General features: G+C 36.1%; 4 protein-coding genes across 6 annotated transcripts; 2 read left to right on the top strand and 2 right to left on the bottom strand.

Moving 5' to 3' along the window:
• Positions 1 to 771: 771 nt before the first annotated feature.
• Positions 772 to 54,323, top strand: LOC137401242 (putative deoxyribonuclease TATDN3). Of its 2 annotated transcripts, none has more exons than XM_068087656.1 (12): positions 772 to 795; positions 7,707 to 7,824; positions 11,599 to 11,665; positions 14,270 to 14,302; positions 19,842 to 19,915; positions 32,128 to 32,173; positions 39,220 to 39,322; positions 42,569 to 42,683; positions 49,428 to 49,494; positions 51,634 to 51,735; positions 52,422 to 52,510; positions 53,657 to 54,323. In XM_068087656.1, exons 3-12 carry the CDS (start codon positions 11,621 to 11,623, stop codon positions 53,700 to 53,702), a joined length of 720 nt encoding a protein of 239 aa, XP_067943757.1. In that variant the 5' UTR covers positions 772 to 795; positions 7,707 to 7,824; positions 11,599 to 11,620; the 3' UTR covers positions 53,703 to 54,323. The 2 variants fall into 2 exon arrangements, with proteins under 2 accessions (XP_067943757.1, XP_067943756.1); XM_068087655.1 differs by having other exon boundaries at positions 776 to 795; positions 52,422 to 52,502.
• Positions 54,324 to 67,925: 13,602 nt separating this feature from the next.
• Positions 67,926 to 107,833, bottom strand: LOC137401095 (protein transport protein Sec23A-like). 2 transcript variants are annotated; one of them, XM_068087453.1, is made up of 19 exons: positions 107,695 to 107,833; positions 102,284 to 102,508; positions 101,280 to 101,337; positions 99,503 to 99,589; positions 98,776 to 99,012; positions 97,518 to 97,627; positions 95,921 to 95,950; positions 93,408 to 93,552; positions 90,450 to 90,724; positions 87,692 to 87,815; positions 83,428 to 83,586; positions 81,669 to 81,787; positions 80,042 to 80,195; positions 79,025 to 79,176; positions 69,844 to 69,931; positions 69,558 to 69,644; positions 68,853 to 69,074; positions 68,517 to 68,537; positions 67,926 to 68,295 (listed from the first exon to the last, which is right to left on the bottom strand). In XM_068087453.1, exons 2-19 carry the CDS (start codon positions 102,502 to 102,504, stop codon positions 68,206 to 68,208), a joined length of 2,379 nt encoding a protein of 792 aa, XP_067943554.1. In that variant the 5' UTR covers positions 102,505 to 102,508; positions 107,695 to 107,833; the 3' UTR covers positions 67,926 to 68,205. The 2 variants fall into 2 exon arrangements, with proteins under 2 accessions (XP_067943554.1, XP_067943555.1); XM_068087454.1 differs by lacking the exon at positions 68,517 to 68,537.
• Positions 107,834 to 108,029: 196 nt separating this feature from the next.
• LOC137399425 (uncharacterized) lies at positions 108,030 to 115,242 on the top strand. The gene is made up of 4 exons (XM_068085528.1): positions 108,030 to 108,079; positions 110,894 to 111,065; positions 113,278 to 113,331; positions 114,986 to 115,242. The coding sequence occupies exons 2-4, from the start codon at positions 110,900 to 110,902 to the stop codon at positions 115,012 to 115,014; spliced, it is 249 nt and encodes an 82-aa protein (XP_067941629.1). The 5' UTR covers positions 108,030 to 108,079; positions 110,894 to 110,899; the 3' UTR covers positions 115,015 to 115,242.
• Positions 115,243 to 115,254: 12 nt separating this feature from the next.
• Positions 115,255 to 117,212, bottom strand: LOC137399424 (GTP-binding protein Di-Ras1-like). Its single transcript, XM_068085527.1, has 5 exons — positions 117,140 to 117,212; positions 116,803 to 116,999; positions 116,452 to 116,625; positions 116,114 to 116,319; positions 115,255 to 115,632 (listed from the first exon to the last, which is right to left on the bottom strand). Coding segments are annotated over exons 1-5 (687 nt in total). The 5' UTR covers positions 117,142 to 117,212; the 3' UTR covers positions 115,255 to 115,524.
• Positions 117,213 to 121,896: the final 4,684 nt, after the last annotated feature.

The raw sequence follows: 121,896 nt of genomic DNA, 5'->3' as shown, positions 1-121,896 counted from the left end.
AATGTTCAACCCATTTTCTATAGCCTGTGGGCCGAGCAGACAAAAGAGCTCTAGAAATGGAGTTCCGTTAGCACCCTTTTCAGTGGCATTTCTGCAGTGGATAAACTAATTTGGGTATAGAGAATTCAAAACTGAATAGTTGATGGAACTGCCATTTCCACTTCGGTGAGAAATTTGGTAAAAAAAGGGTGTTTTGGGACTTATCTTTCCTGTCAATAAGATTCCTACTGTAGATGTATCAGATTTGCAACTTTTTCTCATAACTATTTTGCAGTGATTTAGGATGCTGGTGATGAAGTCAAAATTCATCTTCTATCTATTTTCTAACATTCAATATCTTATGATTGTTACAAGTACATGGAAACTATATACATATATATATATACATGTATATACAGTGTATATACGCATGCATATATATGGTTTAATAGCTTTACAAAAAATTTCAAAACACTATAATTTTGTTCTATAACCTGACACTGATGAACCATAGAAAATAACAAGAAAGCTATAAGCATTGTGAACATGGTGATCAATAGTAGTAACGCTAATGTCAAGTCTTACAAACTGAGCTGGGTTACTTCAAAATATTACTCATACTAACTATTTGTTCAATATGTTGTGTTCTTAGTCATTGTCCGCACCATCGACATCCTGTCCTACTGCTGTTTCAGTTTTGTTGCAGTGCACACCTGTGCCAAACTCTGTAAGGCAGCTTTGCCATGATGCCGATACATCTGTTCCCACTGCAGCTGGATTTTTGAGACACACATAGAACTGCTTGCAGAATATCAGGTGGGGCGATAATGCTGGTATGACACTTCACTGCATACTCATCACTTTCCTTATCCGGTATCGAGCCATTTAAAGAAGGAAATGGTACATTGGCAAGTTGTGCTGTTGCCTCTTTCCATATACATATAGGTAGACGCTACATAATAGACACAATGGACATGTTTTTTCAGCAATTTATGGGAGGGAGGGACTGACTTGCATCAGACTTGAACACAAATAGCTCGCACCTTAGCCAGTTGACATCTGTGCCATGTTCCTGGGTGCTATCTTCCTGGCCATAGAGTTTGCATGTCTAAGACTCACAGTCTTAGACTCACTGTCTTGCATGCAGCACGAGACGCGTGTCTGCCTCTTCGTAATCACAAGCCAAAGGGGGCACTTCTATAGTTTAGTTAAGCATAAGGGTTCATATTAAGCCGGTAGCATATCTTCTTGTTGTAGTGTAGAGTATGAGTATCAGGCTATCATGCCTTACTGCAGTCTTCCAGTATAAAACAATAAATGCTAACATCATTTCCTTGTTGCTTCCAGACTTTACAGAGGCTTTTCAGTTTGGTATCGTCACAGCTTTGTTACTAATATGCAAAGATTTCTTTGTAGTTTCTTTTCATTTTTTGCTTCGCTAACTCCCCTTAACTCTCTTTTGTAATATTTGACGATCACAAAATCTACACCAGCAATAAGCACATCAAGAATTGTATCAGCAAGTTGTCTGAATGTTGAAGGAATACACTGGTAGGTAGAGCTTCTACCAGTCCTAACATCCTCAATAGCCTGGGTCACTGCATTTATGGTAGTTTCATCATGTCTGCCATAGATATGACCTGGTCCTCTAAGGTTTCTCAGATTGATTGATCACACACTCATTTGAAGAAGTGATGAAGGCATGTTGGTGTGTCCCCTGTTTCTTGGCCATCCATTACTTACCATTTTTATAAGTTTTGTCGTTACATGATTATGCAGCCTAGCAGAGTAAAACTCATCAAGTCAATTATTGTTCAACCATCAACTACTGAACTGCGTTTAATTTTGAAAAAAACGTTTGTTGTTTGCAAATCCCATGGTAAGTTTGCTCGAGACAACATGTCAGCAATGAGCGATAGCGTACCACTTTTAGGTTCCAACACTATGTTGCTCTGGAGCAATCTGAGCAACATGGCTCAAAAACTCCTAGGAACTCATGCCAGAGGCTTCTTCAGAACTGCCTCGATGAGTTTTTGGTCCAAATGTACACATGTCATTTTTCCATATGTATATTAATGAAATCTTTCCCTGGTGAAAACTACCACCCAACATTGTTTTTCTATCTGAGCATTGTCTTGCTCTTAACTTGGCAGTGCAGCACATGCTACAGGATGTTCTTTTTTCATAATTACTGCCACCAGTCCTGTACTCGATGCTAGTCGTAGCTCCTCATCTTAAATGATAGTACTGTATCCTGTTATACTAGCTTTTTTAAGATGACTCATAGCTCTCTCATGTTTATCAGTCCACTCTCATGTTTCGCCAACTTAGTGCTTCCTCAATGGTTCTATGCCTATTATAGCTGAAGTACCAACTTTGAGAAGTGGCCGATGCTTTCAAGCTTCGTGATGTGTAGGATTGGCCTTAGCAATAATTGCCTCAACCTTTTTTGGTTATCAGATAGCCTAGAAATTCTAAAAAGGTGGTTCGCAGCTCAGGCTTGCTTTTGTGCAGCCTTATTCCAGCATCATTACACTTAGGCAATAATTCATTAAACCTTATGTCATGTTCATTTATAGATTAGTATATTATCTGCAATGTATGTAGCTCTGTCCAGCTAATCTTTGAACTGAATGCTAGCCGTTTGAATCTAAAGTGTCCAAATAGAAAGGCCATCATTAATCTTTTATTTTCTTTGTTTCGAACAACCTCCTGTCCTATCCATTTTGATAAGTTGACTCTGAAGAACACCTCAGCATTTTTCAGCTATGGTAAACTGGCACCTAGGGTAAAAGTTCGGTATCATTCCCTGATCAGAACTTTGTTGAGAATCTGAGAGCCAAATCAGATTCCTGTCTCACCATTTTGAACTCTAATGCTATTTATGAATACTGTTTCGGTACTTCTTTGACGTGTGCAAGTACTCTTTGATCCAACATTTTGTCTAAGCCATCTTTTACTTGCTGTTGCAACGCTATTAATATTCGAAGGGATGGATACTGTACATGTGTGACATCTTTGTTAGTATGTAGTTTAATTTTTTCATCAATTGTTCCCAGGTTGTTATCAAATACATCAATGAATCTCACTTCTTGTGTATGTTTGGAATTCACAGTTAGAAGCTGCATCTACTCTGTTTGCACGTAAATAATTGTTATTGATTAAACGATTCATTATTCATACGATTTTGTTCACACTTTTCTACTGATCACTTGATATTATGGGTTCATAAAGTTTAAAGATTGTCAAAGTGGCGATCAAATGGAGGTGGCATTCAAATAGAGAAGGCGTTCAATCAGAGGTTTTACGCTAAATTTCACTTAACATAATTTAATTATGTAAAGTTTTTGTCTCGCACGTAAAAATTTCAATATAGTGTAAAGCATCAAACTCTCCAAGTTCTCAAATTCGATTTGAATAACGAGAGTCTCATAGTTAGCCTTGAAAGTATCGTTTGTCTCTCTTGTCGAGCTTTGGAAAGAAAACAACATATATGGGTATCTCTATTATATATATTAGTATCCTGGTAGTTTAGTGTGCCATGTCAAGCATGCCGATAAAGTCCAGATGATGCCTAAAGCCTGGTTCCCATATATGTCCTAAAGCACTGGCGACAGCACCGCAGGCTATTAGCGGTGAAATAGGAACCTACGGGCCAAGGACTGCCGGTAGTTGCCGGCAGCAGCGCAATAGTTTAGTGCTGTTCAAATTTCGCAAAAGGCCGCAGGTAAAACCTTCTAGAAATGCACTGTAAAGGTGAAGGTCACCATTATAAAAACAGCATGGCGAGCGAACATTTTATTTGGTTACACGATTAGGTTTAGCGATGCAGCTTATATGTGAACAGATGCTGCTGAGCCTAGCATCGCAAACATTTTGCTGCGCAAGTTACTGCTGGAGTCGCGCAATCAATATGGGAACCAGGCTTAAAGGTGGTAGATATGTGCAGGTCTTAAGGTGTTGGCCTACCGAACTGAATGTCACGAGTTGGCATCTCGTTGAAAGCGGTGTTTTATTCTAACGTGTAACCCCGGCTTCGAGCGTACAGGCACCGGTCTTATTATAGTGCAGATATATTTTTGTTTTACTTTATTTTACACATATAAAACATTTTTTTGGCAGCACAGATCTCGTTGTGTAAAAAAAGGGGAAAAATCGGTTTAAATTGACATTGAAGATGTGCGCTTCTCTTAACTTATTTTAAGATTACAGTAATTATGGACCCTAAACCAAGCGAGAGTTTTAAGATAAAAAGAGAAAAGTTGTCGATACAAACCAATAATACCACAGTTAATGTAGTCATTAAATTAAAAAGTTAAATTTAATTTTTTCCAATTTGATTAAAATGGATTAGGCAATTTACATGTATTTTGCTGTTTGTATAAGGGTAAGATTTTTTATTATGAGAATCGCCAGATTTTGGAACGTTCTATGAAAATATACTTTAATGTGTAATTTTACAACAAAGCTTTTTATTTTCGTGATCTCCACATTTATTCTGCCGTAAACTGTACAAAATAAGAAATAATAACTTAAAAATGAAATTAGTATGTTTTGTTAGTCGTTGAGGTCGTGATGGTAATGCATCTGGAAGTATCATTCAGTTATATTGTTGTTGCTTTTTGGATAAAGATAAAATATAAATTCCAAAATGCTCTCAAATTGAAGTGAAACAACTTTTGTTACAATTTAAATATAATTCACAAGCATTTTAAACTCCAAGCACCTGTTTTACTGTTATTAACACTTGCAAAACAGTGCCAAGCTGGTCATTAAAATTTTCCATGATAGTTTTAGGCTTGCTAGTAAAAATTATTATAATTACCTCACTACTCCATCCAAACAAACTTAGTAAAATAGAAAATTTGACATTTATAGCAATTTTTTTTACAATAATACATGTATTTTTTCTTTAAACACCGGCGTTCTAAAAGACTTTACATCGGCATTTTGATCTAACTATGATTGCTACGCCATTAGCAAAAATTCTAAATTATAGTTGTCTACATCTTCAACAATGAAAAAAGACTTATATATTTCATTTGCAACATAGAATATACAGCAAATTGTAGAAAAGATCTTAAAACTTATTGTAAATTGCTCTCCGCTCGAAAATAACAACATTTGGCTTTACACCTTTTTAAATATAGTAATTCTGATGAGGGTATGTATGAACAGGGACAACCGTCACGGCCATTACTTTTTAGTATACATAACTACATTGCCGTTAGCAATTTGCGATGTGAACAAATACCTAGACTGGTAGTAAATTTTAATTTAAAATTAAATTTTTATATAATATACTGTAAACTGCGTGCTCGTTTTACACTAAAAATTAGGTTAATGTGCTTTTAAAATATTCTTGTCACTTTTTATTTTTTCGCTAAATAACAATAGATAGTAAATAACAAAAAAGGAAACATTTTTAATAACTTAAAGGTAAATAACGTTTTGTTAACAACATCAAAACCGCACCAATTAATTTCGATTTTAACAATATGAATATAAATATTGTATCATTTCTACATGTAAATTACCGTAAAACCTCTAATTGAACGCCATGGCGCTCTATTTTTCAACCTCTTCTCTATGGTGGCGGTCAATTGGAGGCGGCGTTCAAATAGAGGCTGCCGGTCTATCTTTCAAATAGCTCGTCAGAATTTTCGGAAGATAAATTTAGCCTTACTACGGATGAAGCGGATGTCACCTATATTTTGCCCTCTTTCCGGTGGACCGATATTAAACATTTTGAATGCAATAAGTCTGCTAACTTACCTCTAACTTATCAAAAATCGTTTAATAAATGTGCATCGAGAAATATCTCTACCAGTTGATATCTATAATTGCTTGCTATTGACCTGCGATGATATTATAGCCTGTGTCCTTCTTTGCAATTTGTTAGAATTTTCAAATTTTATTTCATTCTAAATTTCCAGACATATGTTTATTTTATATCTATATTTAACATTAGTGAATAAAGGCTCATTGCACTCATTGATATGTTTGCTACAGTTTGCAACCAACACTAGCTTTTTATGTGCAATAAAAGTGGAGTTATGAGCATCGATCCATTGTAAGCTGTGTTAAGATAGCCGCAAGGATGCTATTAAATAACATGCTATAAATCTGCATATTTATATGTTATACAACAATAATCTATCAAATGATACAAGTATATATTGATGAACAAGTGACATAAACAAACCATAATTATATTTCGTGTATGCAGAAACAAAAATTTACGTTTTTAAAAGAAAATATTTGCATCGTTTGCTCAGATAGCTGCGTTCTGATTGTTGCTTTCGAACGAACATCTTCTAGTTGTCCAATACCTTCCACAATATCTTTTGGCTTCAACTCAGTTTCCGCACTGCTGAACTAACCATACTTTTCGGACTATTAGCCGCTACTTTTTTTTGACGATTTGAGCCATGCGGCTTATATAAGGGTGCGGCTATTCTGTGGTTTTTTCTTTCACCGCTAGGGTGCATTAACCAGAAACACCGGTTAGTGCACCTCTAGCGGTAAAAGAAAATACGAAACAATGCCAATCGGTACTGTTCTGTTAGACACTAGGTTAAAAAGCGTCAGTTAATACGAAACAGTGCCTAACGGCACTGTTTCGTTTTAAACAGCAAAGTTGCTGCCACGTTAAAAAGCGCCGTCCTGAGTTCTGCGGCCTATGCAAAGGTGCGGCCTATGCATTATTTTATTATCATTTTTGGAAAATAAAGCATTTGCGGCTTGTATAGATAGGGGTGTGGTTAATAGTCCGAAAAGTACTGTAGTCGATATTAGCGTCCAAACATTTTTTATCAGCGCAAAACTTTCACACACTGCATTTAGCACTAATGCAACGCCTAAAAGTTTACTTGCTTTAAGTTTGCTTGCGTGACCTTTGGTCCAAAACTTGCGAACCGATTTTATATGCATGTCCTTCCAAGTATTAGGACCGCGTTAAACAAGGAACTACTATAATTAACCTGAGACAGTTAGTAGTTATTCTATGGCGTTGCTTTCAAAGTTCCGTTTACCATCGTAAATTTAAACTGTTTTTATATATGTAGGCCTACATGTACTGCGAATTATCGGGACCACTTTAAACAAGGAACCACTATTAGCCTGAAACCGTAATTATTTCTATAGCGTTGCTTTTAAAGCTCATTTACCATCATAAATTAAAGCCATATTTTGTTATAAATTTAGGCTACTATGAAGTAGAAAGACCGCGTTAAACAGAGAGCTACTACTAGTCTGAGACCGTTATTGATTATTGTTACGGTGATGCTTTCAAGTTTTAACGAAAAAAAGACAAAAAGCTTTGGCATTGGACAACGAGAGAATTAACTGGTATTGAAATAAATTATTCATTATTAACACGATTTTGTGGACACTTTTCTTATGATCAGTTGATATTATGGGCTCGAAAATATCAAATCATGTCAAAGTGGTGGTCAAATGGAGGTGGTGTTCAATTGGAGAGTGGCGGTCTATTTTTCAACCTTTTTCTCAGGGTGGCGGTTAATTGGAGGTGGCGTTCAAATAGAGGTGGTGTTCAATTAGAGGTTTCACGGTATGTTTGTATTTTTACATGAAATTGAATAAGACTTTTTAAATACGTGTAATATCAAACAATATTTCATATTTTTAATTTAGAATGTATTACTTTGTATTCATTGTTTATTTGATTTTAAATTACCTTTACTTTAACATTACGGTGATATTAGTAGGTGGATTGCATCTGCTGTATAATCTCGACCCATCGGCTCAACTGATTGCTCACAAGGCGCTCATGAGCATAGCTACATGGTAATCCTCAGTGCGACCGTCGACTGTCGCTGCGAGGTTAGTAGCAGTTGCATACAAATTTCACACTTTTCTCCATATAGTTCAAGCTCATATCTTCATATCTTCCTCATTGTATTTCAAATGCAAGGACTTTGGAGCACGTTCACGAATGTCAGCGATTTGTGCCAGATTAAATTTCAAAACTTTTACAGTTCAAAAATTAACACTGCCACCATTTTTATACGGATTGCGTGTCATTAGTTATGAAGAAGACTTTTAGAGTTAATAGTTAGATCTTTGTTGAAGCATTTGCTGTTTGTTCAAGATATCCCATGTTATTGACCACTACTTGTAATCCATTTTTACGAGCTTCATTAAAACTGGAGGGTTTTAGCAAGAATAAGGTATATAAATGGTAAAGATAGCTGATTATAGTATTGGAAAGAAAAAATAATAATAAGACATAACAAAGGTGTTAAATGAGAACAAATGGATTAAGAAAATATGGTTTAACATAATAGAAAAATTTAATACAATAAAAGACAGTGTTTTCAATTATATTTCAATAGAGTTAAGGGTGTAAGTGATACCAATCAAAAACCCTTGCCCTATCTGACCTCAGAAACCCTCAACCACGCTCGTCAGTCGTTGAAACATGCTTTGACATTTTGCAGCATGTAGCTTCATCACACCTTATACTTTATCAATCCAAAACATCGCCAATTAGTTCGGTAGTATCCAAAGGACTACAATGGCCATGCATATTTTTAATGTAAACGCCTAAACACATGAAATTCATGACAATGAAATTTATGTTGTAAAAAATGTGGTTATGAGCGGGTAAAATCATAATTATTAGTTTTTTGGGTTCCATTCTAGCCAATTGGCAGCTGCCCAACAAAAAAGTGATTGTATTCTCTCAACCATCAACAAAAAAGTGATTGTATTCTCTCAACTATCAATAAAAAAGTGATTTTATTCTCTCAACTAGTGAATGATTGATGGACCAAACCAAAAAACATCACAATCGGTGAACTTAATTTGTCCAACTAAACTATTTTTCACAAAAAACTTCTGTGTGCCGACCTTGCACGAAAATGCTTGCCTAATGGCCCTATCTCGCAAACTTGTTCACATGTTATCACTAAATGTTTGATTGCATCATAGGGATTTGTTTTTGTAACCTGGATTGTGTCTTGACAGGATTTATTTGTTGATTTTCATGGTCGCTGTTTGTTTCTAGGACTTGACAACTGTTCCTTATTCTCAAGAGAACTTTTAACTCTGTTTTCCTGGTAAGAGAGTTTTCTCTTTTTTCTCATCCAAACAAATATATGCAGTGAACAATTGAAACTTCGCCCAGAGCTGCTTTCAAATCATGGTGATTTGAATATTCGAATATTTGAAACAAACCATATTGTACTGATGTGACACAAATGGTGATTTGATTCGATTTGAAAAGTTTTGGAAGTAACTTGATTTGATTTGAAGTTTCGGGCTGATTTGAAGACTTGATTTGAAAAATAAATCAAATCACATCGCTATCGATAGCCTTGTCTTCTGTAACCGATCGAAAAACTTTTACGACGTTTGCGAAGTTAGCCCAAACTTTGGCAAGAAATGCGCACCATCGATACCGAGGCTAAGCAACTGCGAGCGTGTCCCTCTACAGAACAAAGAAAAGGACCGCGTGTCGTGTGTGTAAAAGAAATCAACATGAGCAGCTCTGGTAAGCTGTGGAAAAGGCATGTTTGTAGTTGTGGTGCTGGCATTGAATACTTTAATGTCAATTATATGATTGCTAGAAATTGGTTGTGACTATCCCACTCTAACCTCACAGTCTCTAGTCAAAATAAAAATTACTTGTGCTGTGCCTACGGCATGAATGAATGAATAGAGTTTTATAATATTTAATATTCTATACAATACTATTCCATGCCGCAGACACATTCAATATTCACAGTACCGACAATGACAGGTAATGACAATGTTCATAAATATAAATATGCATTATATTATAATTGGGTAGAATTTAATTAATAAATTAAAATTTTATTTGTTATATCAAATTTATTAGAATAATATTAAATAAAATTTTGATTTAATTTATTATTTTAAATTATAAATGAATAGCATAACAATAACATTCTATTCAAGTAAGTATAATAAATGTAATAATTATATATCATCCATAGTTTTAACATTACCATTTATGTAGTATACATTTTTATTATATAATTAATTATATTATATGTATAATATTATAATTAATAATAATTTATACACAGTCACTTACTTCCTATGTGAAGTAAAATACTTAAAACGGGATTTCGATTTAAAAGGACGATGTACAGAAAGAGGAAGTCACATGCGCTCAGAAAATACAAATATGTGATAATGAAGATATGTTGGCTGATTTTTTGAATAGAGCACCTTTAGCTAGTACAGTAACCTGGAGTCAGTAAATCAGGAGATTGAAAAGTATATGGCGAAAAGCAGATCTTCTTGTAACACTCTTAGCTATTGGCAAGGTGAGACACAGTTACTGAGGCTTAGCAAGCTGGCGCTGAAGGTCCTTTTAGTACCAGCTTCATCAGCTCCCATAGAACGGGTTTTTAGTAAAAGTGGCTTCATCATGAGGCCACACAGGAGCTCCTTAACATCTGAAAACTTGCGCAAGCTAGTTTTTCCAAAATGCAACAAATTTATTTAAGTAAATGTGTTAATATTATGTAACTGTTAATTATAGGCTCAATGCTTAGTTTCGTCTCTTTCAAGTTCAAGCCTCAGTAACTGTGTTTCACTTGCCAATATTTTCAGGTTTTATATTATATTTGTATCTTATATTTTGTAACTTTAAAAAATTATATAAAGTTTTGTTTTTATACATTTGTACATTCTTGCTTAAAAGCTTCAATAAAAACAAAGTCACAGCCATGACCATAAACTGTTACATAACCCTCCACTCATTCATTGATGTATCGAGCCAATGGTATGATGTGCTCTGCTCTGTTTTAACATACCTCGTAGAACAAAGAACAAAGAACAAAACCATATCTAGTGATGAATTTAGCATACATAATACATATAGTAGTACAGAGATACAGCTATACTATTCCTATCCATAGAACCCAGAATGGGCAGGGGGGCAAACCCCTTACCCTTTCTCTCTGGTTCAGGTCCTATGAATAGGAGTACAGGCTACGCCGCTACAGATATACTGTAGATTGATCATACTATGCAACAATTGAGCGAACAATTTGAAAGAGTATTTCAAATCATTTTCAAATGATTCAGGATTTGAATTCGTTATAGGGCTGAATCGATTTGATTTGATTTGCATCTGCTGACAAGGGTGGGGGATTTGATTTGATTTGTAGTTCACCGGATATGATTTGATTTGAGTCATAAAAAAGCAATTTGAAAGCAGCTCTGACTTCGCCCAAGGAAACCCAACTAATTTCTGCGTAGCTAAAACAATTGACTCTGAAATGAACTAAGCACATTACACATTCATTTATTTTTAAAACAACTTTAAGGAATATCCAGGTTGCTGGCTCCCATGTGGTAGGCTAATCTTAGTTTATTGAAATACTAAGGCAAAGATAAGCAAAATACCTTTTTTAATAACATCGTTACATATCATCAAGCACATTTAGCTGAACAGATTCTCCCACTAATACCATTCTATCTCTGAGCTGCATCACGTTTCATCCTTTCTTACCATATATTGTGGTTTTTTTATCTATGCCACTACGGTCATAATGCTATCTTTAGCTTACGGTTGTTGACTCGTTTGGTTGCTTCACTCGGTTTGTCTCTATTTTTCAGAATATTGGACCAGAACATTGTTATGATAGACTGTCATTCACACTTGGCTGACGAAGCCTTCAAAGAGGTACAGCAGACATTTGCATCATTTATTGGCGTAAACAATACCCTTCATTAGTTGTAGAAACATGGAGGTAGGGAGGGTTGAACAGTGGTTGCACGTATTTGTGTTGAAAAGTTCATTTTGATTTCTTTTCAGTTATTTCTAATAAATAATACCCTGTGTGAGCAATTCCTCGAATATCTAAAATGATGTTTGCTTAGAGCAAGCAGCGGTGCCCATGTTTTACAGAGCATTGTTGCCTAAACGATGGCTCGGCAAATAATCTTGCCGAGACAAGACGTTGCCACTCGCTCAGACATGTCCAGGCAAATAATCTTGCCTAGACATGTGAGTCCAGTGGGGGATGACTGGAGACATGCCCAGTTGCAGAGAGCAATTTATGGTTGGATGTCATTCTTGTCACCACTAGTGGTCTCTTTGGGAATTTAGCCCCAACCTGCTGCAGGTCGAACGTCCTATACCACTAGGCCAATGCTGCTCTCTACCATCAGATGGAACATATATTCTCAATTATTAGTAACTTTAGCTCTAAGGTTAAAATGAGCTGTTTCTGTTACCAAGTCTTACCTTGGATCTATTGTGAGACTGGCATGAGGCTAATCGATGACTTGTTATTGGCAGTGCTAGTTGGATGTTTGCCACTTATATGGTAGGCTGGCAAGACTATTCGAGTCATAGTTAATCTCTGGTCTACTAGCGTGACGATTGTGGTTGGCATGCTGAATATTCGATACATTTGTTTGGAAAAGAAAAGATCAGATGGCTATTTTTAGCATTTTTGGCATAATGTATTGGCAGTGAACACCCCTGATGAGTGTAAGAAAACACTCATGAGCCAGCCTTGCATTAATTATCTCTCCTTGTCTGTACTGAATTCCTGTTCAAAGATGAGCTTACACAAAGTTTTTGTAGATTTTATCTGAAAGTATTTGTGTTTCAATGATTTGCGATTGTTTGTGAGGCTTGAGGTGATCTGACTGCTGGAATGTTCAAGATTAAAATCGACAAAACTTTGTCGTGGTTAAATTACTCAGGTTTATTATGCGAAAGTGCGATTATGTCTATAGTTGCACTTCTGCGAAGAGACTGACAGAATAGAGACGCATAACGCTGTAACTTGAACCCAATAGTCGGAGCGGATATTGATAACTCGTGTATTTTGTATTTTTCTTCAGAGCGTTTTAACTGCGATCAAGTTTTGTCGATTCTAATCTTGAAACATCCTGGTAGTCAGATCACCTCAAACATCATCAACAATCGTAAATGATAGAAAAATACAACATAGTTTCAACATTACGCGTCTGTATTCCATCAGTCTCTTTCCAACTACAGACATCAAAACCTCTCTTTCACTTGATCTGAATGTTTTAACCATGATCAGGTTATGTAGATTTTAATCTTGAAACATCCTGGCAGTCAGATCTCCTCAAACATAAAAAACAAATGATAGAAAAATACTGATAGCTTCTGATCAAATCTATTAAAACTTTGTGTGAGTTCATTTTTAATCTCTGAATTCTATTAATTAATATATGTACAGATGACACTGTTATACCATATTTCTTTGTTTGGAATACCAATATCAATTTAGTAGGAGTTAGCTTATCTTTCGGCACCCAAATTTATCCCGCAGTTTTTTTCTATCTGTAAAGCTGCATTCACACCAGTCATTTTCAGGCCGATTCCACGCCAGATTATCCTACTGACCGAGAATTGCAACGTGTGAACAGAGCAAACGAGCCCAAGATTGAGTTTGTTCAAAGAAATTTTATTGGGTAGTGCCCGATTGATGGCCGATTCTGGGCCGCTTTTCAATTTGAGTAGCCAATGAAATTACTTTTACAGCGGGTCTACATTGTCATTTAAAGTGAACGCCATATTGGTCTTCACATTCCTGCATGATTTTGTCATAGCTTCACTCGTGAGTAATAATTCTGTTGATAGCACCCCTGAAGGGTGCTATCAACAGAATTATTGCTTAGGTTCAATTATTATAGCAACGGCATGATAATTGAAGCATCTGCTTCAATTATTATGACATTGCTATAATAGTTGAAGCATAACCTATTATGTTAGCAAAAGATCGTCCTCCCTATAGTTATCTATTATTAGTGATGAGTTGAGATGATGTTAGAAAAAGCTCGTCCTCCCTATAGTTATCTATTATTAGTGATGAGTTGAGATGTTAGAAAAAGCTCGTCCTCCCTATAGTTATCTATTATTAGTGATGAGTTGAGATGATGTTAGAAAAAGCTCGTCCTCCTATAGCTATGCATTATCGGTGATGAGCTGGGTAGTGCAAAACAATTAGTAAACTTGCTAAAAACGTCCATGAGAAACATCGTAGGAAACAATGCGAAGCAGGACTTACTAAAATATATCAGCTAAAATTATCTGACTCTGCAAATAAAAACCTGGCAAAATCGTTCGCTCTTGGTCATAACCCGGCCTAGTGTGAACGAAAACATCTGGCCGATAGCTCCCATTAAATCGTTTTGAGATCGGCAACAATAACTCAGTTTGCAAATTGGCTGGTGTGAATGCAGCTTTGGCTTGGTATGCATTACTAATATTGGCCGGAGGTGACACAAGCCCTCGCTATTGTAGGATATAGATGATGTGGTTGCCAGAGCCATTGCTGTGAGTACTACATACATTACATGCTGGTCCCAGGCATTTCTCTTTGTCTGACTAAATTTGACACTTTCAGACCCTGGATTGTTACTTTTGTTACAATTGTTCGTGTATCGCTAACGTGTTGATATCTGCTAGTCGTTATAATTTATATATTCAGAGCATTGCGTTAGTTTAGCTATCCTGGCTACTTCGAAAGGACTTTTCAATAATTGTCACCCTATTGACTTCGACTAAAACTGAATTCATGTACGGAATAAGCTGCAGCAAATATTGTATAACCATTGTTTTTCTATGTGGCAAGCATCTATGTAATTTTATATACATAGTTTATTAAGATGATTAAAGACGAACTAAGGTGGTACTATGTTCGAAAAAATCTAAAAAGCTTACGAAGCAGATGTAAAATTCTCTTTATTTTTAATGTGACGTAGGCTGTACCATTTTATAAAACAAAGACTAACCATTACTATCGGTATCACCAACACATTTTGTGAAATAAAAGTTGTAAACGGACTGGTCAATGTTTGACAGTATTATATAGGCTACATTCATGTTGCAATACAGTCATACTTTGATATATGAGTGCTCAACATGCGGAAAAGTCTAGATGGGAGCAAAATTTCCAGCAAGTTTCTACCTTGAGATACGAGAAAGCTCAGGTACGAGCACACGAGCCAGCTCTCGAAATGGCCACTAAGTGGCTAAGTATGTGAGAGGCGGCTTTTGAGAACAGCATCGCTTGGTCTTTTTTGTCGAATCCGTTTGAAAAAAGTATTAAAAAAGCCGGCTAAAAGTTATGTGAAAGCGAGAGAAAAAGCGCCTGGCCAGAAAAAAGTAAGGAAAAATTAAAATGAGGACAAAATTAGACTTAAGTTTAGTGAAATATTGAAACTTAGCTTTAACACTTTCTACTTTCAAAACTGAAATCAAAATAGTTCGAATGAAGTTTTCCTCTCCAAGTGGCTGACATAGAAATAATTTGACCTGGGCTATGTAACTAGTTCCTGGCCTCTGACAGGCTAATATTGCCAAAATTCTGATAGCCCTGAGTTTTAGCTTTGTGTACAAAAAAAATTTGCCAATTTGTTAAATAGAACTGAAAATATTTGCCAAGACCTCAGGCTATGTCAGAATAGTAACTTTGTCAAGTTTTTGTAAAAATTCGAGAATATGGCTAGGAATTTGTCTACATCAAGACACTCAATTGATAAAGAAATAGCTGTAAATATATATGAATTGGTAAATGACTGTGACAGTGAAGTAGATGTAGAGGACTCTGATCATGAGGAAGGTGAGTAAAATTGAAAGTACTCTCAGAATTAGGCACAGTAAATGAAAACCACAGCATGAGTGAGTGAAAAATATCAGGGCAGTTTCACTTTATTTAGTTAGTCATGAAATGATGATGATTGGATTGATGATTGGATGATTTAGACTCACTCATTGATAGATTCCTGATGATTGTAACTCATCTTGGTAGTCCAATTTTTTGTCACACCCACAACTTATATGATTAGTTCCTTTTGCCAAACTCTTATTTGATATGTAAGTGACTATTGACTAATAGTAATAGATTACTAGATTAGTTCAAAAACTGCTTAGTACTGCTATACTGCTGCAAAGTAGGATATTTTACATTCTACATGCAAAGTCAAACTCAATATTTATGTAGGCTATGTATATGTAGGTTGGGTGGGGGTGTGGGTGGGGGTATACGAGGGTGATTCCTCCTCCCCAATCTACCCTTGCCCCACCCGACCGATTCCCGAAGCAGGCTGTGGGCTATTCATACATTTATAAAGAATAGCTACGGAACCATTATAATTGTATTAGATTGCGATGATGAAGTGGAAAGGAGAGTTGGTAGTGGATCCGATTCAGATAGTGATAGGCCTATGGATATTGGTGATGATAATGACCACGTACCAGAAATGATCAAGAACGATTTTGAAACAGACCACGAACAAGGTATGACCACAAGCTGTAAAAGTAAGCGGATTGACCCGCTTTAGGTTTGTGAGGTTTTGACTATCAGGCTTGACCTAATGCAGTTCTTAGGTGAGTGTTTGATAAGTTGATTGACTGTCAGATCAGTGGTAATGCAACTGAAAGGTGAAATAGGTGTTGAGGTTATCGTGATATTGCTTGTCATCTTTCTATGTAGGGCTATTGTAAATGTTTTACAGATGAAGGTTATAGGCTTAGGCCAAGAAAACTAAGATAACATGGTGGTGCTCGTGTACGTGGGCACAGAGGCCGAGCTCCCAACACCCAGCGCAATGGTAAGTGTTGGTCTACTAGGGTATTTTCAACATATACATTATTTTAATTATGTTGATAAAACCATTCTGGGACACAGGTATAGAATATAGGACATAATTGATCTGTTTTCAGGCGATGGATTTGAATGGCAAGACAATCCTGAGGAAGAACCACCTATAAATGACTACACTGAAGCTGAGGGAGTCAACACTGCCAAACTACCAGTGGGTTGCTCGATGCTTGAATCTTTTAGCGCCATGTTTAGTAGGGATTTCTTCAATAAGGTCAAGATAGAGACTAATGGATACGCTGCTCAAAATCAACGTAAATGCAAGCCTGGAAAACGGTAACATTGTCAGAACTTTACAAGTTTTTTGCATTTATTCTCCATAAATGCATTGTCAAAAAGCCAACTATCAATGATTACATTACTTTTCAACTGACCCAGTGCTGCATTCATCATTTTTTTCTCTTATCGGACTGAGTCGTGACCGATTCAAAAGTATACTTCACTACCTTCACATTTGTGATAACACTCAGCATGTGCCACATGATCAACCAGGATATGACTCTATGTTCAAGATTAAACCAGCTTTTGATAGGTTGTTGAGGAAGTTTTGGAAGTTATACACACCCGGTAGTAACCTAACATTAAATGAGGCTATCTATTCTTTTCGGGGGCTTGTAGGATTCTGTGTTTATATGAAGAATAAGCCAATAAAATATGGAGTACGCCTAGAATGTGTTTGTGGTTCTCGCACCGGCTACATCCGTTTTATGGAACTGTATACAACCACTGGTAATAATAGCGTCAAAGTGTTACTGCGTAGTGTGCTACAGCCATTTGAACGTAAGTACCACAAAGTGTTCATGGATCGTAGGTATAGCTCACCCCGACTTTTCAAACTACTTTCTCATGGATTTTACCCTGTTGGCACTGTCATGTCTAACAAAAAGTTTTTGCCACGTGAATTGAAAACCAGCATGCTGAAAAAAGGTGTACGAATAGCCAATAAATCATCAAGTATTCTTGTGACAAAATGGAAGGATAAACGCGACGTTTTTGTGCTATCGACTATAAATAAAGATGCCATGGTAGACACTACCAATTCCAGATCATGCCACCATGACCATGAGGTAATGAAACCGGAGTCTGTCACCACTTACAATGGTAGCTGAGCAGGTGTGGACAAACATGATCAGATGGCATCATATTATCCGATGAATAGAAAAAAGGTAAAATGGCTGGAAAAGATTTTTTTCTGGCTATTGGTCATGGGAGTTACTAATTCCTACAAATTGCATCACCTTTCTAATCCTGTTTCAAATGTTACACTCGCACTATACATAATTCACATTGCAAAAACCCTTCCATCCTATAATCGGGAAGACGAGATTGCGATTCCACTAGCAGCAGCCAGACCTAAAAGAAAGAGATACGCGGATCACTTTCTTATACGGATACTTCCGACTCCTACAAAGCAGCGTCCCACACGCCGCTACATTCATTGCAGCACCAAGTCCTCTGCTAATGGAAAGCGTCCTTGATGAGAAACATCATTTATGTGCAAAGAATGTGATGTGCCATTATATGTTGACTGCTCTTTTGCCATACCATAGGCCCAACGCAAGGTAGTAATATGCCATGATTGATATAGGTAATAAAAGTGTTTACTGCGATAAGCAATACCTTGTACTCTGTTCACCAAAATTGTCATTTTTGCTTTGAAAGGGCATTCTTTGTCCTGACGCTACATAGATTAGATTCAGCAGAATAAACTCGTGTTTAGTATATGAAAGCTCATGTCTTTCCCTCCACAATGGTGTGCTTATACACAGCTTTACTAGCATTACGGTAGACGCATTATATAAATGGAAAACCTGAAAAGCGGCCAGCTACTGGAGAGAAGATTGTACTAAAACGACCAGACTTGAAAGTGTTAAGTTTGTGTTTAGTGAGCTAAATTCATTTCAGTTAAACTCAAAGTTTATGTTATGTAGCGTCACAGAAGATAAATGTACTGAATGCGTTGCTGTCAAGTCTCTCACACCACATAATTAGCCACTACATCTGTATCGAAAATAAGAACTCCATACAGCACTGTACATAGTAATGTTACATTTTATTGTGGATCATAACGACTAAATAGGTATTGGTTACTTTGTGACCGTAGGTAGTGAATTACAACAATTAAAAACACGCTTTTCCATGATAATATCCTGTTGTTATGGGTTTTCTCCTAGTATGGGAACAAATTAATTTGTACTTAGTTATTTTATATTGAAAATATTGCTTTGAAATACGACAAAATTGACATACGAGCTCAGGCCCAGATCCTGTATGTCGAGGTATGACTGTATAACTTTTATGTATTTTAGGTTTGATGTCTTTTCACATCTTTGTAAGATTTCATTGCAGACGTTTATTAAATACTGTGCTCTACAAAATCTAAAGATGTCAAGCGCTATAATCAATCTAATTCTGTTTGTTGATAAGCCTTAAAGAAATAAATATTGTGATCATGCAAACAATGTCTCAAGGTCGGGAGACACAGCAGATGACTTGTGTGTCTGTAACTCATTGGCCATCTTTATGGCTACATTTTGGCACAATCATGTCAATTTTTTTGGAACAAATTTTCTTGCAAGAGAACTATTTTTTCAGCAGGATCAATCTTTTAAATCGTACTGACATATTTGTCTCAATCTAATTTTTGCTAAGATTTTCTTGCGTGATCTTGTTCTATGACTATATTTTTCATCGATCTGTTAATGTACCAACCATTTGTCGATCATGTGAGTTATTGATAATCGCAATAAATTTGTTAAAATGGTCCATTTTTTCCATGTATCTCCATATACGCTTATATGAAGTATTATGTAGACAGCCGTAAAATGCAAGGTCTGCAACATTGGAATGCAAAGGGTAGATCGAGGGAAGCAAATCTAAAATTGGTCTTTGCCTCAATTGAAATCTGGAAAAGCTATTGCTGTATATTATACAGCAATAGCAAGATGATAAATACAGTGTATAAGGTTTGAAAAGTTTTAGTGTCAGCTCCTTTAAAGATAACCTCAACTTGAAAAAGGAAACTGGTTAAAAAAGGCAATCTTCCATTCTTAAAATGTCAAATTCATGTATCTGGTTTGTTTATGTCCTTATACCCTTTTTTGTTGGCATGATTGTAACCCTTGCACTTGCTCGCTGGTTTTTTAAATCCTAAATTACAAACTGCTAGAGTCCTTATTGTTTTAAAATTAGTTTCTGACTTGTATACAGGCTGGGGTGAAACAGGCTATTGTCGTACCTGAAGGAGAGTTTCAGTTCCGTGATGTTATCGAGCTACACCAACGGTATGTTTTTTTTATATTGAAATCTCGTTAGACGCTTATTTTACCATGTTTTTTTACCACAAGGCCATTATAAGCAAAAAATAAAACACTTTTGGCCAGTTCAAAAGGTGTCTAGAATATGTTTGCTTTACTTCTGAAGTGAATGTAAGTTTTAGTTTGCTAATCAGCCCTGAGTCAATAAATAAAAGTGAAGACAGTCATTGCAGGAAGTTCTTGTAAGGCCTGATTCACATATATACATGTAGTGTAGTGCAGCACTTCCCTATTCATTCTCATCATCAAACCCCCTACGACTGAAGACAGTAAGCTCACACCTTGTTTTGAATAAAGTCAAAAGGCTCAAATCATGGTAAAAAAACATACATATTTGAAATATATGAAAACAATATGTTATTGAAATGTCATCCTAAGAGGAGTCTGGCGTTTTCACACAGCAGCAACATATAAAACAACTCTCTTTGATTTCTATCTTGCCTCTTCTCCGCTATTATCTGATCGAGACGTGTTTCCTTTAGGGTAAGTGAAACTGGCAGATCATTTTTACTATATTTATGTTTGATACATAGAAGAGATAAAAACCTGGATTCACATAGATAAGTTGTTGCCACGATAAATACATTTTCTCCGTCTTCACCATTGGTTCTTACACCCCCCCCCCCCCCCCCGTGAACAACCGCTCACACTTCTTACGTGTGTGAGCAGCCCCAATCGGAAAGCCCTGGCGTAGTGCGCAGTAGCCTGTACCTTACAGTAGTTTCATTATGATGCTTGCCCAGAGACTTGGACCACAGAGAAGCATTGGTTAAAAACTCTCACGTGTTAGAGTTTGACGAGTAGGGCGTACATGAAGCATGTATAATAAAGAAAAATTATTCAAAAAAACAGGAGGGTGTGAGAATCTATCAGTGATGCTTTGCAAGCTGTTTGGTGGGACCCTAGAGCAGTTTAGATCGCACAAAGATTTAGTGCTGGTGTACGATACTTATATACTTTATGAATACACATTCGACATGAGTTGACGATGGCCCAGGATTTTAGTACAATCTTCTATATCCCTTGGACTGTTGAGTATTTTTCGTAAAACTGGTTTGATTGAGGACCTGATTTCATAGTGTCAAATAATCCTTACTATAGTAAGAGCCGCGTCTGTTCATCCGTTCGAAGCCATGCTTACAGATTAGGAAAAAAATTACATGCAACGGGATTTGATGTTACGACTTCTGCTCAACCAATTTGCTGTATTTAGGAATAGTTGTGCAGTTACTTATTACACCTGATCATCTTTCACAGGCTTTCAGTATGTGTAAAATTACTAACTGAATAACTCAATTTGGATTAATTCTAAAAGGTACATTCTCCATTGACATCTATAAATCATTTTATTGAAGTTTTTATTTCTTTTCCACATCAATAGTAGCCAGCCTGGAGTAAGTCATGTTAGACATGGTATAAACAACTATAATTTTTATAATTATTATCAAAGCTTGTGTCTTTATTATATTAGATAAATTTATAGTCCGTTTAAAATCGTTTTTGTTTTGAATATTACTAATCAAAATTAAGCGCAGTCATTTAACATACGTCTACATGGGTTAAACTAGATGGTAATCCATAGCTGCGCATTGCCAAAGAGTTTAGGTGTGTTGGGCCTTTTGCTTGCAGAAACCTTTCAAGTCAGTGACTCTTTTAATTGTTTTTTTTTTATGAAACTTGCTTAGATATCAAATCATAAACTTGTTAAGGTTTTCTACAATTTTGTGACTAACCAGATTTTTTCGGAGATAAGTTAGATGTAGGCTCGTGTACTCATGTAGACGCAAAAGTGCTTTACTAAATGTATAATAGTGCAAATTGCGAGTTGGAAGAAGCAAGTTCTAAATTAAATAGGAAAATGAAACAGTTCACTGTTCAAAAGTGTGAAACAGTTTGTCCTTTCACAAACCTCTATGAAACGTAAAAAATTGCGCGAAATACATACAATACATGGATTAGTGTTGTTTTTCAAAAATTTTCATTTATTTCGATTAAGAAATTTTAATAAAAGGATTGAATATTTACATGAAAATTCTTTTTATGTAATGACTGCACTTTACTAGTTTTTTTAATCTCAAGTCCAAACCATTTCCTATGAATAAATGTATTTTTGTATATATATCTGTTCTATGTAAAAGGCAAGTAAACAAGATTATTTCTATGTGCTGACATATAGAATGTGAAACATTTTCTCACATTAATCTTTAGCTAAAGAAAAATCCTTTTTCTCACTACAAATTTTTTTAATATTAAACATTTTAAAAAGTATTTATTATAAAGCATTGACAAGCTTTCCCAGGTAAAAAAATTTAGCACTTCATAGAAATCCCGCTGCTCCTTCTGTTAATTATTCGAATTGATACCTAAACGTCACTTTAGTCGGTACACAAAAGTGCATTTATGTTTCCATGACGAGGTTAATCGGCAAGTTTGCATCATCTCTATGATGTAAATGGCATAAATCCACAAGTCAAATGAACTTTGCTACTCGCAAGTTTTTATCCAATGTTTCAAACTTGTGACAGATAAAAACGGGACTTGTGAATGATGCGTTAGCGCTATCCTATGTGAAACATTTTTATGGAAGCGGCAAGAATTCACAAGTCAAGTGAGTTTGGTCACTGTCATGCAAGTGCCAAGTATTACTGGTACTTTGCCAACAAACATTATGCTTTTTAGCTAAAGCTTTATACAAGCTAATATTATATAGTACTGTCTCATTATAGCTATTAATAATGCTTGTAGCTTTTTACAAAGCTTTTCTATGACCAAACATATAAATACTTGGGTTTTCTGTTATCAAATCAGTTGTCTCTGGAGTGTGCAATAAACCATTTCTCTAATTTAATACTCTATTTAATTGCTTCTGTGCAGAAACATAACAGAAGCTAATTGGCGACAAGGATTTCTCTTTTGAACAGTTACAAAGAGTTTTGTTCAGATTTTATCATTGATAAAATCGATACAAAGAGTTCTAGTTTATTACAAGAGTAACTGTTCAAAATTGCACCACTACAATGGCAGAAGTAGCAGACCTGATCAAGCTAATGCAGAAGCAGCAGGAGGACCAGAGACAGCAGCAAGAGGAGCAGAGAAAGCAGCAAGAAGAGCATAGACAACAGCAGCATGAGGAGTTCAAGCAGCAACAAGAGGAATACAGACGTCAGCAAGATGAAAGAATGGAGGAGAATAAAAAACTGATGGAGCTACTACTACAAAACCTACAACGGAAACAAGAAACAGCTGCAACCGCTGTTCCAGCCTTCCCAGGTTTTGACCCAACAGCAGAGCTACTAACAGATTACATAGACAGATTCAACACATTCATTGCAGCAAATTCTATTCATCAAGACAAGATTGCTGGCACTTTTCTCACCAACCAACAGCCTACACTCTACAAGCAGCTTAGTAATATGGCAGCTCAGCTTTCAACACCCAAGCAGATCAACGACCTCAACATGGATGAAATACTGGAATTTCTCAAAGACCAGTATGACCCTAAGCGCTTCATTGTTAGAGAGCGTTACAAGTATTGGAGTGACATGCAGAGGAAACCTGGAGAAACTATTCAAGAGTTAGCTGCCAGAATTCGTCAAGATGCAACTACATGTGCCTTCATAGACATTACAGATCCATTAGATGAGGCTCTCAGAACAAGATTTATCTGCTCTGTAAACAATGAAGCAGTTCTCAAATCTCTCTTCAAGGTCAAGGACAATGAACTCAACTTCAACAAAGCTATACAGGTAGCACAGGAAACAGAAGAAGCAGCTAAAGTTGCCAAAGAGACAGTTTATGGAAACTCGTCTAAAGTCAACAAGGTTGCTCAACAGAAATCAAGATACAAACCAATCCAGAAAAACAACTCTACACCTGACAAGCAGAAGGAAGGAAAGCTATGCTACAGATGTGACCGAACTAACCATACAGCGGATGACTGCAGATTCAAAGCAGCCACCTGCAACTTTTGTTCTAAACAAGGTCACATAGAAAGAGCATGCAAGAAAAAGAAATCATCTGCAGCAGAAAAACCAGTAAAGATGATAGAATGCACATTAACCAAGATGGTGAAACTTGCTGAAAACATCAAACTGGAGGGAGACAACTTCACACTTGAACTGGACACTGGAGCATGTGACAACTTCATCTGTAAATCAATATGGGAGAAGCTAGGAAAGCCAAACCTAAAACCTACTACAGTTAACTACAAATCAGCCTCAGGACATCTCATAGAGACGCTTGGCAGATGTGAGTTAACTGCCCAATTGGATGCACAGAAAGAAGTCAGACTACCATTTGTGATTAGTGCTGTACAAGATCTCAACCTACTAGGAAGAACTGCTATACAGCAACTAGGCATCTCTATTGATGACAAGCTACAACAGAACCTTGTATCAACAATCACAGAGAACCAGCCAGATAGGAGGTTACAAATCAAGTGTAAGGAGATGTGCAAAGAATTTCCAGAAATATTCAAAGACGAGCTAGGATGTCTCAAGAACTTTGAACTAGAGATAAACTTCAAACCTTCAACAAAGCCAGTCTTCTGCCGACCCAGACCAGTTCCTATTGCCTTGACAGAAGAGCTCAACCAAGCATACGAAGCAGGTGTAGCCAAAGGCATATGGGAACCAACTCAATTCAACCAGTATGGAACACCAGTTGTACCTGTACGCAAATCTACAACAGGGCAAGCTGCAGGGAAGATCAGAGTATGTGGAGACTACTCCAAGACTATCAATAATCAGCTAGAAACACATAGGAAACCTATCCCACTACCAGAAGATCTAATCAGAAAACTAGGTGGAGGCTATTGCTACACAAAGATTGATTTAGCAGATGCCTACAATCAAATATTGTTGGCACCAGAAAGTCAACGACGACTAGCACTATCAACACACCGAGGAGTACTACTACAGAAGAGGTTGCCCTTTGGCATAAGCTCAGCACCAGGGTATTTTCAAGAAATCATGGAGCAACTGACACAAGACCTCCCAGGAGTAGCAGTATACCTAGATGATATACTAGTGAGTGGAGCCAATGCAGAGAGCCATCTACAAAACTTACGTCGACTTCTTCAAAGATTAGAAGAAAGAGGGCTCAGATGTAGAAAAGACAAGTGCTGTTTTGCTCAACCTACAGTAGAGTATCTGGGACACAAACTCACTTCAAAGGGAATCACTAAAGGAAAGAAGGCAGATGCAGTACAACAGATGCCAGTCCCAACAGACTTAACTCAGCTAAGATCTTTCTTAGGAACTACACAATTCTACAGCAAGTTCATACCCAATCTGTCACAACTCACAGGACCATTGCACAAACTGACACGCAAAGGAGAGACCTGGAAGTGGGGCACTGAACAAGAAAAGAGCTTCAGCAAACTGAAAGATATGCTATCAACTGATAGTGTCTTAGCACACTTCAACCCAGATCTTGACATTGGAATCTCATGTGATGCTTCAGAAACTGGACTGGGAGCTGTACTATTTCATCGTTATCCTGATGGAGGTGAGAGACCAATAGCCAATGTTTCAAAAACACTGACCAGCACACAGAGGAAATATGGACAAATACAAAAAGAAGCTCTCTCAATCATATTTGCTCTAAAGAAGTATCACCAGTACCTGTATGGTCGACGGTTTATCTTGGTAACTGACCACAGACCTCTTCTCACACTTCTAGGACCTACCAAAGGAGTTCCAGCTCTAGCAGCCAACAGACTAGCAAGATGGGCACTGGTACTAAATCAGTATGACTACACCATAGAATACAGATCTACCCAGCATCATCAAAATGCAGATGTCCTCTCAAGACTGCCAGTTGGACCTGATAAAGAGTTTGATGCAAGAGAAGATGAGGATGATGTTGATACAGTATGCACTATTCACACTATTGGACAACAGCTCAACTCTACAGACTACAATGTTCTAGCAAAGGAGACAAAGAAAGACCCAACACTAGCCACAGTAATGCGCTACACAGCAGAAGGATGGCCTGGTAACAAAGAGATGAAGGAGACTCAGCTGTCACTCTTCCACAAGATCTCAGATTCACTTTCTATCACTGAAGGTTGTCTTCTATATGGCAACAGAGTAGTCATTCCTGTCAAGTTACAACAGGAAGTATTAAAGATCCTTCACCTTGGACACTTTGGAATGGAAAGAATGAAGAAGCTAGCTCGAACTGCTGTCTATTGGCCTCGCATTGACTCTGATATAGAGGAGACAAGCCGACAGTGCACTGCCTGTGCTGAACACCAGAAGCTTCCACAGAAGTATCCTATACATCCCTGGATGCTACCTGAGAAGCCATGGAGTCGTCTTCACTTAGATCATGCAGTGAACTTCATGGGCAGCCAATGGCTAGTGATGATAGATGCCTACTCGAAGTATCCATGCATACACAGGACGTCATCTACTTCTACCAGAGCTACCACAGACATCTTAGAGGAGATATTCGCACACTTTGGATACCCTCACACCATAGTCACTGACAATGCTACCAGCTTCACCTCAGGAGAGTTTCAGCAGTGGTGTCAAGAGAGAAGCATTGTTCACCTCACTGGAGCACCCTACCATCCAGCTACAAATGGCGCAGCTGAAAGACTAGTACAATCCTTCAAACAAGCCATGAAGAAATCGTCACTCTCACCTAAATCTGCACTACAACAGTTCCTGATGCACTATAGAAGGACACCACTTCCTACAGGATACTCTCCCAGTCAGCTGCTGAATGGAAGACAGATGAGATGCAAGATTGACACCCTATTGCCATCACCCGCACACATAGCACAGTTTCATCAATCCAGAGAAGTCAACCGATCGGCAGAAAAGACAGTTAGCAAGATACACAGCTACAATCTTGGAGCACCATGCTATGCCTTGTATCATGGACCTAGACGCAACAGACAACCTAGATGGGTTCCAGCCATTGTTACTAAGAGATATGGAACTCGTAGTCTCAATGTCAAAGTGGTACCAAAGGGACCTACTTGGAGAAGACATGTTGAACAACTCAGACCAAGATACTCAACAGAAGAAGATCAAGACCCTGGAGATAAACCTGATATAACAGAGGAGACAAAACTGCAACTACCAGCCCCTACAACTGTAACAGAGCAACCTCCGTCTAGAAGAAGACCACGCAACCCTCGTCTACCTGATGGAGATGAGTATAGCAGAGACAAACCCCGAAGGTCTAAGAGAACCAGAAAGAACCTTTAGCTTAGTGAGGAGGTGTCATGCAAGTGCCAAGTATTACTGGTACTTTGCCAACAAACATTATGCTTTTTAGCTAAAGCTTTATACAAGCTAATATTATATAGTACTGTCTCATTATAGCTATTAATAATGCTTGTAGCTTTTTACAAAGCTTTTCTATGACCAAACATATAAATACTTGGGTTTTCTGTTATCAAATCAGTTGTCTCTGGAGTGTGCAATAAACCATTTCTCTAATTTAATACTCTATTTAATTGCTTCTGTGCAGAAACATAACAGTCACTCGCAAATTTTTATCGAATGTTTCATGCATGGGAAAGATGGAAATGCCGCTTGGGAATGATGCGCATGAAAATGCCGCGCTAGCTATTTCATTTTAAACATTATACGCACTTCAACCGTTCTTATTTTTGGAGCAGTTCCGAGTGGCGACAAACTCCTTTTCTTTTTAACAACGCTTCCATGTTAATCCACTACATTCGACTGTCCAGTAAAACACAAGTGTCTCTGCACTGGTACTTTTTTACTAAGTTATAACTCACAACACAAATCTCTATTATAAAATGGAGGTCTTTATACGTTTACGATTTACTATCAAGGTCATAAATAATCGTCACTATACTTGTAACGCATACAATGGTCGATAGTTCACATGATCAAAATGCAAATTCATTTTTTGTGTGCTATTTTGGTAAGAGCTGTGTTTCTCTATCATGAACAACCTTTGCTACATCGATTCACGAATTCCATTGATTGCTACTTTCTTGAGGCTTAATTCTAAACAGTACAGTAATACCTGAAAATACGAGTTCATTCTATACCAGACCAAAGCTCGAATTCCAAAAAACTATCCAAACCAAATGTTTTTTACTTGAATGAAGTAGATGTAATCCATTGCAACACATTAAAACCCTTTTAACCCCATAACAACTTTCATAACTATTATATGTAGGCCTACTACACAGTACAGTATATTTGAATGTGGAACATCCTTATAAATAACAACTTTCATAACTATTATATGTACTACACAGTACAGTATATTTGAATGTGTGTAATATCATCAAATAAAAAATTTCGTTAATAATCTTCTCCTCAGACTTCTTCTTAGAGGCCATGTTAGCATAAGCAAAATTTTACTAAATATGGACTCGATTCTTACAAATTCAAACCGATTAAGAAAGATGCGTCTATACAACCTAGTGGAAAAATTCTGAACCAGAAGCTTCTGTCTCTGTACTAACCGCTTCCCAAGCCAACATTGTGTCTCCGAATTTAGCTTTGATTTCAAGTAAAATGCAACTCGAATTTGGGCTTGAATTCCCATCTTGAGCGACTCGTATCTCAAGGTACCACTGAACTTCTTTTTCTCACCTGGCACCGCTATTCTGAATGGGTAGGCTATGTAACAGTAGTTACATGGTAGTATATGATACCTTTCAGATATGAATTGCTAATTTTAACTACCTTAATGTCATTTTTAGCTGTTTTTTTCTAAAATAGTATTTGCTCATTCACGTTGTGAAATAGCAATGCAGTCATTCTCTCCGGAGGAAAGGCTACAAGTGTGTGAATATTTTTTATTTAATCCATTTATTTTATTTAGTGTATTTATTTAATTTAATATATTCGGTGTTGCTAGTCTTACTATTACGGATGTTTACTAACACAGTGGAAAGTCAGACCAGTTGATTGAGCAAAAAAGTTTATTGATCAGTAACCCATGCGTATTCCTTATCAAACAAACTTACGATAATTCGGGTTTTCAATAGAACATTCCAAACTAAATCCATTTGATAAGGTTCAATAAATATTTTGTACCAAAACGATGGAGTCTAGGTTTGTTTTAAATGAGATCTTAGATAAGAATTTAAACAACTTCATACCTGAATAACTTTTTCATGCCTAGTTTTATACAAAAACCAATTATAGATTTGTCTCCCCTGATGTGACCTTTTGAGATGGTCTGTTGAAATGCTGATGACTAAGTATTTTTCCTTCTGATTACGCAATACTTCAAATAAATGTAGCTAATATATACATAATATATATTTAATATATATAATATATGTATATATAATATTGCTCGCATGGATCGGCACTAGCATGTGAGACTTAAATTCTTTTGCAATGTATATTTAAAAAGTTACACGAAACTACAAGATGATAAAATATGTTTTTTGATATATATTAGGCTATATTAAACAGAGTTTTCCGAAAACCTCAAGACCTTCAGAGACATTAATTTTTTAGTCAGTTGAGTAGATGTTGACTACGTAACCTTAACAACGAGATTCTGCGGTTGTCATTGACCTAGTTTAATGCTTCTATGGAAATGTGCCAAACGATTATAAATTACTTTGCAAGAGAAGTACTCATGATTAACATAGAGCTGTCAGCCTCATAATGATTTTCATAAAATACTTTAACATCTGTATGTTTAATCATCTGTTAACATGAGACTAACTCAAACCCAAATAAAGAGAATTTTACGCTCCGGTTCTGACATGACAACAGAGCCATGACGAGTGTGGCCTAGTTTATCATATTATGTAATGCAGGCTTTTAACTAAGGCTCATCCAATAGTCCTCTCTTAACAGATGTAGCCTTAGTTTTGCCTTCATAGATTATGAAGTAGACCTACTAATGACCATCGATCAAATACTGACTAGAGATGGTATCAAATTAGTGTGGAAACAATAATAGCTTTTAGGTTGAATTAAGCGACCTCAGCCAGTCAGATTCTTACAACCTATATATTAGAGCTAATCTATAGAGTAATAGAGCACTAGGAGCAAGAGAAGTCAACTCCACATGACTATGTAATAATTCTGAGAAGCTCATTGTAATCAGTGAAAGTTTAGCGAAACTAAAATTTGACTTTTATTTGTAAACGCGAATTTCGGGAAAAATATTTTGTTCATGTGGTGTGGGAAACAATGTGGTATGACGAGGACGGAAAAACATCGTGTTACACATCGTAAGGCAAAAAATTGTATAACAGAGTCATCGTAACCTGGGGTACACTGTATTTGAAAGCGCAGATTTATGGAAGCTTAGTGTTAATTGGAGAATGATAATAAAAAGAATTAACATATCAGACACATGACATGAGCAATATCGGTTCCCTAATCATAAATCATCTCTCAGTTTGAATATATCCATGTGTAGTAGGTGAGAGAGGAAACTGACTAGAGTGTACACAGCGCGCTCCTCTCATTGGTCGATTCTCTTACTCAAACACTAGTTCTTAAGGACACATTTTCATAGATTTACTCGTTCTTAGATAACATAAAGCTACCCATTATTTTGTTACTATAATTCTTAGGTAGCTACAATCTATGGCAAGTTGTTTTTTACTTATGACGTCAGATGTTGTTTGAGGCTGCTCTAGGATATTCATCATGCAATAGTATTTGTTATATTCTTTATTGCGGTGTTTGATGAAACCATGAAGGATATAAATAACTCATTTTGGCAGGAATCTCTGTTATGTGTTGGCTTGTTACTGATTGGATGTAAATGAGTTGCGACACTGATGTTTTTGCCTGAGTCGTATAATATCCACATCACTATGCAAGTACAATCAAATTACGATTTTTTTTACATAAGAACGTAAAACCTGAACAAATGTTTGCCTTGACATAGAAAATCTTCAAAATATTCCAAATTTCTCAACACTTACGGGGAACTAGTAAAACTAAAAATAAATTATAACAATAGAAAAAATAAGTCAATTTAAGCTATATTTAGCGTATTCTATAGTAAGTTACACTATCACTCCTATAGCGGGCATTTAACATATGTTACAGTAAGTTACATCATCCCACACTCAATTTACCGCCGAACCTACACATTGCTGAGACTACGATTCTCTCGGGACATTTTCTATGTAACCATGACTACGACCCTGTTAGCCTCTCTCTCTGATGTAAAGATGACATCACAACAAAAATTCCTTCTACACATTGTTAAATTAGCTTTCAGATATACTTTAGGTTTTATGCCATATTCTTCAGTTTTTTTGACATCATCAATTCATCTGCACTTGCGCTTGTTCGCGGAAATGCCGTCATATTTGTAGACAAAAATTGTCCTTCTCATTCACTTTATGTTATCTCAGTGTTTGCCTCTTGTCGGTCATCCTTGTGTCCAGTTACAGCGATTAAATTCTGTTATCGAAAAATCTGTATAGCACTGGGTTTGATCTTGGAGCTTAAACCTGGTTTCCATATCAATTGTGAGACTCCGGCCGTAACTTGCGCAGCAAAACGCTTGCGACGTTAGGCTCGGCGGCATCTGTTCACATATAAGCTGCATTGCTAAACATAATCGCGTAATCAAATCAAATGTTCGCTCGCCATGCCGTTTATATAATGGTGACCTTTACCTGTACAGTGGATTTCGGGAAAGTTTTGCCTGCGACCTTTTGCAAAATTTGAACAGTGCTAAAGTATTGCATTGCCACCAGCAACTACCAGCGGTCCTCGGAGGTACTCGGCACGTAGGTTCCCATTTCACCGCTAATAGCCTACGGTGCTGTCGCCGGTGCTTTGCGACGTATATGGGAACCAGGCTTTAACCATTTGACTACGCTAACCAAGCAGGAAATTATTGTTATGACAGTCATTACATCAGGGAAAAATACTCACCTTTAAAGCACGTGGGGTTATTAACAAGCACAGTTGCTCATTACGTGTACCATGATGATTATTAACCTGACTCCAAACAGGGCTAGATCAACTTGCTTACTAGGTGAGTTACCGAAATTCAGTGAAAAATTATTTTATTACCATTGCAATGCGTTGCGCGGCCTTCAATAGTACATGTACTTGTATAAGAATATTTTGAATATAAAAACAGTCTAACGATTACATCCCTAAATTGGCATTTTAATACCGGCCAGCCGTTAAAAATAGTCTTTTGCTCTCACCCTTATCCAGTTTGTTTTCTTGCAGGCATCCTGAGTTCATCCTGCCAGGACTTGGCATCCACCCAGTTCAGGTAGGTGTACTCATCACTCACTTGTACTTAACTAAGTGCAGCAAGGTCATAGTGCAGTTACCATCTACTCAACCCCATTAAAAACACAGTATGAGCTACCATTTGTGTTTCCCTTTTTGGGTGGTAATAGTCGACCCTATTATATAGATAACCGTAACATATCATCAATCACACAAAATATTTTAGTGAGTCGAGTTGACAGGCGTTTGTCTTTTACTTGATCAGCTGCTCGTGACCTCATGTTGAATCGCTGAAAACTGCTTCATGGGGAAATCATTCAGGATTTAAATTAATCTTTTCTGCCAATGGCTGTTTTTACAAAATATAGACCTAACCGGATTCACATTTTATAACAACCTTGCAAAGATGAGAGCACTGGCATCCTACACTGAGCTGCATCTAGGATATGCTCGCAGTAGGTTATTGCCTATGTAATAGCTTCAGTTGCAGGAAGACTGATGGGCGTGTGCGCATCTGCTTAATTGTATAAACATAAAAAAATAATCACAAGGCTCCTGTTTGTTGATGAAGGCCAATGCATTAGCATTATTATACTAATGTAAGACCCTTTGAGGTTTAGTGGTGTTTTAAATGAGTAATTTGTTCTGCTTGCTATGGTTCCTCTCAAGTAGGCATATAAAATATGATTGAATTGTATAAGTGATGTTGCGCATGATATATAAGAAACCTTGAACTTTCAATCTAAACAGTCACTAGATCATGGGTTTAGGCAATCCTTCGACAGCTTAAGGTAAAATATGACATGAGTTGATGAGGTAGTAATATAATGTACCAAGTTGTCTGTTCCTTTTTTGTAAATGACTAAAATGATGTTCGCAATTTTATGTAGTGTAGCTAATCCCGTGCATTAATCTCCCGTATTTTACATTAGGGTTTGGGGTTGTGTTACAGACATGCCCGCAAATTAGCAATTTTCATGAAATAGAAACTAGATATTTCAAATATGAGCCATTTTTACCACTTCAAAAAGCTTCTACTGATTTCAAAACTGTTGCAATGTCTACTCATATAAGTTCATGTACAAGTTCTTCTACACGCTGCATACTTGTGTAGTACATTGTGTACAGAATATGAAGAAACTATAAGAGATTAACGAGAACAGAACGGAAACTAAGTAAAGAAGCATGACTGGGGTTGAAACGAAAGAGGCAAAGTCAATGCTAAATATTGTTGAGCTCATCAGGACAGCAAAATAATGGAAAGGGCTTATTGGTGATTTTCTGTAGATGAAGAAGGGGTAGTCAAATTCTATTTGATTATTAAAACATGATCTCAAGCTATTCTAGGATGAGATGCTATCATTATCACTGACATTGACAGCTCCTTACCGGGAGACTTTCATATCAATACACAGTGCTCTGCGTTCATGCCTTAGTGACAACACTGTATTGCTATATGTATCCAAACTAGATGAATGCCCAGCATTGCACTGGTAATAAAATAATTACTCAATGAATTTGAGTAACTTAAGCTAGTAACTTAAGCTAGTAACTTAAGCTAGTAACTTAAGCTAGTAACTTAAGCTAGTAACTTAAGCTAGTAACTTAAGCTAGTAACTTAAGCTAGTAACTTAAGCTAGTAACTTAAGCTAGTAACTTAAGCTAGTAACTTAAGCTAGTAACTTAAGCTAGTAACTTAAGCTAGTAACTTAAGCTAGTAACTTAAGCTAGTAACTTAAGCTAGTAACTTAAGCTAGTAACTTAAGCTAGTAACTTAAGCTAGTAACTTAAGCTAGTAACTTAAGCTAGTAACTTAAGCTAGTAACTTAAGCTAGTAACTTAAGCTAGTAACTTAAGCTAGTAACTTAAGCTAGTAACTTAAGCTAGATACTTAAGCTAGTAACTTAAGCTAGTTACTTAAGCTAGTATAAATCATTACTGTCAGAGCCATGAAGCCAGCTTGTAGTCGTTACGTTACATGTCATGATCTCTCATGACATCACGATCTTCAAGTGTGCTAGTAGTAACTAATAGCATTTTCGCAATCGCTGCATAAGTATGTGCACAATTATTCCATAGTATGGCAAAGACAACGTAGCATAGTGGTTAGCTTGTCTGTGTGCAAAACTGATAATTCCCAGTTCAATTCTAGTGCAGGGTGGATTTGTCACTCCTCGATTTTAATCGCAATAACTGGACACATGACTGACAGGTGACAAACAAACACTGAGATCTATATATAGATAAAGACCAACACCAGTAAAGAGAGTCACATGGTGACAATAAAATATACTATATCGCTGTATACTGCACCGAATCTCTAATTTAATTCTATTGAAAATTGTTACGATTTCTAAACATGAGTTCTTTTTATTAAATGGAAATGAAGAAAGTTGAGTGGTCGCAAAACCTGGGATACAGCGATAATCGAAGCCAAGAAGTGGTAGAGATTACCGTACTATTAGGAATGTAGTTTGTCGTAATGTATTCACAACTTGTTTACCTAACTGCTATCTAAACTTGCCAAAAATCAGTTTATCAATGAATTTCTCTATTACCTCATTATCCTGTAGAGTTTGGATTAATTTCATAGAAAGGCCAGTTGTAGTGACAGTAGTGGGCATTTAACCTTAAATTTCCTTTTTTACAAATGTAAAGGCTCTAGGAACACTCGTCAAGGAACTGGAAGGAATGATGCATTCTTAATAAAAATTGAGCATGTCTCCTGCCATCGAAATTCCTTGACACTTTACTCAGACTTGCAGATCAGATATCATACTTGACCTTTGAAGGATTGCTAACAGCTGCAACTATAACAACAACATAGTTTTCCCACCACTGATGATACTAATGAACAAGTCAGCAATTGTCCATTTTTGCGAAAAATGCTGGATTTTATCTAGAATCTCACGAAGTTGTTTTATAGGCCATCTCCACTCTCCATTCATTGTCGTGAGCACACACCTGCCGAGTAGCACTATATGCAAATCAGGGATTACGTGTTTGTCACAATTTCCATTTCCATAACATTTCCATAATTCATTTCCATATTATTTCCATTTCCATAACATTTCCATAATTTATTTCCATATTATTTCCATTTCCATAACATTTCCATAATTTATTTCCATATTATTTCCATTTCCATAACATTTCCATAATTCATTTCCATAGTTTTTTTCCATTTCCATAATTTATTTCCATATTATTTCCATAACATTTCCATAATTTATTTCCATATTATTTCAATTTCCATAATATTTTCATAATTCATTTCCATATTATTTCCATTTCCATAATTCATTTCCATATTTTTTCCATTTCCATAACATTTCCATATTTCTAAAATAAAATTTCCATATCCATTTCCATAAAATTATGGAAATATTTATGTTTATGGAAATGGATATGGAAAAGTAAACATTTCCATAATATGTTTAGCGATCCCTGATGCAAATACCCTAGAATTGTGAGTTTATAGGATTTGTCTCTAATTTTAACTTATCATAAGCCGGCTTAGAGAAATGATGAGGATTTATAAGTACTCACCCTCAGGGAACGCATGTATTTTCAGGAACCTTTACAAAGTTTTTCTTTACTTTTGGGATATTAAAGATGTGATCACATCAAATTCTGGGAGATTTTACAAGAAAGTATGAATATTTTTTTATCATTTAAGATTTTAGCTGTTGTTTTAGGCAATATGACTGTTAGGATGTTGTTAAATTAAAATCGGCAAAACTAGATAAAATGACGATAAAATGACGTCACAAAAAATGAAGGATATGGTGCCAATTTTTGGAGAAGTCTGGGGAAGCTTTTTCTTATGAGTATTTTAACTGTGATCAAGTCGATTGTAATTTTGAAATATTTTAGCACTTGGATCTCCTGAAGTTACAAAAAAAATCTAAAATGATAGTAAAATATTTATCCTTTCTGATAAAATCTTTTAAAATTTGACGTGGTCAACCCTTTAAAATATAATAATGTCCCAAGCAGTGTGGGATTCTCCTAACTTATTACTATTTTTATCACTTTGATATTTTCTACAAATGTGATAATTCACATCGGCTAGTATTTATACTCTAAGGCGTGACATTATTAAATGGATTTAAAAATTCATGAATTTACGGGCAGACAATATCTTGAATGGTTAAAATCCGCAAATAACTAGTGGTTGACATTTTAAAAGGGAGAATAACTACTACCAAAAATTAAAAACTAGTCGCCAGGCGTAGTCAGTAAACATAGCTGAGTTCCAAACTCATTTGTAACTATCGCTGAGGGTTAGAGTTGCTCCCATCACGAATGCATCACAATTCGTTACAAAACTATTCAAGGTGGTGACAATTTTTCAGAATTCAGCAAGCCGCCATCTCAAAAGTTGCTCTTGCAGTTTTCCACTGTGAAATCACTTACAATAACTTCTACTAGTGAAATTGATGACATTGACAAAGGCGTTTCTAGTTTAGATGTTATGTATATGATTTGATTTGCAGATAGATTTACATATAACATAAAAAAGCCAAATAGAAAGTAAAACATGCCATACACGAATGTCAAGGTTTTGCACTCTATTGCTAACTGGATTCACAGATTAATTTATTTGCGTATGTGTTTCTCTCTGAATAAAATAGTCTGCGAAAATGCATGAAAAGACATCTTTCACAAAATATAACTTCGTGAACAATATTGTCCTGCAGGGTAGATGTTTTGATTCAAGGTGGATGATACTGACATTGTGCAACTTCCAAGCAACCTGAGTTTAAACAAATCATTATGCAATTTGTCTTCTTTTGATTGTCTCTCTTACATAGACATAAACTGTATTACCATATTATTATAGTGACCAACATATCAGTATTATGGTTTGATTAATGTATGCGCCGCTACTACTTACTTGTACATCACATGGCGGTGGAGAGGTTCTTGCTCCCCATTTTACGGTGACATACATCAGTCTGATCAGTAAAAATCCCTTTCATGTGCTCATTTGGCTTGCTCATTACTTTACAGGATGGTTTCCGTAGAAATGTCTGCTGCACAGCGCATAAGATGTCTGTAATTAAAAGTACGTTTTGACTATTCCTCAATTTGTTCCTTATTTCTCCCTGATTTTATCTTTCTTTGAGTTAGTCTGCTGGTTAGTTATATAATTAGGTACTAGCAATGAACTCTTCTGTTCATGTAACCAACCACTAGACCTCATTGGCTGTTCTGATGGGCTATATCATAAACTGGTCATTGTTGTAGTAGAAGGCTGTGTGTCTAAAGTTCTAAAATTTCCTGAAATCTATTGCTATGGTAAAAAATACATCTGAACAAAAGTACATATGCACCAACACTTCTGAGCTTTGCCTTAGATTGTGAATTTTTTATGCAGTGAAACCTCTATATACGAAGTTCTAAGATTGTCTTCATGTGTTGGAGCCACCATATGTTGGAGCAAATCTTTGCTATCATAAGAGCCATGTCTGTCTGTCTGTCCATCTGTCCGTCCGAAGCCACGGTTTGATGTTCAGAGAAAATTGTATCATGCGAGATTCGAAGTCTCAAAAAAATTGCATCATATGTGATTCCAACTAGCAACTTTCAGCATAGTATGCTTATGCTTGAGCAACTGCACCAATCAATCGTTTACTGACATCTCAGAATAATTGTACACATAGTTATTACACCGGATGATCTCGCACGGTGCTCTGGACTGCTAGGGTACTAGTATTTTTATAAAGTTGTATTTTATTCAATTCAAAACTTAAATAAAGTTATTATTTCATTTTGGCTGTATTTTATTGAATCCAACTCCATAGTCCAACAACCAATAATAATTTGTAATAAATACTGCGGGTAGTTGCACTTAATATTAAAACTAATGAGTCAAATAAAATAAAGTTAAATTAAAATAGTTTTGAATTCTGGGACTTCAAAACTAAATTATACGCAAACACTAAACTAGCAAAGCAATGATCAGTAACGAGGGTTTGGGTCCTTAGTTTACCAGAGAGAAAAGCAATCGGATATGTAGGCTTTTCCAAATATTGATTTAGAGGTAGAGGCGGTGCCAGAGATACATGAGGTAACTTACACAAACTTAGACTAGGTAAAGTTTAAACTAATTTACTTCATATACTAAACGGTTTTAAAAAAAATTTTCATTGTCATATTATTTTAACTTATCATATGAAACTTCAAGCTATATGCCTGAAATTACATAGGGTATAGAATCAAATAGATGAACAAATGCTGAGGTTATCGTCAGTAGTGATTTTGACTGTAGCATGGGGAGAGTCTTGACTATAGCATGGCTGGTGTTGATGGTTGTCAGTGCTGTATCTGAAAGTTTGTTACCTTCTTGTGTCCCTATCATTACCGAAATTTACGAACTGCTCAATGAATTTTCAAATTGAGCCATTTCTAGAATGTTGTCCGGTCTTTTCCTATTGTTTGCTAGAATGAAATGGTAATAATTTGAAAATGTCGTGGTTTGTAGATCGCAATGAACATTTCTATGTAATATATCTTTGGTCCATCTACCAGGCTGTTACCTAAAGTTTAGCACAGTTGGAGGACAGGCTCGAGGCCAACTTATCTAGTAGTTTAAACTAGGAGACCTTCCGATACACTAAAATATTTTAAGCAAGTTTTGTAAAGATATTTTTTTGGCTTTTGTGTTTTTCGATTATGGTTCGATAATAATCGATATTATCGATTATAATCGATAATAACAAACCAGCCTTATAAACTAAAAATCAGGTGCGCTTACCATTTTTCTTTTCTCACATTGAAGACAGCCCACTAGAGGTACACCAGATTAGGGTGAGCCAGATAATAAATCACCTCAGGAGCAATCTAAAAAAACATTCTCACGTGCTGCATTCAGTGGTTCAAGCCTATTTGGCGAGTCCCAGAGCTGGCTAAATAACAACGATATTCGGTTTAAAAGTTTTCAGTGGATCACAGTTTAGGAATTTTTTATTCTTGATTTCACATATTGATCCACACACAATGGTGTCTTCGACCAGAGATTCGCAATAAATTTTGGGACGATTGCCTCACCCTTACTAAATAGTTGTTATCTTTGTTCAGATGGGTGAAAGTGGCAACTTTGACAGAAGTGCTCTCTTGTCTGACTGGACTCCGCAAGTGATTGCCTCCATTCAGCAGCACAAAGCCAGCATTTGCTGCATTGGTTAGTTTCTTTTCTTGTCAGCTTTGCACATTTTCACAGTTTGTGTGGGTGTCACCCTACGCTAATGTTATATATGTATCTCAGCGTATGTAATAACAAAACGAGTGGGAGGTCCTGAAAAATATGTTGACCGTTGAAAGTTGAAAGTTGTTAGAATTAGAACTAGAAGTGTATCAAATGGTCTGTAAATCTGAACAATAAAACATGCACACTTATGGCACAGCTCTAGTTTCCATTAGCTTTGTTCTCAGTGCGGTCTAAACCTCAAACGAAGTTAATTCATTCCTTGATCTACTTGGACTGTTAAACCCGGAATGTTGTGCAAATTTATGGTTTGCATCTTTTGGCCAATCCTTTTTTGATCATTTTGCTTTTTAGTTGAACAATTTCGCTCGTCTGTGTCAAAAGTCATGTTCCAATGACTAACAAGACAAATGTAGATTTAAAAAAATTCCATTTGGACAAAAGTTGTTGCTTAAAAATTCTGTGTGTGATTTATATGTTACATTTAAATTTCCATAGTTACCACTCTGCTGTCTTGCTGTATGGTGAGAACCTTGGTACCAATGCAGTCAGCATAAACTTTGAATATTGACCTTTCTTGTACACCAAGAATCTCCTGTGTTACGGAACATGATCAGAGCAAGTATGGCGATCTAAGAAAGACTAATAAATGTCAAAACCTTTGCTCGCAGTAGGCGTATATGCGTCAGCTTTACAATTCTTTGATAGGATATATAGCACTAACTAGCGGAATGCTCAGCATTGCACGGGTATTAAAAATCAGCTTATAAACAGTGACAGGTAATGTAGTTGCCTGCCATTTGCCATTAGCCTGGCACATTGCCAATGGCTAATTTGAGTAAGCTAGTAATTTGAGTAGCTTACTATATAAGAGCCATGAGAGCAAGCATAAAACGACGTTGCGTCGTAACGTAATGCCACGAGTATTTTAACTTGAACAACCACCTATATCGCTCAATAAATTCAATGCGTCTCGCGTAGCTTAATAGGAAAGATATATGTCTGGTGAATGAGATTAAATCCAGCATGAAACCGATATTTCATTCTTAAATTTTAATTTCCATAGCTGGACAAACCCAAACACACACACAAACTTTGAGATTTATATGTATAGAAGTAGATGACTTCACAACAATCTCTCTCATTGTAATAACTTACAAAAACATGTTTGCTAGGAAGAAGAGAAGGAAGAAATCACCATTAGCATTTTAAATTATTGCTTGCCTGTTTATTAACAGGCTCAAACCACAAATTCACTAGTTATAGAGCACTAATTAGTTTTAATCCAACTCCAATCGGTTTACAAGGGTTGATAATCACTAAATTGATTGTTTCGAGAAATCTGTTAAAAAGTGAAAAAGTTTTCTTTGCATTTGCATTGCTTCTTCAAAATTAAAACATGCACAACATTTTGGATTGAAACATACACAACATTTTGGATTCTGTCATGATGGTTTTCATTCGCTGAAGCAATGATTCCCATAAGAACATTAAAGTAATTAGTTTGATTTGTTCCATAGTCCAAGAAATACTCTTCAAAAAATACTGCAGATAATCGCACTCGGCATTTAAACAAATGAATTGTATTCAACTATGTAAGAAGTTAAATAGACAGCAATTACATTAATAAATTAATTCATAAAAATAAGTTTTTGTTCTCACTTTGCCTCAAAGATGAACTTACACACAGAATTTTATAAGATTTTATCAGAAGGTATCAGCATTTTTTTATCATTTGTGATTGTTTTTATATTTGAGGTGATCAGACTGTCAGGATGTTTCAAGGTTAAAATCGACCAAACTTGATCATGGTTAAAATGCTCAGATCAAGCCAAAGTGCGATTATGACGTCTATAGCTACAAAGAGACAGACAGAATAGAGAAGCGCAACGCTGCAACTTGAACACAATAGCCGACATCAACTATAGCTACTAGTCATGTCATTTCAGCACATTTTTTCGACCGTTTTAACTGCTATCAAGTTTTGTCAAAATTTTTGTGTAAGTTCATATTTAAAGACGCCTGAACAGAAGACCATAGATAGGTTCAGAGGTAGCAGTTGTAATAGATAGGTTCAGAGGTAGCAGTTGTAATAGATAGGTTCAGAGGTAGCAGTTGTAATAGATAGGTTCAGAGGTAGCAGTTGTAATAGATAGGTTCAGAGGTAGCAGTTGTAATAGATAGGTTCAGAGGTAGCAGTTGTAATAAAGATACACAGCGTAACTTACTCCAACTTACATTAGGTAAAGTTTAACGTAACAACATGGTAATCACTATTACTGTAACTTACGGTATTGTCATTATTGTTAGAAATAAAATGATCACTGTCCCTAGGACCTACACAATAGATAATCATCAGAAGTCTGCAATTTTTGTAGTCTCACCAGCTGTAATGCATCTGACATGGGGGTCATTGCGAAGAAGACATTGGGATAAAAAATTAACCTTTTTTCTAAGTGAAACTCAGCATGGCTGTGAACATGTTTTCTATTGGCTCAACCCAGACATGTTTGTTTGTTTGTTTGCTTTATTTCATCAATAATATATGAATATATACAAAAGAAATGAAAACTAGACAACGAACATCCAGAGAAATTGATGATGAGGCCAAGTGCGCAATAGCAAAAGCTAATATTCAGCGCGGACCTAGGTGGCAGATTACAGGCAAAAGTTAATAAAGAATTATAGTTAAAAAAATTATCTCAATAGCCATGCCCTTAAGCCCCTCGTAAAACCTAACGTGTTTTGTATACTGCGAATAGAAATAGGCAGAGTGTTCCACAAAACAGCTTCTTAATAAATTGTTCTTTTGTGACCAGCAGCGGAAGATGATTTAGGTAGAGGCAAATTGCATTTAGAATTGCGAGTGAAATAGTGCTGTGAGAGATGAGAATATGATGAGTAGAAAGATATATGAGCTCTAAGCAAAGTCCGAAATTTAAACAACTGACTAACATTCAAAGTGTTTGAGTTTTTTAAAAATTTGATTGTTTCCTTAAGTTTAAGTACAGACACAATACATTAATTAACAATACTTCAATCAGAAACATTCTGGGAGAAGCTTACTAAAGCCGCACCACACGGCTCTTTGCCATATGCAAGTGCTGGGCCGAGCTGCACACCACGGCTCGGCTCATATGCAGTGAGTTGAGAGCCATCAGCCAACTTCTCTCTAGTCCCTGATCACCTTCGCTTAATCTACTCTGTCCTCTAACTTTCCAGGAGAATGTGGTCTGGATTTTACTCCTTACTATATTAAGTCTGCTGGTGACAAGGATGAACAGAGACAAGTATTTAAGCACCAGGTGGATCTCGCCACCCAGCTAGGCCTACCACTGTAAGTCCCTCATTTGTCAGGTGTAGCCATGTGTCTCTTTCCTGTCAGCCATATTGGATGCCTATTCACAGTATTTTCAAACTTAGAGTAGTTTTTTTTAATTCTGTTTATGGTACTAAAATATTTTAACTTTTATTATAATAAGAATCATGTCCATCGGTCTGAAGCTACAGGTGCATGTTGGGGGAAAAAAGCCTGCATCACATCGGATTCGAACTCATACATTTCAATTGCAGCCGAGCACGCTACCATCAGCGACACTCAACCAAACCTTAGCATCCCGGAATAATTGTACACATAGTTATTACACCTAACAATCTCTTAGGGCACGCGCAAGACTGCCAGGGTACTAGTTTTGATAGCTTGTTCATTTGTTAAATCAGTGACCACCCAGCAACCCTTATGGCTAATATGTCGGCTCGTGGCTGGTGACCCGAGTCCCTAAAACAATCACTGACTAGATTTCATTAGAGTTTAGTAAAATCATTTGATTGTTCAGGGATCTTAGCATGCATGTAAATCTTGTTTATTTCAAAAACACAATCCTTATTCTCAGAAACACGGGAAGGTACAAATTGTAAATATAAATACCACATGTGGTTAGATCTAGAGAAGATATCATCAAAACTGAGCATTTTTTGCCATCGAATACAGGATAAAGTCAACAACAGATGCAGGGAAAGGAAAGGCTGCACCCCTGCGTGCCAACTATTTCATAAACACGAAAAACAAGCCACCTAGATTATTTACACGCAGTCCTCTCAAGGTTTCTGTAGCCACTAAGGTCACTCTCATATACACTAGGGCAGGTATGGCCAAATGATTTTGGTCATGATCTGCTACAGCCAAATCTGACTAATCAAAGATCCACAACGAGCTGAAGATGTGCATTTTTTACATAAACATGCAATTACTTGTGCACATCTTATAACAAAGCATCAAATACGATTTAAAAATTTTTTTGTTTGTGTACATATTTTGACTAAAAGTCACTGAATGAATGTGCTGCAATAAATATGTCTGATATCAGCGAGAAAATTGATGAGTGGGCTTTGACTTCACAATACTATCAAAAAGTGGGTTCCTGCTACTGACAGCACATCCTAATATTCATGAAGCGGGGTATTTGTATGTCGTATTCTATGATTGTTTTTTCACAAAATTCATTGCTGAAAACAATAATTCAAATATTCTAAGAAATACAAAAATACAATATATAAGAAATACAAAAATTCTAAAAGTTAAAATCTTTTTTAAACCCAATTAAAAAAAATACATCGAAAACATTTTTTAACAGCCATCTTGAAAAATCCACAAGAAAACTACAAAGATCCACATCCGGATCTAGATCTGCCATTTGGCCATGGCTGCACTAGGGCCTAGACTCTAGAGGATTACGTGTGACACATTTTCCAAAACCATCTATCATCAGATAGGGTGCTCAATAAGAGTCTTTCAGTCGCTTGTCCATTGACTTGGAATTATTTTCTCTTGTCTGATTCAGCAAGAGGCGCACAAAAATATTTTTGTATTTAATATTACCCTTTTATATTTAATGATAATATTTATACATTTAAATGATTTAATAGTAATATGTATATATTTAATAATAGTATTTCTATATTTAATTCTATTTCTATATTTAATAATACCATTTATATTTCATGATAATAATTCTATATTTAATAATAGTATTTTTAGATTTACTAATAATACTTGTAGATTTAATAATAATATTTTTATATTTAATGACTAGAAATTCCACTGTCATACAGCCCACGACCAAAGAGATATTGGAAAAAAAGGGTACTGATGGTTGAGAAATGCAATAGGCCTATTAGCAGTCAAATGGCACTGCAGTGCAATAGGATAACTGCAATGGTAGTTGTAATGTACTGGGTGTGGGTGTTATTATACATGTATACAACAAATAGCAATAATGAAAGGAAAAGATTATATGTTTATATCTCTCCCCCTGCAATAGGAGAAATGCAATATTGGCCAATATTAAAAGTAAAATGCACTGACATTATTAGAATAACCAATATTATTAATATAGTAATAATATGAAACCAATACACAATTTTGTTTACATTTATAAACGTCATAGTTTTTATAATCTCATAAGTACATATAATCTCATAATCTTAAAATCTCATAAGAATCATTAGAAAAAATATCATCGTCATTTCCTTTACTTACACTGCGTTGTACATCAGTTAGAATACCGAAGCACTCAAGAGTCTAAAATGTCAGCTACTTTGAAATCGGCAAAAATGAAACGATTTCAGTACTCCTACGTTAATTACAGAAACCTTCGACAATGCTGTAGACTGGTGAAATGTGCACGTTATTTTTTCGCGAAATGCGCACGACTTTATCGTTCTATTCACTGTCGCTCAGCGTTTCAATTTCTGGTCTTAACTTTTATTAAACTAAGCTTTTCAAGCGTTTTGTGGCGATTTTCGTCCAAATTAATCTGTCTATTTGTGTATAATCTGATCAGATGGGTAAGTTTTAAGATAATGCCGGCGGTTTACAAAGACTTGGTAACATAGTTAAATAGGCTTAAATGTGTTTTGTATCGTTATTATACTTTAACGACTCTACAAAACGATGGTAGAATTTTTTGATGAAATTTTTAGACAAGGGTTCGTCTCATCGTTGATGATTAATTTTCGTAAGTTGTGTGCACATGCATTTATCATAAAAACTCTCATACTTCGCTTCCGCTCGTTTGTTCGTGGGATGACATTTCTATATGTAACAATAATATTTTTATATTTACTAATAATATTTTTTTAATTAATAATATTTCTATACTGGTTTTATATTGGTGACCAAAGTTGTAAGGTCAAGGCTTTTTGTAACAGTCCTTTGTCTATTTTCATTAGTGATGAAAGAATCATGACAATAGTATTCTTATTGTTTCTCAGTGCTGACATGGTTGGCCAATGAGACACAAGAGATGCAAAAACATTCCAAATAAACACTAAGATGCCAGACTTAGTGCTGATGTCATTGGCGGGTGTGCTGAGCACATCCGTGAGAAGAATGAGCTTGTGTAGCCATAATTGTTGACAGGTCTAGTCATTGGCATCTGCTGACTTCCTAATTTATGTCAGGAATACGTGAGGGAATGCGGTGTGGCGTCATGTCCCTTTCTATGAAGCAGGATTTGGCAGCATGTAGAAATTCGGTGTGTTGACCTGTACCGGGTGACTTCTAGCTACAAGTAGATATTGCATGAAATGTTAAAAATGTCTGCCACATTTGGTGAATATTTTCTTCTGTTTTGTCATCCAGATGTCCAGCTATAACGATAAAGTTTTGTCATCCAGATGTCCAGCTATAACGATAAAGTTTTGTCATCCAGATGTCCAGCATTAACGATAAAGTTTTAGAAATGAAAAATCTGCTTGGCTCTGGATTTCAACTCGGAACCTGCAGTTCTCCAAACAAGCAGACTACCCAATTCACTCCGTGTCAAATTTGTAATACTAATTACTTATTACATCGGTTAAAACTCACTCATAGGAAAATACTATTGGTTACTACTAGCTTAGCTTATTAGCTACTAAATGCATTAGAGACCATTACACGTAACAATTATTAACTCTTTTGCGGGCAGAGCAACGTTTTTGTCGCTTTGCGATACGGCTGCTAATGGGCAGTGCGACGTTTTTGTCGTTTCGGTAACGTATTTCATTATTGCAGTTTCTGGTTAGCTAAATGCCGTTTTTTGTTTACTTTTTTTACCAAAAGCAAGCTATGATATAGTAATTTCGGTTAGCCTCAAAAATTGACTTTAAGGTTGAAAAAAACGATCGTTTTTAGCAGTGATGAATAAATAAACTTTCGAAAAAAATTAGAAAACTGTTCTAAAAAATTTATCAACTTTTATTTTTCTTGCTTCGGTTTTAGCTTTTATTTACCGAATTTTTCGAGAGTTTGACTTTATTTTACCGTCATGGCGACTTCTAAAAGAACCTTCCGAGATTAACCTAATAAAGGAAGTACTAGTCCCAAAATTACTAAGAGATTCAGAGCCGACTGTGACTTTTTAGATTTAGTAGCAAGAGATGGCAGTGAGTCAGGTTTGGATTGTGATTGGAATGACTTTACATCTGGAAGTGACAGTTATGAAAAGGCTGGTAGCAGTTATGATGAGGATGTGAGTAGGAGTGATGCCAGTGCCTGGAAGAATATAACCAACATAAACAGAGATAAATCTCCTACAATTCAGCAATTTATAGCAGTGACAGGTCCAGTAGATGCTCAACCAGTAGAGTATTTTGAAAAGTTTTTTGAGTCTGTCAATTCAGGAAGTACATCTTTGTGGGAGCTCTTAGTTACACGAATAAGTGCAAAGACATGGTGCAAAGACTGTGATGTGGGCCTTTGTAAAGGAAAATGCTTTCGGAAATGTCATTCGTAAATAGACAATTATTAGGAAAAGCATATATTTTCTGTTATACATTTTTATTTGTTTATAATATATATATATATATGCCTACGGACATATACATGTATACATATGCACCTTTAAACATAGATATATGCACATAATAACACACAGAAAAGTGTATAAACCTTTTTAAAAAAATTGATTTTTTGGAAAATTAATTCGCCCATGGGAGTCTGATTTAGTTTTGAAAATTCGCCCGCGAAAGGGTTAAGCTGGCTTCAGACATAGCAAGTTACTAGCATAAGCTAATCAAATTCACTGTGCAATCATTTTATTACCCGTGCACTGCCGGACATTCATCTAGTATGTTATAATATACAGTAATTCCTCACTTTTCATTGTTAATCGGACCATCGCTTCTCATGATAAGTAAAAATTCACCAAATAGAAACTAGTCAACTCGTATCTAATGAAGCCACTTTATCATTAATCAATAAGAATTTTCGTTATTTTTCGTTCTTTCTTACTTTGTTACTTTGTTACTCAGGTTCAATGGATAATTTGTTACTCAGGTTCAATGGATAATTTGTAGGGTTGAGGGCATTTAAGAAACACGATAAATGGCGTCATAAACACATTGCCCTTTTTCACTTAACAAAATGCAACTGGAAAATAGCTAAATGGGACAGCTTCTAGCCCGATGAATATCAAGGAGGGAAATTTCTGGGTCACTGAGGGGGAGGGGGAGGGGAGGGGGGAGCGGGGGAGAGGGAGGGACAGAGGGATAGAGAGGGATAGAGGGGGAGAGAGACTCATGTGTTTTATGTTTTATTTCCTTCGTTTTTTATTTTTTTATTGTTACACATTTTGGTTAATTTTGCAATAAATATTTTTTACCACCCGAAGTGCTGAACCCCGAAAGATGAAGGGCAGAAGTAACGAGGAATTACAGCGGTATCACTGCATGTCTCATAGTTTCAACTAGTTTAGCTTTATTTCCCACATTTAAACCATAAATACCACAATATGAATACAAATGGCGTGGCTGACAGTTGAAGTGTAGTAGACACAGACGATAGCGAGGAGCTCAGTGTGGGACACCATGATTTTAACATAAACATAAACTACCAACATCGTGTTCTTCTGCAGTGCAGTAACGAAAACAAAAAATAAATAGGCCTACATGAACTTCTTTTACAACTATGATTATAGTATCACTGCTACTGTTATGGTGCTGACACACAGAGTCTGTCTGTCTGACTAGCGTGAAATACATATCTCAATAAATCCAACTTTGTCATTGTGTCTGGTGGTATGATATAATTAAGATAGCTCTTTGTGAGATCCTAGCCTACGAGTTTTAGTCGGTTAGAAAAATGTGTAGCTGTGTTGGTGATTATATGTAATCAGTAGAACCATGGACGTAAGAAAATAGTTTTGTATAACTTTTAAAAGAAACTTTATTTCTGTAACTTATTTAATAATTTAATCAATTTTATTAAAAACAAAATTTATTTCTGTGTACATTCCGCAACCGAGTTAGGAACTGCGGGCTAGAAACTCACAAATAGTTATCTTTTTTAAATTTTATCCTGTCTGTTCGTCTGCGTAAACGCTAGTATTTCCACATTTTCAGCCGACTTTATCCAAACTTCACTGCCAACCTGCCAACTTCACTGCCAACCTGCCAGCATCACAAACTATGCTCTATGCTTTCCACCAGATCCCTAAAAATATTCGGATTCAAAACTCTGTCGGGTTTCAGAAAACCAGCTGCTTAAACAACCACTTGCAGGCCATTCGATTGAAATCTCGGATGTTGCCAGGCTAACTGCTAGTATATATTAGGTGTCATGAAAGACAAAAATACTATGGTGATATACTCTAGGGTAGATGGTTTTTACAGAAGTGCTCAGATTTCAATTAAGATGACAAGGTTTTTCTAGGGTAATGATCATAAGCTTTTCAAAGCTATTGGCAGCCTATCGCTAGCTTTTTACAACGAGTGTGGGGATATTGCAACAGTGAGTGATGTCATATCAACTGATTGACCTTTGTGACAGCCGAGCATGTCAAAGAATACATTCTTATTTGCCCTCTATTTACAATAACTACAGAGCTCTTCCTATTTTTATGGACTGTAGCAATAATTTGGCCAGGAAATCAAAGTTATCTTGTCACGATTTCTTTGGTACAAGGTTACATACAGTGTACAGGGCTTCGGTACTAGGCGTGTGAGTCACGCTATCAGACATCTAATGCTATTTTAATAGGTCAGTGGGTGTGGGTCTGGAGGGGTTATTGGTGTGTGTAATGAAATGGCTGTCTGTTTGTAGGAATGTCCATTCCAGAAGTGCAGGCAAGCATGTTATCGACTTACTGGCAAATGCTGGTGCTAAAAAGGTAAATTTATTATCAAATGTTTCATAAATCCACTAATAAGTTGCCTGCATTATTAGCTATTCTGAAATATCAATGATATACAGCCCACCTCATGGAGGGCTGTATATCATTGGAAATATTATCTGGTTAAATTGCCACAGCAACGTGACCAAAAATCAACTATTTCAGGTTTCTCAAAACCTCAAAATTTCAAAAACAAACACTTGCTGACAGCTGTCTGCAGTTGTTTACTGGTAAATGACTCTAATTTATGTTAGTAATGGATTCACTAAAATAGTAAACATTGTACATGCTTGAACTTGTGTTTTTGAAACTATTTGTGTGCTGAAGAAACGTAATGTCATGAAAAGGTTTTAATAATTGGTATATTCAAGCTTACTGTTTTGGAAATTTTTTGCAATTTCAAATGAGAACTTTCACATTTTTCAGTATAACTGAAATAACTGAATAACAATGAGTGAAGTTCTGGTATGAACTTGTGAAATGTTGCAAGAGTGACAAATACTGAACTGATTATGGGATCAGATGGCCAAAAATCTCCCCAATAATCATGTATAATCTTTGCATAAACAAGTTACACTCCATTGTAGAGCTTTTTGCTACTTGGCATCATTCTGTGACAAGCGAAGGGCGTCCATTTTTGATGATGCGAAATCATTGGTGCATTATTCCTCTACGCTAGAAATTATGGTTTAAGGAAGTGATTGGCACAGTCGTTCATTTTTATTGGCTGCCTATCTACTGATGTGCTGCCTATCTACTAATGTGCTGCCTATCTACTGATGTGCTGCCTATCTACTGATGTGCTGCCTATCTACTGATGTGCTGCCTATCTACTAATGTGCTGCCTATCTACTGATGTGCTGCCTATCTACTGATGTGCTGCCTATCTACTGATGTGCTGCCTATCTACTGATGTGCTGCCTATCTACTGATGTGCTGCCTATCTACTGATGTGCTGCCTATCTACTAATGTGCTGCCTATCTACTGATGTGCTGCCTATCTACTGATGTGCTGCCTATCTACTAATGTGCTGCCTATCTACTGATGTGCTGCCATATTTGTAATGAATGAAAGTTCACTTTAAAGATGAACTTGCACAATATTTTAGTAGATTTGATCAGAAAGTATCAGCATTTTGTATCATTTGCAACTGTTTTTCATGTTTAAGGTGATCTGATAGCCAGGATGCTTCAAAATTAAAATCAACAAAACTTCATCATGGTTAAACGCTCAGATCAAGCCAAGGTGTGATTATGACGTCTGTAGTTGCAAAGAGACCGACAGAAAATAGACGTGTAACGCTGCAACTTGAACATAATAGCCGATATCAACTATAGCAACGATATCAACAAGGGATGTCAGTTCGGCACATATTTTTCTTCTGAGCGCTTTAATTCCTGATCAAGTTTTATCAATTTTAATTTCGAAACATCCTGGCCGTCAGGTCACCTCAAAGATAAAAAAATCACAAAGGATAGAACACTACTGATACTTTTTGATAAAACCTATTAAAATTGTGCGCAAGTTGATCATTGAGAATAGGCATCTGTTGCCAGTGGTTTGTTCATTATATCAGACTATTCATCTACTGATGGATAGAGGTCGGTGAAGGATGTTGTCACTGCCCTAGAGGTGCCAAGGTAATGGGTGAAGAATCGAGAAAGTTATTTTTCTAGTACAAACTAAAGTCCATGTAGATAGATACGCAGTCACACTGGAACGCATGAATGATATGGCTGATGTCATAATGAGAGGGATAAACAGGAAGTGCGGCTACTGACGTCATTGTTAAAGGAGTCGTTTTCTTCTGAGCGTTTTAAACTGTGTTCAGGTTTTTCGATTTTAATCTTGAATCATCCCAGCAGACGGATCACCTGGAGCAACAAACAAAATCTCAAAATGATAGAAAAGTAGCCATACTTTTTGATGAAATCTCTTCAGATTTGACATGAGTGATCCTTCAACAATTTAGACTTGACATGAGTGATCCTTCAACAATTTAGAAAGCCAATGCTGGTTTAAAAGCCACCAAAGATAACCTTGACTTACATAGCTCGTGACTCTGCTAACAGAAAACTTAAGGGCGGGTAGGGCATCTCATATTGTACACAATGAAGAATGTTGCATGATTTTAGGTGCTGCTGCATGCGTTTGATGCCAAGGTATCGACAGCTTTGAAAGGAGTGGAATTAGGCTACTTTTTCTCCATTCCTCCAAGTGTGGTGAGAAGTCCACAGGTAATTCCATCTAGCTACTATTTGTGTGTATGGAAAGCAACTGGTTTTTGAGGGCAGACAACTTCAATATGGGCATTTTTCTGACTCCATTTGGTGGTAAGCTTGGCAAGATCATCTAGAATTTATAGCTGAAAAGTTTTTACTATATCTGTTACATCTACTTATGATAACCACTGTGTCTATATATTGTATTAACTCTATCTATTATATCTGTTACACCTACTTATGACAACCAACATGTCTATCTATAATGTTAACTCTATCTATCTATGGTAACTGCTATCAGTTTTCTCTGCCAGACTAGACTGACCTCTATAATGCATCTTTTATACTCAAGTCAATTTATATCATCGATTATTGGTTATGCTTTGATCGAAAGTCGGTCAACATTTGTGTATTAAAATTCCTTTTATTCGTCAACGCATCTTCACACGACCGAATTTATGATAACTGCCTACTGGGAACTTGGTTATAGTCTTTGTACTTAACTAATGCTGTATCTGATTAGAGATATGGAGAGAAGAAAACTTTGAATATTCATTCTAACATCTGATAGAATTCATATGGTTCCAGCGAAGAGTTTCATGTGCTATAAAGATGCTGTTCTAGTCTTGTCTGATTTTTATTATCGTGGTTGACGTATAGGTGGTCGACTATACATATATCATTGTAATGGCTTGTTATAGAAGCAAAAATTAGTGGAGAAGATACCAATGGAGAATTTACTTCTGGAGACAGACTCCCCTGCCCTCGGGCCAGAGAAACAGGTGGGAAGGCACTTTCTTCTTATCGTATGGTTACAGTTTTAGTTGATTTGAACTTGTCATAGTGCAGCTGTTAAACTCATCATCTTTAGTTTCCTTAGCCACGCGTCATCAGGTGTACTATCACCACATTTGATGACTATCAAAGTATCGGTGTTTTAGACCAATTTTCTAACTTTGGTATGAATGGTCTGCATATGCTTATCCTTAGTACCGTATTTTCCAGGTGATAAGTCGCAGTTTTTTTCATAGTTTTGCCGGGGTCCGCCTTATACAATAGAGTGACTTGGGGGTGAAATTATTAACATATTATTACCGATCGAACAACACAAAAGAAGTTGGAGTTGGTGAGAAACTTGTAAGAGACTGGCGAAAAGCGGAAGTTATTCTTACTGAAACAAAAAAATATATAAAAGTCTATTTTTGGCTAAAAGCTAAGTAACCAATTCTTCCACCCTCTAAGTCAGCGCAAATGAAAAGTAACGTTTTGGATGAAGAATTCATTGGATTTTAGCTACCGCACATTTGGAGTGACGCAGATGGTTTTGGTAGCTTTTTAGCACGTTATTTATGCTATAGTTATGAGAATAACTCTTCACATGTTATGTTAACATGATCAGCTGTCTCATGTAACATAAACATACAGTTCAGCTTGTCTTTGCATCTATTACATTTTTAAATTGTTTATCATTTAAATTGCAAATGACATGTCTTAATGGCTGGTGCGACTTATACTCCAGAGAATATGGTAAGTCACTGATACTAACATGGGCCGAGTTTGATATTAGTAGGAGTGTTTGGACTCTAAATTGTTGTTATACATTTCAAGTGTTTGCTCTTTCAAGGTTTCTGCCAATATAGATAATCCGTCATCCAGGGAACCAATTTTCTAGCTTTTTGACCGCATCTGACGTTTCTATAAAGGTTTGTTTTAGATGCAGCCAATCAGCTCATTTCCTCATTATTTTGTACGTTTATTTAAACGCTTGCTGTTATACACGCACATAAATTACTTTGCTACTTAGTGCCAGAACCTACTAAGAGGCTCGAATGGCTGTCAGAGTCTGATATTTTAATAGTGATAGTCAAAAGGTCAAGGTCATCTTTTGGAAGTTTATCATAGCCACCAAGAACTTATAATATTTGTCTGTTTGTAGGGGCGAAATGAGCCTTCCAACATCAACATATCATGTGAGTATATAGCGAAGGCTAAGGGGATCTCAAGAGAGGAGGTGATTGATACTACCACACGCAATGCACAAGCTTTGTTTGGGAACATTCCTCATTAGAACGCTGGTGAGCACGAGCTAAGGATGTATTTCATATCTATGGCCAACTATTGGCCAAGCCTGGCTGATCCAACAGCAGTTCAGCCAATTGGTTCCTATTTGCTAGTAGCCGCTGACTTTGAATTTATTGTTATTGTCATGATCGGTGTGATATGCTGCAGTTCAGTATTTCTTATAGAAGGTCTGCATCCGTTTGATGGGTGTTCTTAAAGCCCTAGTAGCTCATGGATACAAGGCTTTAGATTTGCTCTTTGCATCACATATTTCTCCCCAAGATATTGTCATCTATGCTATTACTAAAGTCGATATTTTCTTTTGCGAATGTTTTTCTATATCTGTTTATCATCTGAAATGTGCAGCTATCCACAATTTATTTGGTATTATCTCATTTTCTACGTTAGTACATACTGTTTATCAGGAGGTATGCTAATATGTGTGTTAATATGTACTGTTTATTTACAAGAGTATCATTGTACGTATATATTATTACTACTGAATGCTCGGCATTGCACAGGTAATAAAATATCTTTGCATAGTAAAATTATGTTTAGTCAACATATACAGACAGCATTCACCATTCTAACTTTTAAATGAAGGTATTTGTGTATTTTTGTTTGTGACTGGCCAAAGCACAAGTTAAATATTCAAAGGCTCGACAGCGCCAATTGTCAAAGAGCGAGCAATACGTGTAAACAATTTAGTATTCTAACCAAATAAGCTCGAGCCACAACCACCAGCGTCATCTTGTCACTCTCAGTTTCACCTACAATTCATTAACCAGCATTTTCACTTCAGCTGAGAAAAGTTTTTGCTTTTGTTCTCATCATGGATGTTGTTGCTAGCATGCATGCTGACCCGAGTTTGAGACTCATCAAATGCACTCTGTAGAACACTGTTAAATATCTCTTTCCTTGTAGATTGAAACTATCCAGTCTACCAGTGAATGAATATGCACTTGCACTGTATTGCATGCTTTAGCTGTGATGTTTCTCATCGATATGTCTAGAGCAAGGTTCTAGAGATATTACATTTAATATCTTTGTAACACTCGTCTCTCATTGGCTGATTCAGTTGGTACTGAACTCACTTTCTGTTTTTTAAAAGCTACCGGAGGGAGTAGGTTGCTATTGCGATAATTGTTTTTGCAAAAAGGATTGTTATGATATCATTTACAGCCTTCTTGTCTAGTATGCTGCTCAAGTGAGGGTTGTGTGAAAAATAGACCTTTAATATATAGCATTACCAAGAGGACATTGGTAGGCATACTCGGTCATCAAATCATAAGTAACTGCTTTTTATTAGACATCAATGCTCTGTAATGACATCAATCAACTGTACTTGTCTAGCTTCTGCTCTCTAAAATTACTCTAACAGGATTCCTAGCGACTCCCTTTTATGTCTTATTTTTAATTAATATAAATTGATATAAAAATAACTTAGGCTATACTGACTCAATCTACTACACTAATGAAGTCAGCACACAGAGGTACTTGATAGCTATGGCTGCCAACAATGTCAATGATAAACTGAGAGGTTGATGACAGCTGGTTGTGTACCTTCCAGAACACGTTTTAGAACGAACAGCCTTGCTGCTGGCTTCAATAAGACAGAAAAATGGCTACTCAGCTTGTGTTCTTTCATCTAATAGGAAAGACTCTTGTGGCATATTGTTACAATGTTTTACAGCTGCAAACAAGTTCTCCTTGCAATAGATAGAATGTGAATGCATAGCGAGGCTAGTCATTAATAGAGTTTTCCTCTCTTGAGAATTATTTTGTCTTTTTATTGAAAGCTGATCTTGATCAATGCACCAGATCAGTGATGACATCTATTAGGGAACTGGGCAAAAAGTTTTGATACCTGCAAAAAATGTTTAAAAAAAAATACGCTGATAACCTCATAAAAGTATGTGAAAGGGTTGATGAAATCGTAGTATAGTGTAATCTTACCTACGAAAGATTGTACATACGAAATTTTCAAGTTATGAAACATTTTTTGGCAAAAATTTTGCTTCAAATTACAAAAGATGTTTCTAGATGCCCTACAACACCCACCTCTTCTGACTGCCGTCCTTACAAGCTCTGCGGTTGTAAACGGTTTGTAGTTTTCATTCGTTATTTTTCAGTTTCTTCTTCCCATGTGTACTTTTTCTATTCATTATGTAATAATATAATTCTAACATGTATTTGTTATAGGTTTTAACTTTTACATGTATTTATCATTTATACATATGTTATGTCCGAATTTTGTTGGGGTTTGGAACAAATTTGGGTTTTTATATAGTAAAATGGGTTTCTACTGATGGAATTTTTCACATACGAAACAGCTTCCGGAACGAATTGATTACGTAAGTAGATGATTGAATAAAGAAATTTGTAGCGATGAGCAATTCGAAAAACTATTTAACAACTTTTGTTGCAAAGAATTTAACTTTTAACTTTTAAGTCTTCAAATCTGAACCAAAGTGTGGAAAGAAACTTGAAGTAGTTCATCCTTATAGAGGAAGTCTTCGGTTAATAAATCTCCACAGTTCATAGGATGGTGAACTATATCACTCTGGAGTTCATTCCATTGAGAACATGAACAGGTCAAATCATCAACTCACTGCTTGAACACACTCTCTTCTATGGAGTGGAGTACATAATGCTTGCATCATTGCTAGTTGCACGTCCTTTTATTGGAAAATTTACTAGCTGATATTGTGAGCAAACACAAAGAGCCCAATGGAGCAGCGTATTTATCAGACTAGTATTGTAAGAGGTTAATTGTGTTATGTATATTGTATATTGTAATTTGTTTTTCATTTCGCTGCCAATTGCTCACATATATACAATCACAGCTGAGGTAAGTGTGCATAGGTGAAAATAAGTGTCACGGATATTTCTTAAAGCAGCCATTTTCTGTTTCCTTGAAATCAAGTACTGATGCTGTAAGTCACAGGGCTGTAAACTTGAGGGGACTTGAAGAGACTTGAGGAGTTGGTTCCTTCTTCGTTCTAAAATGAAGACGTAGTTTTAAAAAGAAGCACTTTGGTAGGTGTAGTAGATGAGCATCCCACATGTACAAAGAGCTAGGGCTATCTTTTCTATCAGTACAGTGGTTATGATTTTTGAACAAACTGTGAAGACCTTTTTCTCACATGCTGTATAAGTCCCTTTTTCAAGATTAATGCTGGTGCAATGGTTCTTAATCTGGGTTTAACCAAGCCCTCGGAGCTCGGCGTGTCAGTCTAAGGGGCTTGGTGAAGGTCACTCAAAGGCAACAGCTGATGTTTCACTGATTTACAAGGTCATGTCTTTATGGAAAGGTATTTAACTTGTTGTGAGTTCATACATTGTATTGGTTTTGTTCTTTGAACACAGTAATGTTAATACGCCGCTCATTTTGTGCACCAGTAAAACATATGCTTATGTAAGCATGCCAATATGTAAATATGAATGCAAACAGAAATCGAGTTTTTTTGTATTTTATCGTATTTATTTCACCAAATAAAGAAATGCTCGGTGAAGACGCATATGAAAACTGGTAGCATTAAGCGCGTCCAACAGTTAACAACAACTGCGCTTATGGAATCCTCACAAATCATGGCTGTGTAATTCTAAGTCACTACATGTATATGTAGTGTATATGTAGTGTATATGTAGTACACTACATGTCCTGGTAGTTTATCAACAAGTTATCAGTGTGGCTGAGCCTCGTAATGCTAAGGGTAGAACTTCGGCTGCAAACAGATTGAGACTTGTAACAGCCGCGCAAGATTTATATTTGAGATCTTCTGATGTAACTGCCATGGAATTACTAACTGAAACTCATCTGCTAGTAAAATACAAATATAATAAATGTTGTAACGATCTGTTGACAGATAGGATGTCGCTTTGGATAAGTGTAAAGCTTGCAATAGAAGTCTCATAGCATGCCTATCTCGAGCATACTTTGGCTTTCCCACTTTTTCATGAACTCTAAAATCTTTGCGAATCTTCAAGAATTTAGTGAAACTTTTAAACAAACTTATTTATGTCAAGTTTTCAATACGGGTGCGTCTGGCTGATTTGGATGTTACCTCAAGAGCTACTCGACGCTCTCCATTTTATACTCAGGAAAACCTGTCAGCCTCACACCTCTCACAGTTTAATACTTTGAAGCATGACCTTGTATATACAAACAGGCCCTGGCCATAGTCTGCATTAACAACTTTACAATCTATGAATCTAAGGCTGTGAATCTTTTTCAACTGTATATCATATTAAAGCTCCAAGCTTGCAGAACGCGATGAAAAACAAACAGAAACCAAATTGAGTAAATAGTTTTTTACAATCTTTCAAAGAATTGATGTTTCAAAAGTAACAGAAGAAACAATGATTAATGTACACCGAGTCTATTGGTTATTAATAAACAAACAGATAGTTTTAGTGTAAAGCTCGTGTTGCTAAGGAGAAGTTTTCTAGCTTTGTCTAATTTAGATCCTTCATCACCAAAAATGGCAAACAGCGTGTAGCTTTTGGTAAGGAGCCACAACTCTTACCGAACCAAAACATTACCGAGGGCTCATCTCGGTAAGAAGTGCCCTCAGTATTTTAAATATATTAAAAAATATAATTAGCCAATCAACTTGAAATTGTGAAATTAAACTAAAAACATATTATGTGCAAAGTGATCAAAATTTCGTAATCCTACATAAGTTGAAAGTGCAAAAAAGTAAGGCAAAAACTACGCAGCCAAATTTACTCGGGCATATGATCAGGTGGGAAAACAACTCCCAAATTATCCCGGGCTCGGGCTTCAATGCGTTAACTTGGGGTTTCATTTTAATCAGTTTTTAATGTGTAAAGTGAAACATTGTGAGTTGTTATAATTTTGAATGGTATTTCTCTCACACATCGTACCTATGCCTTTTCCGTTTAGATTAAGGCAAGATGCTGGGGACAAGGGAGACAATTTTGTGCTCAGCTGACTTGTTTTATAAAGGATGATGGAAAACGTTTTAACTCATTCTGATCACCATAATATAAGCTTGACATCTCTGGATGCTTCGGCTCACTGCCATAACTATACTAGTTCTGAAGAGGTCTACTTCTATGGAAATGTCGTGGCACTTCTTGTGATTGTTGTTCTTGGTAAGGGAAAAGTTTTTATCGCAATTTCAATCTCAGGTTTCTTGAAGCATACAATAGAACTAATGTACCCAGAATGACGAGTTTTCTTTCAAATATTCAATTAGTTGTGTTTAGCAGCTTTTGATTTTTTCTTATCGGAGCATTTTTGTCAGCTGCTACAAGTTTAACTGATATTTCTAATAGTTTATTTTATGGCAACCACCTTTTAAAGAGACAAACACCAAAAAGTTGGTTGGGAGCTACCACAATGTTGGTTTGCTACGTGTAGAGGTTGGCAAATTCAGTCAAACGTGATCGCCAATTGTTGCAGGTTTGTTTGTCAATTGTGCAGATGAGCCAATTGTTCACTGTTGTGACAGCTTGTCACAGGTTGGCTGCAAACTGTTACAGGCTTGGTTGGAAATTGTCTGGTAGTTTTGGTTTACTGGATAGACCCTGCCAAGAACTCTAGCTCAGTGCTGCTCTTAGCCTTAGCTATATTTGACAACATACTTCTGTTAAACGGGTTGTTCGGCAAAGTGCTCTACTCAGCCTTCCCATACACCGGATCTGGACATTGGTTCTGGGACTACAAAGCCTACTTCTCCGTTATCAGCCAACCAATCTACTATTGGGCTCAGACCTGCAGGTATAGACATGATTCAAGTCCAACAAAAAATCTTTGTGTCATAGAGAGGTTTTAGTCAGCTGTTCACAAGTTCTTGCTGTTTGGCTGCCAAAGGTTTAAATTGAATAACTTCTAGAATAATCACCCACCTATGTTTGATGATCAGCATCAAAATATGACCTCTCTATACAAAGAGTTGTTTGCCTTTTCTGTAATTTTTAAAAGGAAAGAAAAAATCGTCAATTTTATATTGCACAGGTAGTAGCGAACAGTTGCTTGCGATATATTCACAATCCATTTACCTACTTCCTAATGAAAACTAGTAAATAAGGTGTTCGCCGAGCGTTTGGTAACAAATCGATAAATAATGTCTCCAACTCGCGTTTAGAGGGCGTGTTGGAAGGGCAGCTTTTCTGTCAATCAATGATCATACATTTTTGCCTACACAACCCGTTAGTTGGTTAGTAACAGTTCTAAAATCTCAAGGAGCCATTAACCCTATGCTGAATCACCAACAAAACCCTTCTATTTATATTTATTTTGAGTACAGCTTTTGCAGTAGTCAGATTAAGATTAGTTCGATGTTCATTTGTCTGCCAACAGCAATAAGGAAATTAGTGAACCTTTAACCAACATTCAAACTGAATGGCTTTTAAAGCTCTATGTATAGACTAGCTAAACAACCCAGCGTTGTCCGGGTAATAAAAAAGTCTTTGGACAAAAAATTGATTTGTATTTAACATATAACAACATTTGCCATTTTAACTTTCAAACTACATATCATGAGAAAAGTGTTTTGTGTAATTGAAACAAATTAAGAGAGAAAATAAAACCAACTGTAAAGGTTTTAAAAATTTGTCAGACAACTTTTAAACTTCATATCATGAGGAGAATGTTTCGTGCAGGTCAAATAAATTAAAAAAAGTAAAACGACTATAAAAAGGTTTAGATGTAAATGTGAAATAATTAGCAAGTAATAGCTAAATTAAGTCGGTTTTGCTATGATTACAATAAAAGATGATTCGGTCACGATACAACTAATACGAACTGAGCAAACAAAATAAAAATCATGAAAATGTTGAATTATTAACAATTCTTGCATAGAGTGCATGTGTATAAAAAAGGTTACTGTTCCACCAGAAGCTATCCATCAAAACTTTGAATACGACGATACTGGTACCTCTCGATACCGGTACAAATGTAAAAAGGAGATATCGTACAGTCTTTGTCTGACTGAACAGAGAGATAATGTCGAGGCTCTTCTCACGGAAACAACATAAATGTCCGCATTAAAAGAATTGGCCTTGACCCCAAATATAGTAATTGAACCTTACAAAAATTTTTTTTTTAATTAGGGCGTTGTAACGCGTGGCCGCATTGGTAAAATAATCAGCGTGCGCTAAAGCTATATCTATAGCCGGAATGACACACATACTTTGAAAAATATATATATATATAGACTAGCTGTGCTTTCGGCGTTGCCCGGATATTAAAAATCAGCTTATAAACAATGAGAAGTAATGAGAGTTGCCTGTCGCTTGCTATTAGCCTGGAAAATTTGAGTAAGCTTACTAATGAGAGCTATTTGTGTCCATGACGCTACGAAAGCACCCTGCATAGTACGCAAAGCCGTTGGGTATTTGCTCATCTATAGTGACATATATTGGCTAGCGAACAAAGCAATCTCTGTGGCCCAATTGGTATGGTGTCGAAACTGGTGATCGGGAGGATCTGAGAGCAAATCTTCTTTGGTACGAATTCTTTATTCCAAGATTTTAATAGTTATAGCTGAAGGGACATGCAAACCAACACTGAGAATTATATATATAGATTAGTATATAGGGAACAATGACAAAGAATTGTCTGCTTTGTTCCTGAAAGCAGACAACTCTTTGTCTGAGATAAAAGCGGGAGCAATTCTTAATCTGTTATTTCATTGACAATTCATGATATTTTTTGCCAATTTATTTAATTTTTGATATTTGAATTTGCTATAATGCTGATTTAACAAACATTCAGTACAGACAAGAAGGAAGTTTTGCTTATATGCTGATCACAATTCGGAACTCTTGCTGTCACTAAATAATGCTTTAGAGAATTCCTTTGATCGTACTTTGAGTATTTGTATATTGACAGCACATGGTGTATAGTTCTGGTTACAATAGACAGATACATAGTTGTCGCTCGGCCACTCCAAGTTCACTCTACCTCGACAGTCAAGAGATCTAGATGTTCTATACTTCTGCTATCTCTCCTCTCTATTCTATACAACTTGCCACGCTGTTTTGACATACATCCCACGGTATGTCAAGGGATTAAGCTTGCATCAGACTTGCAAGCAGTACAACTTTTTACAGACCTAGTCTATAGTTACTCATACATTACACATCGTCTCTTTTTATCTCTTGCTTGTATCATCAGAAAGCTAAGACAATGTTTTGAGCCGTACAGTATATAAAGGATACGTAAGTCGTTACCGTGTGATGCTCAATAATACAGTTTGATATAATACAGTTTGATATAATACAGTTTGATATAATACAGTTTGATATGATACAGTTTGATATAATACAGTTTGATATAATACTGTTTGATATAATACAGTTTGATATGATACAGTTTGATATAATACAGTTTGATATAATACAGTTTGATATGATACAGTTTGATATAATACAGTTTCATATAATACTGTTTGATATAATACAGTTTGATATAATACGGCTTGATATAATACGGTTTGATATAATACGGTTTGATATAATACGGTTTGATATAATACGGTTTGATATAATACAGTTTGATATAATACGGTTTGATATAATACGGTTTGATATAATACGGTTTGATATAATACGGTTTGATATAATACAGTTTGATATGATACAGTTTGATATAATACAGTTTGATATAATACTGTTTGATATAATACAGTTTGATATAATACAGTTTGATATAATACAGTTTGATATAATACAGTTTGATATGATACAGTTTGATATAATACAGTTTGATATAATACTGTTTGATATAATACAGTTTGATATAATACAGTTTGATATAATACTGTTTGATATAATACTGTTTGATATAATACAGTTTGATATAATACAGTTTGATATAATACAGTTTGATATAATACTGTTTGATATAATACTGTTTGATATAATACGGTTTGATATAATACGGTTTGATATAATACGGTTTGATATAATACGGTTTGATATAATACGGTTTGATATAATACGGTTTGATATAATACAGTTTGATATAATACAGTTTGATATGATACAGTTTGATATAATACAGTTTGATATAATACAGTTTGATATAATACAGTTTGATATGATACAGTTTGATATAATACAGTTTGATATAATACAGTTTGATATGATACAGTTTGATATAATACAGTTTGATATAATACTGTTTGATATAATACAGTTTGATATAATACAGTTTGATATAATACTGTTTGATATAATACTGTTTGATATAATACAGTTTGATATAATACAGTTTGATATAATACAGTTTGATATAATACAGTTTGATATAATACTGTTTGATATAATACGGTTTGATATAATACAGTTTGATATAATACAGTTTGATATAATACAGTTTGATATAATACAGTTTGATATAATACAGTTTGATATAATACAGTTTGATATAATACAGTTTGATAAAATACTGTTTGATATAATACAGTTTGATAAAATACTGTTTGATATAATACAGTTTGATATAATACAGTTTGATATAATACAGTTAAAATGTCGACGACACCTTAAGTTTTTACCTCTCAATTTCTAAAACTCTGTGTCATGCTGATATCACTATCCACACAGTGCGTGATCTTTAATATTTGTATGGTATATTTATGGTAATCTTATTATCTGGATGTTTTTAAACTTAGAGTGACGCGCAATATTCAGGTTAGATGAATTGGCTTTACAGAGATGTTCAAATAAATTTTATCCGGATAAAACACGACATTTTCAGGAGGCTGTATGTATAATGGAAATTATCTATTTGTCACATTTATGTCTATATTTTATTAAAAAAAACAGTACGAGTTATGCGAGGCCACTCTCATAACCAATAGTTTGTATAGGTAGTTTATACTCCAAATAAAATGACAAAATGTTCAGATAAAACTGTTCTGAAACTGAAATTACTAACACAGTATATAGTCAATTGTGTTAGCTACTTCTGATAAAAATTTGTTCAAATAAGTTTTGTCTAGATAAAACATGAATCATATATTCATATGAGCTGAGGATTCAACTTAACTAAATATAATTATTAGTTGAGTTGAATCCTCAGTTGCCGTCGATTCAATTAAAATCTGAAGTTTCCTCGACTTCTCCTACAGGCATGAATAGCATTCTTTTCATCTGATTAACACCAGCTCATAAAAATTCAGTGTATATAAATTATTAGTTTAATTGGCATATTGTTTGCTTCAATTAATATAATCTGATACATTATTCTCGATTGGCTCACAACTTTCTGAAACAATTTTGCTATAATTTATGATAGAATGATGCAGCAGAAACTTTGCAAACTTGTATCCTGGCGGTTCGGTGTGCTGTGAGAGTTTGTCAAGAGTGTAGATACAGCATAGATAATAAGTATGTGTATAACCATTCAAAAATAATGCAATGCACACAATTACTGCATGTGGTAGTGTGTTGGGCTGCCAAGGTGTAAGTCACAAGCTCAAATCCTGTATGATGCAATCTTTTTGCATCGTTCAATCACGGCTTCAAACAGACAGACAGATGGCTGCACACGGCTGTCATTATAGTGAACATTGGCTAAATATGAGGCTCCTAGAACTATAAAAAAATGCATTTGTACTCTTTTGCGTTTCGTGTTGCATTGCAAATAACTGAAAATTCTCTTTGTATAAATGAACCCTCATCATACAATGGAATTATTAAGTTGCTACATATCAAGAAAAAAAGTATTAATTATTTTCAGACCATAATAGCAAACACATTTTTAGAGTACACTTACATAATACAAAGATTTACCTTGAGAAAAAACAAATGATAATCACATGTGGTTTACTTGATCTGGGATGAATTGTAGCTTTGTCACCTTGAACATATCTCATACCGTTTTTAATGGCATTTCTGCTGAAGTGTGCTATATATTGAACAGCTGGAAAAATGTTTTCTCTTTTATTGTTTTGAGATAAACCTATAAAATTATAAAAAAGAGAGATTTACTGTTCCAAAAGAAACAACAACAGTAGTAATGGTGCTTAGGTGATATCATAATGGAAAGCTGTATTTTATTACATATTTCAGCTCTTTTGACTAGAACAATAATACAATATGTCATGTGATATACTATGTAAAGTAAAATATAATGTAATATAATACAAGGTGTGTGATGCAATATGAAATTTCATTATTAAGATGAAAAAACAACACAGTAATTTTCTTGCAAGATTCCACTCATCATTTAATAATAAAGTTCAATCAAATTAGATACATGTATGTAGAATGAGATTCAACCGACTTTGGAGTTGTGCTCAAATGAAACAACATGGACAGAAGAGAAAACAACCTTCGGTGACACGAAATTTTATCTGCTTGGATACAGTGTTATTCTCTACTCTCTTGTCTACTACATGGCACCTCTGATACTGCTGATAAGGCTCAACCTTCAGCTCATGCGACACATAACTCTCGCTCGAACTCCTCAGCGCTCTTCTAAACAGCCCAACCTGCGACGCCACTCAGTAAGTGCTATGCGTATTATCACTTGCCGTGACATGATTTCAACAGGACAAAACTGCTAGAAATTTTGGTAGAGTTGTTTGATTTAGGCGGTCAACTCTTTTTTATTTGTAGGCATTTTCTTAAAAGAGATCCCATAATGCTGGAAATGTTGTTTTTATGGAATGTTTAAGACATATCGATCTAAACTTTTCAAGCTCTTTATTAGTTTTTCAATTTCTAGCTATGTTAGCAGCTTGGGATATTACTAGACATCTGGTGTTGACTATGGTGGAAACTGTTCGCTGGAATCAAATGGAATCGCTGGTCAATAGAACATCTTTGCAAACTGCTTATCGCTAAAACTTGGAAAGTGTATCATTTCAGCTATTTTCTTGGCTCCCCTTGTTTTGTTTATGCGATTTAACATTTTAAGGTTTTGGTTTTGATCTAGATGTTTTAAGTGGTAAAAAGAAATCAGGCATTCCTAAAATAAAAGTACTGAATGAATAATTAGAACAGCTGAAGATGTTGTTGAATTTGATGACTCTATTTAGAAATCGGTGGAATGAAGTGAAAACGGAAGCAAATCCAAGTTTGAGTATTGTATTATTCAACAGCTCTGCTGATCTCGACAAAAAATTAATATGCAAACAAAACACAGCTGTCACCGGTTAGAGCGGAAACAACACATCTATTAAAATCTCGCGACGTCACGTGTGAATGCTTTTGGTACAAGCATAGTTATAGCCTTGTAGAGAGAAAACTATAGCATTATGGTAAAGCTCAACAAGCCAATAATTTACACTTGGGCGGCTGATAAAATCTTTATTAATATTTTTTGCATTTTTGACATACATACAATTAGTAGTACACTCACTAAAATACAATGGTTATTATAACCTGTTCACGCCATTCTCTTACCTTTTGATTAAGAGCTCCTGCAAGCTTTCTGGGACTGAAGAAAGTATTACACGGATGGTCATATGCATTATCGTCAAATTCATCATCTGCGTAACTCCAGGACTCATTCTGCACATTCTGGCCATATTTAAGCCTCCAGCCAATGACGCTTATGAGGTAGATAACTCTTTTCAGTATTTCCTTTACTAAGTTATTACTTAGCTATCGTGGGGTAGACAATTCTATGCTTATTGCATTATGAGTTGGGCACAGATCACTTAAAATCATAAACTTGGTGGTTTGAAATGCAATGTATTAGCCTCTAAACAATTCAACAGGTTGTTGCGCATTCTCTATTATCATTAGAGAACTTGAAATGTATCGCTATGATAAACAACAAGCAAGGAAATATTATCTCCTTAATAATGGGGTAATCTCATTTATGAAAGGTCATCAGCGTCAGCCTATCATATCGCTGAAGTTCATTTGAATGTTTAACCAATTGAAGAACAACTAACAAAATGGTTAGTGCACATTTCTTCATAATCGACACTAGAAAAGAAAATTGACGAATGTTTTGCTCCAGGCCATTGCATAAAGGCTGAAATTTTTACCATAATAATAAAGAGAGCCCTGTCCATCAGTCCTTCTGTAGCCACTGTTGGATGTTGGGTAATAAGATTACACTCTTCGGGATATGAGCCTCCGACACTCAGCTTTGCCATCCGGCATGCTAGCACATGCTAGCACCTGCACCAATCATTCATCATCCCGTATTTTACAATTATTGTGCATATACTAATTCTCTGCTCTTTATTGCATGCCATGACTATCTCTTGCAGCACAACAGCCTGCCAGAGAATTCTATAAAATGAGACCACCAATATGCACTCTGCATCAGCTACATTATGTTGACCATTTGTAATTTATCAGCGAATTTGATGCACATTATTGTGAATGTTCTACTTGGTTGCAGATCTTCAGCAGCCTTCTGATATACATCAACTCAAGTACAAACTTTCTAATATTCACTGTAATGGGAAGACGATTCCGAGCAATAATGATGACAAGTTTATGCAAAACGAAACGCCAACAAAGAAACAATCGTCGCCAGGTCTGTATGACATCATTAGAACTAATTCGTAGCATTTCATCTTCGACAATACGAACTATCAATATCGATTGCGGAACTAAAAACAATCGTGGGATATTAAAAGGTTCCAAGTCATTTCAGATGCTCAGTGTCAACTCCGAAGCCTGCCCACCTACTGATAATAATTCAGCTGAGAAGACAACTTTCAGCTCTCAAAAAAAGTGGGATGTCGATAAAAGTAATACCATGAAAAGATGTATTAGTTGGACTTCTGGAGATTCTTACTCCAAAAACGTCTTAAAAACGCACAACTTCATTGGTTCTAGGCAAATTACAAACATGTAAATGTAATATTTTGTAGAAAAAACATCTTTGATGTCTGAAAACTTTAATTAGGTGAATATCTTGCATCTGATTTTCTTATGGTTCTGAGACTAGTTTAATGAATATTTGCTAACACAAAAATAATAGTTCCCTTCCGCAAACTTGGAATACATGCTATTTCACCTTCACATAAGTGAAGAGGTGGCAGATTAAATGCACGAGCACCTCAGCATAAGAATTTTTGGATTTGTAAAGCTGGAAGAGATAATTGGTTTTCTATCCTACAGGCTAATAGTTAATTGCCCCAGGAACACTTGTTGAACATGTACGCTTTCTACCTCTAGTCCTTTGTAATAGGCACTTATATTTCTGTATATTTTATATTATTGACGATTACATTAAATAAACCAAAAATAGATGTAAAATGAGTGTTCTTAGAATCTAGATCAGGAGATGTCCAACAGATATAAACAAACAACATGTGTAATGCTGGTGAACACAAGGGTTTCTTTTAGCTTGTGATCCAACTAGCAAAATGAATATTGCATTGACAATAAATTAGCTAAAACATCTGTTTTTATAAAGTTGATCTCTGCTGCTTATCCTTTTGTGAGAGACTAGGGTGAATTAGAAAGATGTTATGAAGAGGGTGTAACAGCCAATTTCTTAAGATGCTCCATAAAGACTTGAAGACTTACATCATCCGTGATAACAGCCGTACCAACCTCCTGCAAATTAATCATATGTAAAGTTTAATCCACGGAATCAAATGTTTTTCATGACCAAGGCAAGAGACAACAAAAATACAAGATGAGAAAGCCTTCCACCAATGAACACATATTGAGAATATACCCAAGACCACATCGAACACGTAAGAAGACCACGAACTATCTCTAGCTAGCATTAATGAGACTCCCTACACCACAAGACATCGTGTATATGTACAAACCTCTGAACCACCAAATGAGCCCTGCATGGCACATGAAATACTCATATCAAACAAGAGCACACTTCATAATTGTAGCAAAAGATGTAGAGGTAACAATAGACAAAATTCTAGTGTCTCTAAATGTCCAAAATGTATCTTTGAATCATCATGACTATAAAGTTAATTTGATAGAAACTAGGACCACATTCTGTTACTATTTCAGATCTACTTGCCAAATTTATTGCAGTATAAAAAGCTGTTTACACTTTAAATTGCTGGTGTTCAATACATCTACTGCTGTTTTCAAAATTATTCATTAAAATACATGTTCAAAGGTGCATCATTTGAGCAACTTACGCCACCATAGCCGAGAGCTGTGTTGTGTGTTTGAGACGGATTCACTTTAGATAGGAGAAATCTAGCCTGAGATCCCTCATGCTCTGTATCAATGTATCGAGGCATTGGGAATCGCACACTCAATATTTCCTGCGCATCAGACACAGGCGCTTCCAGCAACTGTTTAAAATTCTCGTATTCTGGCAACTTCTGGTATCCCTCCTTACGCCATAAAGCTATCGTCTGTACAAGAAAACAGCAAGCATCGAGTGTCGACCCAACTAAAAATTGTCAGCTTTTATGAAATGATAAAGGAAAATATTTTTTTTCGTCAGCGCCCTTATGACAAGGTGAAGGGATGGAGAGTAGCTCATGAAAAGAACAACTACTAAGTTTTGCACTTGGTACTCAAAGCAACTACTAGGGTAGACAACTCTTACATTAGAGCCAACCACAATTCTAACTATGCGCCCAAGTAACTGTCTTCAACTACAGACTAAAAGTTTGATCCTACATCATATATTAGAAGTTGTCTGTCTCCGCTAGGAATATACCTTATTCCTTCACCAACAATAGATAGAGGTTATTTTATTTTGAATTTTCTTGATTATAAAAAGATTTATCACAAGAATTTACCTCTCCATGACATATAACGACCGATAATTACCTCTCAGTGATACATAAATATGTACACTTACTTATTAGCAATATATGATGTACACTAACCTCTCCATGGTATATGAGTATGTGGAAAAAGGTGTCCATAAGTAGTATTCTATCAGCGAGTATGGAGCTTGTGTCAAGTAAAACCGGCTGAAAATATAAAAATTATGGTGAATCCTTCTAGTAACTCCTTATTGCATAATAAGAGTTATCCTCTCTTTGCTATTGATACTACAGCAGGTGTTTACAACTCTCAGAAAGGTCAACTGGCATACGATAGTAAATACAGTACATGCTTATAAAAAGCATCTTATACACAACAGAATAAAATAAAGCTCAAGAACCTCACCTCTGGTGGACCATTGAACGAGTAAGAAAAGAGCACAGGCTGTATCATAGTTAGGCAAGATGTCAGGTCCTCGCGGCACAACGTCAACCTGAACGAGATAACACAAATCCAACTGACGGCAACTGTATTCCTCATAAGTATAATTCTATAGTCAAGGTAATCTTTGGCTTCATTCATGAAAAAGTATTTAATCATGTAAAGCAATGAAAATGACAATTTTTTTATTATGCTATTATGAATATCTCAAACAATATTTAATGTTTTAATATCTATTATGTGAGCTTTCACTGCAACAGTCATGTAGTGATTTTGTAACTCTTGCTTGTATTTCTAGCTTTTGCCTGTAGTTTCATTAAGTTTTTACGTTATATGCCACCTGCTGTTTATTGCTGACTCACACTTTAGAACAATAAAATGTGTTCACATACACGCCATTAGTTCAGTGTATTGTGGTCAGAAATGAGTTCTTGTCAGGTCATAGAGGTGGGCAGTTGGTGCTTTCTTGACCAGCCGTTGCTGGGCTCTTGCTTCCTCCGTTCTTCCGAGTAGCCCAGTTTTTGATTGGTGCTCTGGCGTGGGACCTTTTCTGGTGGGGCCAGTAGGAGCGCGACAGCACCTGTGTCCCATTTTGCTGCCGGCGATACTTTCAGGCTGCTCAATCAGTTAGAAATTTGCAATGCATCAGACCAGATGCAATTCTCTTTAGAAATTTATGCTTTATCATTTTATTGTCAATACGTATGCTACGCAAAGTTAAAGTTTAACCAGTTGTTCAAAGCTAAGTGCTAAGGAGGCAAAAGGTATGTTACATTTTGTATATTATATTTGATGCTTTACCTTTGAATTATTTACTCTGTAATTGCTGTTATGTAATTGTCACAGTTGCATTTATGTCTCATTTATACATGCAGTTTTCATTTGCAATTATAGCTCATGTGAGCATTTTGCTTAGTGCTACTTGTTCTATTGCAGACTTCACGGTGTGTTTTGACCATTATGTTTGGAGAATAATAATAAAGAGCATTACAGAGTAACACTTCCTTAGTCAAGTCATTTCACATCAGTGAATCTAAGCCAATCTAGCAATTTAGCCAACTGAATTGCTATAGTGAAGTCTTCCGCCTAAACGTGGCAGTAGTCTCAAGCCTAAGAGAAGAATATTGAAGGAATTATCCTACAGAGACCCAGTGTCTACCTACAGCCTACAGCTACCTATAGAGACCTAGAGTCTACCCACAGAGACCCCGTGTCTACCTACAGCCTACAGCTACCTACAGAGACCTAAAGTCTACCCACAGAGACCTTGTGTCTACCTACGGCGTACAGTTACCTACAGAGACCCCGTGTCTACCTACTGCGTACAGAATTTTCCTAAGTATCCAACGTCTTGCCTTGGAGAAATACAGAGACGATTCACTCGTAATAAAGAGACAATCGCAATAGCAAATAAACATTTATATCGGTAATAGAGGAGACAACTCAGGAGAGCTTTACCAAATCTTAGATAAGTACACTTATGTATTAGAGAATATTCTCTGACACTCTTTCCATTGATCTGATAGAGCATTATTCAAAGCTGTTTTTTAGTTTGTGTCAAAGTGCCTCCCTTTTGTGGTATATTGTGTGTACTTGTACCAATTTTAAACAAATTGTAAATTGAGCAGGCTGAACGTAATCGTCGCGCAAGTGTGCATTTTTTGCCTGTTGTCGCTTCGTGCTTGGCTGCATCAGCCTTGGTTTCTGCAGACTCTTATCTCGCGGCTTGGTTTGGCGGTACGCTGCTCGCTCTTTGTGGGTTGCCTGAATCGTTTCTATGTATAAGAATTCTGAGCGTAAACACTGTTAATTGATACGTAAGAAACTCAAAGTGTAGGGTGCGCGACAAGTGCATCATTGTTATTGTCATTAAATAATAGTAGTGCTTGAGTCACTAATTAGTTTTCACGATATAACCACAAGAAATATTAGACTGTCATTTCGAAACAAACGGAATACCTTTACCGTTTACGAGCCATAGGTATATTGTCAGTCACTTGAGTCAGCTAATTTAGGCAATTTAGTCTGCACCTGATTTAAGCTTTGCCTTTCAACATGGATAGTGATAGTGTAGTAGAGAAGCACAGGCGCGAATCAAAGCGCATCAAAGCAGCTTCTCTCAATAAGGAAGTGGCTGATATTATAGTGACGCAATTAGAGTTAGTAGAATCTCTTTTTGATGATTTGGAGAAAAAAGAAGATAGTGCTGTTGAGAAATTTTGTAGTGATATAGATGAATGTTTACAATCTGTAAATGACAAGTATTTAGAGCTGGAAACTGTTACTGAGAACACAGTTGATGAAACAACCACTAACATGTACGCGGCATTTCGTACCGAATTAAAACAAAAGAGAGAGAAACTCCAAGAATTGCTAGAGCAACGCCAAAGGCTTGCTCATGAACTTGCAGATGAGGAATTAGCACTTCAACAAACAGCTGAAGCGTATAATGAACAACTCACAAAGTTTAACAGGCTTATGGCAAAAATGAAAGTGATCCAGGAAACACCCACACAAATCACGGCACTTCCCACGATTCAGCATAATCTGAGCACCCGTGCATCTCCATCAGCTGAAATCATTCAAGTTGACACCCAATCAGCAGGCCAATTTTCTCAAAACAGAGACTTGAATCCTGTTAAAGAGCTGGCGGACAGTCTGATCACCACGATGAAGGCTACCAGAAGGTCAACACCAGCTCCACCAGTATACGATGGCGACCCTATAAGCTTTCAAGACTGGGAGATAGATTTTGATTCATTCATTGAGTCTGAGGGCTTGACAGGGAAAGAACCTCTTCGTTACCTAAAGATTTACGTATCAGGTAAAGCCAAAGATGCCATAAGTGGCCACTTCATCACTAATACAGAGAAAGCATATTTAGATGCTAGAAAAGAACTGAAAGGACGATTCGGCAGTAAGCATAATGTTGACCGAGCGCTAAGAGACAAACTTGCAGCCTGGCCTAAAATTGGAGTCAGAGATTCAACAGAATTGCGAAGTTACGCTGACTTTCTACTACACGTGAAATCAGCCATGGCAAATGTGCCGGAATTAGAGTCTCTCAGCGGTAGCAAGGAAAATGAGAATCTTGCAGCAAAACTTCCCGATTGGCTTATCAGAAGCTGGGCTAGAAAAGTCAAAGAAAAGAGAAAAGCTGAACAAAAATACCCTGGGTTCGCAGAGTTTGTGGACTTCGTGGTAGACCATACAGAAGTGGCTGATGAGCCTCTGATGAAACTTTGTAGCACAAGTAGGGAAACTAAAAGGAAGCCTAAAGGCAACCCTGGGTATGGAAATCTTCGAACCTTTAATACCAGTTCTACAAGAGACATGTGCGTTCATTGTACGAAGCCACACCCCACGTCCGAATGCTTTGTTCTTTCAAGGATGACTGATGAGAAAAGAGAAGCCTTTATAAAAGAGCACAAGCTATGTTGGGGCTGCCTCCATAACGGGCACAGATCTAAAGAATGTGGAAAAAGAGCCACCTGCAAAAAGTGTAACAAAAGGCACCCCACAATTCTACACAAAGAACCTGGTGAATTTAAGGCTAGGAGTCAAACCACGGATCAGAGCAGAATGCTAAAGAAAACTGAAGAAGCGAAAGAAGAGAACGAAGCACAAAGGTCTGCAAAAGATCACCCCACAAAGCAAGCCGTTAAAGCAACAGGCGTACAAGAGGGCATAATGAGTATGGTTGTGCCCATCTATGTTTCTACTGCAGCTGACCCCAACAAAAGAGCACTAGTGTACGCTCTTTTAGATACTCAATCTGATTCTTCCTACATGACTACTAAAACCGCTGAAATTATCAACGCTGAGCACACTGTGGAAACCGTGACAATGGACACCCTGAATGGAGAGTCCACCACAACCATCCATAAGTACAAAAACATCAGAATACAAGGTTACGAGCAAAGAGACTATGCTATGGTTGAGGCCTATGGCTGGGACAAACTGACCGGAAATGTCAAGAACATACCTAACAAGATTAATGTCGGGAAGTATCCTCATTTGAAAGATCACGCTAAGAAGTTTCCTCCACCACTGGACATACCAATTGGTATGCTGATAGGAGCCGATTGCCCTCAAGCCTTTGCACCGCTAGAAGCGGTTTTGGGCAAAGCTGGAGAACCATTCGCACAGAAAACCATGTTAGGTTGGACCATACTTGGAGGCAGGAGAAAGAATTATCAACATCAAGAAAATATGACCAGAGCAAATGCTACAGCAACGACATACAGCGACAGCGATGAGAACTTGATGGTTTCACAGGACGGCCTAAAGTTTTTAGATATAATGGAACACGGCATTCACACAAACGAAGAAGGTTATCTTGAAGCACCTTTACCCTTCCGGCTCAAACCTTTCCTACCCAATAACCGTATACAAGCAGAAAAACGACTGTTTGGACTTCAGAAAAAGATGAATAAAGACGACTCTTTCAAACAAGAGTACAATTCCTTTATGGAGGACTTGTTGAAAAGAGGCCATGCAGAGCAAATCAACGACCCGCCTAATTGTGGACATGTTTGGTATATACCTCACTTTGCCGTCACCCATCCAAAAAAGAAAAAACTCCGGGTAGTGTTCGATTGTAGTGCTACCTTTGGTGGCACATCGCTAAACGAACATCTCTTACAGGGACCTGATCTGACAAATAACATGTTGGGAATATTGCTGAGGTTCAGAAAAGAACCCATAGCCATCGCATGTGACGTGGAGAAAATGTTCCACAATTTTTATGTAAACAAGGAAGATAGAGATTTTTTGAGATTTCTGTGGTTTGGAAAGGATGGTGATATCAAGGATTACCGCATGAGGGTACACTTGTTTGGCGCAACATCATCCCCAGCTGTGGCCACTTATAGTCTGCAAAAGTTAGCAGACCAACATGGAGAAGAGACTTCAGCAGCGTCAGAATTTATAAAAAGAAACTTTTACGTAGATGACGGGATAACAAGTGTTTCCACTACAGCTGAAGCTATAGAACTCATCACGGAGGCAAGAAACCTTTGTAAAAAGGGCAATCTGAGACTCCACAAATTTGTTTCCAACAAAATGGAAGCTTTACGAGAACTACCAGACACAGAGAGAGCAATCCAGGACGTGGACCTCTATAGTGATAACTTGCCAGCGCAACGGACACTTGGTCTTGAGTGGTCTGTCAACAAAGACGTGCTGAGGTTTACAAACAGCGGAATCAAGCAGAAGCCATCAACCAGACGAGGTATACTCTCAACGGTTAGCCAACTGTACGATCCCTTGGGTTTTTTAGCACCCTACACATTAGTAGGGAAGAAAATTCTACAAAAAGTAAATAAATCAGGTACCGATTGGGACGAACCCATTGCTAAAGATGTTCAGGAACCTTGGAAAAAATGGGTTCAAGAGCTGGATATGCTTGACACTATCAAGATCCCCAGATGTATTAAGCCTACTGGCTTTGGAACAGTAAAAAGAAGGGAGCTACATCACTTTTGTGATGCGAGCATGGATGGCATAGGCGCTTGCTCATACATACGTTTGATAAATGAAAACAATGACATCCACACCAGCCTTTTGTTGGCCAAATCACGTGTAATTCCAAGTAAAGGAATCACAACCGTGCCTAGGCTGGAATTGCAAGGCGCTGTCATGGCCACCCAATTGAGTGCGATACTTCACAGAGAGTTGGACATTACAGTGGACAGTGAAGAATTTTGGACAGATTCGGAAATAGTCCTAGCTTACTTGGCTAACGAGCAGAAGAGGTTCCACGTGTATGTCGCTAATCGTATACGTGAGATAAAGATGTGCTCGGGCATACAGCAGTGGCATCACGTAAGCAGTAGAGAAAATCCTGCTGACATTGCATCTCGTGGCACAGGCTGCCACCAGTTAAAAACTTCTATGTGGCTCAACGGGCCCAAGTTCCTGAAATGCCACAACCTAAAAGACCAATTCGAGAAACAGCCGAGTAGAACGCCTATCGATGACAAAGATCCTGAGGTAAAACAGCTCAAGGGTGTTAAAGCTACTAAGCTGCAACAGGAAACAATTTACCATAGCTTCACCAAATTTAGCTCTCTCAAAAGGCTGGTAACTTCTATTGCCTACCTACGACAGATGGCTGCCAAAAGGTCTTGGAAAAATTTGCAGTCACCTGACCTTGAAGACTTAAAAAGCGCTCAAGAAGTAGTAATAAAGATCGCTCAATGCTATCACTTTAAACAAGACTTATTGACGCTAAAGGATACACAAAATCAACTACCAAAGAGGAGTAATTTGTTACCACTGAACCCATACATAGACACAAAAGGTCTACTCCGTGTCGGTGGGAGAACCAACAAGTCTACAGTACTCACAGAAGATGAGAAGCATCCTATCATAATACCGAGAAACTGCCATCTAGGAAAGCTGATGATAAGAGACATTCATGAGAAGGCGCATCATCTTGGCACAGCTTACACTGCAAGTGCTACAAGACAGAATGGCTTTTGGATAATTGGTGGTACAAAGACTACGAAAGAGATCATCAAGAACTGTACTATATGTCGACGCCTTCGGGGCTTCACAGAGACACAGATGATGGGAGACTTACCAGCTGAACGAGTAGAAAATACACCTCCCTTTACTAACGTAGGAGTAGATTGTTTTGGCCCTTTTCAAATTAAAGAACGTCGCTCAGAGCTGAAGCGATGGGGCGTACTGTTCACCTGTTTGTTCTCTCGAGCCATCCACGTGGAAGTGGTAGACGACCTTTCCACTGATGCATTCTTAAACACACTCCGTTGTTTCATGGCTATACGGGGCCCAGTCAGCTTAATATTCTGCGACAATGGTACTAATTTTGTCGGTGCCAAAAATGAGCTCGAGAGGCAACTAGAGATAATGAGTGACAAAAAGACAAAAGACTTCATGAAACAGCACCAGATAGAATTCAAGATGACTTCGCCCACAGCCAGCCATCAAGGAGGGGTGTGGGAGAGGCAGATAAGAAGTATTCGTTCAGTGCTAAATGAGATTTCCCTCAAATATGCCGGGAGAATGGATACAACTATGCTCAGAACTGCACTGTATGAAGCAATGGCCACTGTTAACAGTAGACCTATTACAGCGGCTGGTTCTGAAGACCCAAATAGCACAGTTATTACCCCTAATCATCTGCTGACCCAAAAAGCATCACAAGTTGCTCCACCACCAGGAGATTTCTCAGAGGAAGATATTTATAGCAGAGCTCGTTGGCGCAGAGTACAATCTTTTGCCAATGACTTCTGGAATATTTGGAAAACCGATTATCTATCTAGCATCACCAAGAGACAAAAGTGGACTACTGCAAAAGAGAATCTCGCAGAAGGAGACTTGGTCTTACTTACAGAAAATGACAAACCACGCAACCAGTGGCAGATAGCAGTAGTAGAGGAGGTACACCCAGGTACGGATGGTCTAGTGAGAAATGTTACTATAAGACTGGGCAACAAGCACCTTGACTGTAAAGGAATACCTCTCGCTACAGCAGTTTACCTTAGAAGACCCATTCAAAAACTAGTGCTTCTTCAACGAAAATATAAGAATCAGGACTCTAGCCTAAAAGAACAAGGGCAGTCTACAAAACCTTAATACGTTATTACGCTTGTATTATGTACCCTTATCTAGCCTTATATAACCATATATTTTAAGCTTGCATGTCTTCGCGCAATCACAATTATATTTAGCAATCTGTTTCCCACTAACTGAATATGTTATAAATTTTTGTCAGCAAAATTTAGGTGGGAGTGTAGTGATTTTGTAACTCTTGCTTGTATTTCTAGCTTTTGCCTGTAGTTTCATTAAGTTTTTACGTTATATGCCACCTGCTGTTTATTGCTGACTCACACTTTAGAACAATAAAATGTGTTCACATACACGCCATTAGTTCAGTGTATTGTGGTCAGAAATGAGTTCTTGTCAGGTCATAGAGGTGGGCAGTTGGTGCTTTCTTGACCAGCCGTTGCTGGGCTCTTGCTTCCTCCGTTCTTCCGAGTAGCCCAGTTTTTGATTGGTGCTCTGGCGTGGGACCTTTTCTGGTGGGGCCAGTAGGAGCGCGACAGCACCTGTGTCCCATTTTGCTGCCGGCGATACTTTCAGGCTGCTCAATCAGTTAGAAATTTGCAATGCATCAGACCAGATGCAATTCTCTTTAGAAATTTATGCTTTATCATTTTATTGTCAATACGTATGCTACGCAAAGTTAAAGTTTAACCAGTTGTTCAAAGCTAAGTGCTAAGGAGGCAAAAGGTATGTTACATTTTGTATATTATATTTGATGCTTTACCTTTGAATTATTTACTCTGTAATTGCTGTTATGTAATTGTCACAGTTGCATTTATGTCTCATTTATACATGCAGTTTTCATTTGCAATTATAGCTCATGTGAGCATTTTGCTTAGTGCTACTTGTTCTATTGCAGACTTCACGGTGTGTTTTGACCATTATGTTTGGAGAATAATAATAAAGAGCATTACAGAGTAACACTTCCTTAGTCAAGTCATTTCACATCAGTGAATCTAAGCCAATCTAGCAATTTAGCCAACTGAATTGCTATAAGTCACATTAATAATAATAATTTGGCATACAGAAAGCAATGAGCTAATGAAATCCTCTAACAGTGTTAACAAAATTACTAAATATCTAAAAGAATTCAAGGAAATGAATTTGATACAAACTAAAAATCTAGTATTTATTTATGACCCGCACTGAGAGTATTTTGCTGAGCTGCACAGGCAGTACTTAGGAATATCTTGGTTAGAAAGTGGCAACACTTTGAGGCTGAACAAAAGTATTTCAATTTAGCTAAATCTGAAATCGGTAAGAGTTAAACAACCTAAACTGCAATTTGTACATAAGGCAATGTCATTGGCAAATCTGCACAATCAGATCTGTTAGGAAAGTGATTTTTGAAGCTTTTAATCAATTTGAGGAGTTGTCTGTCCAAAGACTTGAATAAACCTGAAGGGTACATATGAAATGGCACAATCAACATATGAATTTATGCTTATCCTAATTTTTTCTAAAATTCAATGTCCAATGAGTTTTAGGTCTATTAGAAGCCTATGATTAAAAGTTTGTAACTGAAGCAAATAACCAGAATGAAGACTACAGGTAGAGGTCGTAGGGGTACCTATAGTAGGATGTCTCATCAGGACTGTTGTTGAAGACCTGGAGGAACTGAGACCGACGGAGGTGAAACATGAACTGAGGGTAAAGTGTAAACATCTCGCTGAACCTGAAGGAGCCTGGATCATCTTTATTGTACTCTCCAAACTTTTGGCACTGCAAGGCAAAGAGCTGTTTTCAGGTCTTGAATCAAAGTGCAAATGTCAACAAATTTGAAGGGAATTCACGAGTTTTAAAAATTCAAAAGCTAAACAGTTATAATCTACATGAAGGTTTATATGGAAGTCACAAGAGGACAATGTCTTATTCATATGGAGATCGTAAAGGAACAATGCTGTATTCACATAATACACGACCACTTGTTTAAGTCCACACTCAAAAGCTCCCTCTTTAGACCACATAAGGACAAGATCTGATCTAGAACATAGAACAGCATCGTATTAAGGCAGGACCTCTTGATTAAGAGTGCGAGCTGTTGTTCGCGGGCTGCAAGAATCAATCGTCAAAACGAAGAAGGTATATTTGTTGTCACAAAACCTGGCATATATGAATCCAGATTTTTATTTCTTCTATACATGAAAAACAAATATTGTAATGCCATCAATCCCGAAAATGACCTGCACATTTTACTTACCCACAAGGAACCACGTTTCGATCAGATAATAGCAGAGAAGAAACATGAAAAAGTCAAAGACTATAAAGTGAGTTGCTTTTATATGTTGCTGCTGTGTGAAAACTTTGAGCTCTTCTTAGAATGATCTTCCAATAACATATTGTTTTCATAAATGCTGAATATGTCTGTTTTTCATTATGTTTTGAGCCTTTTTCGTTTTATTAAAACACGGGGGTGAGAGATTACACTCATCCGTCTTAGGGGGGTTTGGTGATGAAAACAAATAGGAAAGGGCTGTATTAAGATTATAGGCAACAACATTCCACCTAAATAACAGGGTCCTAGCTAAACCATACATAATATCTAGGTCACATACAGCGACCTATTATAAAGGTTACGACACAGTACCAGTCTGATAAGGGTTCTATCAATCCACCGCAGAACATCAGGTCCATCATCACTCTCCGCACGAGAGGTGGCCATCCTGGCCATTAGAACAGCAGAAGCTTCTTGGTCAAACCCGGCTGCCACATGCTGGACGCTAGCGGCAGCGTCTACCCAACTGCAATAAATCATCTTCAATAACTTTCGACACAAATGTTGATCAGCTTGCAAAAGAGCTGAATAATTTCTAACAACAGCTAGCTGTTGTTACACAAAAATGCTATAGCAAGTGCTAGAGAGCAAGTGCTAGAGCACAAGTGCTATAGCAAGTGCTAGAGAGCAAGTGCTAGCAAGTGCTAGAGAGCAAGTGCTACAGCAAGTGCTAAAGAACAAGTGCTAGCAAGTGCTACAGCAAGTGCTAGAGAGCAAGTGCTATAGCAAGTGCTAGCGAACAAGTGCTAGCAAGTGCTATAGCAAGTGTTAGAGAGCAAGTGCTATAGCAAGTGCTAGAGAGCAAGTGCTATAGCAAGTGCTAGAGAGCAAGTGCTATAGCAAGTGCTAGAGAACAAGTGCTAGCAAGTGCTATAGCAAGTGCTATAGCAAGTGTTAGAGAGCAAGTTTCTAATGAACCCACTAATTTGTCAAACTCACAGCAGATCTTATATGGCTCAGAGCCTCATGTAAAACTAGACAATAGCGTAGAAGTAATCTCCCTTGTAAAAACATTGGAGTTGCAGGTTAGTATGCCTTAACTTGTTTACTCCCTCAATTAACTAGCACAGCTTTTGCTTCGATTTACTGTAAAAAAGCTGACATTACCCCAAAAGGTACAGGCACCCACCCTCATTTTTCCTTACATAACAAACACTGCTCACTGTTCTGCCTCCGTGTGTCCAAAAATACGAAGGCAGCGCAAGCAAACGGAGGCAGCACCAGCCAATGGAGGGAGCTAGTAGTGTGTTGTTCAAATGGCAACCACGCAGGCACAAGCCAGACTGGCCCATGCCTAAACACTCCATGTAACCAAAGTAAATAATACCTCCTGCTATGACTCTTATAGAAGTCATGCAGACAAAAAAATTGCGATCATGACCCATACGAATTGGTGCTTTTTCTACCAGCAACTAAAGTGTTCTCTGCCTTCTATGTTTTCTATTTCTATCTCAGTCTCTACATGTATAAGTAAACATGTTTTCTTTTCACATAAAAGAAAGAACAGAAAATATCTATATTTGAGAATAACAACATTTAACTGGATTAAGTTTAAACATTAAAGATAATTGTCGAAATTAAAGCTTGTATTTTCTTGTTTAAAACTGGACTAAAATGCCGCCAAAAGGATAACGTAAGTGCAAACATTTTTTCATATCCAGGATGCTGGGCAACACACGGATCTATGCCATGTACCAGCATATCCATTTCTGCTCTGCGCATAACTTGGTAGCGATATCTTTTCAAACATTAGGAAATCTTTTTCATACGCTGAACAAGCCTATTTTTAAGCAATACTCCAAATTTATATTTGATTCCACAAATTACAAATACCAACATAACTGAACTATTCTACAGCCAGCTATAACATAATCGATTATGTGAAAGTGCTGATAAAGCAAGCAGAAATGAAATTCTTGAATGAGTGATGTAAACATACTTTCGAGCGACAGTGGTGACACGAACCCGCTTCTGACCGGCCGAGTGTTGGTATGTGGTAATATACTGTACGATGCCTCGTCCCCCTTGAGGAATCGGAGCATTGTGCTGGTTGACTACCTGGAAAATACGGACATAATCAAACGCAAAGAACAAAAACGGTAAACAATATTAATAATAACCACAAAAATGGAGCATGAAATTGTTTTGAGAAATTCCTATGAGACTACGCAACTGTGACGTAACAATAGAAGAGCTAATACAACTGGAATGTGGCGCTCTTGGAATATTATAAATAGCATATAAGAAACCACGGTTACCGCAGAGCATTATTAAATATGCTGCCAAACTAACATGTTAGAATGTATATCTAATAGTATACTCTGATGCATGTTTTGCACTCGATTGAATGAATTGGATGGTACAAGTTGCTACAAACAAAAGATTACAAAAATATAAACCGACTCACGCCGAGTCAGATTTGGAAAAACAAACCGTACAACATAAAAGATATACTCCAGTTTGCCAATTTTAAACCTGAAATAGAATGTTGGAGCCATTAGATATTTCATCCATATGAAATATTAAAAATAAAGTTTATATATTGCTACCTAAACAAAAAGGAACCAATAGAGATTGTTTGCCAAGCATTAACATGTGTTAAAAACAAGAATTTGTGATTGTATAATGCCTAGCAACCCATATCACTGCAACCCGCCACACGGAATGTTAATGATTATTGCGAGAGAGAGTGATTCCAAATAGCTACGAGATGAATAGAGAAGTAGTCAGCGCTAGAAACGCAGGACTAGACACACTGCTATGATGTCACACAGGAGCATGCTATCAACATTTCAAACATCGCTGTAACGCTACAAAACAGGAAATTAGCCAACCAAAATGCCTTTTCTATCAATATTCCTAAAATAATGTTAAAACCGTCAAACAATATGAAATGACAACAAACTAAGTATCTAGGGAAATTTCAAACATGGATGTTAACTTCTGAGATATGTAGTTGTTTTTTTATTAAAAGTTGTAAGTATTTTTAAGCATTCCAAACACGATAAGAGCTGAGAATAAATTAAAGTGCATAAGACTTAATCCCTTAATCCATTTTAATCTCTGAATAATTTCAGTTATTCGTCAAAATATGTCACATCACGAAAATTTAGGGTAAAAATGTTTGCTGGAAAATGGCAAAAATGGACTCAGAAAGAGGACAAGTATTTTTAAAATACATTGAGAAAACTACATTGAATAATTGAATACTTACATGCAAATTGTAAACCAGGAGCAACAAAAAGCCCCAAAACAGGAGTAACAAAAAAATTAACTATATGACATTTTAGAGCTGTTTAGACAACTTTGGGGTACAGATATCAGGCTTGATCACTATTTAAGAAACCAGTAGAAAAATTAACTATACCGCTATTGAACCCGAGTTGGTTAGAAAGTATTATTAAAATTTTTTCACAATAAGTTATTGCATTTGATTGGTTTAGCTGCCAAACCATAGAACTTTCCCCTTGTATAAAATAACCGATATTGAAGTAGTTGGCTCCAAAGTTAGTCGTAGGAGAAACTTAAATAGGGGAGATAATTCTTAACATAACATCCCACCTAAACAGATGTGAACTTTATATGCATTTATGGCCATTGGCTCAGCCAGTCAAGCGCTTCGATTTCAACTCTGCACAGCAGCAGATAACTCAAAATATTCACATTTAACAAAATATTTCATGCAAACAAATGCCTACCTCAAAGTATATGGCAAATGTAGTACTGGGGTAGAGTCCGCACGTCTTCCACTGCGTCGTACCTGACACTCCTATTTCTATTTCAGAAACCCCTCCAGACTTGTTATTCATAGACATACACGGACCGATGCATCCGGATGTCTTCAACTCCCGAGATGTCTGCGCAAAAAAACACAATTTAATAGAAACAGAAACCGATATTGACAATGAGTCGATATGAAAAAAGGAAAAAACATCATTGTCTAAAACAGAATGTTTGTCACAAAGTTATTCAAATTTTCTTACTATAGCTCAGTTTTTCAAAATACAGTACTGTTTACGCCTATATGGAGCAAATCAAATCCAGAGTGGATAACCTCATATGGGTTGAAAATTATTACGTAACTTATCACAAACACCCTAAACACTCCCTTGTTACGACAAAAAGGAATCATAGCCAAGCGTATTTTAATAGCCTGTGCTATTTGCTGAACCCTTTTTAAGATCAGTCCGAGCGTCACCAAGCCAAGGTAATGATTAATGACAAGCAACAGTGAATAATAAGAGTACAGGATGCCGTCTGGCTGCCGTAATTATTAATGATTAATCTGTATATATAAAGCTCAATGTCTGTCCGGCTATGGCTGTTAAAACATTGGAATGAACAGCGCGCTGCTTGCGAGATATGAACTCAACCGCAGGATTGCAACCGCGAGTTCCAAACCACGCATTTATCCACTGAGCTATACAGTCCTTATATTTCTATCGTTTATACCATATACCGTATACCTTTTGCACACGCTAAATGTGCAATTTTGATTATTAACTAACATCACTTTTTTCATTTGTTATTTTTTTAAATTGTTTAAAAACTAGTTTTTGCTACCATTACCTATTTTTAATTGGTAATTTTTAAACGTGCCGCTACACCTCTATTTCCGGTTTTTCATACAGTCCGATTGCTAATTCAGTAAAGGCTAATATTTTTACACAAACAATTATGTTATCTCGAGTAGAAATTGTCTCTTCATTCTCTCTTCGTTTGGTCAGGCAAAGCACCAGACAAAGACAGTCTGATATCTCATTTTTACATTTGAACCAGTATCAAGAGGTACCAGTATCGTCGTATTCAAAGTTTTGATGGATAGCTTCTGCTGGAACAGTACCCTTTTAATACACGCACACACGCACGCACGCTTCTATGCAAGAATTGTTATTATTAATTCTACATATTCAGGATTTTTATTTTGTTCTCTCAGTTCGTATTAATTGTATCATTACCGAATCATCTTTTATTGTAATCATAGCAAAACCGACTTAATTTAGCTATTACTTGCTAATTATTTCACATTTACATTAAACACTTTTATAGTTGTTTTATTTTGTTTCCTAATTTATTTGATCTGCACAAAAAATTTTCCTCATGTTATGAAGTTTGAAAGTTACGGTTGTTTGACAAAGTTTGAAAGCCTTTACAGTTGTTTTACTTTTTCTCTTAATTTATTTAAACTGCACAAAACACTTTTCCCAGGATATGAAGTCTGAAAGTTAGAATGGTAACTGTTATTATATGTTAAATAAAAATAAATTTTTTGAGCAAAAACTTTTACTACCCGGGCAACGCCAGGCATTCAGCTAGTATAAAATATAGTGTACAGCCAAACCTCGACTTACAATCACCTCTACTTACAAATTCTACAGCAAGCGTCGTCAAATTGGAGCTAACATTTGTCTTGACATACAAATAATTTTACCATATGACGCCCAACATTTCTCAAACCGTCACATTCACCTTACCTACATTCCTGTTCATGAGGATTTAAGGTAAGCGAACAGTAAACAATTTATTATTAATTTATTAATATAGTTTTTACATATAATTCAGGTCTAAAAATTTTAACCTTATGAAATATTTATACAGTGTAGTTGATTTTTTTCATAAATGTATTTACTTCAACATACAAAGGTTTTTAAGATCCAAAGTATATACGACAATGGATTTACTTTGAAGGCCACACTTTGTAGTTGTACTTAATATCTTTACGAATCAGAAACACAATCATGGAGGTAATTGATACGCTAGCGCAACTATATATTGTAAGTCTAAGGTAAATTATGAATATTTCAGACATGGGTAGAATTTGAACCCAACTACTTGGAAGTTCGAAGCAGGAAAACTTGCTTACAGGATGCAGAAATAAGCCTGAATCAAGGCTGTGTAATACCATAGAACATACAGGGAACTGTATCGCCTCACGGAATTATATTGCAAATACTATTGCGCAATCGTGCATCCATCGGCGTGAGTCAACAAATGAAAATGAATGGCAGTGCCTAAGAATGGCTGGTAGACCAACGCAGGGTTCTGCAAGTGAGGTGCATTGAATAACCATGCTAATCTCTGTACCATAACAATACCCTATGCATGGACTAGTTTTGGGCCGGTAAGGAGTTATCCGCTTTTACCGACACCGAGTGATTATCGGTATCCGGAAAACCAATCATTTTCGGTGACAGCTAGTTATCCGTGGCCAGTTTGATATGATCGGTATTTATCCGTGAAAGCCTATCAGCAAATGGTTATCAGGAAAGATTTTTGTATTTGACCACAGCATTACCAGCGATGTGTGCGCAGGAGAATCTTCCGCACAATGAGCTGCTTATGAAAGAGCTCATTTGATGTCTCACCCACAATCGCTATGTAACTGAATGAGAAAGAAATGAGAAAAATGAAAAAGAAAAATCGCGGTCAATTGATGTTATGGTTAATAGCAAAAACACATCTTTGAGGAACACGCTAATCAAAAAGAGTCGCTCAGCACACATTGGCAATCACAACTGTTTTTTTCAGACATTCTGAAAACACAACACATGCGAATTATATTATAACTCTTTCTTCAAAGAACATTACCACGCTTACCTATAGGTATCTAGTACTATATTACGCCTTACATTGATAAAATGTAAAACACATTTTATATTTTATCAAATATAAAACGTATATTACGTTTTATATTTGATAAAACTCCCGTTTGATATTTGATACGTTTGATATTTATACGTTTTATATTTGATTTATCCCCCCCTGTGTTATATAAAAATGGGCAGTAGGTAAGCTGAAGTTAAACACACACTAAAAACCATTTACTGAACTACAATACCGACAATACCGAACTTTCTTAGTTGGCAAAGGATACCGAAGATGGTAAATACCGAGGATACAGACACCGGAAAAACCGACAAAAAAGTGCAAGGATATCCTATCCGGCACTAAATTATATACCGGCCCAACACTAGCATGGACTCTGTTAATGCTAGTGCCTCTCTTCACTTATGCTGACAATATTCACACAAATGCCATTGTATAGAAACTACTAAAAATATGTCATGTGAGCCATGACAAGTTACTTTAGCCTTGTATACGGACAGGCTTTCCGATGAAAACAATATGATTAACAAAATTTTTAAATGACATGCGAACTATTCATGCATAAGATAACAAAAGACATGCTTTTACTGGTGACAAGTCACAAGTGACAGGCGTTTTACCAACATTTCTACATTGACAACTTTAGCTAATTTCACGAAGAACATAAATATAACCTTTTTGAATCATAATAAGGCTTTCAACAGAGTCAGCATTATTATAGACTTTATATTCATGCTTCGAATAGATTCGTAGTTGCCCACTGCCAACGAACTCACACCCTAATTTTAATGATTCGGAGTTGCACAGAGTATATAGATCTTTTTTAAATTTGCGATGTATCCCCCCCGAACTAAATTCGTTGAAATAGACTCGCTTTTTCACAACGAATACCTTCACACAATTTAGAGAAGCGAAATGGCATGACTTGCATGTAAGTCAGCAAGACTTATGTATTATATATAGATAAGTCATGCTGCTGACTTATATATGACTATCAATGTCTTCAAGCAGATCATCTGAAAAGTACAATAAGAAAGCTTGTAGTGACTTACGCATAATAAAATGAAATGAAACAAAAATATATATTTACTATAATAGGATCAGTATCTGTCAGTCGATTTGCTTGGAGCATACGAACACACAAACATCTACATAGTGGCAACCTTTTAATGACACTCAAAAAAATGCTCAGGAAATTGTGGTCAGTTTGCCAGCCAAAAATGTGTGTAAATGATTCATTATCCAGAACGGAATATAACTAAAGGAATACATGCAAAACAAGTTTGCCGCTGCGTAGGTGACACTAACAAGATAAATAGTGGCTTACCTTGACTAACAAGATAGAGGGTGACTTACCTTCACTTCAATATTGCCATTAAATGCCATCTTGAATTCATTCTGGCTATCTTTAGCAAAAACTCTCTGAAAAGTTTGCTTGAAGAGAGACGTATTGAAGGAGTCCCCTAGCACCATGTGACCTCTAGAAGAATAGATGAATAACATGAGTTTTGGAAGTCTAATAAAAATGTTAAATAATGCAAAATAAAGTGGAATACGGATACCATGTCTTCACCGTCCCTTGCTTGCCTTCCATTAGAAGATATCCATTTATATTAGTTACAACCAAAATCTTTGTTTATGAAAAAGGAAAACAATATTTGCCACTGACAGTCACATGAAATAAAATCTGGTTAAGCGTATTAGTGACACAGGTAAAAATATACAACAATTTTCTTGCCTGAGGATAAAAAGCTAGTGATAACCAGCTATAAACGTACTAAACACTGTAGTTAGTGGCATGACATGCTTAGACAGGTGTCCAGACACTATCATGAGTGCTTTAGAATGACTTGGCACTACATTGCGACTAGAAATAACATGGTAAGACAGGTGTCCGGACACCATCATGAGTGCTTTAGAATGACTTGGCACTACATTTCGACTAGATATGACATGGTAAGACAGGTGTCCAGACACTATCATGAGTGCTTTATAGTGACTTGACGCTACATCCCGTCAAGCAATGACCTGGTATGCAAGTGTCCAGACACTACAATATGTGAGTTAATAGACTTGAGCCTACCACCTGACAAGAAACGACAAGTAAAAACAAGTGTCCAGATACACAATCATGAGAGTCTTGGTGTGACTTGAGCCTACATCACGTGTGAAACTAATGCAAAGAGACTGGAAAGCAATTGTCCAGCCTACGCAGCAGTGAATTTACACACATACCAGCAGGTTTACCGCTATTTCCTGTATGATTCTGTGGGGTAAATCAAAGGTCATTCCTATTTCAGGTTGAAACAGACATTCAGTTTGCGCAATATATCTTATGAAAAGCAGGAAATTTACAGATGCAATATTAACATAAACCACAGGTAGACATCTAGTATGAATAAACTATGTCTAGATGTAAATCACTAGGCGATGCATAAACTTAGTAACAAGAGATTAATTATGGATCCTGACAGGCTCCTAACTGACAATTTTTATCAATGTTATACATGTATACAATACTGTAACATGTTGTTCTTAGCTTAGGAGTTGTCCTCTCTTTAAAATCTTTACCAAAATTACACTATTTTTTTCGGTTTTCTAACAACTTCTAACTACTACTTATATGGAAGTTATATATCACCATTACAATTATCCAGGTTGTTTGATGCATAATGTCATCACTGTGTAAAGTATAGAAAAGAACGGTCATAGCAAAGCTTTTAAGCTCATGAGAGAATACGACTAACACACATCCTAAAAGTTATCAGGCACCATTTTATATTTTTGTACAATAATTCGCAAGTAATGTCGTTTAGAAACATCTGCTCCTTAAAACATGATCATACAGGAAGCAAACCAAAGATTCTGCTAAAAAGAACTTTTATTGGAAGAAACGGCTGAAGAAAAAAGCTTCAGTCTTGCTTTTATCAAGTGGAACACAAGCCTCCATTTGATTGGGCAGAATAGTGTCTTGCTTTTATTAAGTGGAACACAAGCCTCCATTTGATTGGGCAGAATAGTGTCTTGCTTTTATCAAGCGGAACACAAGCCTCCATTTGATTGGGCAGAATAGTGCTAGTTAATGTGGCTGTCTCAGCAATTTCTTACTATTCATTTATGCCAGTTCCTTATTCGTTAGATTTTGAAATATGTAAGAATGGAGCAGGAAATTCTGGAGCAAAATTACACATTCGAAATGGCAAATCTTTCGTGCATGTTTGATTGAATACTTTATTATTAGCAAACGTAATGCTCCCTATCATTGTTGTCTATGTTATTATTCAGTGTAGATCTACGTGGTCACTCCTTGCAAACTTTCAATGCTTCAGTCAAAATATAGACACTTTAAACACTTTGGTTTGTTTGCGGCATGGTCAGCGGTTGAGTTGTTATATAAAATGGTTTATGATATTCAGTTTAACTGTTTCACTACGAAATTCTTTGCTTGTTCTGACAGAATTAATTTATGCCAAATAATCGTTGCTGATGGAAACTCGATATTTTTGCTGTAAAAGCTATAATTTTCCCCATAGAACCTTAATCTAAAGTCTATTGGAGTCAGCAGAAAACTCTGCACCAAAATCAACTCATTTGACAAACAGAAGACATGTTTAATATTTTTTTTAGTTTAGTGAAACCGGATGCAAAAAGAACAGTGCTTCCATTTTCAGTTTGACCAAAACGCAGACCACCATCCTCTAATATAAAAGAATGGTTATCCGAAATATCGGAGGTCCGGTGTTAAAGAACTGCACTAATAAAAATACGTTTAGGCCGCAGTGTACTTTTTTTCTTTTCATCCACCCTAAACTGGAAATAAAACAAATTGGAAACCGTGATATCATGCTGTGAATTCTGAGTAAAAAGTAAACTAGCTGATTCTTATTTTGGTAAAATAACCCAATATCCTACAACAAATGTGGCAAAATTTCGGGTGGTTTCATTAACTCTGTGATCTATGATCAATGTTTTGTATAGTTACTAAGGCAAGTCGTTATAAAGGCTGTATGGCCCAATGAACGATATACGTGAGCCGTTATACAAAGGCTTTCCTATGTGAACAAGTTAATAAGCCAAACCACTGCAAGTACTGATATGTGGGCACAACTCTTACCCAGTGTAGTTACAACAGAACTTCATTTCGTGCAGTCCAGTCTGGTCCAATGAGCATGAATATAAATCGATCACATGACCATTCTGAGCTGATCTATTGGCTAACGCCTCATAGTGTTTCATCGCTTTACGCATCCATCGAGCATTGTCCTTCTCAATAGTGTGATGCGATCTGATTGGGTTTTTAAGCTCATCGTCGACAACTTGTCCGGGACCGTGACTGCCAGGCCCAGCAACAAACATCATGATCCGCCCTCCCGTGTTTGGATAGCTACACTGTAACCAACAAACGTTGATGCTATTGGATGTGCCATCTCACATTTCTCTCGTGTCCTTTACTTTATATAGTTACTTGTATCAGCAAAGAAGAGATATTTTTGTCAATTTTGTGGCCAGCAAATAATTTAAAATCAATACTGCACTCGTCAAATGAATGGCCTTTCAATAGACAGGTCATACCTGGGCTTGAACACGCCAAACTTTGAGACAGTCAATCCAGAATACATGCATGTATAGAGCAATAACCCATGTTGTGATATGTTTTGGGTATATAACAATAACCCATGTTGTGATATGTTTTAGGTATATAGCAACAGCCCATGTTGTGATATGTTTCAGGTATATAGCAACAACCCATGTTGTGATATGTTTTAGGTATATAGCAATAACCCCTGTTATGATATGTTTCAGGTATATAGCAATAACCCAAGTTGTGATATGTTTTAGGTATATAGCAATAACCTATGTTGTGATATGTTTTAGGTATATAGCAACAACTCATGTTATGATATGTTTTAGGTATATAGCAATAACCCCTGTTGTGATATGTTTTAGGTATATAGCAACAGCCCCTGTTGTGATATGTTTTAGGTATATAGCAACAGCCCCTGTTGTGATGTTTTAGGTATATAGCAACAACCCATGTTGTGATATGTTTTAGGTATATAGCAATAACCCCTGTTGTGATATGTTTTAGGTATATAGCAATAACCCATGTTGTGATATGTTTTAGGTATATAGCAATAACCCCTGTTGTGATATGTTTTAGGTATATAGCAACAACCCATGTTGTGATGTTTTGGGTTAAATATTCTCATAAATCTTTTACTATATTGAAGATATAATATAACTGAGGAGTCTCTTGGCAACAGCATAAAAAATTCACAACTGTAAAACACACAAAAAATCATTTAAAATGTAAGCTTGAAGGTTGTTGGACATTAAAATTTTATAATTTTTCCATCCGCGAGTTTATGCCAAAACAAAATTTAGATTTGTCTCTCTTGGTCTGCACATGTCGCAATAGTATGCCTGTAATGACAGGAAATCCTGTCAGGAATGTAAGCAACCTTGAAATATAGCAAGGGTTATTAATGCCTGACACACCCAACTCAGTGGAAAACAATTAGCGCATAGAATGTCCTACCGGCATATCTGACAATGGAAACTAACACAGAATATGCATAGCTATAATTATAGAAGCCAATAGTACAGCTACTTTGAGACGCGAGTCTTTCTAGGGAATAAATTATCACACAATTAAAGATATTTCTCTCGCAAAAACCAACAGGTTCCATGTGTTCAAAAACACTTCACTACACAAACTATAAATGGTAAGAGTTACACCAACTATACACAGTGACTAATGGTAATTTACACCAACTATCCACAGTGACTAATGATAATTTACACCAACTATACACAGTGACTAGTGCATAAAAAGGAAACTATGTATTAATACATGTACATGACAGTCAGTTTATATATTCGACATCTTGACTATGAACTGGTGAGAAATAGGATGAATACAGTGCAGTGCAAGTTATTATGCCTTTCACACAGCAGCAACATATAAAAGACTTGCTGATAGGTGACTAGTTATAGAAAAAATCTTAACTCAGATTTTTGTGTGATTTTTTTCACTTCCTTTGTCTTCACGATTGATTCTTGCAGCACCCCTGCAAACAACAGCTCACACCCCTTAGCCCCGTCTTGGAGTTACAGATATAGCATTCTATCCATTTTAACACCTTTTAATATCGTCAGAAAAACAGATAACAGCCCGATGGGACTAATGGCTGTAGTTTAAATTATTTGTTCTTGTGTCAAAACTCCCAGCACCAATTCACATCATGTTCGAAGGTGTGAAGGAAACTTTCTTTCTAACGAGCTAATTTATTCAGCTATAAATAGGATGTGTTGAGTTATTCAGAATGATACTCAAACTTCTCTGACAATCATCATTGAGAAACATTTGAAATCTGAATATTTATACTGATGTAATGATAATGTTGCAATAACAAGGAAATAATTCACCACACATTTGCTAATCTGATGGTACGTTTAATATTTCCTCATCAGAATACTAAGACAACGTTCGACATAATTTCCATTTAGTACAAAATTTCAACCATTTCAAGAAATGTACAAGTTAAATTTAGCTATCAGCAAATTGTACAGAAACACATAACAATAGACCAAGAATTTGTATGCCTTGTCCTTAAAAGCAGAGCATTTGAAAAATAATCCAACACAAAGATTGAGAGATAGACCTACGAGACAGATCTCCAGAGTTTTAAACATATTGTTTATAGCCAATATATAATTATATTGCGTATATATAAGCTACACAATTATATATTGTGTATCTATATACACTATATATACATAATATATATTATTTATGTATAATTATTTATATATACATGCAAACAGTGTATATACACATAAATGTATATAAATAATTATATATATGTAACATGTTATACAAATATATACTATTATATAATATTATAGGATCATTAATATGTTTTATTAATAGGCCTGCAATTGCCATTAATTAATTACGCAAGGGCTTATAGATATGCAGCAGGTTACCATGTGTCAATACATATAATCAGAAGATAGGTAACATCCAAGGTATAGTAAACAGGTGAGGTATTTCAAAAAGTTCACCAACCTCGAGAAGTCCGACAGCTATAGAAAGAGCAGCGCCATTAGACCGAAGGGGTCGCTTCCCCTGTGCCACCGGCCATGGGTCAGGTTGGATCTCCTGAAGGAGATCAGTGAGGGCCATGTCACACTTGTGCACGGGTTGAAGGAACCTGGATGGAGAAAGAGGAATGCTTATCAATAGAATAAACAAGTAGATTTCTCAGACTCAGGACTGTCTATTCCTATTTCAATTAACAACACATCATATGTGTATATTCGTTGATCACTACTATATACCACTACTAGTAACCTGGCAATTTGGTGTGCACTGAGAGATTGTCAGGTGAGCCAATAAACCAGGGAGAACAACTATACACACAATAGTTCGGAAGGTGAATGATAGGCGCAGGTGCTAGCGTACCAGCTGGGAAACCTGAATGTTGTGAGTTCGAATCCTCTATGATGTGGTCTTTTTCCTCCAACCGCTAGCTGTGGCTTCGGACTGATACAACTCTTATTATAGTAAATATTTCTATTGAACATTTACTAGCAGCCTTTAGACAATCTTTAAACTTGCTCCAAATTACTTCACAACTGAAAGTTTATTTCATGGTCAGCAATTTGGCTTCATAAGAACACGAATATGGTACATCAGAAAAGATTCACAGCAAATATATTTCCACCTGATATATTCCATAACTACACTTATAATTATATATAAAGCTTGGGAATTGTGGGAGAACCATCCTTACTATAAAGACAACATTATCTGACACTCTACCAGGCATCTCTCACTGACATCTCACAATAATACTAGGGCTATACTATTATAATCGATGAGGCTGACAGATGCATACCGTATATCGACATGTAGAGCAAGTCTTTCCAAAGTTTAATGAACGTTCTAGATAATTCCAATCACAACTGTTGACCTCTTTTGACCTTGCATTACTTTTTACTGCCTCTAGATCAAGCAAGACCTAGGATGACATACTTGTTGTATGCCTTCCATCACTGTCCATGGATGATGCTACAGTATTACCCTATATATCTATTAAATGCCTCTTAGGCATTTGGTGATGATCACTAACATACATGTAGATATCACCCAACCCTCTCATATAATCTAGGTCAGTGTTGGTGGTTTTAACTGCCTAAAACATTATTATTATTTACTGCAGTTGGAAGCAACAAGAGCTGGTTTTAACACAACCCCATTCATAACAGACCTGCTTTCAAATAATACGTTTTTATTTGCAGATGACATACGCAAATTGCTTATTATGTGCTACGTTGTTACAAGTATCTTTTTACCAGGATAATTTCCTGAAGTTTTAATGCTCTCACGGTGGTCGCAAAATAGAGGACGGATGCTTATGATTCAAACTGGTCCAAAAAAATTTCATTGTAGGCCTAAAGGCTAATAGTGATGATAAATCGTTGAGTAACTTTGGAAAATTGTCTATTAATTGTAAAATATATATTATTCATTAATAATAATATAATCCTATATTACATAATACCATATATTTACTATATATTTACTATATATAGGGTAGTAATGTGGAGATATCCTTAACCAAATGAGTCAATTTGGTACTTTCATTGAGAGATGATACCATTCTCAAAACAGATGAGTGTTTCAACTTTAAACTAGAATACATTCGAGTAGAACAGATTTTCTGTGTACAAGGTTTGTATGTGAACAGCCTTGCTATCTAGAGACAGAAAACGCGGCCATGTTGGCAGCCGATTGTTTGTGACACGGAATTGATTACTCTGAAGGTTTTCAAAAGATAGTTTTTTTAGTAATACATCGATAGTGATAAACTTTTGAGGACATGTGAACTTTTGGATACCAGCCAAAGTCTCTCGAGATAAAATATCATATGTTTTTACTGCCTGGATGAGTTAATCCTATCAAAAACAACAAAGGGTGCCATCCATCCATATTTTGGCAACCGTCCAGTTTATCAAAAACGGTATGACAAATGTTTACTAAGTTGAACACGCAAATGATAACTCTGTAACACACAACTAGATAAGACATGCCTTTCAACAACGAAGAGTAAGATTTACGGATACATAAAGCATGACATGACATAGAGCAGGAGGGTAGATAATAGTGGGTCATACATTTGTGAGAAGCTGGAGTATTGCGTCAATAGTACAAAAGCGATGAATAACACGAAATCAAACAATGGGCGCCAACTACATCCATAGAACTAACCAACTTTATTCATAGAACAAACTTCTGTTGTAGAACAACACTAAACAAAACCATGTACTGCAATTCTCCTATCTTAGTTTGTTTTGCTTTTCTCAAACTCCTAACGTCTTTTCCTTAGCTGATACCCTTAGACTAGCATTCTACAGGAGGAAGCCATAGGCATACAAGAAAGAAACTGAACAGCAGGCGATGAATGAAGCTCAAGAACTGCTCTACTAAATCAAGAAGGGAAGAGCAGAGACACCCAAAACCGAACACTAATTTGTATACATTTCTTGGCCTTGACCTGGCCAAGGAGGATGCATTACCTTGACTGCAAGTCTGTGTTTGGTCCGACACTGCGATAACATGGTACGGCAAGCATACAATATAATGCTTAGCAATAATTCTCACTACACCATTGGGACAGGTATAGTAAGCCATGCAGGCGCAGCATGCAATGCAAAATAATGAAGTTATACCACTGAGCCCATTCAACATCATGAGATAGAAAAGTTTTAGTCAAGGGAGACAAGTTTAAATTGCCTGTTTATTTTGTTGTTTTTGAATTGTTTTAAAAGCTAATTTTTCTTACCATTACCTATTTTTTAATTTGCAATTTTCAAATGTGTCGTTTCAATTTCAAATTTGCCGTTACACTCACATTTCCGGTTTCGGTAAATCAGTAAAAGCTAAACGCTTTTCACAAGGATAATTGTATTATCTGGAGTAGGAATTGCCTCTACATTCCCTCTTCGTTTGGTTAGAGAAAGAAAGTCCGATATCGAATTCTTGTTTGCACCAGTATCAAGAGATACAGGTATCGTCCATCAAAACATTGAATACAACGAGCTTCTGCTGCAACAGTAATTTTTTTATATACGCACTTCTATATACTCATTGTTTATTTTTCCCGTAATTTATGTGAACTGCACAAAAACACTTTTTTCATGATATGAAGTTTAAAAGTTAGAATGGTAAATGTTGTCTATATTAAATAAAAATTAATTTTCTGTGCAAAAAGACTTTCCAATTACTCGGGCACCGCCAGGCATTCATCTAGTGCATGTATATATAGATACATGTATAATGGTAAATATCTTTTTATAAAAATTATTATAGACTGCCCAATAAAAGTATACATAATACACTTTTATTCTGATGCCCAATAAAAGTATACATAATACACTTTTATTGGGCAGTCTAAAACCGATTTTATAAAAAAATTGCACATAAGGTGCTACCAAAAATACATAAAAAGAAAGGTATAATTTCACTACAGTCCACGATAAGTTCATTTTTCATCCAATAGTTATCTTTGCAAAGATCATTGTAAACAAGCAGTTTATCGACTTCTTTTCTTCAAAAAATAAAATGTCTAACTAACTATAACAATCTAAAAAATTACATAAATTTTAAGCTCTCTGGAACAGTGTTGCCTGACACTAAGGCAGTCACTTTGATACTATGTATCTAAAATAGCCTTAAAATGTATTTTAAAATGCATTTTTTAACTGTTACAGGAAGTGAGTAGCACTTTATCCTTTATACAATTCTATTGTTTTATAATATATTTTATTAACTAAATGGTATATTTTTAATATATCACTGATTTACTAAATTTAAAAAAAAAGCTATTTACTGTTAATAAAACTATTAGATTTCTGCTTTATTAAGTGTACGAAAACAGCATTGTAAACACTAATCACAATTATAAAGTAAAACATCACTATGTTTTGAAACACAGCATACAATAAGTTCCTCAATATTCTTCCACATGCTCTCCATCATTATAATGAAATTCTCAATCTGAATATTAGGAACTTGAAAAAAAATTGAATAGTAATCGCAGAAACTGGTTTCCAAGTATCTTGTATTTGATATTAACCAGTGGTCAAAGTCTACTGTAAGTAAACTATTACTAACCTGTTTCCCGAGAGGCTGCCAGGTGCCTGCTGCCCTTGCTGCTGTCCCATTGGTTGCTGAGGAACCTGCTGACCTGCAGGCATACCGCTCTTACCAATACCAAGCATATCCTGCGATGGCAAACAAAAAATGACAATTAACAAATGATGCCGAGACCAGATCTGCTGAATTACGAATTCAAAATGTCTCATATCATAGCTATTCTAACCACAACCATTAACAATGAGATGATTTCCAATGTCAGACTGGCAATACTATAACTTTAATGACATCTTTTACCTTATTTTATATGAAAGGGTTCTAGTAATCAAGGTCATAAGTTAATCTAGTTGTTCGCTAGTTGTTAATCTAGCTGTCTAAGCGCGAACATTTTGCATCCATGTTGGTGCAACAATACTGACACTAGTAGCTGGAGACATGAAAATATTGATTAAACCTATCGAAGGACTAAATACTGTTTTAAAAGTTTTTAACGAAATTTTTAAATAAAAATACTAAAAAATTCTTATCGCAGTGATGATACATAAAAAATTTATTAATAGAACAACATTGCGTTCGTACACTCTGAACTTAGCTGTGCATACACTAGCCGATAATTCAACAAATGGGCACTTGGTCTAATCTGTACTGCCGATAGACACTTGCGATGTACGCATATACATCGATTGTCCCTATTGGTTATTAGGGTATCACGAAAAAACTTATAAAATTCATATTTACATTTGAAAAATAAAAACATGGGTGCTTTGCGTGAGTGTAGTTGATGTACATGTATTATAAGATTCCTTTTTAGTCGATCCCGTGTTTGAGATGTGATACTCAGCTATGATGCTTAGATATAAAAATATTGTAGATAAAAATTCGTTTCCAGAAAGTGTTATAAACTTTTTTTATTTTCGCAGCTACAACTGCCTCGAATCCTAATTTATTTTAACACATGCGTTAGCCTCAGGGCATGATGAGAAACTAGAGCAATATTAACAAAACAATTTTTGACATTCCTAAAAGCCATTATTATTTTCAATATTTAATTTCGACTATAGTGAACTACAACAAATCACCACAGGATCAACTATCTCTGACATGACAGCAACAGAGTTCAAAGTAATACCTTACTAATTTGATTGGTTTTAAACAATTTTTGTGTTTATTATAAAAGCCAATCGCCTGAAAAAGTTGATCTGGTTATTTTCTATTTAGAAAAACAAATTTAAAAGCTTTAAATAACTACCTACTGAACCAAAACGCTTGCAATCACCTGTATCTGCTTGGCAGAGAGATCCTTAGTGCCACGAAAGACGTAGCTCTTGGCGATACCCTCAGCACCAAGCTCATGAACCTGGACCATTTTACCATAAGTAATGAGGCCTATGAGGGCGTTGGGCGGGAGAAGACTGAGAGACATCTGGAGTGATTCCTTCACGGCTTGCAGATCCTCCTCCTCCATACACGTGTCAAGTACTATGAGAAAGACGGGTGGAGCACAGGTAGCCCTCTAAAAATACCAGGATACCTCTATTGCAAAGGCTATAAACACAATATATCAGAGCATCTGAACTCACTTTGTCATCTATATATATAAATCTCAGTCTGTCATTCGGTTTTTCCAGCTATAGTATTAAAATCTAGGAGAGATCTGCATCTTGCTGGATTTGATCGCGAAACTTTCCGTTCACCAGGCGATAAACTAACCAATTAAACTTCAATTAAGGATCCTCCTGTTAAGGATTCATTAGGCAATATGAGCAATATTAGCACTCTGCGTTACGCAATGTCACTAAAGCTTGCTCTCACGGCTCTTATTAGTGAGTTGAACAATACAGATAGTAGCATACTTAAGTTAGTAATTGGCAATGTGCCAGGCTAATGGTGAGTGGCAGGCAACTACATTACCTGCCACTGATTATAAGCTGTTTTTTCATACCCATGCAATGCCGGGCGTTCGGCTAGTTTGATCTATAACAAGAATATGGCTATGTACTTACCGTCAATGTGTATTCTATGGTAGAGAACTGGGGTATAAGTTCAGCAGGAAGATTAGTCTCTGTTATTCCAGCATACTGTTGAGGGAACTGTAAGACAATACGGTATGTCCCTGTGTTGACCAACTTAATTATATAATGACAATTTACACATGAGATGAGAAAGCTATAGACTAACCTAAATCATGAAATTAAAAAAAAACAGAAACTTTGATCGATCTATCTCATACAGCGGATGAACAACTGCTCAGCAAAAATAATAGAGGTATTTTATAAATGGAAATACAAGCATAAATACTACCTAATAGATATAAAGCTTTCTATGCTAAAGCCATTAGATAGCCATTAGACTTTTGAACACAAACATACATACTTCAGTCCTTTACAATACAAAGTAAAGAATGACACATGATTTAATACTAATAAACATCTTCTGGTTGTCCAATACCTTCCACAATATCTTTTGACCTGAGCTCTTCTTCTACGCTGCTGAACTAGTCGATATTAGTGTCCAAACAATTTTTTGGCAGAGCAAAATTTTTACTGTTGCATTTAGCACAAATGCAAAGCGTAAAGGTTTTGCTCGTTAAACATAACCCTTGGCCTAAAACTAGTCGTTCATCTACTATCGTAAATGTAAACGGTTTTCATATACATGTACTTCGAAGTATCAAAACCGCATTAAACAAAAAACTACTATTAGCCTGAGACAATTATTAATTATTTCTATGGTGGTGTTGCTTTCAAAGTTTTAACGAAAAAAGCGAAAAGCTTTGGAGTTGAACAACGAGAGAATTGATTGTTATTGAAGTAAACGATTCATTATTAATACAATTTTGTGGAAACTTTTCGACTAATCCTTGATATTATGGGTTCATGAAGATTGTCAATGTTTAATGTGGCGGTCAAATGGAGGCATTTAAATAGAGGGTGGCGCTTTATTTTTCAACCGTTTTCTCATAGCAGTGGCAAATAGAAGAGGCGGTCAAATAGAGGTGGTGTTCAAATAAAAGAGGTGGCGTTGAAATAAAAGAGGTGTTGTTCAAATAGAGTTGGCGGGCAAATATAGGTGGCGTTTCAATAGAGGTTTTACGGTATATCCAACACCAGCCAGTGGCCAGCCAGTCTTTAAAAAAATTTGTCATAGTTCAATATGGTCATGGAACACTACACCACATCAACACTACACCACATCCCTTATATGTACAATTGCTTAATGTAATAATATTAGGGTTTGATAATAACAGTATATAGTATACTGCATAGAGTATACTGTATACAATAAACTGTGTACAGTATATTGTATAGAGCATAAAGATTTATATTACTATGAAGTTTATTCCGACTAAAACTTCTAATTGTAAGTATTAAAATTAAGTAAGCATTTAGTATCTATTTATATAACAAAACTAAAGATGATCGAGGCATAATGTTACATAAATTACATTTTCCTCTATCATATAAATACAAAATATAACTTGAATAGCCATGCTTAACAATTTTCATCAAAATCAATATTTATCAGATTTGAGTTCCCACAATAAATTGAGGTTGATGCAAATAATGAAATTACAAATTTGTTTTTAATTTAAAAATAATTCTATGCAATCGCTAATATAACTACATGTACATAGTGTTATTAAACAGTCATAATTTTCCTTTGTATGATTTTAGATTCACATAAGCATACTTTCTACTCTGGAAAAAATGCATGACATCACTTGACTAGTTGTGCAGTTTATCAACTAGAATCAATAAATACCATGTGTGAACAACTTACAGGGTTTCGCTGAAAGCAGAAAGGACACACCCATATTCTTGCTCGGAAGTCCACTTGGCTAAACGAAAGAAACATTGTTTGGGCGATGATAAATAACCATAACGATGATTGTACATATTACAAGGTTTTGTTATCCCAACCAAATAACTGCTTTAACACTCTGAAGCTCAGTCTTGTATAATCAAGCATGTCCACTGATCCTAGACTGTATTACTACTCTCCATCGACGGTGAAAGTACTTAGAGTTGTACAATTAATTTTGAACTGGATCTCATTTCGAATCTTTGAGCTGGTAGAATTCAATAAAAAGATGAAAATTAGCTAAAGTGAATAGTTTTTTTCCCACACTAAAAAAGTAATGTTTTGAGGGTAATGTAACTTGAAAAAACAATGATTGCAGTACACAGAGTCTGATAAAGGGTATATATTTGTTATGAATAGAAAAACAACTAGCTTGAGTGTAAAACTCATCTTGCTGAGGAGAAGAAGCTTTTAGTTTAGTTCAATATTGTGCTTTCATTATCAGGAATTATAATCAGTGCGTCATTAAAAACCAATATTCTGTCAGCAACCATTTTTTCCTTTTTGGGCAGTTTAAAATTCCCTTGGCATTTGGGTATATCTCACCGACTAGCGGTCGACTTGAAATTTCAGAGTTGTACCGAAAGCTTATCCAGCCCGAAGAGACCAAATTTTGTAATTCTAGTTCAAACTGAAGTGGCGAAAAACAAAGCGAAACTACGCAACCGAGTGTTTTCAGACGTAGGATCTGGTGTGCAAATGACTCCTCGAATTATCTTGGGTGTCTTCAGTGTTGCAATTTGGTGTTTTTCAAGTCTGTTGGAGAACCAAAAGAATCTGGAAACCTTATTTCTCTATAATAGAGAGACATTTCGGTATGGCCTGGCAGCCATAAACTTTGCAAAGACATGTAATGTAGTCCCTCAATTTGACACGAAGAATGCTAGCTCATCTAAGTTCTAGGCCATTGTAAAAGGACTCACCAATAGGGGTTTAGAATAGCTCGACACTGCGTTTTAGTGCAAAGTACAGGATCATACTGTATTGGGGGCAGGTCAGTGCGTTCCTTTAGTGGTGTGTAAAGTGAAGCCAAAGGAATTACCATACGAGTTGCTTCTAACCGTGAAGATGGCCACATGTTCCAACTGAACCTGACGCCATCTCGGTCTTCTTGCTCTTGTATGAAGTCGGCAAAAGTAGCCATTCTACTGCAAATAATCAACCCTAAACATTGTCAAGAAGCAGGCTCAAAGTCTTGATTATAGCTTAGTTATTAACTTTTCTCATAAACAATAGTAATGACAGGATGATGCACTGGCAGTTGTATCTTCAGAAAAGTAGCCGATAAGGAAATAAACCTTGCTGGTGTGAAAATCTCAACTATATACGATGTACTTGATGCAGCCAGCGAAATATTGTTATATGCATGATGATGAGCCATAAAAATAATTTTTAAAGCTTAACACCCTTAGCCTGCCCAAGATTATTCTATTGTTATACCATACTTGGCATTAACGATAGCAGCTGTTACTGCCATATGTATTACCAAACCATCTCCCACATTGTGCCATTGAAAAATTAATAAATAGTTAAATACATTTGGCTCTTTTGATTATGATAATTAAACTTATCACAAGACGTCATCAATCTGATGTTGATTAACACCATGTTACTTATGGTCTCCGCGATAGACAACAGCAAATGAGCACTTGTGTTGATGAATTTGTCTCAAAAAAATAAAGACAATTTTCACATGAGATGAGTGATTTTGAGTGATGAGTGAGCCAAGAGTTTTATAGCGAACTTGAAAACAGACATACTAGACTGACATACCTGCCTTATACAGCGTGTGGTGCATCGGATTGCTTGAACAACAACACACAGTTTACCACTAGAAACAGGTTATTTTGTAGTTCCCTTTATAGCTAAACTTCTGGCAAATTGACCAACAATACTTTGGTTAATAACATTTTTTTCTAATACATTTTCATTAATAGATAAGGAAGGAATTAATACTTCAATCTCTATTTTACAAGTCTTATACGAGTTAAGCTGAACTATTCTATGGTCACCCATCGGTATATTTATAGATACCATGATTTCGATGCCAAGCAATCTTGGGCTGATCAAACAGAACAAATAAAGTATCAGTATAGCCTTTTACACTCATAGCACAAACATCCTTTTCCACTAGGCCATATCCTGTATATCTATAAACGAAGGTTGATAATGCAGCTTTTTGAAAAATTTCTGCGCCTCTGACTGTTTACCTGAAAAAGTTCAAGCCTCAAAAATGAAATCATTATTTGAGGGTATAAACATTTTCTAAAATTTCTGTTTACTTATCCTTAAGTGACTCAAAATGCTGGGTGCCATCAAGACATCGTGACAAAAACAGTCAAAATATAAAAATCACAAGCCTCTGTGGTTATAGAAAAGAAGGATTGAAAACTATGAAGGACGCAAATTTGGAGCTTCGCTGGAGCAATGAGTATGCATTTCTCTCTGTTATGCACAATCAGTTTAATAAATATCCATATTCTGCAGTAACGAAATTTGTTAGATGCAACTAACAGATTTCATTACAAGAGTGCTTAGTACATTTGGAACAAACTACCCAAACTGTAACTTGTTTATGTCCGCATTTGAAAAACTAATGGTCGAGATGATCAAATGACGGTAAATATGTTTAGGGTGTGACACCTCTATTGACATACTAAAAAATAATGACCAGTAAACATTCTTAATTGCTTTCATATTATTTATGGTTTGAATTTAGTTTGTAATGTACATCATAATTTATAAATATAAATCTCAGTGTTTGTCTGTCTGTCATTCATGTGTCCAGTAATAGCAATAATGTTTGACGTACAAAAAATCCACTTAGCAAAGAATTTGATCTTGGAACATCCAGGTCTGCACAAAGACAAGCCAACCCATTACACTACGCGTCTAACTGGCCAGGTTGATTAATAATAGTCCACATATTCATTACATCAGTTAAAATAGGCATACTTAATGCACTTGGGAAAATACTATTGGTTATGAGCTAATACACTTGATCATTATTTGTAACAATGTTTACTAAACAGGTTTCGAACACGGTTTTCACTATAGCAAAGGTTTACACTAGCTTAAGTTACTAGGTTACTAGGTACGTTACTCAAATTCATTAGGTAATTAATTTATTACTCATACACCGTCAGGCATTCAGCTAGTATAATTATATTTACTCATCTTCAGTCTTTTGATAGAATTAATTTTAGACTAGCAAAATTGTTTTAATCTCACTTTTTTGTGAGGTAATACCAAAGAAATTAAAGGGTAATTGAAAAAAATCATCAGGCTTGTGCTAGACTCGCTCAGTGTTGCGAGGTGAACAACACGCTTTACTTTTCTGTCAAAAGAGATATATCAAACAATAACCTTTATTAAATCATGACTATATGAAAAATATTACAAAGGAGAGCAGCTTACTCCACTGCCCTTTAAAAAATATATGTCATATTAATTTATAAATACTCGTAGATTGAAATGTACTAATTTTTCACTACCACACATGTTAAGTCACACATGATAAGAAAGAGCTCATATCTTACTGGTTAATCTGCAGACACAAGCAACATTACAATGTTAGATTGATATCTATATTTTTATTGAAATGCTGTGATAGACTCAGTATTGTGGTATCACATCATTTGAGCAACATCGAGCATGGAAATAATAATACATGATTTCAACGTCAAGAATTAGGAGATTATAGCATTAGTTGAAAGAGAATGGTATTTTGCTAAATTATATTGATATGGTGATGAGCTAAAAGTTTTTGTTGATCAATAATATGTAAGTGAAGGTCTATACTAGAGAATATATACTTCAACTCAGCATGACTTTATTGCAAAAAGTCATTTTATAACCACTTTCTTTTACTTCTCACAATGTAATTTTATTACTGATACTTACACATTTAACACAACATGCAAAAATTACTAAAAATCAATTTTTACATATTATGTAATATAAAGTGGAGCCTCGGTTCTCGAACGCTTTGGTTTTTGACCAATTCAGTTTTCGACCAAAAAAATTGAGATTTGTTCGTCTCGTATCTCAGACATAAATCCGTTTTTCGACCAACCGAAGCATGCGCATTAACATTAAAACGTTCGGGACAGCTCCGGATACAGCATAGAAGCAATCATTAACAAAGGGAGAAGTAAGTTACGCTTCATAAATTCTGCACAAAAAAGAAAGAACCCTGTAGGACGACGTCCCTCTACCGAAGAGATTTGCTAGCTCCTCCAGTCGAGTTACCCTAAATTGTTTTGGAGGAGGATTCTCCTTCAAAGATGTTAAGTAAACGTGCCATTGCTGTTTATATCTTTTTTTTCACGCAATTTTTGATGTAACTGATCTTTTGTATTTTTCGCTGTTTTGTTATAGATTTCTGCAATTTTTGGTATTGTATCTTAACGTAGAATGTTTTCGATGTTTCAAGAGCAAAAAATACTGAATGTTTACCTTTTGTTTTGTGCTTTTATCATCATAGATAGAAAATCTTTTGTTAAAAATATACACAATCTATATCTATCCGTTTTTATTTATAGAATGTAGTATACAGTACAGTTTATGGTGTAAAATGTTAAAAAAGTGCTTTACCGAAGTTATTACCTCGGCTTGGAACAGATTAAAATTTATATACATTAATTCTGATGGGAATAATTGTTTTGGATCTCGAACAACTCGGTTGTCGAACAACCTTCTGGAACGGATTATGTTCGAGAACCGAGGTTGCACTGTATATGTATAAATATACATCTCTATTAATAAATATAATATCTATGTATTAGCCTATATACGTATACTAGCTAAATGCCCGGTGTTGTCTGGGTAATAAAAGTCTTTGCACAGAAAATTTATTTTTGTTTAAAGGTTGACTTGCAACAAAATTCACATTACCATTATTTGATATGAAAAGATTTACCATGTCTTACTCTGTTGTGTTGTAGGTGCAAAATATGTGGAAAGGTGATTACAAGCTCTTAAAAGCTCAAAACGAACAGAAAATCGCAGCCATCCGAGACCGCCGTAGTTTGGATTCCCTTTCCAAAACAGCTCAAATGTGATGCAGTTGTGAGAGATGGTTTCTGTTTACACCTTCTTGCAACCTTATTCGCCAAAAATATTTTCACAAATATACTTCACGCATTCAATAAAACTATGTCTACTGTTCTTACACGTCTGTTTTATCGTCATCGTAATGCTGTCACTTTTAGCAGTGATATCTTATAACTTACCATAAAAATTCATTAAACATTTTAACCTTACCTCGAAGGAGTACATATAATTGTCTGATAATCATGATGAGCCTGTTGGTCACCTGTGATAATCGAAAAATGCTGCAAAAATTATTTGCGAAGTATTGGGTCACATGATCAGATTACGACTTGCCAATTAGACCAGGCAGAAACAAAACTGTAAAGTAGCGAGCATCTATATTTGATACGGGGTCCTCAGTAAAACCCGAAGTGTTTGTCATAAACTAGTACTACGATAAGTTTTATATTGAGCTTTGTATTGGCCTTTCAATTCACGTGAGAACATACGTGACAAGATGATAACCAAATTTCGTGGTTACGTCATCGAAATAAAGAGATTCTAATCTACGGCGGCTTTTTGTTTTTGAGCTTTTAAGAGCTTGTAATCACATTTCCACATATTTGGCACTTACAACACAACAGAGTAAGACATGGTGAATCTTTTGATGCCAAATAACTGTAATGTGAATTTTGTTGCAAGTCAACCTTTAACATATATAACAGCAGTTACCAGTCTAACTTTCAAACTTCCTATCATGAGAAATGGTTAAGAGCGTGGACTGGAAGATTGCAGTTTTAACCATCGTGAGTTCAAATACAACAAGCAGCGAGCTGTTAATCCAATATTTTAATAGCTATAGCTAAACATACATAAACACACAAACTGAGAATTCTATATATATCTATAGTATGTGAGATTTTCATTTAATCTTAATACAGAAGCAGTGCATTTTGGAAAACTCTAGTTTAAAGTAAACCCTTACAGTTTACCATTCCCATTTACAATCATGTGCACCCACCTACTTATTTTTATGTTGTGCAACGCATTACAGAAAGAAAGCAAATGATGAACTCTTGTATCCTCTTTAATAGTAAACCGTTAACAATAACTAAATCAAATAGTTTAATCTGATAAAAGAATCACAACTCAACGTAAATTGTTAAACAAAACAAACTTTGCTGATCGTTATGTGTCTGAATACAGCTATCGGCTTCAGGTCCAAAACCCATGAGCCCGTACATTAACGTACAATAACGTAGTTAAATACATTTCATCTAATTGTAGGTGTAACACTAACTTTGATAAATAACACTAATAAATCTATATCGCAACAAGTGCCTCAATTGTATTTGATGATTTAGAAGTGTTATTTCCTAGGAAAACGCTCTAACACACCAAGTGGTTCAGATCAGAACTTCCAAGTTGGTAGGCCACGTCACGCGGATGCGTGAAACTTCTTCGTTATTTCTCGGGTAGACTCAAAGAAGCCTCGTTAGAAATATTTTCAAGATTGCGGCCTAAATAAGTAGTCTAAAAATGAATGTACTGGATTCGGGTGATATGTTCGCAGGACTGTCTTTCTTTAATTCGTATTTTCTTATTAAAAGATATACTATAGGCAGCGTCCTCTATGCCTTCAAGGCTAGCCGGCTCAAGAGTCTTGCTTTGACGGATCGAACGAAGTGAGTTACGCGAGTTGTTGATTCGGATGTTTTACAACGGGCAGTTCTTGCTCACAAACATACCACACACCATCTTATGTAGTTTTTTTGTAGGGTTTGTAGTAATTATTAATGATTGGAGTAATCATTATTCAATAGTTAGCGATATAATAATAACTAATTATCAATATTCTAATACCTTAAATAGGTGCCAGAAATTTGAAGGACCTGCTCTAAATGTTTAAAAACTCAAAAACGATCTAAACCTTGAAAAAATTCCTTCAGTGTGTGGTTAGTCTGTAGTAATCGATTTAAGATTCACTAATCACAAAGTAATGTGCCGGCAATTACGCGTGGGCTCTTTTTGTAACGAAATGATAAATAGAATTGTGCATTGGTAGAGCCACAAGCATAGAAAAGTTAATTTATTTATTATCATCGTCAACTGTTATATTCTAATTACTGTTGGCTTGAAGTACACGCACTCTGGCTTGTTATACTACCTGTTAATTAAAAAACTACTTTGTCAGATTGTCCTATCTTGTATTCATATTCAAACCAAATACTGCATGAATATATCAACCAAACCAACTCTCTCATCTGCAGTACCACAGAATGTCATTTGAATTTAAACTTAGACTTATAGAAAGATAAATGTTTAGCAGTTATACAGTTATCTTCTGTTGCACACTCTGTTGAGTACATTTGGCTATCTCTGTTGCAAGGCTTCTTCTGATCAGATCTTGAGGTGCTCACTGTTCGCTATCTCATCAAAAAAGTTCACTTTTGTTTCTGTCTTGGAAAGCAGCAGGCTATTTTGTAGAGAACGCGAGTACTTTCAGTGCATGTGGCTTTAAATAGATTTAACAGTATGTGCGATGTCAGAAAAAAGAACTTTATTTCTTTCCGGATGATGTTTGCTAACCGGAAACCGTAAACATCCTAGATGAGTTGTTTCATTGAATACGATTGGTTTCATGAATTATAAATCATCAACTCCTTGATTTTCAAGACACAAGTGATATTAGTTTACCTGTTTTTCTTAGAACGACTAGCTATTATACTTTTGTCAAAAGCTCAACGTGATAGCTTATGTTGCTGTTGCTCTAAAATTCACGTCAAAGTAGAAAAAATGACCACATTTTTATCTAGCCTAATGATCGGTAACTCTTATCACCAGCAATGATTTGAAGCCTTTAAATTTCGTTCCTTATTAACCAATTAGTTTCAAATAAAGTTGCGCTTGCTAGATAAAGAGCAAGAGATAATCATACAATTTTTGTTTAAATATCAATGAAGGTAGGATGCATTGTCGCCTTCCCTAACAGAAATTTCTCTGATTTGTTAAGCTGTTGTTATTTGTGAGCATGATTAAAGGCACTTCTAGAAGTTTAGTAGTGTGACTACCTAGTTAATACTTTGTTTTTTCACTAAATCTCTGCATCACTGATATATCTGTATAGTACAAAGGAAATAATTGATGAAAAACTGGAATAAAATATGTTGTAACACTTAAAACCTAAAACCAAGTAAATCAGTAATTTTAATCATAGTTCCAATCTTTTTGTGAAAAAAACCTTGATTTTTATGATTCTTTCATAATTTTGCTAAAATCGGTATTTTTGATAGTTTTTGTTTGATGTGTATATAACAAATCTGTAAAGACTCCGCTGGGATAAATTAGCAAGTGTGATGGGGATAGTTATCTGCATGTGTAGTACAATGCTACAAAAGGATACTTAAAGTTGGGACCTATCAGTTTATGGTGTAAACTTCCAAGTAGTGTTAATTATGTGGTAGCAACTGTAACTGGTACAGTTTTTTCTTACTATTCTGTGTAATAAATGACATTATGATATCAAACTCTTTACTGCCATCAGCTCAAGTACAAGCATTAAATAGTATTCTCCAACTTTTTTCACACATTTGTAAATAAGAGCCTGGCTAGTCACCAAAAAACCAGCACACTGGTATTTATAATTTGCATGATCAACTATCGTTCACACCAAGGAAGACTGCTTAAATATCTTATAGGGCATTTTATGTGAAACTTGTAACGCTACTCTACTAATTTGTATGCAGGTTGCAAATTATGATTTTATATGGCTGTAGAATGCAAGAATTATAAGAAGTTATCAAACTGAAGCATGTAAGTCACCAATACTAAAAAGTGGGTTCATCAGAATTCTGATGTGCAATACAATTCACTGACATTTTGCGTGAGCCAAAATAAGCGCACAAATCATAAAATGATATAAATTGAAAAAATTTGATTTGAAAAAAGTCATTTTGTGGAAAATTCTTGCTGGATGTTCCAGTACCAATATTGAATTATCGTCAATATTTATGATGAAAACACCTGAATACAAAAGTACTTACGTTCACGACACAAATCAACATATCAAAAAGGGTTCTAACTGATTTATTTATAGAAAGGGTTATCTGAAACATTTCATAAGCAGTTACAATCCGTATGAATTGCTTTCATGTATTTGTTACAAGGAAATATGTTTGTCCGTATATAAATCATTGTTTGCGTGAAGCTGTTGTCATTACTGCTCGAAAGCCAATCTCAAATAAAGTTAGCTTGCGTTGGAAATGATAAAATTGAGTCTAGATCGTTGTAATCAATTATATCAGACGGTTGCAGATGTGTTAGTTTTGTCTCTGCTAACAGAGTAACAGGTTCAGTTCGGAACAACGCATTAACAAAGTGTTGTCAATGCTTTGTTAACACGACCATGCAAAAGACGCATTTTATCAGTGCTTACAGCCAGACATTTATTCTATTAAGTTCCCTGCTATTTACCTTATATCCTTAATCTGTCACTCCAGGCTATAATGGCTCCTCCAGCTCCTCCCAAAGAGTTTGTCTATCCATACTCAACTATGGCCCAACTCAGGGCCTGGCCCTTCAAATGGTATTGGAAGAATGCTAGGATGTTCAGATTTCAAATTTATGGATATATAGCTGCCTTCCCATTCATTTACAAAATTCATAAAGCAGGTATGTAGCAACACATACGTAGCAATATTGCAGTCGACAGCATTTGTTTATATGGGAGGTGGTGTATGAGCATGGTTCCATAGGATGAATTTTTATACATATTTTAGTTCAAGATATTACACAAGGGGGATGCTTTTTTGTAAATTGACTCGATAATTTGTATTCTGATGGGTGGTGTAAATCTAGTTTCACTGAGTATTATTAGAGCTGGAGCATGTTGGTAGTGGTGTCAAAGATTTATGTAGATTGAGTTGGATCCTGGGAAGACATACAGTTTTTTTATAGAATACATTATCATGTATATTTTGATTCATACCCTAGGACACTTTTATTTCGCTAGTATTTAGTTTCGTGAGTAGCACACAGAGTAAAATTTCGCTGCAACTTAATTTTGCGGCTCTGATGAGTGCGAAAATATAGTGATGTGAAAATAAATGCAGTGGAAAAAACATTACATTCCTCAGGTCCAGTTTGCTAATAAGAAAAAAAATTCAATTTGGGACTAGTTCATATTTGTAAACCGCAGGATGAAATGTGTGGGTGAGATCGATAATTCAATTTGATCACTTGCTGCCATTTGTTTCTTGGATTATCAATGACGTCTAGGTCCCTCCCGTCTTGACATTCACACTCGAGTCCCAAGAAGAAGAAAATAGATAGGTAACAATCAACTTCACAACCAAAACTGTATAACCCTTTCGCTGCCATAAACGCATTTATGCGTTTTCTAGGGGCCACTGCCATAAACGCATTTTTGGACTTTCTCAGCAATTGCGTGGTAACCTGATTTTATTATTCGTTGACCACATAACCCACGGTCTTTAAGAGTTTTATGAAATTGACAGTGTTGTCCGAAGATTTCTCTATAAAATCAGCCTAAAACAATGAAGCCGTTTTAAACTTTTGTTTGAGAATTTCTAATCTAAAAATGAACATTTTTGTGTGAGTTCATTAACTACCAGTCATAAAACAGGTAATTAGTTGTTGATGACATTATAGCCAATTAAGATTTAGATTTTCGTGATTATACAGATAATTAAAGTAGCAGCACTGTCTCTGACAGTGGTGAAAGTAATAGTTTTGTAAGAGTAAGGAACATTGTGGAGGATTGTTTTAGCTTCGGATCAATCGTAGCTTCGCATAGCTTTATCATCGTGCACAAGTAGAGATACATTGAATTTTGCATAGCAATATTGGTTAAAATGTTGGCAAAATAAAATATGTAACACAAATTTTCTAGATAGAGATTCAACTTGAAACAATACTGTATATATATGAAGCAGTATCGGCAATTTCGGTAAAATGACTGGCACTAGGCCGATAGCGAATTTGTACATGGTTGGCAGTGAAAGAGATAATGTGGTTGGACCTGATGAGGGTTGATATTGTTTTTGGTTGGTAATAAAATTCATCATTACAATAATTATTCTTCAATTTTATGACTTCACCTACCAGACTTTCATCTTCATCAGTTACAAATTCGGTGACTAAACTGATATTTTAATTTGCTTTGCCATGCTGCTCAGTCGGTGTATTAGCTATAATGAGTTTACCAGAAATTTCCCATTGAGCCCAACCACAGACGAAAATTGCCTGCATTTCTAATATGAAGATTTTATTGTGGATACCGATGAACAAAGCTATTTAACTTTGTGTTTTCGCTCGTTCGTTATGATAGTTTAGTTTCGCTCATGAAATTTTCGTGAGAGGATGACACTGCGAAAATGCGAAAGTTAGATGACGCGAATACATAAGTGTCCTAGGGTATTGATTCTAAATCTTACTCATGCATTTGTATAACCAGATGTGTTATGCTTCTGTATTAAACATTTGGATGAACATCAAGTACCATTTTTTAAAGTTTTTCTGTTTGAAAGGGTTTCCTGAATGTAATTTGTTATTAATATATTTTAGTGGTTATCACACTAATTTATAGACATAGAGAGTCGTGTGTTTAGTTACTGGGTTTAAAGAGAGTAAATTAACTCACAAATTTGCTGCTTAGGCGATTTTATGTGGCACTGACCTATGCTGCCACCCAATACAATCCATGGGTAAGCCGCTTGAGGTTAGACACTCTTTGCAGTTACCTTGCATATTTTTAATTTTGGATTATTTCTGATCATCACTTTAGACCCTGTGCCTTATGTAATCAATAACGCATTTGATAGCTGCAAATGTCTGATTTTTCTTCCCCTGTGTTTTTCTGCAGTGCATTCACCTGGTAATGTGGAGGAGTGGAAGCAAAGGAGAGCCGCGAGAGAGCGTAAGTAGACCTCTTTTCATATTTTTTCTCTTAAAAGGAGTTTCAATATATGATGTTTTTGGCTCCTGTAAAAGTAAAGAAATAAAAATACAGCAAGATCCTGGTGTCACCTCATTTTCATCCTTACTTAGCTGTGTTCTTGGATTAAGAAGTTGTTTCCTCTCGATTTTCTATTTGATCACTTTATTAATCACAGTTCAGTTTAGAATTAAAACTTCTGTTTCAAGGTTTTTGTTAGCTAGCTTTACGCTAGACTTAAATCCTAATGCATAAGCAGTATCTGTGTATACATTGCTGTGCATATAATGAAGATTGACTAGAATGTTAAGTTTCTTGTACAAGTGCTGATTGGAGAGCGCTGTACCGTCTCTAATCACCGTCTCTACACTGATCTGTTCGATTACTAGCAAATTAGCAACGCAGCAATCTTCCAGCCAAAATACGGATGCGCTCTCTGACTCTATTCAGCATCAGAGACAAGCGCTAGTTCTCCATTTGTCATTACAAAAATATTTTTGTCAACCGACTGCGGTATTAATTGTAAGATGAAACGTAGGGATGGTATTTAGCTCAGAAATGCTGGTAGGTGCCAAATACATGGATTTTCCGGTGGGCTTTGCTGGCGCATAGTTGCTACGCATCACCTGCGCTGATGGTGTAATGTGAAAATTCTGCTTGGAATTAAACAACACATCAGATTAGTAATAGTAAGGTGTCATCTTTAGAACAGCACAGCTTCACAGCATGCATTTGAATTATCATGCATTCTAGGGTCCTTCAGGCTCCGTTTAACTGCATTATGTTTATGAAAGGAGCAGATGACCACCTTTGTATAATAGTGCTCCAGGTAGCTTTGTTCCTTCAGATGACCAATTAAATTAGCCATATAATTTATGTGTTGCTCAAAGCCTTGGGAGTCATTACATTGTTTACGGAAGGTTGGGTGATTTTGTCTGTCGTTGGTATGAAAGATAATGCAATCCAAATGGTACGACATCCATCACACCTGTCTTGGTTGTCACCTTTGTTCATCTCTTGCTAGCTGGCAATGCAAATTGTATCAGGCAAAGTCCAATTTTCTTTTTTGATTAAGTACTTAAAAAAGCTAGATCGATGCATTAACTTGCTCGATAGTCATTGCAGGAATGGCTTTGTCTTGACATGAGTCTTGTGGGTATATTGTCTGCTCTGTCGCTAGTCCTTAGACTGATTTTCTGTTTTCATGTTACAGAATCAATGAACAGCTGTACAGTTATATCTCATTACTGTTTCAAAGTATTTTATCATGGATGCCACCTCGTTGTTGTTAAATCATTATTTATCCTCCCATTGATATGTAGGTGCATAAATTTTCTTGTGAAAATTGAGTCAATTAGAGAATATAGGAGATAGAGAGATGTATAGGTATCACTGTGTAAGTAAGAAGCATTCACACTTAATAGCTGCCAATAATACAAATAAATGCATTTGTTGGTTATTTCAATGACAAGCTGATATCTCAATGTATTTTGCTGATATCTCAGCTGCTATGAGTGTTTATGGAACCTAGTGAACCAAAAAGGGGATTTTGAGTTGCTTTCTTGTATATCTGATATTATTAATCTGGTTGCTGTGTTTCATTCTCCCAACTAGCCTGTGATCATCTCTATTGCAGATACTCACTTTGATACACCGTGCGAGTAATGAGAGGGCAGCCGTTAAGACTGGTTCAACTCCTGTGGAGAGTTTGTGGTGAACCTCAGTAATTCATTTTTTCTTTATCTGACGTTTGATTAATGGCTAACGATGTTTTTCTGATATACTTACGGTGTGTTTGAAAGTTGCACTGAATATATTTGATATATGAATGCAGTTCAGCTGTAGGTTATATATTTTATGATAAATACAGTTGGTATGCAGATCATGGATAAATTATGCAGCTGATTGTCTTGAGGTTCCGTCCCATAAAATAAGGTAGGACGAATTTATATTAAAACTACAAAAATAACCACTGTAGACAGAAAAATATTTTAGTGTTTGTACAATATAGGTATGAACATGACTGGTTCGTATAAAACAGAAAAACTTATGCTTTGAGCATATTTGAGGGATGCTAATGATGCTTCGCAACACAGTCTCCTCTTAATAATACTGAATATACCAAAATAATTATATAAAAAGGAAGCATCACATGCTTCTCTCAGAAAACTTGAGCTACACGCTTGCCCTTGAGCCTGTGCACAAGAAAACGCTTGTTTTTCTTGCCAGTCTCTCTAGACTGTTCACCGTTGATCGTCGTCTTACTCTCGTTCGATTTGAAATCTAAAATGGAAATATGGCAGGTTATAGCTAGAGTTATCGGTAGGATTATTCATTGGTTTAGTCATATATTAACTGCATATTTACTTTAACCGGATGTTCTAACCATCCTAAGATTTCAATAGGTTCTTTATCAAAGAATTGCCTGGAAGAAAATCGGTAAATTCATCTCTAATATACCTGACTCCTGGATGAATAGATAACCTATGTAAATCTATTGTATACATTCAGTGCATTAGCTTTCACTCGCTTGCAATATGAAGATGTTATTTTAAGCATCTTTTAGACCCATCATTGTAATGAGTTTACCTGACGTTGTCATCTGATTACAACATGGTCTATTATTCACTAACTTTTTGTTAGCGAGGACAGGATGATGAAAAGATGTCTCCGACATCACTCATTATTTGCCAAGGCTGACATTAGCTATAGCTACGAAATGCTACACACTTCATTATTTGAGTACAAATTATAATTTACTCACCCTTTCATCTGATAGATGTCCTTTAGTAAGAGCTGTAGCTGCGGTCAGTATAGTATTCCACAAGTGGGTCATTCCAAAGTTTGTAGCAGAGCTGACATACACATGGCGCAGATCTCCTATGACATCTCGTACGTGTGCTGGCGTTATGTGCATTACAGAGTTCATGAGATCGGAATGTGTTCCAACTACCATTATGTCAACATTTTCTGCAAGAAGATAACAAGGTCATAATAACTCAGTCACAAAGATGCAAAATCAGCTAGCACAAACAGAATTCTAGCAGTTAAACTTTTTTAATGTTAGTGATGTCACAGTGGAGACATATTACTAACAATTACCTTTAATCTCTCGCGTCTGTGATATAAGCCGTATCAAAGACTCTTTCCAGTTCTTTGATGCAACATTGTAGACAATGAGGACCAGTTGAGCAGTTTTTACGTATAGCCTGTGCATCACAGGGAATTCTTGCCAAGGAGATGTGTCTATAAACTGAACGAGCTGGTTTGTTCCATCTGCAATGAAGCATTCGATGATTTAATGCATTTCAAGTTTTAGGGTTTAGCTTATATTATATGAGCTAAGAAAATTGTGGTTTAAAACCATTAGGAGTTTAGATTCTTGTTTCCGGGAGGTATTCAACATACTAGTACTATTATACTGATCAGCAAATAAAAGCCAGCAAAACTTACCAGGCATTTTCTTCATCGTATAATGAGATTCATCAATAGTCGGTAGGTGCGCCTTCAGGTTGTCTTCAATATCCTGTTTAACTAAACATTTGGTGAGGCAGGTCTTGCCACTCTCTCCTTCGCCAATTACTACCACGACTTTGTTCGCTTGTGGTATGTCTAGCGATTTAGTCATCCTCAGTGGTCTTCGGCAGTTCCTGAAAAGAGATGTGAACACTGAAGTGTATGTCGTTGAGAAGTCATGCCTCGAATATAATTATCTTTTATTAACGATCTGGATTCTTCTCTGTTTGCAAGATACACAAAAGAGTTCCATGTTTTTTACTCCGCTACTTACATTATGAAGTGCTAGCAAGCTCCTTTTAACATTTGACTTGTACTTTTACTCCTAGATTCGATGCTACTGAGTGTCTCAACAGTGTTAATCTTTTATATACTCGAAGACCCGCCTATTTTCACGCTTACATTGTGCGTAACCTTGGTGACGGCCTAGAAATGCCAGGCAAGTTTATACGCATCACTGCTTTTCAATTATCGTTCGATTGAAGCAATCTGGTTTGTATCTCAAAAACAACCAACATGCTCTGTCTAACTCTTTTGGTCAACACTAGCTAAGTGATAAATATCAACAGGACTTTGGTCAACAAAATATTTCCACATAACCATAGCTTGTTAGTTGTGAGTTGGAGCAGATGTCTTAGCCGCTTATAGAATCATAAAGTGTGATGCAGGTTTAATTTCTTGTTGATTGTAAAGAAAACAAATTTTGCAAAAGTTTTTGTTGACTTGAAGCTAATGATGTCATACGAAGCAACCATTCACCAATTTATCGCTGATGATGCATGCCTAATGGATCTTGCTGACATCACAAACAATTTATTGACAACCAGATTGCTGTTGTGTCAAGACACAAAACTACCTTATGCAAAGGAATACATGCAGGTTGCGTTGTATTTTACGAGTTACTAAATTACATTGCTTTGTGACTTATGTTGTGTCGTAGTTAATAACTTTGTGACTTCCTGTGTGTTATAGCTAGTAGCTTTGCGTCTTACGTTGCGTTATAGCTAATATCCCTGTACCTTATGTTCTATAAGATCTTGTAGCATGCAGCATCAACATGTTCACTCTCAAAACTGTTGTATTGCTACTATCTTCAAATCACAGCCTTTTAAACTAACGGTGACGCAGGTTGTTATCGCATAAAATGATAAGGTTGATGCGCTCAACAGGTTATCCCAATATTTGCATTTGCTCTAATTAAATATTGTACAACCCTTCTAGCCTTCAGACTACGCTAGTAATTTGTGACAATTATGGGTGGCTGAGAACAACAGCGTAAAATTCATTTATATGAATAAATTTTATTTCCGTCTTGACATTCCTTTCTCTGGCAAATCTTGTTACTGAAATCTGTGCAACTTTTGAAGATTTCAACAAGTGATTGCATCAAAGTTTATATGACTTTTATCAGTAACTCGCTTGCAGATCATCGCCACTATAACTCCATGTCTACCATTTTGCGTCATGTTCTTTGTTTCATGAGTAAAGCTGAGAAAGTCACGTAAGCCAGGTTTGTTGTAAGTGATATTTTCGCACAGCTCTAGCTACGTCAAATGAAGTTGGAAATGCCCATGTTTAGCAAAAGGCAAGCGGACTAAGTGTACATGCAAATATTGTTTTTATAATGTTCATACACAAACCTCACCTTGGTTATGATAACTATACAGGTGGTATATTAAAACAAGAAAGTTCACCATTACGGTTGTTTTAACAGCCCTTTTTATTAGCTATGAAAACAACAGTTTCCCAGACAAACTTATTGATTCCTGTAACATTTCCAAAGTAGAAATAATGCTATGAATGCAAATACTTCCAAAAACACTCCAATAGGCTGAACTTGGGTAGTGATATCATTGGAGGTGTTGAATAAGTTGATAAGTTGCTTCAAAGCTAAATAATAATCCTTTTGAACATTTTATTAGGTTTTATTAGAATGAAGCTGTGTTATAATCAATGAGCTCTATGACACATCATAATCGCATATGGTGGTAAAGAGATAATTTTGACATAAGGTGTATTTCTTCACATCTAAAGCAATGATTACTCAAACTTGAATAAATAAAATGTGGTACAAATATGTAGTGGGTTGAAATGCTAATCTGCATACTTTTGATTTCTTAGAATTTTTGTTATTCTTCATTTTCTTTGTACTTGAGGTATGAGATTTAAGTAACTGTAGTGGTGTATGTTAGATCAATGATATAAAGCCCCCCCCCCTCTCCCCATCCACATAGGAGTTTTATATCATTGGTTAGATTGTATTATAGCTGGATAGTTGATCTTTTAACAAACTTTAAAGTATAGTCAGCATAATATATATATATATATATATATATATATATATATATTATATATAATATATATATATATAGTCAGCATAACCAACCACAAAAGTCAATCATACTTCCGCTGAATGTAAGCAAATGGTACTCCAATAGACACAATAATAGTAGTTCAGTGAAAGAAAGGATAACAGGAATTCTGAAATTATAGTTATTTCAGGTGATGTCTATTGCGTCGGAAGTCTGCTCATGAAGATAAAAGTTTTGCATATCATCAATATGAGATCAATGAAGATGGCAACTGGCATAGAGTGGTGGTAAAGAAAGGTATGCTTGACCTACTTACAGAAGCCTCCTCAAAAGTATATCAACTGTCACATTCCAACCCAAGAAATAAAGAGTGAGAGAAGAGAATGGCAAGGTAAGAAGTTATGAGGGCATTGCAAAATTTCACTTTTATATATATGGTAAAATTTACTCAGCCGAGAAGACCAGGCATTGCTATTAGGTATCATCTCAAGAATTCGGTGAAGTTTTGGTGCGAAGTAAGCATTGGAAAACTGATAAAGATTTTCCAATATGGTGGCCCAGTAGTAAAGTTAATAGAGGAATCCTACAGTTACCTAGTACAATCTTACTAATAACTCAACTTGCCCAGGGAAGCAGTTGAACATGATAAAAAGCTTCTAGGTCATTGGCAGAAAGCCAAACTGGTTTGTGCAGACAACTTGCGCGCTCAACATAGCTACCGTGATGGAAGGCTTCAACTACCACCTGGTGGCCCCTTAACCTAGGTATTTCTAATTACACCAACCTTCAGGCCAGCTGATATTTTATGTCTATGGATTATAAGCAGCCAACGAATGAATGTCAAATATATATAAGAATAAGTACAAAAATTGTGTGTATCACTTTTGCGTATCGCTACTTCAAGCCAACAACATCCTTTTTCAATGGCCTTGCCTAATTTAATTCTATAGAAGCTTGGTTCAAAGTCAAATTTCTCTAACCGCCGTCTCATCACAGTCGCGATAAACAAGTAAATAGGTGTAATCATCACATAGCAAGTTATTAATCCGTTGTTTGAATCAAGAATAATAACAGCCACTGATTCGTTAACTCTAGTGATGTCACAGACAGGCATTATATAGTAGCAGATCCTTTACTGAACCTTGTTGACATCACAGGTTGAATGTCTTTTTCATTAAATGGTTTAGGTTTTTTGTGTTGTAATTTGTTGTTTCTCCGACACGGCTTGTGCATTCCTTTTAGTGCAGGCTTCTGCTGGGTCCACCATGAGTTTATCTGTATCACCTTTACCCTGGCAGTTAAGCTGGTGCAAGATGGTATGACGTCTGTCTGCATACAGTCAACATAGTTATTGGTTCGGATCCTGTAATGAGCAAACCAACCAAGTTGTGTAATGAAGGCTTCAGTGTGTGGCGTTAGTTGTGTTCTCCAACTTGTAATACCATACTTAAGGTACCACAGGCTTTTGTTGAAGTTCTTGACCAAAATTATTGCTTTTGTAACCATTTTTACAGCATTAGCTAATTTTTTATTTGTCTTTTAAGAAATTGGTATTGTGGATACCGGTAAATCATTTTGGTTCTGCTTAGTTTTAGACTTCAAAAAGCAATTGTTTATCAAACTGGATACGCCAACACATTTTCGGCTCATTGCTTTTGTCATCAACTATCTAAGTTATGGACTAATCAAATTATTATCCTTCGCCATGTCATACCAAAAATCCGTAATTTATTTTATGCCAGATATTAGTTCCTACTCTGTACCAAAAGATTATTTACGATGGTCACATGCCGGAGTATATTAATAATTCACACTTTATAATTGTGTTTGTATGCGTGTGTCTGATAGTCTAAGTAAACGCTACGCGTTTCTACATTTTTCGGGCCAAGTTTGTCCAAGCATCACACACATCTTTCGAGCCTTCTATAAAGTTCCCAAAATATATAGTGCCAGAACTCTGTCTGGTTCCTGTGAACCAGTCTCTCACACACCCACCTGTGGACTATCTGATTGAAAATAAAAGACATCTCGGACATCACCAGACTTACCGCTTATCAGGAATAAATTTGGTTTAAATATGTTGTGCCCTAGTTATTAGTAGCGCATTACAACATTGTGTTATAGCTGCTTAGCCTTAGACCACTAGTATTTCCAAAGTAACTATTATTATTGTTTGCAAATCCTGTTTGTTTACTTCCTTTTGGTAAGAATAACAATGTCTGAGCTGTTTGTGCTTCAAATAGATATCATTGAACAAAAGCTCTCGGCAAAAGTCAAAACAAATTGTTTTAAAAGCGGGAACAACCTACTACGATTAATATTGTTACTCATAACCTGGCAATTTCATGTTCTGTGAGAGATCGTGAGGTGTGCCGATAAAGCACAGATAATATGTATGTGCACAAATATTCGGCAATGTCTGATGTGGCTCACTGGCACAGATGTTACCATGTGGGGCTAGGAAGCTGTACAATGTGAGTTTGACTCATGATGTTGCAATATTTTTTACAATCTTAAATCGTGGAAATGAACACAGCTTTTATTATGGTTAAGACTGTAGTCTAGACTAAAAATTAGGAACATGTTTCAGGGACAAGTCTAAATTATGAAAAAAAAGAAGAAAATTATTACTACAAAGCAGAATAGCAAACTAGTAAAAATGAAGTAAGCCTATTAACCCCTGTAAATATGGTATTTCATAGATTTTGGTGACCTCACT

The sequence above is a fragment of the Watersipora subatra genome, chromosome 7 (genome assembly GCF_963576615.1).
Source record: "Watersipora subatra chromosome 7, tzWatSuba1.1, whole genome shotgun sequence".
Lineage (NCBI taxonomy): Eukaryota > Metazoa > Bryozoa > Gymnolaemata > Cheilostomatida > Watersiporidae > Watersipora > Watersipora subatra.
The sequence above is the reverse complement of the archived record's forward strand: the minus strand, read 5'-3'. Positions and strand labels throughout refer to the sequence as shown.

Bases quoted from the DNA above. Each gene is read 5' to 3' on its own strand.
- LOC137399424 (XM_068085527.1), bottom strand. The intron at 116,626-116,802 runs GTAAGTTTTGCT...GCTTCATTGCAG, and splicing joins TACGATGAAGAAAATGCCTG to ATGGAACAAACCAGCTCGTT. The intron at 115,633-116,113 runs GTGAGTAAATTA...TTTCCATTTTAG, and splicing joins GACATCTATCAGATGAAAGG to ATTTCAAATCGAACGAGAGT.
- LOC137401095 (XM_068087453.1), bottom strand. From the start codon at position 102,504: ATGGCTACTTTTGCCGACTTCATACAAGAGCAAGAAGACCGAGATGGC. The intron at 83,587-87,691 runs GTAAGTCACCCT...TTTTTTGCGCAG, and splicing joins ATGGCAATATTGAAGTGAAG to ACATCTCGGGAGTTGAAGAC. The intron at 69,932-79,024 runs GTACCCCTACGA...TATCTCGTTCAG, and splicing joins GATGAGACATCCTACTATAG to GTTGACGTTGTGCCGCGAGG.
- LOC137401242 (XM_068087655.1), top strand. From the start codon at position 11,621: ATGATAGACTGTCATTCACACTTGGCTGACGAAGCCTTCAAAGAG. The intron at 32,174-39,219 runs GTAGGTGTACTC...ATCTTTGTTCAG, and splicing joins TTGGCATCCACCCAGTTCAG to ATGGGTGAAAGTGGCAACTT. The intron at 42,684-49,427 runs GTAAGTCCCTCA...GTCTGTTTGTAG, and splicing joins ACCCAGCTAGGCCTACCACT to GAATGTCCATTCCAGAAGTG.
- LOC137399425 (XM_068085528.1), top strand. From the start codon at position 110,900: ATGGCTCCTCCAGCTCCTCCCAAAGAGTTTGTCTATCCATACTCAACT. The intron at 111,066-113,277 runs GTATGTAGCAAC...GTTTTTCTGCAG, and splicing joins TTACAAAATTCATAAAGCAG to TGCATTCACCTGGTAATGTG. The intron at 113,332-114,985 runs GTAAGTAGACCT...TCTCTATTGCAG, and splicing joins AAGGAGAGCCGCGAGAGAGC to ATACTCACTTTGATACACCG.